The sequence below is a fragment of the Diadema antillarum genome, unplaced genomic scaffold (genome assembly GCF_040938485.1).
Source record: "Diadema antillarum isolate AM-2024a unplaced genomic scaffold, OU_Dant_1.0 seq00000581_RagTag, whole genome shotgun sequence".
In the NCBI taxonomy this organism is placed as follows: Eukaryota; Metazoa; Echinodermata; class Echinoidea; order Diadematoida; family Diadematidae; genus Diadema; species Diadema antillarum.
Window position 1 is genome coordinate 796085 of NW_027271515.1, and position 128723 is coordinate 924807.

Consider the following 128723-nt stretch of genomic DNA (forward strand, 5'->3'; position numbering starts at 1 on the left):
TTGAACCGGAAAAAATAGCATGTCGATCACAAGAAGTCAGACATCAAACTTACCCCACAACATCGCTGTTGAAAAGCGTTGTAAAACACACGTTATTCAGCAAGTCAGGCGTAGATTCAATTCTCGATGTAGTATGCATGTAACGGCACGAGCGTGCATGTGAGTGAGGCCGAGGCGAGGACCGTCGACTGCTAGCTCGCCTCGCGTCGCTTCCGCGCCAGCGTAGTAAGTACATTGTACTGCATAGCCAGCCGGCCAGCTGGCCGGCCACTCACCTCAGCTCAGTGCTAACAAAGTGCCATGGCACTGTGACTCCTCTCAGACTGGCGCCACCTTTTGGCCGGGAAAAAAGAGGAACGTATTTTTTTTTTTATCGGAGTGAAATGGTTTTATCAGAGTGAAATGGTTTTAGCGCAGTGAAATGGTTTCGTCTGAGTGATATGGTACGCCAAAGTGAAATGTATTTTTGTGAAGAGTGAAATGAATTTGTATTTAAAAGTGAAATGTATTTTTGTGAAAAGTGAAATGAATCTTTATGTAAAAGTGAAATGTATTTTTGTGAAAAGTGAAATGAATCTTTATGTAAAAGTGAAATGTATTTTTGTGAAAAGTGAAATGAATTTTAATTCAAAAGTGAAATGTATTTTTGTGAAAAGTGAGATGAAGTTTAATTCAAAAGTGAAATGTATTTTTGTGAAAAGTGAAATGAATTTTAATATAAAAGTGAACTGTTTTATTGTGAAAAGTGAAATGTATTTTTATAAAAAGTAAAATCAATGTTTGTGAGTGAAATGTATTTGTTAAAAGTGAAATGAATATTGGCTGGAGTGAAATGAATTTTGTATTGTTTCCTTAATGGCGTTCCATAGCTCCACAGCTTATCGCGCTTTCCCCTGTAGCCGCTCGATGCCAACCGAAAAAAGCGTCCAGAATGGTTTGACAGTGCGTAGGGTCAAAAGTTCATATTAGGTATGCTTACGTAATGCCCTATCTCTCGCAAGCTCATTGCGTATGCATGAAAACTAAGGGATCGATCACAGAAAAGTTATGTGGGATCGATCGATCTGCAGCCAGCTGTGTGCCTTGCACCGTGAATACAGTGCGATCTGCAACAATTACTAATTATGTGCACAGAGATGCCTGCATTTTTGCACAACACACATTATCACAATCAAAGAGCCAACTCTTTGATCACAATGCAATGCGATACATGTACTCAGTTCTTCAGTGATCCGTACCATGCATTCTTCCACAGCTGATTCGTGCAACGTTTTTGACTGGCTGAAAGTTATGGTTGCAGTCATGTCCGACCTACTTTCACGTGGTGTTTTGGACTTTGTTGTGCCCAGATTCGATGATGACTTGAATATTATTCTTGAGATTGAAAATGGCGAGCTACAAATCGCCAGCTCGCCATGTATGATTTGTGATGCGCCACTTCTAACGTCCAAACACTACATAAAACTGCAAAGAACTCTGTGAAGGTCGTGAGATGTGGACCTCAAGAAAAGTTGGAAGATTTGTTTGGCGATGTTATTGTTGGTAAAGGGGATCAATATGTTTTTTTTGGGGGGAGGGGTTGGAGGGGGGTGGATTGTGCCGATCATATTCATTAAAAGAAATAATTTTGTCATCAATTATTCTTCCTTAATAATGTATGATGAAATATTCAGAAATTAAAGAAATTCTTTAATTGACATAGGCACTTGTGGCCCACTAAATAACAATGTACGTGTGTGTGTCTGTGTGTCCGTGTGTCCGTCTGTCCGTGTGTCCGTCTGTCCGTCTGTCCGTCCGTGCGTCCGTGTGTGATCAAAATGTTCAAAATGCTACTCCTTCGCCATTTCTAACCCGATTTTGATTCTGTTTGCTTTATATGATAGCACTACATGGGAGCTTTGAAACTTCTACACAGAATTTCAGTTGTGACCTTTGACCTTGACCTTTGACCTATATTGTACATTTTGCTTCAAAATGCTACTCCTTCGCCATCTCTAACCCGATTTTGATTCCGTTTGCTTTATATGATGGCACTAGGTGAGGGCTTCAAAACTTCTACACAGAATTTTGACCTTTGACTTCTTTGAACTTTGACCTTGATTTTTGACCTATATTGTACATTGCCTACAAAATGCTACTCCTTCGCCATTTCTAACCCGATTTCGATTCCGTTTGCTTTATGTGATGGCACTAGGTGAGGGCTTCAAAACTTCTACACAGAATTTTGACCTTTGACTTCTTTGACCTTTGACCTTGATTTTTGACCTATCTTGTACATGTTGCTACAAAATGCTACTCCTTCGCCATTTGTAACCCGATTTCAATTCCGTTTGCTTTAAGTGATTGCACTAGGTGAGGGCTTCAAAACTTCTACACAGAATTTTGACCTTTGACTTCTTTGACCTTTGACCTTGATTTTTGACCTATATTGTACATTGGCTACAAAATGCTACTCCGCCATTTCTAACCCGATTTCGATTCCGTTTTCTTTATGTGATGGCACTAGGTGAGGGCTTCAAAACATCTACACAGAATTTTGACCTTTGACTTCTTTGACCTTTGACCTTGATTTTTGACCTATATTGTACATTTTGCTACAAAATGCTACTCCTTCGCCATTTGTTTCCCGATTTCAATTCCGTTTGCTTTAAGTGATGGCACTAGGTGAGGGCTTCAAAACTTCTACACAGAATTTTGACCTTTGACTTCTTTGACCTCTGACCTTGATTTTTGACCTATATTGTACATTGGCTACAAAATGCTACTCCTTCGCCATTTCTTACCCGATTTCGATTCCGTTTTCTTTATGTGATGGCACTAGGTGAGGGCTTCAAAACTTCTACATAGAATTTTGACCTTTGACTTCTTTGACCTTTGACCTTGATCTTTTTACCTATAATGTACATTTTGCTACAAAATGCTACTTCCGGCGGGGACATATATTACGCACCGCGTAATTTCTACTTTTCTTTGTTTTGTAATAAGCTCAGGGCTGTGAGATGTAGGTTCTATGAACCGCTGCTTAGCTATGGTATACAAGATATCAAGCATATTCTGATCAGGGGTGGTGGAGGTGAAGGGGATAGGGTACAACCACATTACACAATTTGTAGTGCAAAGTTGTGAAGTACTGTACATGTAAGGAACCAGAAGGTGCCTTTTTTAGAGAGCAGTCTAAATTTAAAGAATTGCGCTAAGTTTGTACAACTTTTATAATTTTATTACCACTTCATGTAGGGCCTACTGGGCAGTTAGACCGACACTATTCACTTTGATAATTTCTGTAACAGAGACAATCAGACCAATATCCCTGTTGTAAGAATACCCCGTCACTCAGTTTTTTGTTTGTTAGTCTTCATGATAGTAAAGCTAAACTTAGTAAACCAAGATGAAGACGCTTAAGAGCATTTTTGCTAGAGATATTGGTTTATTTGTCTCTGGCATTACAAGTGAACAATTTTGGTTGAACTGCCCTTCTGCATATGCATATAAAGGTTACACACACATATATATATATATCTTCCTTTTTTTGGCAAACCATACCTGTATTTGCTCAAAATAGTAGCTCCATGTATATATATATATATATACATTATCAAATAAGTAGGCCTATTCATATCAAAAGACAGTCTGACAAAGCAACTTGTTTTTTTCTAATTCACAAACATTTAAGGGGGATATCAGTGTGAAATTATGCTTGGGAAATGTGTGGGCCATGCACACAACACACACAAACACATACACGCATGTGCACACACACACACACACACACGCAAACATACACAAACACATGCACACACACACACACACACACTCACATGTTAGCAATTTGATTAAACCCCCTATTACAAATCACATCCAAATTAAAACATTGTATATGTACTTTGTACATACAGCTGTACAGTGTAGTAGACTTTATTTTTTTCTACGTTTATGGCACCTGATTATTGGTAAATAAGTTTAGAATTTTTTTTTTTCAGTGTTGAGGTGTGGTCACGAAATACATCAATTTATCACTATTGTACTTTGAAATGTACAATGTACAGTGTACATGTACATTACACATATGTGCAAATTTATGTACTGTTAAATACACTGTGTAGTCTTCATCATTTCATGTACAGTAAGAGCAGACAGCAAAGTGAAAACAAATGGACTACGAGTAGTGTAATTTGAGCATATGTATAACTTGTACATTTTTTTAATCACATTACTTCTTAAGCCTTCATTATAAAAATTTGGCCATGATGGTAAAACTGTTAATTTTGTACCAACTACCAAGGAAGTTTCAAAGCTAGCATCCCACTCCCAACTGTCAATAATGAGTTCAAAAAGTTGTCACTCTGGGAAGGACATTCAAAATAATTCCTCAGGTGTGTAAGTGTCTTTAAAGTTGGATATTCTGTACCACCAAGTACTCATAAGGAACTGAAATTAAATGTTCTATAGTTTATAAAATATTAGGCATATTTCAGTTGTTTCTCCATGCTCTTGAAATTCCTTCATTATACACTTTCATTTGTACATGTACATGTACAAGTACTGTAATATACAATACATTTACTGTATATTCATGATAGTTCATGATCATTGTTCAACAACAGTGCATTATTTCAAACAAAATACATTGTAAACTGTTTGACTCTGAATTTTGATGTCAGAGAAATAATTTGATATGTCACATTTCAGTCTGGTTACCATGTGTAGTAGACTATCATTACACATCAAAAATACAGGATTAACACAAACTGGTTACAAGTTATGACAAAGAAATCTTTGTTTTTTCATTTGTTGCGCTTTACAACAATTCTTGGTTTTAAAAAAAATGCTTCGAAGTTCAAAAAAGAAAATAAATTCATTGCTACACAGTTCAAACTATAGGTAAAAATGTTCATGTGCATTAACAGAACTAGTTTTAGTTTTATCAAAATGGGCCAAAGAACATACTGTACTTCTCATGAATGATTTTGTATGTAAAGAAAGTATATGTAAACAAGTTCTTGGTAGTTGTACAACTCAAAAACACACTCTACACATTTGTACACTTGTATGTACATGTATGCATAGATGAACATGCGATGTACAATTACATGTGCAGACAAACAGCATTTTCAGTTCAATTTTCAAACACCCAAAACACACAGCCCATCCCCACTTGGCATGGTCTGTATGTACATGTACATGTAATCCACTACATCACAAAAACACAACCTTGAACTAAAATATTTCAACTTTTCCATAATTTTATCACTTGTAATTATATGTACCCATCAACATTTCCAATGAAAATCAATGAAAATATTCACGCCTAAAAAACAAAGTACAGTATGAAAAGTAGGTGTGTACAAATGTACATTGTATTTGCTTCTATGAATAAGAGCAAGGTACAGTAATTGCAGTGATAAAAAAGAAAATTATTGTACATGTAGCATGGAACTGCAAAAATTCAGGTACACCTGAAACCAATGTACCAACCACTCACCATTACAAACCTTAAGGAGGAAAAACACCCACAGTGGATTCTTGTTTTAAAACAATCATATGAATTCTCTAAAAAACAATTTTCAAATCCCAAAGGTACAAGCTAAGCTACATGTACACGTGTATACGTGACATTTTTTATTAAAAAAAAAAATCTCAGCTACAGGCATCCACACAAAACCGTACTGTGTACGTTGCTTACGTCAACACCCAGGCCAGATGCAATGGTAGCTATCAGAACTCTGATTTCACCATCTGTTGCTAACACGCTGTTAACAATTTCCTTTTGGATATCAGTTTCCATGTTCTGGTGGTACATATAAACTTATTAACATACCTGTGGCAACCTTCTGGAAGCAGTGCCATAAAGGTCGCGTACACATTACTGCACATTTTTCTTATCATCCTTTCACAACATGCACCATGGATCTTCAAGTCATCTGCCAGCCAACGGCGTAGCCAGGATTTCATCTTAGGGGGGGGGGGCGGTTAGGCTGCGAGGGAGCGAAGCGACCGAGCCCGAGCGAGCGGAGCTAGCGAGGGGGGGGGGGAGGGTGTGGGAAGGGGGTGTCCCCCCTCCCACGGTAAGAACTTTTTGCATTTTGATGTTGTAAATGGTGCAATTTGATGCATGTTTTTGCGCGTTTTATCGACGTCGAACAGTCCCACTTGTTTGTGGTAGCAGTTTATTTTGATGTAGATTATTATTGAACAATTTGCTTATAAAATGGTGTAATTTAGATACACTTCTTGTATTAATTCTGTTCACTAAATATCATGAACGCGACTGAACCCGAGCGAGTGGAGCGAGCGAGGGGGTAGGGGAGGGTGTGGTATGGGAGGGGGGTGTCCCCCCTCCCACAGTAAGAACTTTTTGGATTTTGATGTTGCAAATGGTGCAGTTTGATGCATGTTTTTGCGCGTTTTATCGACGTGAAACAGTCCCACTTGTTTAAGGTAGCAGTATATTTTAGTGTAGATTATTATTGAACAATTTGCCTATAAAATGGTATAATTTAAATACACTTCTTATATTTATTCTGTTCACTGAATATCATGAACGCGACTGAACCCGAGCGAGCGGAGCGAGCGAGGGGCGAGGGGAGGGTGTGGGAGGGGGGTGTCCCCCTCCCACGGTAAGAACTTTTTGCATTTTGATGTTGCAAATGGTGCAATTTGATGCATGTTTTTGCGCGTTTTATCGACGTGAAACAGTCCCACTTGTTTAAGCTAGCAGTATATTTTAGTGTAGATTAAATTATTGAACAATTTGCCTATAAAATGGTATAATTTTAAATACACTTCTTTTATTAATTCTGTTCACTGAATATCATGGACGCGACTGAACCCGAGCGGAGCAAGCGAGCGAGGGGCGAGGGGAGGGGGTGTCCCCCTCCCACGGTAAGAACTTTTTGCATTTTGATGTTGCAAATGGTGCAATTTGATGCATGTTTTTGCGCGTTTTATCGACGTGAAACAGTCCCACTTGTTTAAGGTAGCAGTATATTTTAGTGTAGATTATTATTGAACAATTTGCCTATAAAATGGTATAATTTAAATACACTTCTTGTATTAATTCTGTTCACTGAATATCATGAACGCGACTGAACCCGAGCGAGCGGAACAAGCGAGGGGGGAGGGGAGGGTGTGGGAGGGGGTGTCCCCCTCCCAGAGTAAGAACTTTTTGCATTTTGATGTTGCAAATGGTGCAATTTGATGCATGTTTTTGCGCGTTTTATCGACGTGAAACAGTCCCACTTGTTTAAGGTAGCAGTATATTTTAGTGTAGATTATTATTGAACAATTTGCCTATAAAATTGTATAATTTAAACACACTTCTTGTATTAATTCTGTTCACTGAATATCATGAACGCGACTGAACCCGAGCGAGCGGAACAAGCGAGGGGGGAGGCATTGGGGAGGGTGTGGGAGGGGGTGTCCCCCTCCCACGGTAAGAACTTTTTGCATTTTGATGTTGCAAATGGTGCAATTTGATGCATGTTTTTGCGCGTTTTATCGACGTGAAACAGTCCCACTTGTTTAAGGTAGCAGGATATTTTAGTGTAGATTATTATTGAACAATTTGCCTATAAAATGGTATCATTTAAATACACTAGTCTTCTTGTATTAATTCTTGCACTGAATATCATGAACACTGTCTGTTCAGCAATAAAACAGAAATAGCACGAGGGTGTAGATAGGGGCATATCCCCTCCCACACGAAGGTGATTTTGCGTTTTCAGACCTGAAATTCAGCGATCTGGTGCACATTTTTGGTGCAATGCTTTTTCATCGAAGTGTTAAAAGTGTGAATTTAGCTCTCATTCCGAATGTGCACCATCTGTGCGTATGTATAAAGTCTAGAGCTTAGGGGAAGGGGGATTCCCCCTCCCGCTCGCGGAGCTTTTGCGTTTTTAGAATTGAAATAAAGCGATCTGGGTACAGCCACAGTCTACTTCTTTGCATGGCGGGGGGGAGGGGGGGGGAGCAGGGAGAAGGCGTGGGCGAGTGTTATCTCCACCCTTCCCTTCCGATGGAGCTTTTATCTTTTCAAGGTTGAAATTGAGATATCTCGTATACGCATATTTGATGGAATCAACATTTGGAAAATCACTAAAAAAAAAAAAACTGATGGGGGGGGGACTGAGGGAGGAAAGGGTCGATTAAAAGGGGAAATTCCCCTTATGAGGGAACCTTCAGTTTTCGGAATATAAGTCTTGTGGACTCAGAATTATTCAGAATTTTTTGTAAATCTAAAAAGTGTACTTAGCTAGGGAAAGAGGCACAGAGGGGGAGGGTTTGGGAGGGGGATACCCCCTCCCAAGCACGAGAAATTTTGCATATTTTGAACTGAAATTCAACGATCTGGTGCACACTTTGGGTGAACTATTCAAAAAAATATCTTATTTGATGAAAGGTTGCAAAGGAGACCCGCTTCATGTGCATGCATACAGTATACACGCATTTTTTTTCCGCCTCCCAAAACCCCGGTCCAAATCTTAGGGGGGGGGGGGCGACCGCCCCCATCGCCCCCCCCCCCCCCCTGGCTACGCCAGTGGTACTAAACACACTGGATGAAAAAAATCCCCATATCTATAATGTGCCCAGCCGAGGTACAGTATTTGGTTGCATGACTTCCATGTTTTGAGACAAAGAAAGTATCGCATGAAGGTGACTCACTACTGAAGCATGATTGAGCAGAACAAGGCTGTCGGAGTCGTGCTTTATGTAGCCTCCTTTTCTCATTAGAATTAGAGGCAGTTTTTCGAACATACAGGTGTATTTTATTAAGATACATGTACTTCTTCCCCGAGGTAAACTTAATGAAACAACAACCATTCAATGTATCTCTTCCAACTATATATATAATTCAATACAAAAGCATTTTCTTTAATTGAATTAATTCGCAAACTGTTTTTCTTGATTTTATTTATTCCTATATCTAATCATTTATTTTGCACTCGTCAGTCGGTATGTCGGGCAAGTCTATCTGGATATTATGAACAATCTCGATACAAAAGTCTGGATAAGGGTATAAGTATCAAGCTGGTCTCTGCCAAAGCTGTTGTAGTCCCCTTGAAACTGACATCACCGACCCGACACTCTAAAGCATCAATTTGTTTCAGAAATCTAAGTCATCATTCTTCAACTTGTGTGATCTCTTTGGCAATGCACATGGGGAATATATATATACTAGTATATATATATATGCTCTGCTTTACAGCATTGAGCACTTTTCAATCCTCAACAAACTACATATTCCCGACGGATATATACCAAACGGGTATATATATATATATATATATATATATATATATATACACATATATATATATGTATAATTATTATTGTTATTATTATTCTTATTATTATCATTATTATTATTATCATCGTCACCATCACCATCATCATCATCATTATCATCATTATTATTATTATCATTACATACATATCCTCAAACATCTTGAATGTATTGTAATTCACAAAACTCCAGTCATTACGACTCAATACCGTGCGACTTTTTTACTATTTTTTTTTTTACAATCTTGGTTGTGTTCGTGTGTGATTACATCATTCTCTCAGTGACAAATTTGTGATGCTAGGATTTGCAGTCTCTCACGTGGCTAAGGACCAATGGCCATAATAAGTTCCCTGTGAAGGACGAGGCAAGGAGGATAACGAGTCTTGCCCGAGTTGACTCGAAGTAGGGACTCCATAATCAAGAAATTAATGTCTAATTCACTGTGTAACAATGGCTCCTTAGCTTGCAAGGGTCAGTGATTAATAAATAAATTAAACGAGAACTTACCTGTTTGAAGTTTGATTTTTATTATTTGAGTAATAGGAGTGTGAGTTAATATGAGATCCCACTCGTACGCATGCGCAGTCAATATTCGTCGCCCAGGCAAATCTCCACCTAAGCAATCGGACTGTCTTCCGACGTCTAATACATAATGTCAACTTAGGTGAGAGAACTGAACCAAAGACCCAACTGGGTCAAGTGAGATTTGCCTGATCCATGAGGAAATGCGACCACTGTCACAATCCCACAATCTGGAAATACACTGTAAATTGACGGAGTAAGAACATTACCTTGAAGTTTGAATTGAGGGTGGGAGTGGAGGGCATATTGACTCACACTCCTATTACTCAAATAATAAAAATCAAACTTCAAACAGGTAAGTTCTCGTTTAATTTATTTATTATTTTTCGTAATCTCCGTTGTTCGTTAATATGAGATTTTGAAGCAAGTGGTCGCATTTCTGCAAAAACCAAGCAATGTATGGTGATAAGAATGACATAGTAGCTCACCAATAATACTCTTTCTCTTCAATGATTATCCAGTACCGCCATGGAGAACCTACATGTAGGTCCTGCCCTGATCGACGGCTTATTATAGAACCTGTTGAAGGTTTCCTCATTAGACCATCCGGCCTGTTTCAGAATGTCCGCTATGGGCACATCTGCTGTCTTTGCAGTAGAGACTGCTGCAGCCCTTGTAGAATGCGGTTTGAAAATTCTAGTGTCGATACCCGCCGCACTCATTGTCTCCTTTATCCACCTGGAGATGGTTTGCTTACTGGCTCGTTTGTGAGGTTTCCTATGACATATGAACAGGTGCCTTTCCGTATCCCTCATCACTTTTGTACGCTCAATGTACTTTTTCAGGTAGCGTACCACACAGAGTCTCTTCTCTGAAGGATACTCTTCAATTGTAGTCGTACTCCCTACTCTGTCGGAGGTCTTGTTCTGTTTTACCAAGTCACTGACATGAATCTCTACGCTATTATCCTTCCAATTAAACCAGGCCATCAATATGAATGTAGAACAAAGTCTGTGCCCTTGTGCCGAAGTGAGTGCGAGCAACATACATAGCTTATGAGTAAGTTCACACAAAGATAGCTTACTGGCTGGTGACATTTTGCGGAGATGATCTAACACGATTTTAACGTCCCAGATATGGTTGTACCGTGGCAGCGGAGTTCGTAAATGAAATACACCTTTCATGAATCTTGTCACCAAAGGATGTGTACTAATTGTACAGTTGCTGTTCTCCAACAGCACCACCGAGGCCAAAGCACTTCTGGCACAGTTAATAGCACTGTAACTCAACTTATGTACATGAAACAGATAACTCAAAAATTCTATAACACTTTCTACAGCAGTGCAGTGACTGTTCAAAGTTTCCTGTCTGCAATACTCTTGCCATTTCTTAATGTAAGTTCCATATTGTGTGCGTGTAGACAGTCTCCAAGATGCACACAACACGTCCACAGTCCTGTCCTGTAGTCCCTTTATCTCGAACTGTGAACGCCAATCCTGCAACAAAGAAGATCAAGTTTAGTGCAGAGTGGGTGGGTAGCCTTAGATACTGGTTGTGTCAGCAAGGATTTGCTTCTTTTCAAGATCAAAGGTTCTTCACTCATCATACTTGTCAAGAGAGGGAACCAGGCCTGTGTAGGCCAATTTGGTACCACAAGCAGGCCATGTGCATTGTCTTCTTGTATTTTCTGTAGGCATTTTGCTACCAAACAGAAAGGAGGGAAGGCATAAAAGAGTGCAAATTTTCCCCAGTCTAGTGTGAATGCATCAACTGACTCTGCATTGGGATCTGGCAACCATGAAATGTACCTAGGTAGCTGAGCATTTAGTCTGGATGCAAACAAATCAATTACTGGTGTACCATACTTAGCCACAATCTTCTCAAAGCTATTCTTATCTAGCATCCACTCTGTTCTGTCATTAAAGTGTCTAGACATGAAGTCTGCCTCGTTGTTCTGGCACCCAGGTAAGTGAGCTGCTGACAGCCATATATTGCGTTCTATACACCAATGCCAGATGTCTAACACTACCTGATTGCACGTTTCTGATTTCAGCCCTCCCATGTTATTAAGGTAGGCAACAGCCGTAGTGTTATCAATCCTCAATAGGACATGTACACTTCTCTTATCTGCACAGAAGGATTTCAGAGCCAGTCCAGCTGCCAGTGTTTCTAGGTAATTAATACCCGATGTTTGAGCTGAATGTACTTCCTCTGTGGTCCACCTGCCACATGTGTGAGAGGTTAAGTCTGTAGCACCCCATCCCTCTGCACTGGCATCTGTACGTAGCTCCAAATTGACCTTTTGTCTGACAACATGATTAAATGACTCATGAATATGTTCTTTCCACCATATCAATTCATGTCGTGCCTCCATGGAAAGAGTCATGGGCCTATCAAAATGACCACAAGCTGCCTAAAGGGCCTGTACCTTGTCTCTCTCTAGATATCTGTAATGCAGTGGGCCATACTGTACTGCAGGGAACGTGGCAACTATTTTCCCTATGACCCTAGCAACCTTTCGAATGGATGGGGTGGCAAGGGATAAGAGGGAGGTGCAAACCTCATAAATGTCATCTTGTTTTTCCCTTGGCAAAGTAATGTGCATTGACCTAGTATTCAAATGAAACCCAAGGAACTCTAGGTCTAGGCCTGGGCTAAGTACTGACTTCTCAGGATGAATTAAGAACCCCAGCTCTGTTAGAAGCTTAGTGGTAGCTGAAACAGCCCTTTGGGTAGCATCCTTAGATCTCCCAATTATCAAAGTGACATCAAGATAACCCATAACTACATGTCCTTCTGTTCTAAGCTGGGCAAACACTGGCTTCAGCATTTTTGTAAACAGTCTGGGAGCCGAGCTGAGACCATTAGGTAAGGCCTTGTATTGGTACAGTTTACTTTGCCAATAGAAACGCAAATACTTTCTCGATGATGGATGGACGGGAACTGAATAGTATGCATCTTGTAAATCAATAGATGCAATGTAGCAATTTGGGCTGAGCAGTGACAAGGCTGTATGTATGTTGTCCATTTTGAAATGCTGATAAAGGATGCCTGTATTAAGATCAGAAAGATCAAGGATAACTCGTAAGGAACCATTCTTTTTGGGTCTCGTGAAAATATTGGAGATGAATTCTCCATTCTCATGTATGATGTTCGCAAAGTTCAATCACATTTTTAGCTAAGAGGCGAGAAATCTCTTCCTCTATTTGACTGTTAAGCTCTGAACTGCGAGATAAATTATACAACTCTTTCCCTCTTACAGTAGGGAATTCATTAGGATCAAATTCGAGTTTGTATCCTTTGACAGCATTCAAAATGTATGGATCTGAAGTCAGGCTTCTCCATTTGTCATAGAAATTTTTCAGTCGTCCACCCACCATTGAACAAGCAAGATTTATGAGAGGGCATGTACTCACCTCTGCAGAGGATGAGGAGACTGTTGGTTTAACACGCTCAGTTATTTGCGGGCCCCCGCAAACCCCCGGTATTGAGGGCTCTGTCGGCCGCTGCCCTTGTTGGGTCTGGTCATCGGGGTGGCAGTGTGTGGCTTCCACGAACGCTGGCCTAAAAAAGGCCGCTGTACCGACCCAGCCTGTACGGTTGGCGTGGTCCACCCCGCTGATCTCATTCTACGGTAATTAGCTTCCGTCTGTCGGCGGTAAGGGTGATAATGAGACTGTGACTGCGAATATGGACGCTGACGGGAGTTACCTGTTGAGAAAGGTTTTGAGCCTTTCACAACACCGGCTGCTGCTCTTTGTTCTTCCTGGATGTCTTTGACTTTCTTTCCTAAGTCATCACCAAACAGCTGTTTGGTCACAGGGTTCTGAGGCTTGCACAAGTGTGCAAATTTTGCATTCAAGCCAGGTTTAATGAGGTCCTTCCTCAAGGCGTTCAGCTCAAAATTAGAGCTACACAGGAGTCCGAGAGCGTCCTGCTGTTTTTCTGACAGCTCCGAAGCAGAAAGGGTCTGCGCAAAAGCAGTGATGCCTTTTACAAGAGCGCTCTGAATACGCTGTAGCTTCAGGTCCCTAGCCCGGGTAGTAGGGTTGAGATTCTCCCAAATTATCAAGTTGACTTTGGGCACGTCAAGTAGTGGACAGTTTTCTGGGCTAGTGTACTTCTTACCAGTCTCCTCTAGGGCAGCCTGTTCAAGAGTGTGGCTAACAAGGTAAGATACCGACCCAGCAATATCCTCATCTAAGGGTTTCCCCACGCTGAGAGGCACTGCGAATTTTGCTGCGATAGCTGGGATGGCTACATTCTTGCCAGAGGCAGGAGTAGCATTACTATCTTCAGTGCTTGTTTCAGCACTGAAATCAGAAGTCTGTGAGTCAGACGCTGGTGTAAGTTTACAGCCAAAAGGCCCATCATCTTGATCGCAGTCATACTCATAGTCAGATAAAAGGAGATTATCATCCTCATCTCCGAGACTTCTCGTGTCATGACTACTACGAGTCTGTGGATGAGAAAGTGGCAAATGATCCACCAATTTTCCCAGCATCTCTTCCAGTTTATTCAGACGATGTTCAAAATTTGAGCCACCAACACTAGTGCTTGGTCCCGACTTCGAGGTCGTGGTCTGTGGAGGCTCTGCACGAATGCAGGCCTGACTGTCCTTCTTTGAAATAGGATCTGCACGAATGCAGTCCTGGACAGCCCGAGAATCTTTGGCTAATATCTCAGAGTCAATCATGATCGAGGGCTTCTTAATCAAAAGGTCTGAGACCTCAGAGGTAGCAGCCGACTTGGCGAACTTCCGTGCAATCACGGGAGGAGGAGAAGTAATCTTCGCCGGTGCTTTGCCTTTGGCTTTCCCCGTGCCTTTACCACCGCGGCTAGCCGAGCTCGCCGCTGCCGTCTTACCCTTTCCCCCCGGATCGCTGCCGGGGGAGGGACCCGCTCGCGGTCCGCTGGCGATGCTGGTGGAACCCGTATCGCGAACCAGCTTCTCGTGCGGGAAATTCGGCTTCGTGGAAGAACCCGAATTCGCTTCCATCACTCTCCAAAAATACTACCAAACGATCGGGGAGGTAAAATAACCTAGGCCATGGGCTAGTAGGGGTCAACGTGCACCCCCTCTGCACCTAACATTCATTGTTGTTTCCATGTAGCCCTTGGTCTGGAGGGTCAGAAAAGTGATGTTAACAAAAAAAAAGTTGGGTCCTAAGACCCGCCCCGTGACGTTTAGTGACGTCACTTCCGGAACGACCTCTTCGCGAATATGGGGGGAATAGCATTTGGGTATTATCCTAATAAAGTGGTCCCCATGCCTTTATTTTTCAATGATAACCAAAGACCTTGGTATTTCTAGATTCCTCAGAAGATGGGAAATATGATGCAAAGCAAAGTTTGGTAATATAAGTCCTCAGTTTGTCGTTATCAACAACGAAATGGGCAACGATTTCGACAAAATTCAACAAAATTTTACAAAATTTGTGCAATTTTTCAAGTTTCACCCTTAAAGTTTGTATTTTTTGTGAAAAAAAATTGTTAAATGACTTGAAATTTGGTCTGGATATTAAATGAATATCCCTTTTTACGAAAGCAAAAGATTTTGGCCTAATTGTAATCCGATATTCTTCTGTAGACATTCAAGTGCGCATGCGCGGTGTCTGGAAATCAGCCTCCAAAATGCCTTTTTTTAATGTCCAGTATCAAAAATGAGTTACAACGAATCTTTTTATCATGTAAATTAAATTTTCAATTCAATTTTCACATTTCAATTCAATGTAAATAATCAAGTTTTGCAATCAGTAATCACCTGATTGAATAAAAGTTGCCTTAAAATGAGAAATCAAAGGTGACCATGATTCTTTTTGATGATGACGTTGGTCACGACATCGAAGATGAAGACGACGTCAAAGACTAGAATTACGACATAGCAGAGATTATTTTAGATATGCTTTAGTCTCTTTTGAAATTTCGTAAAATATTGTAAGTCATGTTTGTAATTGGGTCAGTCAAATGTACATTTTTTCGTTGGTAATGATTTTATCAACGTCAATATCTGATTGTTTGTTTATTCCGCTGATTTCACTGAATTTTATATTCATTTGATTAATACGCAGTATGACCTAAACTATTTTGATTTTTTTTTTTACTATTTTCTTTCGAAAATTTGGCAAAAGAGACTTGCAGGTCATCAACAACGAAATGGGCATTAGTGAGGTCGACAAATTAAGTCAGCACAAGCTCTTATGCTAATTTAGATATTCATTACTTTGTGGTTAATTCATTATATCAATTGGAATTTAGTCTGGATGTTAAAGGATAAGTCCAGCTTCGTGTATATGTAGGTGAAGTAAATGCGGCAATATTAGTAGAATTCCACATCAGTAAAAGTTTGGGGAAAGCGGACAATCCATTCAAAAGTTTTGAATTTTTAAAGTATCTGCACTGTCACTACTGGATGAGAAGACTACTACAGTGTGTGATGTCACATGCGTAGAACGATAATGTAAGGAAAATATAAAGAGAATTCTACAAAATCTTATTTTTTGAAAAACGTGCATATTTTTTCGACATGTCAATGACTTATATTAACGATATTGTTCTTCCTGCCTTCTGACAGAGACAAGTCAAGTGTTCTTTATTTTGTAAGAAAAGTGAAAATATGTTGAATTTTCTTTTTATTTTCTTATTATCGTTCTACAAGTGACAGTGACATCACAAGCTGTATTAGTCTTCTCATCCAGCAGTGAGCGAGCAGAAACTTTAAAAATTCATAACTTTTGAACGGATTGTCTGATTTTCCTCAAACTCTCACCTATGTGTTCTACTAATATTGGTGTATTCACTCAATCCACATGTCACATGTCTTTCAAGTTGAACTTTTCCTTTAAATAGACAGCCATCTTTCATTAAAAAAGAACAAATGAGCCATTATTCTAATCCTGGCCTCTTCTGTAGATGTTCAAGAGGGCAGGAGGAGTGCAAAATAAGAACCAACAAAATGTCCCTTTTGGTGACTAGTAAATTGATATATTAACTCGTACATTCCAAGTAGAATTGGAACTTTAATCATTTTGTTTAAATCATCAAACACCTGCTGAAATACATTTGACTTCAGTGATGACGGCAAAGACAGCGGCATCGATGACAAAATTCACATTGGAGTTTCGTCTAAATACCAAATTCAACTGAATTTAGCAATTACTTTAAGACGACCCTTAAAGATTAACACCATTAGCTATGAGGAAAAGAAGATTTTGATTACATCTGCATTTTGCCTTCTCAACAAACTCGAATCCTTTAAAGAGAATTTAGAACGTTTTTTTAAAATCCTGAAGTCTTTTAAGATGTTTAGTGTGTATGCAAGGTGTGTGAAACAAGCCGCCGTATGTTCTTTTCTGCTGTCTAGCAATCAGTTTTTCGTCAAAGATTAGAAACTTCAAGTATTATAATTTGCATTAAAGAAAATATAAAAGAAAATAACTAAGAGAAATTCGGCTTAAAATGAGAAATTGGAGGCAACTATACAGTTTTCTTGTCACCAATTCTATTGATCATAATGACAACATAATTCTATCATAATTTACCACGACATATCATTTAATGTGACTATAAAGGCATGTTTATTGTAAACAATTCCCCAATTCATGGGACATTATCTGAAATGGTTATCAGACAATGATAGTTCAGTAATAAGAGTTTGATTTCATAGATCATATGAGGCATATAATACATTCATTCTTTGCTAAAAGTTGGTTGCTATTAGGTATTCAAATTCCAATAGCCTTTTTTTCAAGAGTATTTTTTGGTTTAGTCAGGTTTCGTAACTTATGCTTTGAAAATATCATTAGCATTCATACTTTGTCAACACAAATCAATTATATTTGTGATACCTCTTTTTAAAATTTCTGTATTCCATCTGAAAGTATAAAGAAACTTTGTAAATGTAACATTGTTTACAGTAGAATTGGTTGTATGATGTTTCATAAAAATTATTTGCTCTAATTATTATATATTTTTTCCAGCATGATTTACTTTCAATGAAATTATTGAGGGTCCAACATCGAAATGCTTCAAATGATTACCACTGGTTTAATACCGATATGTTGAAATTGATGGAGTCATTTACCAGCTCTAAGTTATCCTTTCAAAGTCTGACACTCGTTTGCCCATGAACACTGTTACAATTAAATTCCGATGTCACTATCATTGTAACTCTGTGATTCTATTGGTTGAATGAATTCATTTTCACTACTCTCACTGTCACTATCAGTATCGGGCTCCGATTCATAGGCCATGGTGCCTAACAAGATGTCCCCAAGCTGATGCGGAATCATCTCCCCATCCTGTCAGTGTCTGATATTCATTTGCGCATGAGTTCTGAACCAAATCAAATTCCAATGTCCATAATGGTCATTTTCTGAGTGCGGTATATGTTGACTTAATCCATTTTGACTCATGTCACTGTTGCCATACCAGTATCGGCTCCGACTCATCAGCCACAGTGACTTCCAGGATGTATGTCCCCACGCTCACGCGGCAGCACCTCCCTTGAGGTCCACAGAGGTCGCATTAGATCTTCATCCTTTGTCCATCCATGTCTTTCGTTTGGGTTTGTTGCTAGCTTTCATATTCTTGTTTGATAATTGCATAGGACATGCTGCTCTAAAACCTTTCAGCAGGGCGGTATAATAGCCAGATCAAAGATTTTTGCCTTTGTGACATTAGCCATTTCACCGCACTTGGACTGTAAAGAGTTTGGAGGGCATTCACCTTCTTCTGTTACCATACAAGGCACAGGTAAATCGTTCCAGTTCATCATCATCTCAGCTTAAACATTCCAAGATTCACCAAGCCTTGGAAATACAGCATGAATGACTCATCAGCCTCGACATTGTTTTTACCTTCCCCTTACCTATAAGGCACTAGTGGTATTGCAGCCAGTAAATGCGTGGAGTCCTAGAAATTATGTACATACAAGGGCTGAATCATGAAATGTGACAGCTGAGGTGATGGATGAACTGAAAATATTTTGCTGTGCTTTGCATGGTTACAGAAGAATTTGGAGGTCAATGCTCTGCGATTCTTGACAAAACAGTCTAAAGGGCTTTTTACACTTGTAAAATTTTGCTTAGCCCCGGACCAACGGTGGGGCTAAGGGGGGGCCTTAGCCCCACCGTTGGTACGGGACTATCCTTAGCCCACTTTCTGTTTACACTCGTTTTTGCCAAAGTGGGCTAGCCCCACCGATAGTACGGTACTATCTGGCCCTGCAAAATAGCAGGGGTTAGCACCGCAATTGCGGTGCCAAGCAAGTGAGTGTAAACAGAACGAAAAAATAATCCTGGGCTAAGCGACGGAGACGAAGTCCGACCCTCACTGACCAATCAGAAACGAGGTAATCAAGTGCTGCCGGTGCGTGCGTGTACGTGTACAGTACACAGCGTAATTATGAATATTCATGTGGTTTGGAAAGTCCGGGGCTAAGAAATACGAGTGTAAAAAGGTCAGTTTTCTCCTTAGCCCCGGACAAGAGATAGTACGGGACTAATTGGCGAGTGTAAAAAGCTGAAAAAATTGGTACGGGACTAACGATAGTCCTGGGTCAGGGAAAGTCCGGGGTTAAGAAACACAAGTGTAAAAAGCCCTTTAGTGCGGTAAAATGATTTATGTCACAAAGGCAAAAACTTTTGATCTGGCTTCTCAGAGACGTCTCTGAACAGCATGTCCTCCGTAGCAATTATCAAACTAAGAATATGGAAGCTAGCAACGGACCAAAATGAGGATCATGGATAGACGAAGGATAAAGATGTAATGCGACCTCGGTTGACTGCACCTCAGGGGAGGTGATGCCGCATCAGCTTGTGGATGTTCTGAAAGGCACCATGGCTGATGTATCAAAGCCCGATACTGGCATAGAAGCAGTGACAGGAGCAAAAATGAATTCATTAAACCTATACACTCATAAAATAACAATGATGGTGACATTGGAATTCGATTCAGAGCTCAAAAGAATTTCAGACTTTGAAAAGATGGCAAAGTGATTCGTTGTCATCCCACGAGTTCGACATCCACGAATTATACAGCAAACGAGTCGTACAGCCCATGACTTCGACAACAGGCAAATAAGGCCCACGAGTCCGACAGTATACAAACAAGGCCCGCAAGTTTGACACTAGGCAAACAAGGTCCACGAGTCTGACACTTTTCTAAGCAACAACCCCCCCCCCCCAAAAAAAAAACAACAACAACAACAACAACAACAACAACAACTCACAAGTTAAAAACGATCCACGAGTTCGATATTCACATCGCAGGGCCGTAAATGTGTTTTTCTCGTGGGTCTTGTTTATTACGTGTCAAACTCGTGGGCCTGGCTTGCTGGTGTAAGACTCAAGGGTGTCGAACTCATGGGCTGTAGGACTCACAGGCTGTATAACTCGCGGGCTCTATGACTCAAGGGTTGTATGATTCGTGGGTGTCGAACTCGAGAAGTGCACCCGGTGAATCAGCGTCAGCTTCTGGACATCCATAAGGCACCATGGCTGATCTAACAAAAGTATTGACTTTAAGTTAAATGTCTACAGAAGATGAATGAATTAAGATAATATTTATTTGTTTTGATTTTTGTTAAACATGGTTATTTATCTAATATCCAGACTAGATTTAATTCCATTTAATGATATTACTACAAATAATGGATATTTAGATGTTTTAGCTTGAGAACTTGCAAAAAACTGCGTGGACTTTAAAGTTTGTCAACCTCATGTATGCTAACTTCATTGTCGATGACCTGCAAGTCCATATTCCCACATTTTCGAAATAAAATGAAAATGATGTTAATATAATCATTACCATCGAGAAATTGTACATCGTGATTGAATCGTGACTCGAACTCGGGTCCTCCGATCGGGAGTCGAAAATTTTACCCACTATGCCACAGAACAGCCAAGAACCCACAAGTTAACATTCCCAAGTAAAAAAACAAACAAACATTTAAGTAATTTAGGCCTCTACAAGTCCATTGTCTCTGTTATGCATCATGTATAGTGTCATTTCGGTAACAAGTTCAATGTGGATGCAATTTCTGAAGAAAATAGAGGAAAAATCATGCCAAAATATCATCTACGCCTGATACAGTATTTAGAAATGTGCCAGTGAGTTCAGCGTAGTTGAGATAAGTGTTTTAATTGTGAAAATAGTTATAAGCCCTTATCTAAAGGGGAAATCCAGTCCACATAAAAGTTATTCCGATAAGAAAAAGTAAAATATTACGAGTTCAATGGTAAAATTGTGATCGAAATCGCATGAAAAATATGGAAGTTATATGACATTTTGAAGTTTCGCTATTTTTTCAGGAAATAGTTCTTGAACGGTCAATATGAATATGCAAATGACAAAGTGAGCATGTCATCCCCTCATATCTTGCCATATAGTTTGTACATAAAATTTTGACATTTCCAGTTTTTCATTCAAACGCAATTATGCTCGAGGCTCAAATCATGATATATCTAACATCACTATTACCAAGTTACGCAACCAGGAATAACATCATTTGTCAGACTTCAATGACTGAAACATTGAATTTTCTTTATTTTTTGTACACGATCAATGGAAAATTGTGAGGTTATGACATGGTCAGGTTACTCATTTGCATATTCTTATCCACTGTACAAGAAATGTTTTGCAAAAATTAGCAAAAATAGTAACTTCCTTATTTTTCATCACATCACAGTCAAATTCTTACCATTGAAGATTTAACTCTTTTTTTATCAGACCAACTTATTTTTAGACTGGATTTCCCCTTTAAGCAGGATTTCAGTTTATTGCAAAGAAATGAAATGCCAGTAGAATTGAAAATTCATTATCTTGATTTCCTTACTGTAAATTTATCGCTAAAATCAATCAATTGAAAATGAGGTTTGTAAACGAATCCCTGCAATGTCGTATTTCTAGTCTTTGACGTCGTCTTCATCTTCGATGTCGTGACCAACGTCATCATCAAAAAGAACCATAGTCATCTTTGATTTCTCATTTTAAGGCAACTTTTATTCAATCAGGTGATTGCTGATTGCAAAAATTGATTAAAGTTGTGAATTTACATGATAAAAAGAGTCGTTGTAACTTATTTTTGATACTGGGCATCAAAAAAAGGCATTTCGGGGACTAATTTACAGACACCGCGCATGCGCACCCGAATGTCTACAGAAGAAGATTGGATTACAATTAGGCCAAAATCTTTTGTTTTCGTAAAAAAGGGGATATTCATTTAATATCCAGACCAAATTTCAAGTCATTTAACAAAGTTTTCACAAAAATATACAAACTTTAAGGGTGAAACTTGAAAAATTGCACAAATTTTGTAAAATTTTGTTGAATTTTGCCGACATCGTTGCCCATTTCGTTGTCGATGTCGACAAACTGAGGGCTTATATTGCCAAACTTTGCTTTGCATCATATTTCCCATCTTCTGAGGAATCTAGAAATACCAAAATCTTTGGTTATCAATGAAAAATAAAGGCATGGGGACCACTTTATTAGGAAAATACCCAAATGATATTCCCCCGTATTCGCGAAAAGGTCGTTCCGGAAGTGACGTCACAAAACGTCACGGGGCGGGTCTTGGGACCCAACTTTTTTTTTGTTAACATCACTTTTCTGACTCTCCAGACCATGGGCTACATGGAAACAACAATGAATGTTAGGTGCAGAGGGGGTGCACGTTGACCCCCACTAGCCCATGGCCTAACCTATTAAACCCCGAAAACTAGAACGCGAAAGATCGCAAAGTGAAAGAAAATCGGCGAAATTTAGAGCTCAAAATGGCGACTTGACCGCTAAGAAACACACGCTACGAATGAATTGACTGCGCATGCGTACGAGTGGGATCTCATATTAACGAACAACGGAGATTACGAAAAATAATATCATATTAACGTTTTACTCTTCATCTTGTGTGAATACATATAGATTGTTATCTCGATTCCATGTACCTGATTCACACACTCTTTTTACTGGGTATGTCTAAAACATTGTTTTGGTAACTTATCAAAGACTGATTGACAACTTGCACTACATCGACGTAAACACCTTGACGGAAAAATTTCATGAATTTGAATTATCAAAGACTGTTGAGAAAGAAGTCCTAATTATTGTTCTTGGCCAAGTTTGCTGCAGTCTTCACTTTCACATGGCATGCAAGGTTGCATTTAAAAAGAATTTATTTTATTTTCTCTTTATCGTTATCCCCATATCAAAAAGTGAATTAGAACAAAATGCTTGAAGATATTGTGCACTGTACTAAGTTTCTTCTTTTAGGAAAGCAAACTACAAGAATTTACAGTCATAGCTTCTTTGTTTGGCATATGACTGAATTTCACCCAGCATATATGGCCAGTGTTCATATTAGATTATTACACTGTAAATGAGTATATCATTGAGATAAAAGTGTAGGAAGATTTTCTGAAACTGAAATAAAAAGTCAAACACAGAACAAAATGCAAGTAACTCAAATTTTACATGTTTCATATACATGCCTTAAGTTTTATTTCAAATATTTGCAGAAAAGACAAATAAGACATCAGTACCAGCAGTTTCATTGTAACACTGTGCATCAACCATTCCTTTCAGAAAAGAAAAATTCACATCCATTACTCTCCATCGGTCAACAAAACCATTATTACATACATTTTTACAGTCACAGTATATCTCCTAACCCCGTTTCTTGTCAACATACAAACCAATCCTGAGGGAGGCAGATTACGATACACGTGTTACCTGAAAGGCGTCACCTACAATCTAAAAGAAATGTTAAAACAATATCATATATATAAAGTCTTCCAAAATGCTTCATTATTAACAGCAACAAAACAGAGTTACCTATAAAAGTAAGAGGACCTCTACTCGTAGGAAATGGCTCTTCAATAACTCAAAGATGGTGACCAGGTCTGGGCTTTCGATTCTGGTATGCTATGTGATTTCAGTTTGAAGGTAAAGGGTCCATACACCTCACTTGGTAATGTCCAGTTGTTAAGTTCACAGTGACGTATGAAAGATACTACACAGAGAAAAAAAACTTTGTGTGGAAAGGACATGGTTACTGCAATCCACAAGGCAGATTTAACCGATATTCTTTTTCTCTGAGCCTCTCAAGGGAGCAAAAAATTGCACAATAAAGTAAATCAACAGACCCAATGTTCCATAATATCAGCATTATATTATGATTTCAGTGCAGGTTGTAAGTCAACTGCGTAATTGACTTGATCTCTTGAACATCTGAAGGGGATGTTACTGAACACTGTAGAAAAAAGACACAAGAACAGGACACATCTGGAGTGGGGCGTGGCCTAAGAAGAGTTGCATACTACGCTGCCTGGAGTCGAGACTATGACACAAGAGTTGATCAGCACAGCTGGAACCAATCATGTGACATTGTCACATGACAACGGCAGACGTGTCTGCAACCCATCATGTCCAATCACAGAAAACGATTTGTGAGATAACTTAACCATCCCATATGGCTGCTTGTGCACTTCTCCAACAAATGAGGACATTCTAAATAAGAAAGTGGTTTCCTGTTGCTTTTAGTTAAGAATCTCCACTGCACCACTTACCCAAAATACATTTCTGAATACAATATGACAGATACCCACATCACATTCACTATATCAAAGGGTAAACTTGTGACAATTTGAACGGAGTGAAATTTGGTCATATCTCATGGTAACATGCACATATTACTTGAAAATTTACTTGATAAGAGATGATGTAAATGAATTAAGTATGAAATTACTGATGTAAATCTGCAGACTTAGTGTACTGTTGGGTATTGTTCCAAATACAGGATATTATTGGACTTGTAGCAACGACAATGATTCACACACTCAAGTAGGAAATAATATTAGTGTATCCATAATGTCTGTTGTAAACATGAGGTACCTCAAATTCTCAAGATACATGCAGACATATGGAATTCATGAATAGATTGAGGTGGAAGTCATTCTCATCAGCTAAAAGTTCAGAATGAGCCAAAATACAATAGAAGTGCATGGTGGCAATTCAAAATGTCCATCATGACAAAGACATGGTGTACTGAGACATGGCTGAATAAACTGAGCGTATGTTCAGGTTGAGAATCTGAGCTCTGTTTCATAAAACTCTGAAAATATTACAATTACACTCACTAATAACTCTGTAACCAATGGTAACCATCAGTGATTTCTTGGCTGTGATTGGCTATGGAATAATGTTGCTATGATAGTTACCATTGATTTTCAGAGTTACCATTAACTGTAAAGTTATAATCTTATGCCACGGAGCCCTGTTTGTGAGTGAAGTGTTGTGGTCCTCTTCATTGAACTTCTTGGTCAAGCCAGACAGAAAGGAAACTGGACCATGAATTAGTTGAGCATGAGGTAAAGAATACCACCTCTTATCGGACTCTCATCAGGGTGGGGTGTCATCAAATTGTGAATTTTAATGCAATGCAGACTGCTTGTTAGGATGTCGCCTCTGAAAACGACATGGATTATGTACTGACACAACGGTGACATTTTGCAATCACACAAACTATTAGCCTCATGTTTGTTCTGCGTCATAGCCGTTTGTTTAGTGGAGCACCAGAATATCAACATGTACAACTACAACAAGAACAACAACTTCTTGGCACTTGGGATGTGTTGACTGAAACTAGAAGGCACAACATAAAAAGTCTTTCATGACAGGGAATATCATGTCGCCAACAGAATCATATTTGCACATTATTCCATGCTCAAAGCCACGCAGGAGATTATATGGAAGAGCCTTCTATACATTGGTGGCTTGTTACTAGCACACAGCATTTTGTACTTGCTAGCATTAAACTGAATACACAGAGACTCTACATGCTCCTTTCAAGCAAAATCCACTTTTTGCCATGTACTCTTTGACTGAGCAGATGCATATCAAATCAAGGCAAAACAAAAAATATTAATGAAATTAAGAATGATGATGATTACTCTAGTACAGGGAGATGATAGAATAGAGGTCAGTACAGTACAAAAATCTTGACACAAAGACAACAGGGCTAGCTGCAGTCAAAACCTTTGTTCTACATACAGGAAACATTACTGTATTCTGTCAGGTTGATTTTGACAATGTGCAGTCAACGCTGCATAATCAGGACCACCACAAACTGCCTTTGTGGCTATACTTCAACCACAACACCAAAATCAGCAGGCCAGGTAGAATCACAGAATCATGGTTATAGCAGAGTGTCTTTTTTTCCGAGCTTGGGTTTCTCAAACAGTTTCATAGTTTCCGCTTTTCACGGATCGACGATGGTAGAGGCTAGGTTTCGTGGGCCTCGGCTGAATCGCGGTTCATTCCGGTCTGCGCACTCCCCTTCTGCTGCATACAGCTACGAGCCACCGATTCAAACAGCCTGTGAGCATCAAAGACACACATATGAACTTTGATTAGATAATTATGTCAGGTGAAATCTATGTACAATGAAATTAATTATCAAAACTAGCCATTAGTGAAACGGAGCAAAGCTGCAATGCCTGCCAATCCTCATCTAAGTACATGTCTGTAAAACCAGAAATTTTCTCATACATTTTAATTTTGTGAATTTTGTGAAGCCAAGATTCGCAATATTAAAATGCATGTGAAAGTTCCTGTCTACACTATTGTGCATTGGATGCCAGTAGCATATTTGCAAAAATTTCAAGCCACAAAGAAGGCCGTCGGCCAGTTCACTAGAATGTCACGCCGCAAATATTTCCTGCTTTATAGTAATACCTTACTACCTTAATCAATCAAAAAGCAATATTGCATCTCTTCAGTAGAGTGAAAGAGCCCTGGGTATTTGAACATTATGCTGCATTTTGCAAAATTTTAATCGCCCTAATTTTTCACTAACTTAGAATTAAGGGTATATGGATGTCAGAAGTCAAAGTTTACACAGGACACAGCAGAAAATTGTACATCGACAGTCACTGAATTAATAAATTTTATTTATCAGAGTAAATTATGTAGTATCTTTGCCTCAATGGTGAGAGAAAACTGTTGGACTTGCTTACTTCTTGATCTCTGGAGCACAGTGCACAAACTCGTGGCTCCAGAACTTGAAGTTGTGGTTGCGGATGAGCTCAATGAAGGTGATCAGCAGTCCCCAAGGATGCGGCCGGTTCACGATGAGGCGCTCCAACAACACACTGTCAACACAATGTCAAACAAGAATGGACTACTTTGTCATTAGTGCCCAAAAGACTGGTCCAGAGCAGTTTATAATGATCTCATGGTAGTTACATTTCCTTTCGACAGAAAATACAACAAAACTACAATAACCCTGTATAATCCTGTATTGAAATCACCATAGATTATTCCACACATAGGCAAAATATGTGAATATATGAAAGAACAGCAATGTATCCTTGACTGAGATTCTCTCTTCCGTAAGCTAGCAGGTCGCGATACTTCTCAGGTCAAAATACTTCTTCTTAAACTTTGTCCTCTGACCTATGAGACTGACAGACCAACTGCTAATCAGAGAATCATCATTCAAATTGACTAATTCCCTGCGTAGTCTTATACGTTACTAAATGTATGATTGAACTATACACGGTGAAATTGACAATTTAATGTTTATCCCACGATAAACGTATGCATCCTTAAATTAGGTAAGAAATTTGCATCATCAATTTGTCTTCTTAAAAATTTTCATAAGATTCCAATTTTTTATATTGAGAAGAGAAGATCATACATTAAAAACTGACATTTTGACCTCACAAGGCTACTCTAATCTGAAAATACTAATACAGTGATAATAACATGAAATAAATTTTACTGATCAACTTGCAGTAGTTCTTTAATTACATAAACGGAAAAAAAAAAATGATGAACATGATAATGCCTCAAGAGCCCTTTGGTACAGAAGCATAAGAATTTTCTGAAAGCACTCAAAAACATAAGGGATCAGCTTTTTAAAAGCGATATTGTCTTCTTAACAAGGCAGTGACAGGCTTAATGTACTGGTTCAGAAAAGAAAAGATTAAGGCAATTCTTAACACTTGGTAGATCTTCCAATACCACTGTAATGAAGGTCAGTGCATGTATTGGAATCAAGGAGGGGTGGCTGTATTTGATTTGTAGCAGCCACTCCTCTGTGAAATAAAATCATCCACTGACTGTCCACTACCACTGAGATCGTCCACTGATTGTCCACTACCACTGACCGTGTGATCTGTTCCTGGATAGCCTCTGTGTTGGCTTCAGCAAACAGGTAGAGCAAGGTGCAGCTGAAGTAGTGAGTGTGGCTGTTGGGGTATCGCAGCTGGTTAGCGATGGCGTTCAGGAACAGGTAGCGACCTGGGGTGGGGCAGAGAAGGGAAGAATGAGGGGTGAATGGTTCAGGATATTGTGTCTGTGTAGACATCTCTAGGCAGATGGAGAACACAGCTCGAAGGAGAGGTACAGTCTTCACTAGTCTGTAAGAAACTCATCCAAGTGATTTTACTTACAAGCCAGTAGCTAGTGGCATGGTACAAATATGAACAGCTGATGTATGACCAACTCACTCATTAAACGCAAGCACAACACCACGTGGTCCGAATAATTTTCACTTTTATTTCCTAAATCTAGACAACTATGTCTCACTTGACAAAACTCAAGAATGCCCACAGGTTGATCAGAGCAACAAAGTCACATTGTACTTCAAAAGCCTGCATGATGTTTTATGAACCACATGCATAAAACATATTGTAAAGCATGTTATATTTCCAAACAGTATGATAGGAGAAAATATTTAACTTAAGTTCAGCCAAGGTGTGGGATATTCTGACCACTGCTGCACTGAATATCTATGTCCTTGCATCATATAATTTGCCAAGTATCAAAAAATATATGTATGTCATCATGATATGTTCATAACATGGATTTAAATCAGTTATGCAACATGTATGTTTTCTCTTATGGATACGGCACATGACTCGGGGCAGAAGCAGGGAATCAGAAGCTCACCCTCTGTATCCAGGTCCACCACAAGGTTCTGGAAGATGTCCATGTGTGAGGAATGGGTGATGGTGCTCATAGAGGGCGTGCTTCCTTTGCTCTGGATGTAATTAATTGCCTGCATGCCCACGTAGAGGACCAGGGCATTCATCAGCGACACGTTGTAGCGCTGGCCTGGCTCCTGGGAGACCTGGAGGTGACTGCGCAGCTCCGACAGGAAGGTGACGGGGCTGCGGGTCTTGATGTACGAGTCAAGGTCCTGTGGAGGATCAGAACAGAGATAAACTCCCAGTTAGCATTGCTTACCATGCTTGATTTTAGTATTTAGCATTTTCTAACATGGCTTTACCAAAGGAATTCTGGTTTCTGTCAATATATCTATCAAACACAGGGTTTGCTTTGGTTCCTCTGCATAAGGGTTTCATATCTTACTTTGTTGTGAATTAACTAATATTGATGTATTAGATCATAACAAGTCTTTAAGAACTCACGTTTCACTTGTTGAAAACATAGTAGTTACAAAACAAGCACAGCGAAATCATAATCTCGCATGAACAGCTACGTAATAACCTCATACACCATTTCTCAAGAGATATTTTAGCTTCTTTCCACCTACACATCAATTGACCGAGGCATGTCCTGCAACTATAAGAACAACAACAAAATAATAATTGTTTGGATATAAACTCCAAATTCTATTGTCCAAGAATGGAAATTCATTTTGCCCAATTGATCGTGGGCCCGGCAGCCACTGAGCAGCGCCAGATCGACGTTGCTCTAACCTTTTCAACTGTTGAACGGCAAACAAGATAGCAGCAACTCCCATCTTTTAACGTCTTTTGGTATGACGCGGACGGGGTTTGAACCCACGACCTCCCGATTGTGAGGGCAGCCGCTCTACTCACTGAGCCAACACATCGGTTTTGAGCCACTGAGCCAACACAAAAGCATTGTATGCAGACAAAGGGATGCAACACAGTGCGGCACTCAAGTATCTGAAGTAGTTTGGGTCTAAAGAAACAAAGACCGAACAAAAGACAAACAAGTAGAGCTTTGTGACTGACCTTTTTGAAAGAAGCAGGCTGGATGACAGTGACATAGTTGGTGAGGATCCTGGGGTGATGAGCGATGTCTGCCAGCATGTCAACCTGAAACAAAATCATATGGTAACAGTTACCGTACTTCATGCTTCAGCTTAATATGTGACCCTGCACCCCCAAACCCACAAAAAAGTCACATCACACAATATGACGGTTGACCAATTCATCTTGCCAAGTAGACCCTTCACTTTAAAACCCCCCTCTCTGCAGTAGCATCATTTTCTTACTATTTTTCTACATCAACATATTACTTACTTTACTACTTGCTTATTTCCCACAATTTATTTTGGTTGGATAGGAACATGCAGTCTTGATGAATTATTTACCATTTTTATGTCGAGAAACTCATCTTTTTAAAGCCTGCACATGAGTATTAGAAAAAGAATATATATATATCTGATGACTTTTTGTCAGAATTTGCTAAACAGGGTCACGAAAAAGGTTCGATTTGAGATAGAACATTCTGTACTTATATAAGCTGTCTACAAAACAGTGAACATGATAACGAATTATCTTGTATCTGCATGTTAGCTTTCTGCTGCGATGATATGATTGTGACATACAGTTGTACATCTCCAAATTCACCATACTCTTATGTAAAATAACGTGTGTTTGGCATTGGTTTTATAATCTTGCTTTTAACATTCTGCCCAACATTATGCTATATCATTTTTTTTTAATCCAGTCAAGAATGCATGGCAAATGTCAACATTTAAACTGCAAATGCTGCCAGCTTACACTTTGATACAGCCACCATGAACTTAAAGAGAGTGGACAATGACGTGAGACTTACCTTGAGGTTTGGGGTGAAAGGGTCGGGGAGGCGCATGTTGCGAGGGAACGCGCTGAGAATGAGGTTGCGCATTTGGATGCAGTTTGGTGGGATGACATCACAGAAGCCGTAGTGGTAGTCACAGAGAAACTCTGGGTGGTCATGGAGAAGGACCAGTAGCACCCTCAGCGTACCCTGCAAACAATTAAAGGGTAACAAAGAAGAAAATTAAAGGGTAACACACAATTACAGGGTAACAAACATCACCATAGCCTATTTTCCTATATGTTATGTATTGTGTAAGAGGGCTGCATGCATGTCAAGCAATGCTTAAGCTGTAGCCCTTCTGTATTATTCATTGCATCGCTGATATGTTTCGTTGTACATTGTAAAGGCAATGAAGAAATTGTATTGCTGTATATTGTAAAGGCAACGAAGAAACTTACTTTGTTAACAACTAATGTTTATGTATATGTATGGCACCGACAATATACATGTGTATGTACCTGCATGTGCAATGATATAATGCAGGAAGCAATAAATCAAATCAATTCAACCCATAGCCTATTGCTGTATCACAACAACAAGGAAAAGTAGAAATTACGCGGTGCGTAACATATGTCCCCGCCGGAAGTAGCATTTTGTAACAAAATGTGCAATATAGGTAAAAAATCAAGGTCAAAGGTCAAAGAAGTCAAAGGTCAAAATTCTGTGTAGAAGTTTTGAAGCCCTCACCTAGTGCCATCACATAAAGCAAATGGAATCGAAATTGGGTTAGAAATGGCGAAGGAGTAGCATTTTGTAGCCAATGTACAATATAGGTCAAAAATCAAGGTCAAAGGTCAAAGAAGACAAAGGTCAAAATTCTGTGTAGAAGTTTTGAAGCCCTCACCTAGTGCTATCACATAAAGCAAACGGAATCGAAATCGGGTTAGAAATGGCGCAGGAGTAGCATTCTGTAGCAAAATGCACAATATAGGTCAAAAATCAAGGTCAAAGGTCAAAGAAGTCAAAGGTCAAAATTCTGTGTAGAAGTTTTGAAGCCCTCAACTAGTGCCATCATATAAAGCAAATGGAATCGAAATCGGGTTAAAAATGGCGAAGGAGTAGCATTTCGTAGCAAAATGTACAATATAGGTAAAAAATCAAGGTCAAAGGTCAAAGAAGTCAAAGGTCAAAATTCTGTGTAGAAGTTTTGAAGCCCTCACCTAGTGCCATCACATAAAGCAAACGGAATCGAAATCGGGTTAGAAATGGCGAAGGAGTAGCATTTTGTAGCAAAATGTACAATATAGGTCAAAAAATCAAGGTCAAAGGTCAAAGAAGTCAAAGGTCAAAATTCTGTGTAGAAGTTTTGAAGCCCTCACCTAGTGCCATCACATAAAGCAAACGGAATCGAAATCGGGTTAGAAATGGCGAAGGAGTAGCATTTTGTAGCAAAATGTACAATATAGGTCAAAAAATCAAGGTCAAAGGTCAAAGAAGTCAAAGGTCAAAATTCTGTGTAGAAGTTTTGAAGCCCTCACCTAGTGCCATCACATAAAGCAAACGGAATCGAAATCGGGTTAGAAATGGCGAAGGAGTAGCATTTTGTAGCAAAATGTACAATATAGGTCAAAGGTCAAGGTCAAAGGTCACGACTGAAATTCTGTGTAGAAGTTTCAAAGCTCCCATGTAGTGCTATCATATAAAGCAAACAGAATCAAAATTGGCTCATAAATGACAGAGAAGTAGCAAATTGAAGATTTTGATCACACACGGACGCACACACGGACACACGGACACACGGACGGACAGACGGACGGACGGACACACGGACACACACACGTACGGAGCCCGTTTCATAGTCCCCTGCTCGAACTCGTTCGGCGGGGACAATTAACCTCCAAGGGCTTTTACCTTTGGCTAAAGGTACCAGTTAGTGATAAGGTTAGAGCAAAGATTAAGGTAAGGGCTAGGGTTAGGTTTAGAATTTAGGTCAGGGTCAGGATTATGCTCAGGATTAGGATTAGGGTCAGGGGAAGGGTCTGGGAGTAATGGTCCTGGGGTAATTGTCCTAGAACCCCTATAACATCATCTGACCCAACACAACAAACCAACACAGAATCACTGTACATTGATTTTCCCATAACAAAAACATGGATATGAAAATTTCTAGCTGGCAATGATTACTGGAGAAAATTGTCACTCACAATCGCTCATATCATTGCATGGGAACAAAAATCTTTCCATTGTTCCAACCTCCGGTAAAATACCACTGAACGACATTTGTCTCATCTTGCAAACCTCTCAATCTCTCTGACTGAAAAATAGGGATGATTTGGCTCAAAAGCAGGAAAAAGAGATCACATAGGAGTGTGTAGTAAAATTATCAAGAAAAATAGGAAAGTCCTGTTGAAACAAGGGCTGGGAATGGTCAAAACTAAGATTCCTTTCTCCACATTTAGACTGGTTGGGAGGTCTGATCTTGTAAAAAAAAAGTTGTCACTGTAAAAGCAATGTAACAGTTGATTAATTGCAGGAAGCTGGGAAGCCTCTAACAGCATGGTAAAAGGTGACAACATGGCATCTTCATTCTGTCATAACTGATAACACACATCCTTTCATCTATACCCAGTAGACAGGTTATCTTTGATCAATGACTCATGATCTAGCAAGAAAGATTTAATCTAGAATTTGTGTAACAAGCAAGCAATCAGATAACTAATGGCTGAAGCCCCTTCTGCATGACTAGACAATGAGGATAGAGTGCCTCGTCTAGGGGGTGCAACCACTGCCACCAGGGGACTAGAACCAGGGACCTCATGGTTGATAGTCTGTGGTCTTATCCACTGAGCCACGATAGCTGCTCATGGTTCATGTTTACTATTTCAAATAAGACTGTTCTTGAATTGACAACTTCACACGTATCTCAGTCTCAGATTTAAATTTGTTGCTCTGGTTGATTGAAACCATTTAACATCTCTACCTTGTATAGGAGTGCTAGGTGTTTGGGCAGTTCTGCATTCCGCATGAATGGCGTCAGGAACTTGAAGAGACCAGTCAGAAGCCCTGCATACATGGGCCATCCCTGTGGTAAGACATACAATGAGCAGCATTAAAGACACCTTCTTATTTCACTGCACCTTAATCCAACAATATAGCAGCAACATAGCAACAATATAGCAGCAACATAGCAACAATATAGCAGCAACATAGCAACAATATAGCAGCAACATAGCAACAATATAGCAGCAACATAGTAACAATATAGCAGCAACATAGCAACAATAAAGCAGCAATATAACAAAATATAGCAACATTGCAGCAATATTGTACCAACAATTGCAAAAATATAATAACATTACAGCTATAACATATGCAATGATACGAAGCAGTCCAAGCTCAAAGCATGTTTCATCTATTGTACAGGGAGACAAGGTTGCCACATTTGTAGTGCGTGTGACTTGCCACAAAGTGGTTACAAGTCCTAGCTTTGCTGGGCAGTATCGAGTGTCATCGTGGCATCTCCTCTCATAGGAGGCAAAACACTCTGCCCTCTAACACAATCAGTGCAGACTCATTTAATTTTTCTAGCCAAGGGCTAGGTACAACCCCGGGAGGTCACACACCCCACAATGCAGGAAATGCACATCAACTCCTTGAGGGTTTACCCCCATTGACAAGCAGAAATCTCTGCAAATGTTATCTACCACACACATATTGCCATAAACATGAATGAAAACCTTGATTGACACAAGTTCAACACTAAGTACACAAACATAAGCACAGATGTGATGTTACTGAAATAACCTAACTCTCCCCTAATGGTGTTTTACCCACTAACTACGAAAACAAAACTGTCATATAACTTGCAAAGAGCCATGTCAATTCTGACAAAATACAATAATTCTCACAGAGAACATTGTCCCAATAGGATACATAAATGTACATGCCTTTTCCTATTATTTGTCACTTTTGCTGTTTTTCTATATCTTTCAATTACAAACTCTTCATATTGTCATTCAAATACATCATCTTTCCTTTTTCTGCCACCTCTGGTGTTTCTTTATACAGATAAGTCCGTCTATATAATTACATTTCTGGTTTGGTTAAACATTGGGAGGGTGTTAAGAGTAATTATCAAGATTAACAGACTGGGATCCTTTTTTACCTTCTGCTGAGGCAGCATGCTGAGCATCCTAGGAATGAAGATGCGGTGAGAAATGAGCTCCAGCCAGGCATAGACGAACCCTGGTGCCTTGGATGGCCTCAACACATGGAGGGCATTACTAGGGGATACAAAGTACGATGACAGCATTACATCAAGCCCTGAGTGTTCTCTGGGGAAATCATTATAAAAATCTCTTTAAAAGCTGATTTTCTTTCACAATCACAACAAACTAATGACATCACATGCATACCTCCCAACTTTTTAAATTGAAAAATAGGGATGGTTTGGCTCATAAGTAGGAAAGAAAGAGCAGTGCCCTTAGGAGTGTGTAGTAAAATTCTGAAGAAGAATATGAAACTCCTATTGAAACAAGAGCTGGGAATGGTCAAAATTCAGATTCTTTCCTCCAAATTCAGAATGGTTGGGAGGTCTGCATGGCATGATAGCAAGTACAACTCAGATATAATACAGGGAGACCGAAAGTTTGACAATCATTATTATACATAATTTTTGTATTCCAACAATGATCTAAAAAATTTGCATCTACATTAGTGATTTAAGCTTGTCTTGAATTTCAATTTCATTCATTAATCAAGAATGTATGGTTGACATTCATGTTCTTTCGGCAGAATTAATATGTGCCTATAAGCAACTAATCATTATATCAATGCATTTATCTTGAGCATTCATGCTCAAGGAGCTTTGGAAAGACTACAAAAGAATTTGCAATTCAAATGATATGTGACAGCAACAAAAAATCTTGACCCGTTGTCACTCACCAGAATGCTGACATGACCTGGAAGTTGATAGCCTCAAGGATCTGCTCGGGGGCGTTGAGCTCCAGCAGCAGCATGCTGAAGATGCGGTGGTAGGGAAGCTGGTGGAACTCAGTCTGTCGCACCTCATGGTCCTGGAGTAGGACTCCTGCCACGATGCCTAGCACCTAGAGTCAGGGAGGGGAAGTATCCTCATTATCATACCAACCAAAGGACTCCATAATCATTATAAAACACTATTACCAATTAGATACATTATTGGACATTTCACCTTTTACATTGGAGCAGGGCTCTGTTGCAAAAAGCTGTGCTAACTTTACAATTGATGGTAACCACCAGAGCATGGGACTCCATGATCATTACGCCATTACTAATTAGCTACAATGTACATCATTTCCCATTTTACATTTCATGATATTGGAACAGGGCCCATTTGTATGAAACTACAGTAACTTTACATTTAATGGTTACTACCACAGCATCACTATAGAGTGCCAAGTATGATGTCATAGCCATTCATTGCCATGGAAATTGGTTCTAAACAACCTCATCTGGCCCGGGTGTTTATGCCCTTACCTGGTTTCAGCCCAAGCTATAATAAAGGACTGTGACATCATCAGTTTGGTAGAATATTCCATGGCCAAACAAAGTAAAGAAATCACAGATGTTTACCATTGACCGCAGAGTTTTCATTTATTGTAGCGTTACCATAGTGCTATGCAATGGGGCCCATGTGGGCACCTTTCAGTACATTGTACCCAGATATTTAATCCTTCAGCAGCTCAGAAGTTTCTTGTGAGTCAACCTTCAATAAGTAAAGTAGTGAATTTCACATGAATTGTGTGGGTCAAGACAACCTGATTGATCAATCGCGTATGGATTTGAATTTGTAGTGTAAGATAATAAAGTGATGATGACTCAGTCACAGTAACACACATATTCTCACACAGAGCACCTCACTGCTACAATGAGCAACACTAATGGTTTTAAGGCACACCCACCTTGTTCAGTAGGTTGATCTTAGTGACTGGGTTTGTGGCATCGCCAGAGTGCTTCACAAGAAGGGCGATGAGTCTGACGAAGGCATCCAGGGTCTGGAAACACTTAGCCCTGGTTAGGGCCTGACTGTGTACCTGTTCCCCTAGAGCTCGGTAGCACACATCTACACAGAGCTCTATGGACAGCCGGAAGAATCGCGTTATGAGGTCATCTGTCTTTAGGATGCCTTGTTGGTGCATCTGGAATAGGATAAATAAAAATAAAATATACCTTCAGTTCCTCTGAACAAAATGAAAAGTTCTTGAAGTGTTCTTGTCTGGTCTCTCCTCTCTTTCTTCACTCAGGTATATACTAAAAAACCCACTCAGAATTCAGTGAATGTTTGGGCACTAGTACTGTACACGCTAATATTTGAGGTGGTTTTTACTTTTGCCAATCTCGCAAATCATCTTTGAATTATACAAGTAACAGTGCACAAAAAACTTATTTAAAAAAAAAAGAAAAATTATGCCGTGCCAGCACTGGCTCACGTGCAACTTTAGTAACTGATGTAGGACTAGTGCACTACATAGGCCATGAGGTAGTGATATCTGGGTCATACCAACACACTAGTAGAGAAGTACTTTGAATGCAGAACACACTACCGGTTTATGTAAAAGGAATCTCTGAGTAAAAAACATTCAGTACTGGTATCGTTGCTTGTTACACATTTTATACATAGGGATGGTACAGTATTGGTGGAGATGAGAATTGGGCTTTTAAGTTTTTGCGAGATACCAAGAAAACACTTATGAAATAGTACAGAGCATACCATTTCAAGAGGAATTCAAAGTTAATTTGATGAAAATCGGGTTTGGAATGACTGAAACATCCAAAAACAAAGTAAAACAAAGTGATAGTAATAAAATGTAGGTCCCACAGAAGAATAGCTCTGTTTTGGATATCTCAGTCATTTCAAATCCAATTTTCATCAAATAAACATTGAATCTCTCATGGAATCATGTGCTCTTTCATATTTCATTAGAGGTTTCTCATTATTTCACCAAAAAATTTTAGAAACCTGAAATTAGATCTCAACCAAAACTATACGATCCCTTGAATGAAAGATGCAATTACAATTACTAGTCTATTGCAACAACAAAATTAACTAGTGTCAATTTGCAAAAATATCTGTAGCACAAGTTTCAGCTGGTTCAGTATACAGACTAGATGCTCATGCTGTCAGTGAATGTATCTGTTTAAATTTTCTCACCTGATTGACAAATGCAGAGAAAGCCTTGGTGCTGTCCTTGCCTCCAGCTGGTGAGTAGTACATGTTGACCCACTCCCTCAGGAGATACTCGGTCTTCTCCCTCAGACCTGGGGGGTCATCAAACTCTCTCGCCTGGGAGATACCCGAGTGCATCATAGAGGTGGGACCCCCGGGGGCTTTGTCCAGGAAGGCGGGGTCGTGGTTCTGTCTCACAAGCTCAATCAGCTGAGGAAGGCTGGTGTGATACAAGATAAGTTATTTGAACATTATTATCCTCAGAATAAAGCAGACTTGCAGGTGCACAGCTCTGTGATTACACTTCCAAACAACTATCTACCAAGAAAGACAAAGAAATGCTTGCAATTAACTCTCTGTGTGCCACAGTGTTAATCCCATGTGCCACATTATTCCGAGACTGCCATGCAAGAGCACTTTGTAGAAGAGAATTTTTTTTCAAAGCCATGTTAAAAGCTGAACCCTAATCATGCACATGGTTCGGTGACAAGCAAACAAAGGTTGCTAGGACCTGTTTCATGAAAAGGCAAACAATATTCATTATTGTTACGTCATCTCTAATTACTTGCATGCACTTGGCATGTGTGGTGGACATGGAAACGGAATGCAGAACTTCCTACTTATCAAAAACTCTGTAAAGTGGATTTTGTCATCACATTACAAGAAACTTTCAATTTGTGGATCTCCCTGGAATGACACTTGTCATGAAATTTTACTGCAACCACCAAATGGACTACCAGGTGAGATATTACTACCATCGACATCAAGTACACATTATCACTTCAATAACATTCCACACACACACCAAAGGTCGATAGTCCCACCTGTGTGTGCCTCACTGCATTTGATACTCTTAAGTTCCTGTGAATTGGAATCATGGTGTCTGATATAAGTATAAGGGGACACTGGGATTAAAAAACTTTTCCTTTAACTACCCAAAGGTATCACTGTCGAAAGTAATAATAATAATAATACAATACATTTATAAGGCGCTTAATACCGATGTTTCTAAGCGCACAGTTTACCGGAAAATTAATATCTATACCAGAATAATACAAAAATACCAAAATACAAGTACAAACATACCAAAAAGGAAAAAAAATAAATACAGAGTATAATTACGATAAATAATGAAAATCAAAACCAGTGTGCACCTCCATTGACCGACCCACAACTGGACTATTCCAAAGAACTATCTACTAAAAAGATAAGTCTTAAGCAAAATCTTAAACTGATTAACGGAAGTGGCTTGATGTATATAGGCGGGTAGAGAATTCCAGAGAGAAGGGGCAATTGTAGAAAAAGCACGATCACCGTATTTTGTGGAAGTACGTGGTCCAGGAGTCAATTGCATTGTAGAGGAGGAACGGAGGGGTCTTGAGGAAGTAATGGAACGTAAAGAAACAAGATCTGTGAGATACCTGGGGGCTTGCCCATTCAGAATTTTGTACGTAAGCAAAAGAACTTTAAAAGATATGCGGTGATGTATGGGAAGCCAGTGGAGAGAACGGAGGATTGGAGTTATGGGCTCGGATTTCCTGGAGAGGGAGACAAGTCTTGCGGCAGAATTTTGTACCCGTTGAAGTGGGAATATATGTGTCTGAGGGAGGTTAGAAAATATGGAATTGCAATAATCTAGATGACAAGAAACAAATGCATGAGTTAATTTGGCAGTTGTAGGTCGGTCAAGTAGTTTCCTCATCTTCCCAATTTTGAACAATCCATAAGATGCTGCCTTACAAATGTGCTTAATGTGGTGTTGAAGGGTAAGATTTTTGTCAATGATCAAACCAAGATCGCGTACCCATTCACTACACTTGGTAGAAACATTATCAGAAACTAAATCTGGGAATGGATTGGTGTTTCTATGTTTGGAATATATATGGATCATCTCTGATTTTTGTTCATTGAGGCAAAGCTTATTGTTTGAGGACCAGATTTTGATGTCCTGAAGACAGTTCTGAAGTTTTTGAGCTGCTTCAGCCGTCTCATTTGGTTTGAGTGTAACATAAATCTGTGTGTCGTCAGCATACACCAAATGCTGAACGCCTTGGTGAGATTCAATGACTTTGGACAATGGACTGGTATATAGAAGAAAAAGGAGTGGCCCAACCACAGAACCTTGCGGAACCCCGCAGGTCAGGGGGAATGGTGAAGACAGCGTGTCATTGATGATGACTCGTTGAGTACGGCTGTGAAGATATGAACGGATCCAGTCAAGAACAGTTCCGGATATCAGGAAGTCTTTTTCAAGGCGGCGAAGTAACACACTGTGGTCAATAGTGTCAAAAGCAGCTGTGTAGTCCAGAAGTATTAACGCTGCTTCATTTCCCTTGTCTACTGCCAGTAGATGATCATTGAAAAGTTTAACCAAGGCAGTTTCTGTCGAATGATGATTTCGATATGCGGATTGAAAAATAGGAAACATGCCAGAACTTTCAAGGTAATCTTTGAGTTGTGATGACACAATCCTCTCCAAGACCTTACCCAAAAATGGAAGATTAGCGATGGGTCTATAATTGTTGAGTTCATTTGGGTCAAGTGAAGACTTCTTCAGGAGAGGGAGGAGTAGAGATGACTTAAATGGTTCTGGGACGAGACCAGTGGACAGAGAAAGGTTGAACAACTTGGTAATGACAGGAAGAATATCATCCAGCGTGTCCTTCAACAACCAGGTAGGTATTGGGTCCAGTTTACAGTACTTCGGTGGTAGTGATGCAATAAGTTTCTTAACTTCCAGATCAGATACAGGACAGAATTCTGAAAGTTGAAACTGAGATGGACCAATCAAAGCTGCGGTTGATGACACTGGAACAGAGTCGGGGAAGGCAGATATAACGTTGGCTACCTTCTCAGCAAAAAACTTTGCAAATTTGTTTGCAAGTTCAGAGTCCGACGAGCGTTCAGGAAGAATCAGTGAGTGATTTGATGAGGAGAGTGATTTCACAAGACTGAAGAGTCTCTTGGTGTCAGCATCAGCGATGAGATTCTTAAGGTAAGTTGACTTAGCCTTGAAGATGCATTCGTAGTATGATTCACACTCGTAACGATACTGTTCCCGATCAAAACTAAGTCCTGACTTGATCATTCGACGTTCTGCCCGGCGTCGTCTCCTCTTTGCCTCTCGAATCTCGTCATTGAACCATGGTGCTTGAGGTCTGATCGTTACAGTTCGCACCTGGAGAGGAGCGTACCTATCTAGCAGAGAACGGAGACAGGTGTTGTAATGATCAGCAACTTCAGTAGGACAAGTCAGATCAAGAGAAGAACTGACTAACAAGTCAATGTCACTACGTAGAGAGTCCATGTCGATGTTGCGAAATTTTCTGTAGCTCACTTGTTTCTTGGGATTCTGTGGCCTTGTGAGGTTTGCTGAGGCAACAATTGCAGAATGATCTGAAGGTAGCGAAGATAACATGCTGACACGGCGGATGATATCAGAATCTGAGTCTCTAGTGAAAAGTAGGTCCAGCGTATGACCGGCGCGATGAGTGGCACCTTGGACATGCTGCTTGAACCCCAGAGAATCAACTCGATCCATGAAAAACTTTGCAAAATTATCATTGGGATCATCTACATGCACATTAAAATCACCTAAGAGTACAGGTAAGTAATCACTAACACTTGCGCCTTCAAGAAGAGTGAGGAACTCTTCCAAGAAGGTCCGACTTGAGAAACTGTTACTTGTAGAAGGAGGAGGACGATAGATACAATATAACCTAACTGCAGAGGATGAAGTAAGGTTAAGTGTTAGATCAAGCAGCTCAAATGAAGAAAAAGTGTGGTTTGTATTAACAGTGCACCGTACTGTCGATCTATAAAGTACAAAAATGCCACCACCTCTAGAGGATACACGGGGTTGATGAGTAAAATCATAATTTGGCAAAGATGATCTAAGGTCTGCCAAAGTGTAAGCATCTCTACTGCTATCCCCAGAGAGCCATGATTCAGTTATGACCACGACATCAAGCTTATTGTCTACAACTAAATCAGTAACTGCATGAATCTTATTGGTCAAGGACCGTGCATTCCACAGGCCAAGTTGGAGGCCCGTTGGAGACACAGTGGTAGATACCGGGGTTTGCGACCTTGGGATCCTACGCCTACGTCCGCGGTGAGTTGGACGCTGACAGCCGATACCAAGCTCGCAAATCCTATTCCACACAGGCTGAGGCAGCAGCTGGTAAGGCTGGCTGTTCAACTGATATAGGGTATTGACATTATAGCAAATACGATTTGAAGAAACATCAGTATGTGTATAATGAAACGTAGGGTCGTGGACAAGATCAGAACGATGAGCACTGGGTTGTTGTGGGCCTGGATTGGGTTCAATATCACCAGAAGTTAAAGAACATAGATGAAAACAAGCTGTTGTGTTGCTGTAGTACAGTACTGGCTTACTACAAAACTTCAACCTGTTATTAGTAGCGGGCTGTGACTTTAGCCACCATTCCTTACATGCAAGAGACAGGTCAACATCACTGTCAACACTTAGAAGGATGTAACAAGTGTAATGCAAATGAGCACTTTCACATAAAGTCTAGTACCCAGCATTGTCATGATATGCCATGTCAGGCATGCACAAAAGAAGCAGGAATGCCAAGCTGACAATTCAGCTGGAATACAAAGAACACACAGTCAATGGAGTGATGGAGAGTGCAACAGGATTGACAACAGAGCCACTCATGTATGCACTACATGTACAAAATGTATTGGCAGTGCAGAGCAAATCATATAAAACCAATGACAAAATTATCTGTCAAAATACACAACAATTAGACCAAAGTAATACTTACAAATTGTCTACAATGTTCCTTGACCAATAAGATATCAATCATCAAAAATAGATGACAAAATACAAACAAAATCATTACCTAAAAAGACAAACTTCAGAGCCTAGATGGGAGAGGCTACCACTCTATGGAGGCGCACACCAGAAAGTACCCGAAAGGCATTGGAAATAGTATGTCTATCCAGCCTCCTCAACATTGAGACTGACGCAGAACGTGAAGACGACCACATCGAGAAAAACTCGAGTGCCATATACCCTAAACTCAATCCAGGGATAGTCCGCCATTTTGTGCTTACCAATACCTGCATTGTACCCGAAAAGGACAATGACCATCACTCTACTGCCAGCGAACAGTCTCTACACAATAGCTCAAATCATCCGCCAGAAAATTGCCTTCGTCAACTTTGCGCCCTTCCCCATGACTCTTCAGGCCATCTCTGTATGAAGTGCAAAAGTTTGCCGTGTAGAGTGGACGACCTGACAATGGAATTGCGTAAAGTACGGCATGCCATTGATGCCTTGTTATAGACATCCCCAGAGTGGGTCCTGGACCAGAGTGGGTCCTGGACCAGAGTGGGTCCTGGACCAGAGTGGGTCCTGGACCAGAGTGGGTCCTGGACCAGAGTAGGTCCTGAGCCAAGGTGGGTCCTGGGCCAAGGTGGGTCCTGGGCCAGAGTGAGTAATAGGCTAGGGTGGATTCCAGGCCAGAGTGGGCACTAAACCAGGGTGGGCACTAGGCCAGACTGAGTCCCAGACCAGAGTGGGTTCCAAACCAGAGTGGGTCCCCAGGTCAGAGTGGGCACAAGGCTACAGTGGGTATTAGGGAAAGTTACTACGCCAGAGTGGACACTAGGCCAGAATGACTTAAACTCACCCATCTGGTGGTGAGGGGCTCTGGGTGGCGATGCGGGCAAGCACATGGAGAGTGTTGTAGAGGTCAGCCTCATTAAGGACATTACTCTGTTTCTCATCAATCAGGAAGCGCTTGACCACATTCATGGCAAAGGCCACAGCAGTGTAGTTTAGACCATTCTCCATCGACTGGGGAGAGAGGGACAAGTGATTTGTTAATGTTTGACAACACTGCATGTGCCCACACTTCAACTTGCATCATACAAAGTACACGTTTATCTTATACTACAGATATTTCATCTATCTTACAAGTGCAGATGTTTAAGTGATTTGAAAACATATGACAATACCTGATTTATCTATCAACTTGGACAAACCTCAATTTTTTATATTCAGAAATATCCATACCCACACAATGGACTTGATACTCTTTCACCTAACAATCATCTTACTTTTCAGATATTTTGGAACTCACTGAACGAAATAGATGTAAGAGACCACTAACAAATAATCATGTATTTTGTTGCCCACCATTCAAGGACCACATTTGACATAAATGGTAATGAATTACATTTTTTATAGGGAGTTCCCTGACCATGGCTTGGCATATCAGCATGAAGCCACACTGAGATTACATCTATACAGATACTAAAGTAAAGAAGTTACAGAGAGAGGTTCTGTACACTTCACATGCACACAACATCAGGGTAAATAACCACAAGTAAACATCCCCCCCCCCCCTTTCCTCAAGTGTACTGTTGCTGCTTCAATTGGAAAAGAACCTCCAACACTGCAACCCCAAATTTAGATCCATTAGTCCATTGACATACTATACAACCATACAAAAATTGGAGCCATACATACATAAATGTTGTGAGGTAGAAACAGATATAGCAGGGTGAGCTCACCGTTGCAATATGCAGGTCAAAGGTCTGCAGGTTGAGAAGATGAGTTCTCAGAAGCTGTTCTATTGCATCCAGGTTGTGTTTCCTCTCACTGCTGGTCTCGCAGACAACTCTAGTGATATAAAAAACAGGTGGTGGTAGCTTTATTGAGAGTACTTGAAGAAAAAAAAGTATGAGAAAATCTGAAACTTAAAAGAAAAAAGTCTGAAGTACAGTAAACTGAACATTTCAATACATTTGAACTGAAAAACAAAACAAAACCTGAAAAGTGGGTTTAGGGCAGAGTAAAAAAGTCTGAAAGCAAATTAAACTATCACATCCCTGATAAAGAAAAATATAATCATCATGATTCTTTGGCAAATAATTCCAGTGAAATTGTAAGACTGGTGGTTATAAGGATCATACCATAAACTTACAGGATACAATGCTGGTAGAATTTAAAAACAAAAACAAAAACAAAAAACAGGTGGCCAATTCTCCCTATTACATATAGCTCTCCGAATCTGAAGGCGTGTGACGCTCTAATTTTTTTTACCTTTAATTCTTGGGATATAAACTTCCGATTATGAACGCGCAATGTGTAAATGTACATTTTTATGCACATTGAACGCTGAAGTACTAGTATTCACAGATCGTATCAAATTCTGTCTTATAATCTGTCGAATAATAGAGTTATTTTCTAATCTGTAACTTTACATCTGATGAATGGGATTCTTCTGCAAAGCGGCCCAATGCTGGGCCGATGATGCAAAACAACGAAATTGTGGAAAATGTCTATAGATGAAGGACGTGACATGGGTAAACCGCAAAACCGGAAGTGTACGTCCAAAGAGCGATCAATCAGATATCGATATCGCAAGGTGATATCGCTTAATATCGGCTATATGCGATAGGGAGTATTGGGCATCATGAAGACATCGTCTTTCATCTTTGTCCTACCTGGTGACCTGCTTGTTGGTCCACTGTGGACCATAGGCCCGCTGGTCTTGGAGTGACTTGAGGACTAGGATGTGGGCGTCTCTGTATCGGATGGCTGCACTGTGCTCCAGGGAGATGACTATGTAGCCTTCTAGGAGACCTTCCACAGCCTAGGGACAACCATGACAGAATACGGTCTCGTCATTGGTACAACAACTCTTGATGGTTGAAATGAATTACTTCATATCCACTGTTGAGTTTACAAATTGCTAGAAGTAGTGCACGAGGACAATAAAATGCTGATTGATACCTGGAATTGAAATGCTGCCGATTAAATAGAGTTTACGGCAACACAATGCCAAACATTGTAAATACCACGATCCCTTTATATGGCGTGCACACAGTAGGTTATCATTATTATGCCTTCCCCACTATGAAATACTGTCCACAAATTAGCACTTTAAATCAGTGAGAATGTGATTGTGCTTTAGATATGCTTTGCGTATCTATAATTCCTAAGGAGTATGACAACTCAAAAGAGAGAAATTGTACTGACAAAATCATATTCTATGACGCTTAGTCAAAATGAATGCAAGTACTGCTCAAAGAATCTTAGAATAAACCCACATCACTCCACAAGGCAGTCATGTGCACTTTCTGAAGCTGTATCAAGCAATCCCATTCAAATTACAGAATGACAAATTTGACATCATTTGTAGCTAATCCTTACAAATACCCATTGAACCAGGAGTAAAGAGTGGGATCTGTAGTAAGTAGTCAACCAAATCCAGTGGATACCTCATATAGGCCTAAGTTTCTCTTAAATATATCCCAGCCTGGCTAAAGGCCACCGCACACTACGTGACTTTGCCACCATTCACTGATTGTTCAACCAAGCAACCATAAGTGTGACATCACCAGCCTTGCCAGTTTCCATTTGTGCTCGCTATGCCAGTCCTAGTCAAATTTCCATGACTGGTCATGGACTTTCAGCCAATCATGCTACAGTATTATGTACTGATGATGCCAGTACGGTCATAAGCCTACATTGTAGCTGTGTAGTCTGATCGCATAGAGTGCGGTGTCAAGTTGCGCAACTGGTCGTGCGACAAGGCTTGCCTCCAGAGTCATGCGACTTGAGGCAGGGTGTTACATAAGCACTTGCCCCGAAAATCAAATTCGGGCAAGTGTTTTTGAACAATGAGAACAAATGCTTGCCCGAATTGGGCAAGCAAAAAAGTTTTGAAGACACCGTTTTTTTTCCCTTATTCCCCTAACAAACCCACAAAGTCAACCATACAGAAGCCCTACTATAATAGCTGTTTAGTGATGCAACACATCATTTCAGCAACCTTCCAACACTTCCTTGAAGAAGCCCCAATGCATTTCAACGGCAAAACTTGATCAGACCAAGTTTGTGGTGGTGGATTCAAGTGATAGTGTTTTATTAAGCCCTTGACTTACACATTATTTTCTATATTATTTCCTTATATTTTGGACTTTCTTTTCGGGCAAGTAAAATTGTTATTCGGGCAAGTGTTTCACAGCAAATTTGAAAATCTGCTTGCCCGACCGGGCAAGTGGTGAATAAAGTTACGTAGCACCCTGCTTGAGGGGTTGTGTAGAGGGCAGTTACATTTAGAAGGACCCTAGTCTTACCTTCTGCAGACAGGCCACAGCGGTGACTATCTCCCTGGAGTTTCTGGCTACCATGACAGACTCTAGGAGGTTGTGGAGGATCTGGGCGTGTTGTCCCTGGGGCATCATCTGACCGATGTACTGAAGGTGCTGATCAATCTCAGCGATGCACTTGTCATAGATCTGGGTGATTTCATCTACAGCGTACGACTATACCGGGGTGATGAGATTCACACAAATACAGAGACTATCACAATGTAAAGTGGTTTACAGATGTTTGTATGGATACATGTCCTTATCTGAATGTTCAATGTGCTATATCTTCGGTCCTACTTGAGCTCATTCTTTAATTTATGAGTACTTTTCCTTTTTCATGTTTCCTCTATCTACATACCTCACTATCTACCTATCCATATTTCTATTTTATCTGTGGTCACAAAAGTATCTATCTAATACTCATACATCTTTCCACCCAACCATCTCTCTGTCATCTATATACACACATATTCATTTTATTAATATACACTGTCAATCTTGTAGAATCTTACAAAATACAATTTACCTGGTAATCCTCTTCAGTAATGTAGACTACTAGGACACCATGAAAAGATAAACGTGTCATCAAATCACATGATTGTGGATTAAAATCTTCAAACAGACATAAAAACTCAACTCTGAGAGTTGCCATACCTGGGTGAGCTTGGCCAGAAACCCCGGTGGCTGGTTGGCCTCTGGTGTGGGTAGGAAGCCTGGGATGCTGCGGGCAAACTCTTCATAGACAGCTATCTGGCCCTGGGGCACTCCACCAACCTGAATGATGGCACACAATCAGTAAAAGCAATGTCATCATCTACTGCACACAAAAATAGTCTCTTAGTTTGATTTGTTTCCTTGGTGTCAAAAAGGATGTTACCCCATGTTATTACGCTCACAGCGCTCAAGACCACATCATAATTTTGGTCACTGGAATCAAACCGCCATGTTCACTTCACTTCCTGGGGAATGTTTAAGGTAGTGCACACAATTTGTTCATAATATGATTGTGTGTGAATTGGCTAGAGTTATAAACTGAGTAAACTTTCATTTATTTTCATTCAGTATATAAAGTAGATATAGACCAACTTTATTTAGGGCACTGTTGATATTCTTGTCCCTTGGGATCTAAATCTAATGTTGTCTATATATGCATACTTGCTACCTCCAACCACAGTGACACTGGACTTCTGCCAAGTTACCACCTCATACACATGGCATAGGAGCATTGTTGATAGAGTATTCTACTCAGGATTGGAACCCAGGACTTTCCATGTTGAAAGCACAGTGTGCAATCCACTAGACCTTGAAACCTCTACATGGGCATGGGAGGTCACAATCTTAAGAAGCAGAACATGTCACCTTTCAAGATGCTTCTGCAAAGGATTCTAACAGGCCATTTAAAATGTCTTTCGAGTCAGTATAGAAATACTTGTACATGGGTTTACAAACAAAGAGAGCAAGAAAAAGAGCAACAAGATGCTACATATATCTATTTGAATCCCTTTGACGTTAAGAGTATCCCCAACATGTGGCTGGGTTTGTCCTGACCTTGAGTCGGATCTGTTCAGGCATCCTCTCTGCCTGGTATGTCAGCACCACTGGGTCACAGTAGCGTCGGTTCTCGTTCCTCGCATGCTTGCGGAGCTCAATCTCCTGTAAGTGTGAAAGAAGAAATACGTTAGATGCACCATGACCCCCGTATCTTTTACAGGTCACATCTTTCTTAGATATTCCTTATCTATATTTGGTCTAGTTTGTACATGGTGACAGTAGCCTCATTCCTGCTGAAGGTATCATATGGCTGTGAAGGCCAAATCATTTTCAGTCCTTCCATACGAGGATAAGTCAATACAGGAACAGTTTCCATTACCTAAAAATATCTGGTTGTCAGTCTTGGCAAAGATGGAATCACTTGATGAAGAACAAGACCAAGTGCATCATTTCTTGATGATGCTCATCAGTGTATTCATTGTTTGAGTGTGCCCATGGTGCTATATTGCTTACTTCAGAAGATCTAAGTTTTGTGAGGAAAAAGTCTTTCCCATAGAGTAGAAGTATCCCTTTCTCCCTCAGTCATACACTTCCTATCTAGGAATTCACTCATATTCCTCATCATATGGTCTTCTAAATTTCTCCAGCAAGACTGCATAGGCTCCTTATAACAATTATCATCTGCTACTAATTCCATATAGGTAAACATTATGTCCTGCTGGCCAAGTTTTCAAACTTTCTTTCCAATCTGTTAAAAAAAAAAAAAAAACATGGTGGATATCTTTTACAAGTATAAGCAGTGACTTACGGTAGACAACCGACGGTCCATCTCTGGAATAGCCTTCTCCACAGCACACTTCTGGATGAAGCAACAGGCAAGCTCTACGTTGTCATTGGCGACAACTGTGGCCGCTTGCTCTATGAGCTCTTTCTGCTGAGGAGTGCCTCCCTATGGTTATAATCGAGATGAGAAAACAAGATGAGTTATCAGCCAAAAAGGGGTATTTTTGGTGCAAAAAAAACCAGTATTTTCTAAAGCTTTCCTCCCATAGACGTGTGTGGTAATACAGTTCGACTTCGATTATACAGCCTCCTTTTATCCGGAAATCTCTATTATCCGGACGTGTTCACGCAATGAAGGACTTTTTTTTTTTCATCCAAAAATTGAGAAAAAACAGTGACTTTAAACTCAATTAAAATTTCTACAAAACTCACACGATTTACCTACAATATTCCCGACAGAACTAACATAAATTCACACCACATTATCATCGTAAAAGTAAGGGACTACAATTTTGCGCAGGCTAGCATAGATTACACCACCGTTGCGGGGTACTGGGACGGCAGCTTGGATGGCAGCTATATACATTAACATTGTGTCTCCCATATCCGGCCAATTCGCTTATCCGGATGAGCACCGGTCCAGACATGGCCAGATAATCAAGGTCGAACTGTACAATTTGGGAAAAACAGTATTTTCCATGAAACCTGCAGTGTTCTGGCATAGAACACCACAAACTACTGCAGAAAAAACAAAACAAAACAAAACAATAGACAACCAACTGGCATGTCTGTAGAGAGACTTCCTCTTACCTTGAGAGCTGCCACACAAGCGTGCTTGAAGTTATTGATGATGCTGAAGATGAGGGGCTCATGACATGTGATCATAGCCATGCCCGCTGTCAGATTCCTCACCATATGATGAGCAGCTAGCCTCATTCGGTTCTCCTCGGGGTCCAGGGCAAAGTCCTGTCAGTGGGGAAAATAGGTTTCAGGGCATGAAGACTCGCAACATGCTTGCCTTCAATTCTTATCAAACCCTCTTTACCTCTACATACACTGTTTTTACTTCGTTTTGTTTAGTATTCACATCTTTTTACTTCGTAGCCATCATGCATCCACATGCACAGATAAACGTTGTAGCATCTTCAGATGAGATACACAAAATAACCATTTCATTGATTAACTTTTATCAAGGTTCTGGAGGAATGTGATTTTGACCGAGAAAATGTGACTTTCTCGCCCAAAGGTCAGATCACAATGAATACCACTGCTGTTCGGACTGTGCAATCTAAACGAGTGCTGAATTGACGCATGCTGATATCAGAGATCCCTCCCTTCCAAACTGTACATGGTAAATATTACACAAATGAGTTAATAGATATTCCATGACAAGACTTGAAAAAGTCTTTTCATTTCCACAGCCACCAGAAATGTGACATTCAACAAGAGACCCAGGAGTCTCGTGCTCAACCGAGTATCGCAAGTTCACCTTCAAAATATTCTTGCAGACTATTACCTAAGAACATTGGAAACTTACGGAAGATTTAGGGGACCTCCAGGAAGGCATAGGGATCATTTGCATATTCGATCATACTGGGAATAATACCTGTCAAGTTTGTAGAAAATATGACCACATGTTTTCAAAAAGAAGATCAAAATGTGAAAACAGGTCCCTAATTTGGCCCTGGCCCCAAGAGGGTCACCCCTGGATCTGCCATAAACAAATTTGAAAGTACGATGACATTTGCTCAGAACATTTCTGGTTTCATAGAAGATTTTTCTCTACTTTGGGGGGTTATGAGCCCCTGTGGGGGGCCCCCAGTGGAGAATGGTGCTAGAACCTTTGGCTCAGGTGAGCTGAAAATTGGATTAAAACTGTGAAAATAGAAGTTTTGTAAACAAAGAAGCTGGGCAACATTTCCTGGCTCTGTAAAGTGAAAGGATGACTGAATATGTGCATCTTGGATTCCATACCTTTTTGACAATCTGCTCACAGGTACTGAGAGCTATCTTGATGGAGCGGTCAACCACTGGGTGAACAAGTTCCTGCACCGCTCTCTCCACAGCTGGCCGAACACAGTTCCGTAGCTGTGGCTGGTTTTGGAATAGCACCAGCTGGTGGGAACAAGCACACAAAACCAAGAATGCATTACACTATATGAGAACTCTACCAACTCCTTGCTACACAACAGTCTTTACCTTGCTCTCTCTATTCACATTATGAATTGCTATATAATATGAACAGCTGTTCAATCACAATAATTAACTGGATAGAATGAATGGGATAAGTATCTGCCTCTGTGTCATTTGGTCGAAGGAGTTCTTCTACATGAAAGAAATTACTAATTTATCAACAAACATGAATCTTTCTCCAAACTGCAAAGCATTGTTCAGAAAAGACAATATAATTACTCTGCAATACCCTCCTCCTCCCCCATCCCCTCTTCCTCCCATTCCCAATCCCCTCCCCCCTCTCCTTTTTTCATTGCCACTGTCAAGACTGGACAAATAAAGGATGACTTAGGACACGACTGGCATTCAATCCAATTCCAGAACAAGCTTGTAACCTTTGCGCCTTCACTTTCTCGTACAGCTCAACCTACATGGACAAAATAACATCCCTGGCATTACTGTGATTCCCGAGGTCATGATGTCAAAACCAATACTCTTAACTCAGCTTCGTCAATGATATCACAGTGCGGTTACCCAGTGGCCTTCACTTAACTCACCTGTCCATTGGCTGTGATGTGTGGGGCAATGCCATTGAGGCTCGATGTGTTGAGATCCTGGAAGCTGAATTGAGGTAAGGGTGAGGGTGTGGCTGGTAGCGACGGCGTTGGTGGTGTCGGCACTGATGACCCAATGCCTGTCATGGGAACAGGTTTGAAAGAGATGAAAATATAGAACACAATGTGTCAATCATGATCCAGATCTCCCGGCGAATCACACACAGATAATCTTCACATGCACAGGTAAATTTACACACAATAGTGGGAGCTGGAAACATACCTGTCTCAACTGCCAGAGTTATGCAATAGAGCAGTAAACTGAAGCAAGGAGTAATGTATCTTGTTCTGTTTTTTAATTAACATCTACAAAATGTGTAGCAAGATGTTTTCTCCACTTCCCTTTTACAAAAAAGCGAGCTGATTCTACAAGCTGTAAACCAAAATATCAATTTATCAGGACTGTCAAAAAATGGAGAGTTTAAAGAGACAAAGTTCAAGAAGTAGAAACATCCACACCCAACAATATCATTCTTTGAAAATCTGCACAATGGTTGCTAAAAAGAAATCAAGATATCCTGATCTACAAGATTACTAAGAAGTAATGATGCCATGGAACAAACATACATCAGTACAAACAAACATAGAGTGGAGTAAACGGATGACTTACCATGCTCTCCTGCAAGGGAGCTGTTGGGGACCTGAGGCAGAGCTCCTACTAGTCCTGTGGATGATGACGGAGGGTTGTCCTGGCCCATGTTGACAGAGATACCAAAGGCTCCGCCCTCCATGAATTTCTTGGAAGTGGTCAGTTTGTGTGGGATGAGGCGCACCATCTCTAGGTCTTTGAGATACATGCCTGGCTTCAAGTCCTGGACAGTGGAAGAATACACAACAACTTATGACAACATTTCTATGAATTCACATTCTACACATTTGGTGAGCCAAATGGTGTTTGGCAAAAAGGTGAAACCACTTTGAAAGCATTTTGTGATATTAAAGTTCTTTATCACATACACTTGAATGGATAAGAATTAAGAGCATATCAATGTCTTTAGATAAATTGTTTTCATGATCTTTGAAAATAGTATTTATATTAATGATATTCATCACCCAGGCATTTAATCCTCAGTTTTGGCACATTGAAGGAATTTGATTTACTGTATTGTGATCCACTTGTCACATCACTGCTCATTAATTGTTTGCTAAAATGTTGACATTTACTATATTGTAATGTCTGAACTGATAAATACACATCATACACTGGGCTTTCAATGAGAGATACCTAGTAACAAACTGAAATAAAGAAATAAGGATATCAAGAGCACACAAAATGATGCTGAAAATACAAAACTTACATCCATGGTGATGCCCAGGTTTTTGCAGAGGACCTCGATCTCAAACTTGAGGTTGAGCTTGAGGTTGGCTTCCTGATGCAGCTCACCCAGGACGTTCATGACAGCCATGGTCCAGGGGTTTGGTGGTTTGAAGATGCGACTCTTCATGCATGCCTCTATCACCTTGGCAACAAAAGGGACTACATACAGCAGCTCCGCCTGACCCTTGTGGTATGCCTCCAGGAGCAAGGCCTTCAAGTCAAGATCCTGGAAATTGCATACAAGACACAGGTGACAAACGGATTAGAGAATTAAATTCATCATAGCAATTCCCTCCCATTACTCTCACACTGAAATCTGCATCACATTTCAAGAGCCTTAATCCATACACTCTAATTTTTATATTTCTGATGCACAAAATTTAGAACATTTTCTAGACCAGTAAGAACAAAATACAGAAGAAACACATAGTTAGGCTGTCAGAAAAAGTTGGACAATGTCTGCAAAAAATCTGACAAATGCATGATTGCAACAATTAAGTCATTCTGACAAGCAACTAGTTTGAACAAGATCACACAAGAAAGAGAAATGGTTTACATCTAAGAGAAGGAAAATCAGAACAATTTCCAAGATTACTGCTATTGGAGAGAACTTACCCACACAAACAAATATTTTTGGGACACCGGGAGATTAAGACTGGCTGTAAGAACTTACCAGCTGCAGAATGGGTTTGTTTTTAGCCAGTGTCAGCTTGCCAAGCCAGTGACCAAGGTTCTTCAGCAGGGTTCTGTCTGAGAAGTTGGAATCACTCTTATTGGATGCCAGCAGGACCTGTATGGAGAAAGGTAAGACATTCACAGCTATGTCACATGATGAAGTGATGGACAGTTTTAAGCAGTCACATGCACATTTCATAGTCTAAGAATGGGAAATAAACCTTAGTATGCATAGAAGGAATTCCTCATGCATAAATGTGGGGTGCGATGCATTTTTGGCATTTTGGACATAAACATGAAGGACTCATGACTGAAGAGCTAATTAAACTGAACAAAAATTCTCCGAAGCAACTGAAAGGATTTCTAAGAAAAATACATTATTTGTATGTGTGTTTCTATTTCACATAGCAATTTTTTTCCTACTGCTTCATTATTTACGAAGTTGGTTTTTCCTTGATTTTCTCTCCTTTTTCATGATTAGGTTCTAAAATGTATTTTAACATGTATCATCAAATGCTTATAACCTTCTTCATTTTCTTTTTACTTCATTGTCTTCTTTCTTCACATTCTGTGCCTCATCATAAGCAAGACATTAAAAATGATTTTGAATTTAGTGGAATTGCTATATCAAATAATTTGTATGTTTCAGCATTGGTTGATCAGACATCTTGAAACACATAGCATCTCTACTTTGACATTGCCATGCTGAAAACTGTAAACCAGAAATATGTACAACATGAAACTTGTGCGAATTGGAGCCGACAGCTGTTCTTGCTGCATGACATTTTCGCGACTGGCCACTGGCATTCAATGAATTGTGTAGTCAATAACTTCGCACGAATTTTACTTTTGCAGATCATGGCTCCTTGCAAAATTCGCCAAAGTTTCATGCACACAAAAATTTCTGGTTTTACAATATTCTAAAGTGTGTTTACCCCAATGTTCCTGTAGGTCTCTCTCAGGACGAGCTCCCCAAGCCTCGCCAACTTGAGCTGGTCTACAAAGTTGGAGTAGAGGGCGTGGAAGTTGGTCTCAATACTGGCCCTCTTCATGACAAGGTACTGGGCTATCCACTCCACATGTTCATCAGTCATGTGCTCCTTCATCTCCTCACACTGCAGGGTTACAAAGCAGGCAAAACATAAATGAGAATGATGATGATGGTGATGGTGATGATGAAGATGGTGATGACGGTGATGATGATGATGATGGTGATGATGGTGATGGTGGTGATGGTAATGATGGTGATGGTGATGATGGTGATGATGGTGATTGTGATGGTGATGGTGATGGTGATGGTGATGATAGTGGTGGTGATGATAATGGTGGTGGTGATGATGATGGTGATGGTGGTGATTGTGATGATGATGATGATGATGGTGATGATGATGGTGATGGTAGGTAGAATTAGTTGTGATGATGGTGGTGATGATGGCGAAGATGGCAACGATAGTGATGATGGCGATGGTGGTGCTGATGGTGATGATGGTGATGATGATGATAAAGATCATGGCAATGATGATGATGACAATGACAACAACAACAGAAACACAAATACCAAGACTACCGGTGCTCCCTCACTTTCCCAAAACTGCACAATTACACAGCAAGCTAAACATAGATGCTAGTAATTACTGGGCTACCAACTTTCAGACACTACAATCAGACATATTCCATGAAGCTTTCACAGAGGTACAGGTATGTTACATGTATCTCACTGGGAAAATTGATTCCCAAACTAGAAAGGCTATGGTATTTCTTTGTCCAGAAGCAGAGAGAGATTTAATTTCTCAGGAAGACTCCTGCATAAGCAGGGAGACCTGCCAGATCTGTGATTACAATGACGTTGCTGATGACAGTTTCACAGGAAAACTACTTGTCCTTGTCTCATTGTACTCTATCAAATAGAGATCAAATACAGATGACAATACTTAACGCTAATGCAGCTATATCAATCATACTAATATTGAAGATACTTACCTTCTGTATAAGGTTGACTTGGGACAGGTTGTTGAAGATGAAGGCTATCTTGTCTTGGACCTGTTCTGATGGTGGTTTGATTTCTTCGTTGGGCGTGGCAACCAGCAGGGTGTCAATGTTGGTGGTGTTTGCAATGGAAGGCTGTATAATAGGGTGGAGGAAAGAACACTGACGTTTGAACAACTGTAGAAAGGGACTTGATAATCATGATGGTAAAGAGTCTGTACAGCCAGTCTATAGTTACTGGAATACCACAAAACAATGTCAAACTTTTTGTACATGATCTACAGCAAAGATCTAATGCTTTTATTTCAAATTTGACAATAAGACAATGAAGGGTATAAAGGGTTTTGTAGATTTGATAATTTCAAGCAAATATTAGGCTGACAATGATATGAAATTAAAAGTTGACCCCCCCCCCAAAAAAAAAAACACAAAAACAAAACAAAAAACAAAACAAAACGAAACAAAGCAGAACAGAACAGGAATGAAGGTGAATTGTCATTTCTCAAAGATTGTTAAATCACCCTAGGAGGCACAGGTCATTTCAGCTGGACTGGGCAACAGAATAATGAACAAGATATAAAACGAGAAAAAAATTTTATTTTCTATGTCATATGCACAATGATTGGAAATGTCATACAAATGTTGTCAAAAGCCCTCCTGGTAGTCAACTGCTGATGTTTACCTTTGGGGCAGCTTTGGCGATGGGCTTGATGGCTGACACAGCCGTAGTGGACGTGGCCGGCTTGGTGGCGGTCAGGATCGAGGACGTAGCTGTGGTCATAGTGGGTGTCGTGGTGGTCGCTGCTATCGGCTGCTGCCGGCTCACGATCGGTGGCTCTGAAGACTGCTGTCCATATGTCACATACTGTGGGAGAGACATATAGTTACATAACAGTGCCTTAACTTTACTATACAAATTACGGTCATAACATTTGACGAAAACCTTCAATGAGCATGTGCATATCTAACAAAATTTGATAAACAAACACAATTGCTTCACCGATTTCTTGTCACAGTGACAACTCCACATACAAGCTGTTAGACCACATGAATTCATTCACCTGCTTTTACCGCTATCTTACAATTGGAGGATTACTTCTTCTGCTAGGTACTTTTCAAGAGATAAGTCACTTTAAAGAGCAAAGCAAAAACGGAACTTACCTATCTACCATAACACACTAACCTTATATATGATCTTCATACCCAGTAGATACATTTACACAACTACCTCAAGTGACTATAACAACTTTTTCCTATCCAAGGTAGCCAATTATCTCTTGACTCTCAACACTAACTCTACTGCAGTGGGAATCCCAACTTGTAAGCACATGATAGGAAGCAAGCTGGATTAGCCCCCCCCCCCCCCCCCCCCCCCCCCCCCCCCATGTTTCCTCTCACTGAGATGCTCTAGGAATTGCTTGAAGTCTATCACAACTTTTTCTATCCAAGGTTGCCAACTACCTCTTGGCTCTTTGACACAAACTGTAGTTCAGTGGGGAATTCCCACTTGTAAGCACATGACAGGAAGCAAGCTGGTTGAGGGAAATCCCCTGCCCCCTGGAATATCTCACCTCAATCAGATGCTCTGGGAATTGCTTGAAGTGAGGAATGGAGGCCACATGGGAGCAGTACTGGGCAAAGTCTTTCAGCCGTAGCTTGAACTTGTCCAGGGCAGCGATGCCAAACATGTACATCTTGCTGTTGTGGGCTTTTCGCAGCGCTTCTAGCACATAGCGCAGAGCGATGCCCAAGGCCATGAATCTGCAAGAACAGATAAATTACATTGCATATTACATAGACTTCATCATCTGAAGTAGTAATACATGAATATCTGGTAAACAGAATTTTTCAATCAGAATACCATTCTCACTTGCCTAAGTGAACCTCTACAGAACAAGCCAATATCATACAAAATATATTTCTAACTCTCCACACTGAAAAACAGTACTGAAAAACTAGGGAATGTCATTTCTCTGAGGCATGATGAAAATAAAACTCCCTTCTCTATATATATTTCTGTCTGTTTCTCTCAGTAAAAATGTATCCAACTGCATTACTGGGATATTTTCTTTGATTGGTCTAGACAAAGATTCCATTCATATCACACTGTTCAGTAAGTGTGAGGGCACTTCATCCCAGCAATACTAGCAGCCAAGCAGTACTGTTTTTATTTTACACAGTCCTCTGAAGAGGCATTAAATGAAAAAAAAAATGGAAGTCGTGAGCTCAACAAAATAGAAAGTTTTCAGCTCAATAAAGATTATTCTCCAGGAAATATTCTCTGTCTAATGAAGAATATGTCACCTTAATATCAGTAAATGTGTTAGTGAGTTTTAGCATACACGGTACTTAACGATCTCTGTTACCAATGATACGATATTTTCAATAAAAACATGTTTCTGCTGTAAGAACTGCACTGATGTTTTCCACAAGAGGGCGGTAATGAATTGATTCTTACGTGACTAGTCCCTGCTCAATGACTCCGCCAAAGAGGCAGGCTGTGATGAGAAGTTCCCTCTCAGGGTACTGGGGAAAAAACTTGTACTCCTCAAACAGATTCCGCAGCATGCACATAAACACTTCCTGCAAGTGGAGATCAAATCAACAAGATAATCATATACACATTGAAGTAGTACAAATGCATTCATATACATCAAAATGTGTTCAGTGATGCAAGCAAAATGACAAGAGGTTGGCATGTCAACAGCACTTAAGCAAAGCAAATGAAATTTACTGCATTTGGCATATATTGTGAAACTAGGAAACATTCCGGGCATGAAACTTTCATACACTGGAGCCAACAGCCTTCTTTGGGGCATGAAACTTTCACATCAATGCACTGTGTAGACAAAACTTTTGTGTGCATTCTATATTTCAGAATCCTGACTCCTTGTTACATTCACAAATGTTTCATGCATGTGAAAAGTTTCTAGTTTTATAGTATTACTATTTCATAATGTTTTCATTGTTGCAAATTTGTAAGTCAACTGTTATTTGTGACATCAACAATGTGAGAATATAGTGCCTTCTGTATTACAAATACAAGGGGTTTTTTTATCGCGAAGGTGGGATATTGCCGACATTTCTTTTCAAGTGGGATAATAACCATATCTCATTCTGTCACTGCACTTCTTCCCTGTGAGTTCAACCACTCCCTGATCTGTCTTTCAAGTGTTTAATTGTGAAATATCGTGCTTGCCAAATAAATTGTAGCATAGAGTAAAACAAGCTATCTTAGCGCATTGAGGATGGATTGATTTTGTTACAACACGCATTTCCATCAGACACTTCCTGAGTATACTCGGGACTCATCCTCAACGGGTTAAGAGGCAGCACTGCAGCTTATTTCTGAGATGTCACACAAAAAATGTCCACTCACCCTCTCCCTGGTGACCTGGGAATCCTTGAAGCGTTTCAACATCTGCAGCACGTCATCCACTGACATGATGGGGTTTGGGGGCTGGTTGTAGATCTGCTGGAAGTAGCTGTTGGCCTCCTCGTCGATCTCCGGTGAGAAAGACTGGTTCAGCTCCGGCCATATGTTGGAAATGTCTCCTGGTTATCAGTTTCAATGCAAGGCACAAGGAGAAAAAGAAATCACAGAGTCAGCAAACACTGTCAAATGGTTTGAGACAATAAAAGACAGCAGGACAAGTTTCTAAGACAAGAAAATTTCTCTTCTAGATAACTGACACAGACTTAAGATCTGTTCTGGTAAGAGCTTATATAGGTTATTCATGACTGCTACATTTTCGGCTTCAAAGTAATTGAATAAAGCACATATCAAAATAGGCCATTGTCAGTTTCACCATCATCATCACATCGTGTAATAAATATCAAGCATAGCATACAAAATCACGATTTTAATATGGAATGAGACTCTTCAGGTATTTTCATTATCAAGATGGACTGTACCACATTCGGTATGTATTATCATTATGATAATTATTTGATCCTTTTATTCTTAAAAAAAAAGACTGCATGAAAGCAATTTCATCTGATTGTACTCTGCACATTGAACAAACTTTGTTTCAAATGTTTTGATGCATAGTTACATGAACTCAATGCCAATAAGTGCAGAAAGAAGAGCTAGGTTGACACTGATGTTATGTCTCTTGGCCGGAGCAGGTGGGGGTTTCTAAAATACGGCAGTGCATAACGCAAAAAAAGTCTCTATTGTTCACAAGAATGACACAACTCTGGGGCGTCAGTCTGTGGGAGTGAAATAGGTTTGAACACTGGCATGGACTGCTTTTTTTAGCACCTTCTTTGATGCAGGTATTCACAAAAGGCACACTTCAAATAGTATTGTAAAACCCATCCCCATTAACAGCAAACTGTTATTCAGATCCCCTGGAGTCTATGACACAATGAACACGTTGACATAGTAGAGACACTCAGGCCTCAAACATTCCTTCTTAGTATGCTTTTGTAGAAAGAGGTGTGAGCATGAAAAAAGGCACTGCATTTTAGCTCCTACAGTATTCCGCTCAACGTCTGTCACAGGACCTGACCCTTCAACTTAGAGTAGCATTTTCATTATCTACCTGGTCTTATGGCGCCGGCACCAGGCTTTGGTGGTTGATTCATGTTGGGCTGACTATTATTGTGAAGGGATGACTCTATGGTGCATCAACACAAGTGAAAAAGAGAACACACATAGATACACACAGTTAAACAGCAAATCGGCTCAGAAAATGTGCCAGACATGGTACAAATTTGATGGAAACGAGGTGAGCACACAAACTATTAGACCAATCATGAATGAGAAAGGAGACGGAAGCTGTCAAAACATATAAGATTAATAAATGATGTCAAATATGTTTTCAAAAACCCAACAGAGGAAATCTTCATAAAATTAAGTTAAAAAGTTTACACATCTCTTTGTTGGCAAAAGACACACAACCTGTGAGAAAACATAGAACAAATGCACAGTTCTTGTCACAGAAAGAAGCCACTCTGAGAGGCTGTTAATCCAAAGGGTGCTCTTACATTGAAGAGAATTCTACTTGTGTGTGGTAAAAACAATGACCCTTCGCATCCCAGATACCAAATTGTTGTGGTTTGGTGCTGTATCTTTTTATCATTTTCTGCAATTTAAAGTTAGCATTTGTTTCATAAGGTAGAGTAAAAGAATTCTCTTTCACTTGAGCCCTTTGATGTTCATATATGTGACCATGCACCACAAAACGAACAAAAAGTCGCACACACTGATTTTGTGTGAGGACTGAAAATAAGTAGAATGGGTCAACCTAGCCAATCTTGACTTTTTCATATTTTCTGAAAGAGCAAGTCTTCTTCTACATTATGTTAAAATCTGGGATCATAAAACGGGCAGGAAAGTGTGTTTTCAGCAGTTTATCTCGAACAGTTTTTTGGTAGAATAGTGTGATTGGGTTGTCTTTAGAGTCCCCTTTTCATTTCCTAAAAATTTTGTACACACTCTTCACTTTCAACTCGAATAACTTTTGAAAGGATGAAGCTACTGCTTTGAAATTTGGCATGAATTATGGACAAGCTGTGTTAATAAGGCATGCTTAATTTCAGTTTAATCTGATAATCCCTTCATTATTGTTTCTCTGGTGGTTTACATCCCGTTTTTGTCCCATTCATTGCACAGCCAGCACGGCTTGGTAAAAATTCAGCGCTTGAATAGACACGATACTTCAGAGCCTCTTTTCTCAGTTCACACTTTTCCCGAGGGCGTGCTTTTTTTCCAATATTTGGATAGATTAGGAGAGTCCAATTGATTTGAATTATGCATCATTTGAAAGCTTAAAGTCTGGTCTTTCAGAATATGCTCTTAACTAAAATTTCACGTCTGGCGACTTTGTATTCGTTTTGTGATGCAAGGTCACATATACTGTATACTCAGTATATCTAGCGAGTCTAATTTTTCACACATCGGGACTTTGCGACAATTTCACAAGTAGTTGAAATCATGATCGCGGAGTACAGCAGAGGACGGCAAAATGTACGCCTTCACGTCACATTCATGTTGAGATCAGAGTTGATATTTTCATGTTTGACAATTCACAACTAGCACCCCACTCGCAAAATTCACGAAAATAAAAACCCTCCAAAATATATGGCGTATGCAGGAATTGTTTTGTTTGGAGAGCTTTAAAAGCTTCTCAATTGCCAGACTCTTAACTGAATTATACATTGGCAAAAATTTCAGATGAAACTTCATGTTTCTCTCTAAAACTGGCAAAGTTTCTGTCTGGGTTTGTGAAGATCAAATGAATTTAACTGATTTCATCTAATCTTCCTCTATTTTAAAATATACAGCAAAATTTAGAATTATCACCTCGGCGAGGACAAGATTTCTACAGCAAAATTACTCTGGGACTTGACGAGTTAGACAGGACTCCTAACACTCACAATATCATCAAAGACAAGGAACACAACCTGTCAAAGCTTAAAAGCAAAACAGTTAATAAAGTGACAACTTTTCCAGAAAGGTGTATCTGCAAGGATCACTATCACCAATAGTAAAAGTTTCCTGAAAATGAAAGAATGTGTCTGAACTGTGGTCTTACGATGTGAGCTGGGCTGTGGTGGGTTGATGAGGCCACCGAGGTTAGCACCCGAGCCTGCCAGCATGGGGAACTGCTTCTGTGGTGACTGGGGTGGCTGCCCGTAGCTGGACCCTAGGGGGTTTGAGGTGTAGGCGTGAAGGTTGGGGGTAGACATGGCTGGTGCTGTAGACCCTAGAGGTGGCATGCCTGGAAGGGATTCCATCTGTAGGGTATAAGGAATATAAAGAGTGACTTTAATATTCCTTGCAGCATTGTGTAAGTTTTAATCTAACCAATCGCTTACTTTGATGTTTCATTCTGTCTTAAAAGTTCCTTGATATTTTCCATGATTATGAAACTCCTTTTATAATTATATGAATCATTTTCAGTGATTATTAGTATCATCATCATCACTATGATATCCCCTTCATTATCATCACTACTACTGTTGCTACTACTAATACTACTGTATCAGCAGCTCTTGCTGCTGCTACTGCTACTACTGCTACTACTACTACTACTACTACTACTGCTACTACTACTACTACTGCTACTACTACTACTACTACTACTGCTACTACTGCTACTGCTACTACTACTACTACTACTACTGCTACTACTACTACTACTGCTACTACTACTACTACTACTACTACTACTACTACTACTACTACTACTACTACTACTACTACTACTACTGCTACTACTACTCCTACTACTACTATGTTTTACAAACCTTGAAAGATTGTATAAGTTGCATTTCATCACTAGTAGATGGTTGATAACTGAATGGCTCATAAATTGGTTTAAATAGCAAAGGTGTTTTTTTTTCAGACACTGTGCACATGACAAGTAATTACAGAAATCCTCTTTGGTCAGCTGAGGAGCAAGTGCATATAACAGATCACCATAAAAGTGGTAATTTTTACACAGTTACTGTTTTGCTACGAGCCAAGTATGTGAAATTTGTGTTTCAATTTTGCAGACTGTCAGCACACTCCTAGTCCTTGTACTAAAACACAGGAATGAAGTAGAGTACAAAAAATATTTTCAAGTATCTCATCACATGATAAGCATGAAATTCAAGTGCATATACACCACGAAATATTCCACATTTGCTGAATGCCTGACTGGTACATACTATAGTCGCTCATATGACATTATCTCCAAGCAGCTAGCAATCATTCCCCAAGAACCTGAAGGTTTACAAACAATAGACTTTCCAGCCAAAAGTCTGCATTGGCAAAAAACCGTGGACCAAGAGATGATTCATGAACTCACCTGAGTGCCTGGTCCCGGTGATATTGGAGGGAGTCCAACCTGGTTGTTCATGACGCCGGGCGGAGGGCGGGACTTGAGCAGGTTGCCACAATTAGCTACCATGTTCATGATGGTGTCAACCAGCTCTGGACTCACGGAACTGCAAAGCACCAAAAGGATCACACATCACATATCCTGCTGCAGAGTAGCACATATCATATGTCATCTAAAACACATGAATAATGTTTTTATCGAAGTTCCATCCACAACCAGATTTCCTTCCTACTTCCTTCCCCATTTTCGTGTCTTTTCCAGCCTTTTTTGTTTCCTTCACACAATGTACGTGCCTGCACAGTGTACACTTGTGTATTTCTGCATACAGTCATCTTCAGTATTTCAATACTTCTGGTAAACTTGGATCTTAACCATTAAGTATTGCTTCTCTTGCCATTCCCACATTATTCTCTCTCTTTTCTTCTTTTTCTTCTTTTTCTCTGTTTTTTTCTTAATCATATACTTCTGAATTGTATAAATGTACCTTTGATAAATCTTGGCATTTCCTTATTACTGGTGAGTAAGTGTATTGAACTGAATGAAACTGAATCCATCATAAGGAGATGAGGGTGCAGAAGCATATTAAAACCAGGCCAATGATAATGCAAGACCCCACATTAGCAACGGCCTGGGGTGGCCCTGGGCCACTAAAAATTGATGTTGGGCCACAAGACTTTCAAAAAGCTTATCTTCTGGTGGTCCGATCATTTCCTTTTATTCAACGTCCCTACACTTCATTTTTACGTCACCAACATTTCAAACTTAATTAAAATTTTAGTGCCCTGAACGCCTGGGCCTCCAGGGAAAAAAGTTAGTGTCGAGCCCTAGATGAATCATTGCACTGCAACTCACTTTGTGTTAGTAGCTTCATAATCACTACAAAAGTTTGTTCTCTTTTCTCCAGTGTTCTGAGTCTTTCCAAACTCATCACCCATGTCACTGACCTCACACAAGCCTGGAGACATGCCAGCATGGTACCGATCGTCTCTGGGGGTAAAACTCCAGTTTTACCACCCCCTGGTAGTTCCCTGGGCTCTGGTGGGTGACCGCCCATGACTTGCGGGGCGCGGCGCTTCAGGAACTTGACACACGTCTGCACGAAGGACTCCTGTGTGGTTATAGCACAATAATCATAGTGCACATTATCAGTTTATCTATTTACATTTGACATTGAAGACTGCTGGCATTGTTCACACCTGAATCATACCATCAGATAACAATTTTAAAGATACCTCACAAGATCGTGGTGGCTCAAAGTCAGAAACTGTCGAACTTTATGAACTGTGCAGTATGATGAACAAATGTATGAAAAAAAAACACACAAAAAAAAAACACACAAAAAAAAAACTCCAGAATACAAATTGTTTGCATATTATTCTGTCACTATAAATAGATCAATGACCAAATAATCACAGTGCTCATAAACCCTACTTCAAATGGCCTATTCTAGCATTACTGTCTATAAAGAAGTACTGACCATGGTAAACTAACCATTCAACAGATTTACAGTGTTTTGAAGCATGTAGCATCTATTTTCAACCCTACATTTTTCATAGTTCTGTGCTTGCCCAATATAAGAGATTCTGGTAGCATGTAGCTCAATTTTTAAAAAGATACACTGTTAAACAGTGCCTTTATTAATCAACAACTATGCCCCATCAAACTCGAGCATGTGCTAATCATGCAGTTGGAGTAACTATGGCCTTGTAACTTATTTTTGCCACTTTAGAGAAAGGACAATATCTATGATGCATGTATATTCAAAACGTGCACTGAACAAGTATTAACAAATACTATTGTGAGGGCAAAATAGGCGTGATAGATTCCTGAGTTCTCACCCACTGATATCTAGAGGTAGTATCTGGATATCTCATTGGCCCATTCATACTGTACAAATAACTGAAGCTGCCGTGCCCCCATCTTACCAGGCACACTCTAATGGGGACTTGCACACATTTTCAAGCAGAGACTGTCACCATTATCATGTGAAGTCGTGAGCTCCGTACACAAGTGTATGAGCAATGTGTATGGTAAGATGGCAGTGCAGTGGCTTCAAAGTGATTGGCCTATGTGACATCCAGATACTTCCCACAGAGATCAGTGGTTCTCACCCCATGCTCTCTGATCTTGTCCGTCATCCACTTGTCCAGCTTGAGGTACTCCCGCCGCGAGGCGAGGCAGGCCAGGTCGATGACGAAAAGAAATGGAGTGGCGTTGAGGAGCAGGGAGAGGGCCTTCAGGTCCTGGGCAACATCCAGGATACGGGAGAGGCGTGTCTGGTCACTGTCGCCCCTCATGTACCAGTCGGCCATGGAGTGCATCACGATCTGTCGGATGGTGGGTGACTGGCCCTGCAATAGGAATAGACGCCACGGGGTCATGCAGAGACCAACTCTGTACTTAGTTCTGACAATGGAGTCTCCATTCAATTGACAGTGCTGCATGCAGATTGGCATGACCATTACCAAACTATCACAGATTAGAACTGGACCAGGGAATGCCATGCACAAAGATATGCCCAACTGTACCCTGGGCTTTGGTCGTTTTTGAAGATGTCACGCACTACAAATGAATGTAGAATAATAAAATTAAAAAAAACCTGACAAAAACAAAACCATCTTTTCAATCTGAAGACTCACTCATAACGCTTTAATTTTCATTGCAATAAATGACATGCCATGATACCTCGTAAAATATGGTGATTTGTACAATTTTACAGATTTTAAATAAGACTTTGTTAAGTTTATGCCAAAGTTGTTACCTGTCCATGCCATGCATAGTGCAGAACTATGCCAGAGTTTGGGTGGTTCCCAAGGAAAATGGGCATCAAAACTGCTATCAGCTCAAGTCGAAGCGGTGTCATTGGAGGCTGGGTGGAGAAGGCAGAATGGAAAGTAGGTCAATTTGTCATTACAGACATCTCTGACTACACAAATTTTTAATGATATTCTCTGATCACTGGAAATGGGATACTTTCCTGCAGTACAAGGAATGAGCAAGTAGCAAATATTTTTATGAATAAACAATAATATTAGTCAGTTCTTAGAACGAATAATACCATAAGATAGTCTCTATGCGTGTACAAAATTAATGAAAACAAAATCTATCACATATTTCTCTATTCAAACATGTAATCAATAATTATCAAAAAGGTGAGTTTTAACACAGATTTGAATTTATCAAAATCTGTAATGGATCTAATACTGAGAGAGAGGTTATTTCATAATGAGGGTGCCATTTTTCCAAAAGCCCTATCACCAAATGTCTTAGATTTGACACTTATTTCAGAGAGGAGATTTTTTGATTTTGAGTGCAGATTACAACCAGGATGATATGGCTTGATGAGTTCACTGAGATATGCAGGAGCATTTCCATGAAAACATTTGAATACGAGGGTCAAAATCTTAAACCTGATACGAGCTCTTATGGGCAACCAATGAAGACTATGAAGAATGTGAGTTATATGATCAAATTTCCTTTTGCGTGTTACAAGCCTTGCGGCTGAATTTTGTACCCGTTGGAGTCCTTTAAGCTGAGAGTCTGGAACTCCAATGAGCAAACCATTATTATTATCCAAATGACTAAAAATAAACGCATAGACCAGTTTTTCTGTAGTTGCTTTATCGAGAACGTGTCTCAATTTTTCAATCCTGTGTAGACTTATGGCTGCAGATTTGCATATGTTATTGATGTGAGTTTCCATACTAAGATCATCTTGAATTCAGTAGCAGGGGACACTTGCTTACACCAGTATCTGTTACTTAAAACACCTATCATCTCAACTGATATGAACTACCTTGCCCTTGAATGTGATGTAATATTTGCCAACCAAAATTACGCTTTCCCCATCAATACATTCAACACAACCACTTATGTTTTTCTCAGCCATTCTCAAACAGGATGGTCATCACAGTTAAAGTACTTCCAGCTTGTTCAGTTCATCATGTTCAAAACACATACAATGCAGCTCACTCGCACTAGACTTCAAAATGGACGGCTCCCATGCATCTTTGTACAAGAGGTTATGACCAACATTTGCTATGACTGCCATGAAGGGTTCAAATTTACCTGGACTTGTAGCAGTGCTAACAGCAGCATGTCTGGACAGTGTTTGATGGGGAAGCTGAACAGATTCTTGACTTGCTCATATTTGCCAGTCTCCGACAGCTTCAGCAACACCTCCACCAAGTCCAAGGATTTCCTGGAAAGAGAAGTACAAGCACATCCTGAAAGTGTGGCCATACCTAGAGATCGAGATTAGCCAAGTACACAGGCCCCCTAACTGTTTAGCTACTGTAATACCAGAAATGTTCGGGTGCATATTAATTTGCAAATTTTGCGAGAGCCAAGATTTGTGAAATTAAAATGCACACGAAAGTTCTTGTCTACACTACATGAATTGAACGCCAGTGGCAATTCACGAAAATTCCATGCTGCAAAAAGGGCTGTTGGCACAAATTTGTGAAAATTTCATGCCGTGAAAATATCCTGCTTTACTGCACCTATGCAGCAGAGTGACTGCAAAAATAATGACTTAGGGATGTGATGAAAACATGATGTCAATGGTTGTAGATTCTATTCATAACTAATCACAACTTTAGGAATTCTACCTGCAAAACAAATTTGCTTTAAAAGGCCATTGCAGCCTCTTAATTCCTATGGGATTATTTTTTATAGGTAAGGAATCTGTGCAATGATTGCAGGAACAACTGAAGGTAAGTACTCTGGAAACTGGATTTACTCACAACCTTGAAGCAATATTTCACATGAAAACAAGAATCTATCTGTGCAATTTGTTGCTGCATTCTCTGATTTCTGACGTTTGCACCATTGTGGGATACATCATGACAATCTTTGTGCCTTTGTTATGTGCAACGACTTTGTGGCACACACTTACACAACAACTGTTTGCAAATAATGGCTTGCTTGAAGTAAAAATTCCCTTGTTCAGGACACACGCCTTGACATGTCACATAATCAAAAGGGAAGAAAGGTTTTAAATACCTTTTGTCATTCCCTGCATCTCAGCTTATGACCATTCAGATTGTCTCTTGTCTATTTGCGGTGTATCTGTCAGTTTACAACTTCTTCCCACATACTGTAAAACAAGGAATTTTCGCGTGCACTTTAATTTCGCGAATTTCGCGAGCGCCAAGATTCGCGAAATTAAAATGCACGCGAAAGTCCATGTTTACATTATATGCATTGAACGCCAGTGGCACTTCGCGAAAATTTCATGCCACGAAAGAGGCTGTCGGCTCCAATTCGCAAAAAAATTCATGCCGCGAATATATCATGTTTTACAGTATAACGACAACCCGTTTCTTCTCTTTGGCGTTTTGAAATATGGACATAACAGGAAATGTTGACCCTTTTTGTGCATGCAGTTTACTGTGTTAAGTCCTTGCACAGCTTACCATGTGGCAATCTTGCGATTCTCCTCCTCCGGTGGTGCTTTAAGAATGTCGATCACAACGGTGTGGCAGGGGTAATCAGCAAAGCAGAAGACGTCTGGCTGGGCCAGGGCTTGCTGGATCCACGACAGCTGAGGAACAAAGAGAAATCACACTTTGCATCAAAATTAATCACACCAACATCATCTTCTCTTTCCCACTCTCATAGGGAAGCAGTCCTACCCACTCATACTCTTGATGTATCAGTGAAATGAGGCAGGCATGTTAATGGAGCGAGAGTTAATCATGACTCTGCAACTCCTTTGTACTGAGACTCTATTCCACACCACCAACACAGATATAAGGACATCTGTGCCCATCCTATTGTATATGACATGTATTTTGTGGGGGGGGGGGTATTTTCATGAATTTTGAGAGTAGGTACTATTTGCAAATTTAACACAAAAAAATATTACCTCTGATCCTGAAATAATGTGACATGCACACATACATTTCTCTGTTCACCCCTGTACTCCCCAAGCAGGAATTCAACCACTCGCAAAATTGTCAGGAAGTCCTGATTCACGAAAAAGTAGACTCACTAAATATATGGTGTATATTCTTGATGAGATTCCACTTTAGAATCCCTCCTCAACCTCCATCCTGACTGAAAACTTGTTTTCTTCATCACATATTGCAAATGTATGAATATTTGCGGTATATTAATTTTCGTGTAATTTGCACTACTTTTGGCTAACATGAATTCTATAACCTACGACAATATAATCGCGATCATCTCTGCACAGTTTAAAGGGATCGTAAAGTTTTGGTCGAGACCTAATTTCAGGTTTCTAACATTTTTTGGTGAGATAATGAGAAATCTCTTATAAAATATGAAAGAGCATGTAATTCTATGAGGAATTCAACGTTTATTTGATGAAAATTGGTTTTGAAATGGGTGAGATATCCAAAAAAAGAGCGATTCTGATAAAGTGTGGGACCCACACTTTATTACGATCGCTTTGTTTTACTTTGTTTTTGGATGTTTCAGTCATTCCAAACCGATTTTCATCAAATAAACTTTGAATTCCTCTTAAAATGGTATGCTCTGTACTATATCATAAGTGTTTTCTTGGTATCTCGCAAAAAGTTAAAAACCCAACTCTCATCTCAACCAATACTGTACCATCCCTTTAAAGGGGTTAAATCATGCACTATGTCAGTGATGCCTCCCAGGCACGAGAGTGTGTGTGTGTGTGTGTGTGTGTGTGTGTGTGTACATGTGTACATGTGTTCTCCTAATTAGTACTATTTATTTGAGCACATGCGGTAGTTTCTACAAAGGGAGTAATTCAAATGGATCAGGCAGCATTATCAATTTTCATTCATTTATTCAGTGGAATGGATGAAAACGTACTAGTATAAAGCAATTATGCAGCGTGACTTCAAGAACCTGCAAATATGTTTTGAAGCCACAAGGTGTGAAAAATTAATCACACAAAAATATTGACGTCTACAGTATGTCCCCCCAAAAAGAACAATCCACTTTTGGCATTGATTACATCCAATATGATTAAACCGTCTAAATGCTACTTTAGGGTCTTGAAATATAACATCTTAGCTCTATTTTGCAGAAAACCCCATTCAATTTGGTAAATCGGTCACAGAGAAATGTCGACTGTTGTAAAGCATGTCATGAGTCTGATTCTTCCAAGTTTAGCACTTGGATGCTCTTGGAAATGCAAATTAATGTGTGAACACAATAGACAGAACTTGGAGGGAAGAGATTTCTGACATGCTCTACAAAATTCCTAATTTCTCTATGACCACTGAATCAAATTGAATGGGGTTTTCTGTATGATGTGGGCAATGAGTTAGAGTTTCATACCCTGAAATTGTATTTGGATTGAATCACTATTTTCAAAGCTATCGTTGCAGAGGGTACCGTTGTAATTTTTTTGGGGACATACAGTACAGTACACACCTGTCCCTCAAAGTTCTTCCAGACCCTGTAGAGAACCTCCACTGGGAAGGGCTCCTGCTGCAGCCCCCTCAACAGTGCCATCTTGACCAGCCGCAGGCCCTGGGTGTCACTGATGAAGAAGCCCTGGTGGTCCAGGTCAAACACCACCTCCCTGAAGTTGATGTGCGGGGTAAGATCTCGGACCACCTTGATGAAGGTGTCGACGTCCCAGGTGGACGGTTGTCCCGCCTGGTCCTGCTTGTCCTTGCCATCACTCCACACACTTGCCCCAGAGACAGACTAAGCATATGCACAGACAACAAAAACATACATAACCCAATTGCTACACAGGTTCAACAAATACAAAAATATGCTTGCAAGTCATTTAAAGGGACAATTCAGATTAACATTCGGATTCAAAATCACTTTGATGTTGTCTATACTTTGTAGATTCTTCTAAGCTTATGTGAGATACAATTTTTCACATTATCCTTGGGGAGACAAGACATCATATCTAAAACAACATCTATTCAAAATCTTCCTAACTCAATTTTGAATATCTAAAATACTGATTTGAGTTTCGAAGCATATAATAATTTATGTATTTTAAAATAGCATTTCTACATTATTTGACCTCAACATTGATGTTATTTTGCAAAATTAAATTTTTTTTTCACTCTCCTGAATTCATGATTCTGAGATACAAGGCCTTGTCACCAGATGGACGACGTGCGATATGAGATAATGTATACCACATTTCAGCACATTACGTCATTATGTCATATTATGTAACAGCACATGCCTCAGGAACATGCAGACTTGTAAATTCAGCCTGGATATAGAGACCACATTTTTAACAGTTTAAATTGGCCACATGAACTCCATTTTGGAGAGATGTTGTGATCGTGGCATCTTACCTGAAGTGGTAAGTTGTCCATGAGACCTGTGTGAGTTCTGGCCATCATGCCGATGACCTTGGCCAGGCTGCTAGCAGTCAGTCCATTGGATCCAATCTGGAGCAGGGTCTTATGGCACTCCTCCACCGTGGCACAGCACCCATATCCCATCTCTTGCATAAGCTCTGCCAGGGAGCCATCCATCTGAGTAGGGATTCACAAACAACAAAGCATTTTCACTTTCCAAAGATGTCGTCCATCTTTATATTCTTTAGGTAAGTATACCCGCCTCAATTAGGTAACACTTTCAGGAAAAAAATCAAAATATATTCCGAGCCATTTTTATACTATCTTTGCACATATACAAAGCATTGTATCACATCCACTGGTGAGTGGTGATAAAGCCCTAAATGTATCAAGGCAGTAATCAAACACCCAAGGTTTATGCATGAAGATTGATAAAATCTGTTGAAATCAAATGATATATGTTGCAATCTGTCATGCGTGCAACACAATGAAGTGCACACATTGGAACAGCTCCTCAAAAATATTGAAAGAGTATTCAGCTCACATTTCAAACAAGGGCCACTGAAGCAAACAAATTATTTTCCACTCATATAAGCCAGGTCTCTATTTCCTATGTCATTATTAAACTCACTTCCTGGAATCCCTCAGAGATGAAAACAAAAAATCCTCTCTGAAGAATAAATTGAATACCACAAATGTCATCTACAAGATAGAAGCAAAAGTCATCATCAGGTTTGCGCAAGTGATTTTAACATCTTGTCACCAATGCAATAATCTTTGATACGACGGAATGCAAAGAATTTGTTCTCAATGAGTACGGACATTATCTCGATCTTGAGCAGGGCATAGGCAGTCTCTACAATCATAACTGCAGCTCTTACATGTAGAAAACAATGAAGTATCAGCATTGGCAGTCCACACAGTACTGCCATCAAGAAAAGGTACATTACCTAGGCCATGTTTAGCTTTCATGTGTCAGAGTAATTGATCACAATTAGGGTTTAAAACTGGAAGGGGTGGGGGAATCAACATGGCATCGGACACAACTAAATTAAACGCTAGGAATAACTTCAGTAATAAACAGAGGGTAACATAACTCACCACTCCTTTTGGTATTGTTGTGTTGTCGGTGATAACTCTGTCCATAAGAATGTCCTGCTTATCACCATACAGCAGTGGAGCGAGTACCACAGGCACTCGCTCAACCGGAAATTCTACAGAGAAAAAGGAGGAAGAAATGCTTGAATTAAGTATATTTATATTTTATATACTTCTCAAATATAGAAGAAAGAAAAATAATGCTGAAACTATTTTTATGGTTGCTGGTGAGCTTTCTTGCAATAAAAAATCATAAAAATATCTGAAATGCAAATATATGGACAAATTAACCTGCTGGAGACTGGTCCAGAACACTCTCAGGCAGGCATCTATGAGAAATGGATGTTATAACAAAATCAAATTGTCCTCAAGGGGTTAATGTGATTCAGTGTGGACTTTAAACACATGACAAACATAGTATGTTCTTCTACTGAGCAACATTTCTGCATAACAATACACTTTACTCCACGGTATGCCCTCTGTCCTCATAATGCACCTCATGCTATGTAAATTTGTAACATGTTGAAATATACATGTAGTTATTACTTCAGGGCATCTTCTAAGTAGTCATGCAATGTTTATGAAGATGGCTCCCTGCATTCCAATTATCTTTTGTAAACTTCACTCAAAAGTGTTCTCGAGGACCATTTTTCAAAAGTGTACAAAAATCAACATGACATTGCTTACAATTTCTGCTTGCAACATTTCCTCATACACACAATGAACTGAATAATAATGTAATGTATTAGCAATGCTGACACTTTGCATCTTCTTGCATCATTGTATTGGCAATGAAATGCAGAAATAAATGAACTGAATTTAACTATGATTCCAACATCTGTAAAATTAGCCATTTCAAGTATCACAACACTCATTTTGTTGCATGCAGTAGCTCTCTTTTTCCGTCACTTGAAATAAAGACAGGCTTCCAACCCACACTCTCTGTGCACACACTTCAGTCTTCAATCACACCATATGTCTGCATCGTTAACACCTGTAACTGCTATCACGCTCATCAATTTCAGCACTTTTATGTCAACACATTCAGACATGACACCCGAGTTGGCAGCTGGGTTCCGCTTTGAATGCAAGTATACAATGATCTGCCAACAGCTGATCCCCCCCCCCCCCCCCCCCCCCCCCCCCCCCCCGCCACTCCCTGTGTGGTAAAGTCAGTCATACCATGCCATAAGCTGTACAGTAGACATGGAGCCACTGCTTAAAGGTAGGGAATCCCATTTGCACGCCTTAAATGAAGAGTTGTATAAATACAGTGGCATGTTGAAGAGAATATCATTTTAGAAACTCCCATAAAGTATTGAAAGTGGAAGGTAACATTTAGTACATTTTTTTGACGGTTAGATTTTGAATTGAATTGTTTTCGGGGCTCACCGTAAATTCCAGTACATTACTAGGCTACCTTTGCAGACCCATGTACTGCATGTGTGTCCATCATGTATATTTTGTGAAGAAAGTTCATCAACACTTACAAACATTTCTATATACATTCTTACCACACACTCTATATGTTATTACATCAACTCTTGTACTTTTAGATTTGTGTTTATAGATCACAAATACAGAAGAATGCAACAAAAAGGCTTAAGTGTGGCTGACACACAGAACTACTGAGTAGTTGAGTTTTGTGCATTATTCAAATTTTAGATAACTGTTGACTTCCAAATTTCTAAGCAGTGGCCTAAGCAAGTCCCCTGAGGTTCATATTTAATGTTTTGCTGCATTTTGGGAGGTCTGTAAAAGGTATCCCCTGCCTTTAAAGGCATAATTTACCATTTGCAGATGAAACAAAAACCCAGCATTGGTGCTTTAAAATAGTTCTGAAATGTGAGTTAGGGATAGAAACAATCACTGTAAAAATTTGAATCTGTATAATCAATGTTAAGTGTTGTTAAATACACAAAATGTGAACAATAGTTATAATTAAAATGTTTCCAGACTAAACCATGTACAGTTACGCTTTATTGAGAAAAACACTGATATCTCCTTATATTTTAGGCTTTATTGCAAAAATGATATATGGTAGGATGTTTTGTGATACAACTGGCCTACACATGTGCATCAAATGTGATATCTTGAACATTTTTGAAATCACTGCTCCCAAAGGTAAACTGGACCTTTAACCTTTTATGTGCCTACACACTTCACTTAACTTGTCATCCTTTTTCATCAGTATTCAGTATTGATAACCCATCCACACTTGACCTAGCAATTGAGCAACAAGCCCACTCAGGCGTAGCAATGTGTTTCAGTCCAACAGGAAGGCCATGGTGACACAATACGGATTAGGGCATTTGGATAATCCCCATTCACTGACAAATAGTTTCAATAAGTCTACTGTGCCAATAGACAAAGGAAGCACTTCAGAGCGAACACCAATCACTGAATAAAGCCTAGTAAGGGTGAAAGACACAGCACCAAAGGAAGCCCTGCCCTTGGTTGTGTGACTATTTCTCATTACAGGTAAACATTGGGTGATTCCAACACAACTGCTGGAACTGTCCATGTAAGTTCACAACATGACCATACAACATGTACACAACATAAAAACTATGAGCGATTTCGACTTTCGACCTGACTTGAAGTGAAGTCGCATTAAAACTATTAAAAACAGTTATTCACATAAAAACAATTATTTCAGCAAAACTGGTACTCCACAAAGTAAGTACTTGTGATGCACATCACTGTACAGCATAAGTCACTTAAATGCAATTTAAGTTAATAAACCAACATTTATATCACTTGAGTTGCATGATCCCACAATCCACAAAGTTCTCAGACTTTGACAAGAGAGACTGGATATCTACAAGGCAAGGGATTACTGACCTCTCAAATACACTGCAACAACAAATTAAACACTCTATTAAAATTACCATACTCCCACTCCCAGAATAAAATCTTGAAAAGACTGCTGAGTACCATGTGCACCAAATTATGCTAGCTTTGTGAGACTGCTTGGCAGAGCATGATTTACTGTACCAGATATCAGTCCTAGACATTGCATTACAACATGCTCACAGTTACATGTATGTAAAGGTGATCTATCACTTGATCTACTCCCACTTTGTCTAATAGCCATTTAGTCTCAACCCACGTGGTCTAATCCTGTTTCGTCTAAAACCAGTTCGTATAATGACCATTTAGTCCGATTGCCACTCTGCCTCATTACCAGTTGGTCTACTCCCAGATGGGCTACAGATGCCCACTTTGTCTAATACCCACAGTTTATTAGACAAAATGGGCAATTAGACTATCTGGTCATTAGATGAAATGAGAAGTAGCCAAAGTGGGCATTAGACCAAGTGAGAAGTAGACCAAACGGGCATTAGACGAAATTCATAGTAGACCAAGTGAGTTTAACCGTAGTGGGTTTTAGACGAACTGTGAAATAGACCAAGTGATAGTAGACCAAGTGGCATTAAACCATATGTAAACAAAACACACATCTTTGTTTTTTTGTTTTTTCTCCAGAAGTAAACTCCAAAGTTGTATAGTATACTAGACCTGAAATAACTCGCCGCCCTTTGTAGTCCATGAGACATGGTCCAAATCCACCCAGAAAGGCCATCCCATACTTCTGTCGGAACATTTGTAGCAGTAGACAGTGCTACATCTATTCACGAACCTGCCCTCTGCTCTTCTACTACTTATGTTGAAATTTTATGCCTGCAGCAGCAATACCCATATGGATTGAACAGGCTGCCACATCACAGGGCATGAACACTGTGTCTGCCGTCTCCCTATGGTATTGTGACATCGGTGGCACAGAGGGCAAAGTCTGTGTGTATCAAATACAATGTACATGCAATGAACCACCCCGCACATATTTTGGGTGTTTTCTTCTTTTCCTCTTTCTCTCCCGATGTCCCCTCCCCCCCCCCCCCCCCCCCCTCTCTCTCTCTCACTTGCTCAGCTCAAACCGGTATGCACATGTTTTCTGACCACAAAAAGATGACACAAAAGCCCCCCCCCCCCCCTTCCACACATACACTTGTGTACACTGCAACACAAACATTCACGCATACGGATTCACATTTGCAACACACACACACAAGTCACACATATTGTACACCTTGGCAAGAAGTGAAGTCACACTGTAACACCTGCACAGCTGGAGAGCCTGCTGTTGTTATGATACTATTTTAGGAATTTTCTGTTTTCACAATCATCACCAGTAGCTACATGTATATGTTACAAAATATACCACATCAACATTTTAACACAAATCAAACAAACAAACAAAAACCATCTGCACACAAAGTAAAATGTTCGAGCCGCATTCACAGAATTGGCTTGACAAAAATTCGTATCTACAGTAATACTCATTATAATCCCATTAATGAATCAAACAGAAATTTTGTCACAATTGTACAAAATTTGATATAACTTCCAGCAAAAGGAAATAGAGCTTATTCTTTAAATCTTCTATAACAATGCGAGGTAAACATTGTGAAACACTTTTGTGTGTGTGTGTGTGTGTGTGTTTACCTCGCATCATGAGACAGAAGATTAGCTTTATTTCCCTCAGTTACTACCATGATGGTGAACATCTTCCATACTATTTAACTTCTAACTATTTCTAAATGCACATAGCAAAACAAACAACATGTCAGGATTTACCTTTGGTCTTTGTAAGCAAACAAGAAATTAACAGTAGCTTGATCATTTTACCAAATTTTATTGAATTTCATAACATGTCCTATCAATTCTATGAAATGTGCAAGTTTGGCTTTTAGTGTTGCTTCAAGAAATTTAGCTGTTACTCCTGTTTTCATGGTGACACACACAAAAAGAAAATTATGCACAGACAAGTAGACAGACTGTCAGATCAAATCACAATTCCAGAACATTATATCTCGAGCACCACTTACCACAAATGGTAGAGATATTTAACCAAAATGGTAACAACAAATCAACTCAACAGCAATGAAAACCCATGGACTGACAAACCAGAAGCACAACATGGATTCAATACAGCATAATCATTACACCACAGTCTGTATAAACCCTTATTAGCTGGTACCTATATTTGGAATTCTAAATATTTACGGGATGCACTTGCACATGCCTACCGCTGACTCACTAAAGTACAATATTGTAGAGAAAGTTACAAAATCAGTACACCTGATTCTACAAACATTCATACATACTAGTATGCATGTTCATACACAATTAGGGTCTAAGCCCCCACATACTTGCACTTCAGCAGTTTCTCTCCCACACTGCACAGAACACAGCAGGTCAAGATGTTCCATTACTTCATGTGCTGTCCTCTGAAACTGGGCAAACTTTGTCTCACATTGCACCACATATCACATACCTACAGACTCATTGTAAAATGAATACTTAAATTCAGGTATACTGTACCTGTGCATCGACTGAAGAAAAGAGGGGGGAAAAATAATAACAACAACCTTGTCTTTTGACTGGCACACTAGGATATCTACCTCATTCCTTAGGTGCATTCATGATCAGACTGCGCATTACTTTTTATCACCTTTCACATACACTGGACAATAATCAGTATCAAAGACACATTGACCATGAGCGATTACGCACTGAATGTCGACAGAAAAGAATGCGTTCAGACGCAAGTGACCTACCTTTCTTGAGAGTCTGTAGAAAGGCTTCCTGCTGAACACTACCCAGACCAAACTGATCAGGTGAGCGGCACAGCAGGTGGGTCAGTAGCAGGTGGAGTATTTCCACTGAAAAGTCAGCTAGGCCACTCTCCTGCTGATTGCGGATGTCTACAGACACAGATATAATAGACAGAAATTTATCACTTTCTTCATCATCTGTTTCAATGTCCTGGGTGTGTACTACAGTCTTAAAACAATGATAATTAACTGACAGAAATTTAGCACTATCCTCCTCGTACAGTGCAAGTTAAAAGCAACCTACATGTCTCTTCTCCTAATTATGCAGGAAATACATCTTTAACATGACTAGTGAAAAAGTTATCACTAGTATTATCACTGTCATCATCATTAAAAAAAAAAGTAGTTTGAACTCCTACTACTACTGTCTACAGATAGGAGTATAAATGAAGTGAAAAGAGGACAAAGTATTATTATGGTAATTGTCAGAACTGGGGCCCATCTTATAAAGACTTGTGATTGAAACAAATCAATCACAACTTTACGATTGAATGGAAATCCATCTTATAAAAAAGTTATGATTGAAATTGAGACGGAGAAGTGCAATCAATCAATCACAGGTTGCGATTTATTGCAGCTTTCAAGAGATTTGTGATTGATTGATTTCTATCACAAGTTTTATAAGCCAGGGCCCTGATGATGCAATGATTCTCTTGCTGGCATGGAATAACCCAGCAGGTTCATTTGGACAAATGTAAGATGCTCAGTGAAAAATTATTGGTATCAGCATCATCATCCTCATCTTCACTGTGAATGAGGTATTATGTTTGCATGCTGTCTGCTAGCTTTGAATGTCCGCACAGTTAGAATATTCTGTGAGAAAGGTCAAAATCATTTTGATCATCAACAGCAACATCAATCATCATCATTAACCATATCATCATTTCAATTACAAAGTCACCTGGATAACAAATCTAAATCTACTGTCATCTCATGTTTTTGACTATCAATCTACAAATGTATGGATGCACCATGCAGTGAAGTGCAGTGAAAACAGAAAAGATAGATAACATGTCTCACAGTAACATACACCTCCACTTAACACCAACCTCAACTAGCAAACACAGCATGCACAGATGAAAGTAAACATCTTACTAATTGAGCATCAATTATAAAATGTAACAGATGTAACAGACAAAAGGCTTATTGCATATTAGATATATAGTCACCTCCCTAAAGGTACACAATGGAAAGTTAATTTCCCAAGCCAATGTTACTAACCATCTCATGGGCCCCATTTCACAAGCACATTACAGCCAGTCAGTTGTGTGCAACTGATGTGTTGCTACAGCAACTAGAATCTTCATTATGTTGTGATGATTATAATCTGTCACATGAAAGTGGTCTTTGGAAGTGAGACTTACCAGCATCTATGTAGGCACTAAGGAGCTCAGGTAGCTTCTGCTTGACGAACTGGAGTGCTGTAACATCAAAATCAACCAACCGTTTCATCACCAACCATATCATCGACAACTATATCATCACTGTCATACCAATTTTTCCTTCTATATTCTCGACTCATTCTTGCAGAATAACCCCAAACTGCAAAACTGACCTTGTAACAAATATATCTGTGTACATATAAAGACTTTTAAGCTAAAACATACATCAGGATCCTTACGATAATAAATGAAGCAAACTCACATGACTACTTTGACAACAATTGTAAGGAGCCAGTCTGACAGTTAGATGATTTATTAGCATCCAGACAGAGGCAATATTTTTATTGCTCGTCTCGTTTGGCTGATGTTTCTTTTGTCCATGAACTTTTTCATTTACAGTGTATTGCTGTCCTTATACATGGCATCATTTAGGGCAGTGACCTTTTTAATGACTGAGCGGTATCAACAACAAAAGTTACAATACTCTAGTAAATCCTGCAATTAAAAAGCTGATATGACATACTCTGTCTGTCCATAAAATAACACTTATAGTCCAAGATGACAAAACAACAACAGCATGGCATTCAAAAAAAAAACAAAAACAAAAACAAAAAAACAGAAGAAGACTGCAGTATATAACTTTTTCATGACGGACCAGCACAGCTCTTTTAAGGACACTATATAAAACTTTGGTAGCTCAGTTACAAGCTTGTCAAACTTTATTCAGCTAGCTAAAATGCTGATATACAAATGGATTTTTAAAACTGCAATCATCGAACATACACAAATTGTATAAAAATATGCTGCTGATTTCCAGATAATAATCTTCAAACAAATACCAACAAAGTTTTTAAAAAATCAAAACTAATGTTTAGGGGAAATGATGAATAATGTATGGTAAATTTGGTCACTAACAGATTTCTGATTTTTCTAACATTAAGCAATAATTTTGAACTGCAATTTCATCATGGTTTCATTCCAACCTAATTTTATCCATCCTTGTAGCATGTTACAATTGTAGGACCATGTAGCTAATTTTCAAACTCGAAGCATTGTTAAACTGTGCCTTTAATACATGTCTGCAAGAATTTAATACAGGCATGACAAGATAAACTTTACTACATCATTGACAGTCATATATGCATGTAGCATTTATTAATCTTAAAACAGGATGTAAACATTCCACAAAATCAGTGTCAGTCAGCTGCAGTAGACAACACTGCACTGTCTGTCTGTCACTTAGTATGAGAATTAACTTTGTATATCACTACAATATGAGTTGACAATATTCAAGAGTGTCACATCAGTTTCACAAAGCTTATTACACATGCAGCCTCGAGAGTTACACATCCGTCAGTCTGCAATGCATTCACCGTTCAGCTCAACATGGCTGTGCTCACTGAATCACATGACAGGCACACAGCCACCACACCACACACATGAATCACTCACCTAATGATCTGATATCTGCTTTGGCTGAATGCGTCAGAGCTAGACCAAACACAACTTCCTGAACCGAAGTCAGTTTTAGGATCTTGCTCAGTTGGGTGAAGAAATTTGGGCTTGGTTTGAGACTCTGCAAGGTAAAGATACAAATGTGCACACACACACATCGAAGCACAACACATTGCAGTTAGGCATCTGGGCACTTGGCCACAGAATGTTAGTCATAATATACAACTGTATCATTAGATGCCTCACTGTAATCAGCATTAATAACTCATGTCAGATCAAGCACATACCAATCCCCAGTCCCTACCTGCAGCTTTATCTAATACACCAATTCCAATCACTCTATGGAGACAGAATGTCTGGACGAATATCTTCAACTAGTCTGTAATTTATCACGACAGCTGCAGAGAGACTGTTTTCGAGATCAAGTAATTGGGCAATCTTCTCTCATCTTGCCTGCCCGTGATGAAATTGCCTGGAAATACGAACACACCTCTTTTAGCAAGAGTTTCATAATCGAAACAGCATAATCAAAGATCAGTGACTGCTTGAGTAGGGTCATACAAACTACGGTAAAGATAATTTGAGTTATCAAAGTCATCTATCATGACAATCTGTAAAGTTTCATTATTGCTATCATGATCATATGACCACATTACCACTCTAAAAGAAATCCTCTTTGTTTAGATACCATATCATATAAAAATTGACTTTTCCCTCAGGCACATGAAGTAATCAACTTCTCCCATCTTTACAAATGTGTCAGATTATAGTTGTTGATTAATCTGTATCAGTCTACACTGGGAAATATGAGAATTAGGACAAAGTGAAACTACACAAGTTGCATACATACATACACATACATGTACACACACACACACACACACACACACACACAAACACACAAATAACAAGAATATGGACCAAAATATGACTTCATAACAACATAACCAAGAAGATTATTCCCTATTGCCCAAGTTGCCCATTTGGGGGAAATTTGCCAAAAGCATTAAGTGTCATTGCACTGACCTCCTAACGTTCAAATGTAGGTAATCTTTTTTTCTCTTGTTATCAACTTCCACTCTAAGTTAATAGCACATACAGGTTGCACTTGTTTTACTGCCTACAAAGTACATGCAATGCAAATTTCTTTTTTGTTTTGTTTTTTTTCTGTGGGCATACATGCCTGACACTTTTTCCAGTGCACATCCTAATTTGTGCATCACCTTCCCATAAACATGTAGCAATTTGTTCTGACCATACTGTAGCTTTTAACAGCATCTGAGTCGAGGCTTGCTTTGGCAAACAACATGACTGTGGCTTGTGTACAGGAGCAATTTCACACCAGTTTTGCATGGTAAGGATGCATGGTAAGTACTAATAGTCAGTGTAAAGTCCTTTTCTGTTCATCACACACAGTCAAACCTGCCTTAACGGCCACCTGTCTACAGCGACCACCTGTCCTATACAGCTGTTCATATTTTCTTTCTTTCTTTCTTTTTTTTTACTAAAAAGGCTAGGCAATGGTAATTGTATATTTGTGGACAGCCTACTTTGACGTTTGCTTGTTCTATGTAAACTGTCCATGAAAAAAAAAAAAAGAAAAGTAGTATACACATTGATTTAGAGGACTATTACAGCATGGAAATAAAATCAATACGGCCTCCTATCCCAGCACCATATTTCATATTTGAATCTGTAGCCTGATGACAACATTAAGAGAACTAAAAAAAAAACAACAACAACAAACAAACAAAGATATTGATCTGATTTTAGGGACAATGTCTTTGGGACAGTGTAACATCTTACCTTCTGCTGATGCAGAGGGTTGTCGATAGCAAAGCAGAGAGTAGAGACAAAATTGGGTTTGGTAATCAGAGCAGAGCACTCCTGTATCAGCAGCTGAGTCTGTAGACGTAAACATTGAATCAAAACACAAATATGAAGAAAAAAAAACACCATCAAACTCAAACATAATGAATTGAGTGTATGCTACAATTGTAGTTCTCTGTGGTGACACATCATACAGTGTATGAGCATCTTTACTTCTACTAGCAATAACTTTCTGATCACCTACATATGTACCTCACCTCTGTAGGCATATCAAAGCACTATGCACCAATGTACTGTCAGCTGACTTGCTAGTAACTTCGACTTTGTTAGTGTCCAAAGCCCCACCGATTTAAAACATTTTGGCAGCTAAACCATCCCGTATCAATCAACAGGATATTCAAGTTTTATATAAAATTGTTGGTTGTATAAAGTCAAAGACATGTATTTTTTTTTTCCTCTGACACAATCCTTTGATGTCAAATAATTACCAACACCTTTACAGCAAATCTACAGCAACTTCCACAACATGCAGGCAAACACTGCAACCCATGTCAAAACACAGGTACAGCTGTACACTCTGTATGCTACAAGTGGCATTATTTTCTCAAAACAAGGACAGTATTCACACAGACTAATGCATTCTGTAATAGGAAGTTGTTTTATTCGATGCCATTTCTGCATATACTGTATATGGAAACTACAGGAACTTGGAAACAATATGTACAATTCTTGTGACTAGCGGAAATGAGTCCAAACTCCACTTGAAGACATGCATACAGTACAGATGCATACAGATATAGTCACATCGACAATATTTAGAACACTCTATCATAGTGCAATGTTTCATTAATCTGACTGACTGGAATGGGGAAACAAAACATTGCAAATATTCCTTCTTCTGAGATGTGGTGATCTTAATACACATGGCATCAAACATGTTATTTTGCAAATCAGAACTTTTTTAGCTTGACGTGGTTGATTTACCACTCAAGAACCAGACTGACAGAATGAGAACATCATCCCCTTTCAAAGTAAAACAAAGTGATTTCCCATCTGGCAGATGATACATATAACATACAAATATATCATGTAACATCATCTTCTTGTCATGCTTGAGCCGGACATTAGACACATTTATAATGTGCCCTACATTGTACCTTTCATTGCTACACCAAAAATTTGTTGGAAACATTTGCATAAAAAAGAACATGTGATGTTGTTGTGAGTTAAAGTGCAGGTAATAATAGCAATAAATGGTAAGGCACATACAGCTGTGACTGTGTCTATTGTTCAGCTCAAGCGTAACTGGACACAGTGGAGGACGATGTCAACTACTTCAATGTACAATTATGTAGTTGGAATATGAATGAATATGACCTAGATGATTTTTTAGAGGTGGGGCTTAACAGGGTGCAGAGAAAAAAATGAATGCTGAAATATATATATATGACGCATATTTTCATCGAGATTCATAATTAGTGATTTACACTGTAGTTACAGCTGCACATGTACAGACCAAATGGCATCAATGGAGGTCAACATACATTTGGATTGCAGGGACCCTTTAGACCACTCCTCTGTATAATTTGTGGGAATATACCCCATGGTATATGACAGTGGTACTCACCTCATGAAAGTCTTTACTGCTGGTCTTACCATCACCAAAGTCCACGTAGGAGAAGAGGCAGCGCAGCAAGTGCCTGTCTGCCTCTGGCCCGTTTTGAGAGACGAGCTGAAAAGCGCAAACAAAATTCAGGGAATACAGAATAAGCAACATGTCCATGAAATCATAAACACCTATCAATCATTTTAAGCTTTCATGTTAGGTACAGTACATGTAGAAAGGCAAGAAAAGGAAACTGTTGTTAATTAATTGTAGCTGTACCTAAAATACATACACTCTGCAGTTGCACAAGGTCAATATCAATAGCACACAGTGTTTGTAAAAAGAAATAATGTCATTGGTAAACTTTCATTTTTTTTTCAAGTTCAGTGTGAACATACTGGTGAGGACTATAGCTTGACACTGAAGTCAAGAACAGCATATCTGAAATTCTCGGTATCGTCAATATCTAGGTGCCGTGCGCAGAGCAGCGTTTTAGATACATTATAATTTATGGGATAGCTCCGGGGACAAACTTGTCCCACTGCATGTGCACTCAGGTCAAATTCTGTCTTTATCCACTGGGAGTATTTTTTCGTTGAAGATTTCTTCACTTTCCATCATGTGACCAGCACATTGAAGCCTTGCAGTAGTGAACCATGACTGTAGTGACCACATGTGTCTGTAAAGTTTACAAACTTTTAATTCTTTGAAAATGACAAGCTAAACGCAAACAAATACAATTTTAACTCCATCGAATTGTACAGGAAATGCGACATGCAGAAGACATCCGGAAGCAACAATGGAACCGAGGAATCCCAGTGCATCTGTGACATCTGTGACAAGGTTAATTATTACCTCTGCCAAGAAGGATACATGTTTTGGCCGGTATTGGTTTGTCTGCCTAATTGCAAAATAACTGAGAAAGTTGTGTGAACAGATTTGGATGAAACTTACAGGAAAAGCTGATGATGACACAAAAGAACAGATTATTAAATTTTGGTCATGATCCAGACTAACGACTGGATCCAGGATTTTTTCTAAATTCATTTTGTTGAAGGTTCATCACTGGCAAATAGAGGGCCAACATTCAAGGGAGTTCAAGTCATGCGTACTCAAGGTGTGCGTATATGCACTGTGTGCATACTGTACATGCACTTTGTGCGTGCTCAAGGCGCAACATGCAGTGAGCTGATGAGACAGACTCTAGGGGTGGTATTCTGAAATCCTTCCTAGGAAGAAATTTCTTCCTATGTCAGGATTTTTTCCTAAGTGGTATTCTGAAAATCTTCCTAAGTTTCTTCCTAAGTAGACTTAGGAAGAAACTTAGGAAGGGGGCGGGAATATGCAAATTTCTGACTTAGGAAGAAGTTGGTATTCTAGAATGCACTTAGGAAAGAATTTTAGGAAAATATTTAGGAAAGCTCCACCCCTGTCCTAAGTACGTTGTTAAGAATAGCAAACTGCAAGCATCGTGATAGGCGCGCTTGTCAGTCATTGCACGCACATGTACTTTGATGCGCGAAATGAGCGTGAGAAAGGGGACATGCCGCGCACTCGTGTATTTGACCCTACGTCATAGTAATATGCGATTGTCATTGGCAGACATCGGTTAGTTCCTTATGATACGGCATTTCGTATTGGCTTAGGAAAGGACGTGGGCGGGAATAAGGATGGCCTAATTTGCATTAAGAAGTGCCTAGGAAGAAATTTCAGAATACCAATTTTGTCTTTCCTAGGCACTTCCTAAGTTTCTGACTTAGGAAGAAACTTAGGAAGAAACTTAGGAAGATTTTCAGAATACCACCCCGGGGGTGGTATCCTGAAATCCTTCCTAGGAAGAAATTTCTTCCTAAGTCAGGATTTTTTCCTAAGTGGTATTCTGAAAATCTTCCTAAGTTTCTTCCTAAGTAGACTTAGGAAGAAACTTAGGAAGGGGGCGGGAATATGCAAATTTCTGACTTAGGAAGAAGTTGGTATTCTAGGATGCACTTAGGAAAGAATTTTAGGAAAATATTTAGGAAAGCTCCACCCCTGTCCTAAGTACGTTGTTAAGAATAGCAAGCTGCAAGCATCGTGATAGGCGCGCTTGTCAGTCATTGCGCGCACATGTACTTTGATGCGCGAAATGAGCGTGAGAAAGGGGACATGCCGCGCACTCGTGTATTTGACCCTACGTCATTGTAATATGCGATTGTCACTGGTTAGTTCCTTATGATACGGCATTTCGCATTGGCTTAGGAAAGGACGTGGGCGGGGATAAGGATGGCCTAATTTGCATTAAGAAGTGCCTAGGAAGAAATTTCAGAATACCAATTTTGTCTTTCCTAGGCACTTCCTAAGTTTCTGACTTAGGAAGAAACTTAGGAAGAAACTTACGAAGATTTTCAGAATACCACCCCTAGACAATAGAAAGGCTTCTTTATCATTGGGAAATGGGATGAATTTCAGTATATTGTACACTGTATATGGGTGAAACTGCTTGGAGGAGGTCTGCCCTCTCAGGATGAAAAGACAAAAAACTTAAAGGACAAGTCCACCTTCATAGACATGTGGGTTGTGTGAATGCAGCAATATTAGAAGAACACATCAGTGAGAGTTTAAGGAAAGTCGGACAATCTGTTCAAAAGTTATGAATTTTTGAAGTTTCTGCTCAGTCACGGCTGGATGAAAAGACTACTATAGCTTGTGATGTCACATGTGTACAACGATATACAGAAAGAATAAAGAAAATTCAATATACATGTATTTCCATTTTTCTCGCATAACAAAAGAACACTGGACTTCTCTCTTTCAGAGGGCAGGGGGAATAACATTACCCTTAACATACGTCAGTAACAAGTTGAAGAAATGTGCACTTTATTCAAAATTTAAAGTTTTGTGAAATTCTCTTTTTATTTTCCTTATATCGTGGTACACATATGACATCATACACTGTAACAGTCTTCTCATCCAGCAGTGACTGCGCAGATACTTAAAAATTCATAACTTTTGAACGGATTGTCAGTTTTTCCTCAAACTTTCACTGATGTGTTCTACTTTAATATATTGCTGCATTCTCTCAATCCCTATGTATATGAAGGTGGACTTGTCCTTTAATATGAAGTTACACCTTTTCACAAACAAAATAAGTCAGTATACAGCAAACAATATGATATCCATAGGTACAGGTGTATGCACCATGACTCTTTTATTGCCTTGGAAACAGCGAATACATCCTACATTGTGGCATGCCAAAATTCTATGCCAGAGTTATAACTTAAATAACTGTCCATTTTCACTTAAATCTGCACGGATTTGTCACTTTCAAATGAATGCAAATATATCTCCATTTTTGCAATCCCTTCCCCTATATCAAAAACTTATCGATTTCATTTCATGATTTATTAATTAAAACCTGTACCTTGTGCAGGTACACTTTGTAGACAATGACAATGGGGAAAAAGGTTTGCGGTATTACGGGTAACACTGTGGTGTTACCGCAAACCTTTTTTCCCTAATCTACACTTGTACAGCTTCACCATGCAGACCTTCACAACACAACAATGCAACACACAATGACACTGATTTTTACACACATTGTGTATGCTTGGGAGTTAAAATAAACACATAATAGGGATCATCAAAATCCAAGATGAAATGAAATGAAAAAAATGAAAATTTCTCACAAGCCGTACTCCTACAGATGTTAAAGGACAAGTTCACCTTCATAAACATAAGGATTGAGAGAATGTAGCAATATTAGTAGAACACATCATTGAAAGTTTGAGGAAAATCGGACAATCCGTTCAAAAGTTATGAATTTTTGAAGTTTTTGTGCAGTAACCGCTGGATGAGAAGACTACTGCAGTGTGTGAAAAACTTAGATGTCACATGCGTACAACAATATAAGGAAAATATAAAGAGAATTTCACAAAATTTCATCTTATGAAAAAAGTACACATTCCCCCGACTCGTTACCGACAAATGTTATGGGTAATATTATTCCCCCTGCCTTTAGAAAGAGGCAAGTCAAGTGCTCTTTTATTATGCGAAAAAAGTGAAAATATGTTGAATTTTCTTTATATTTTCTTTATACTGTTGTACGCATATGACTCACAAGCTGTAGTAGTCTCCTCAGCCAGCGGTTCCAACACAAAAATTTTAAAAATTCATAACTTTTGCATCGATTGTCCAATTTTCCTCAAACTTTCACTGATGTGTTCTACTAATATTGTTGCATTCTCTCAATCCTTATGTTTATGAAGGTGAACTTGTCCTTTAAGTATTTCATGTCTGTGAATTTGAAATTCAAACTCTAGCACATTGTACAACAGCAGAAGACATTATTCATGGTGATATGGTATTGACAAGGCAAAGTTCAACAAATCTCTATGACAGCACCTACACTGTATAATTTTACAAACATGCCAGCTGAACTGTTGCTTGCATATAGCAGAAACTCTCGTAATGACATACATGTACATGTTATTTTTCTCCTATTGACGAAAACTGACACAATCATTCCCAGACCCATTATTGAGATTATTATCCCTCATTCATCCAGTCATCCCTCACAAAAATTGGGAGGGTTGCACACATTCTTGGTGTTATATACAACTGTTCATGGCCATGGGAGATTAAATTAGGAGCCAAATTGCCCTTTGTTCTAGGTGACAACAGGCTTTTTTACAAAGACTTCCTTATCTCCTCCCCCTCCCCGCCCCCCCCCCCCCCCCCAAAAAAAAAAAACCCAACTTATTATGCCATACTGCTCCATACTACATGTGCCCTACCCTGGTTAGCTTACAATTACATGCATGGATGTACAACAGCACAGGAATACACCCGACAACAGCCTACATTGTACAAGCCAAATGTGTGTGCATACAATGTAGGTAACAAGGGTAAGGTACATGTACATGTACAGGCTGTAGTGTAGAGTGGAGTGACAAAATTAGGGGGGGGGGGGGACATAAGAAAGTCTTTTCATCTTTTGTGTCATATGTACAATGTACCTATTTCCAACAGTAGCGAGTGGGTATGCATCTTTTATACCAAATCAACATATCATTCAGCACACATCATTTCATATTGTACTAGAAAAGCACTCTGATAGCGCAGATCTCCAAGCAGCTAATTTCTACCCATCCAACATGTTAAAAATCATCCAATTTCCCAATTTAGAAGTATTTTGTTTACATAATCAGCTTCCAGCTGCATGGCACCTTGCCTAAGCAGGGCACACGCTTTAGAGCACGTACATGCAAACCTCAAATATGCCCAGCTTGAACTCATAAGTTTATTGACCCTATCTGTAAAAAGATAAAATATCCATCAAATCCATAAAAAATTCCCAGATACAAACTACCATAATTTAATCGTCTGTTCCATGTGTCATGTTATCAACATTTCCTGCAAGTTTCATCCAAATCTGTCCACAACTTTTGAGTTATCTTGCACACAGACAAATGCACAAACAAACCAACAGTGATGAAAACATTACTCTTCTTCCTTGGCGGAGATAATAATTACAATCTACCATTCCTACTGGATTGCATGCAATGGTGATGGTGTATGGTCTCAAGGTGGAGATGAAGTTTTGACTTGGCAAGCTTGGATTATAGCAAATTTTAGACTGATTTCTTCTTTTTAACACATTTGTTGCTCCATGAATTTTTGTTACAGAAGCTATAGATATCTAGATGTTCCACTGGTAGCCACCACTCCTACAAGGAAAGGAAAACATGGTGTGACAGCTTTGGGCACTAATGTACTTTTGCACCACCTTGTCAAATGACTTCTAAACATGCAAAATAACTCAATCTAAATGTTTAAGAACTTATTAAAGATAAATTACATTTGAGTCTACAAAGTGTAGTGGAAGTTATGTTTTTACACTTTTTCAAGCATCAGAATGACTTGAAATGCAGCTCTGCACACAAGCAGTCAGTACAGTACGAATATATGTTCAGCACATGCAAACACAGTAATTTGTCTGATCTGAATGTATTCAATATTTCATTTTGTGCTGATCACCGTTTCTTTTTCTTTACTTCATTTTCAACCTGTATAATTCTATTTCTTTCCTACTTAATTATCTTTTCTTTCTTTAAATCTAATTTCTCTTCCATTCTATTGAAACTATTCCATCTTTTCTTTTTTCCCCTTTTCATTCTGATCTTTTTGTTCTCCTTTCTTTTCAAACCTATCGATCGAGCTCCTTTTTTTCCTTTATCTCAGTTTCTTTTTCTCTTTTGTCATTTTTTTTTCCATTTTCAAGCCATTTCTTATTTTGTAATGTTTTATTTTTTCCCCCAGGTTTCTCTCTCTAGTACTTTCTTTTTTTTAATACATTTCCTTTTCCCCTTTACCTCTCCTTTTTTAAAATTGAATTTATGCCCACCCATTTCTTTTCTCCTTCTTGGTCTGTCTACTCTGTCCTCTCACTTTTGTCTTTCTATAATTTGAAGTCTTCTATGCTTTTGGAATCACCATACTCAAGATTTTCACATTCTTAATTCATTCACACACAAATCATTGAACAACAACCCCCTCCCCCACCTCCATCATCAACAGCTACCTCAAGAAAAGATACCAAAGAAAAACTTTCTGTGATCACTTCATTCAGATTAGACGACCGTCTGTTCTGTGCTGCTATGAACGTGTTTTACCAATCATACTGTACCGCCTGCTTGTATGCGTTGCAGCAAGAGCCGCTGCGATCAAGCTACGGACATAATATTCTGACATGTGTAAAAGTGTCAAAATGGTGAATATTCTACTTTTACTGGACTCTGGTCTCACTCAGAAGCAAATATTCTTGGTGTTATAATATTCAGAGCAGGGTGAGTTTGTGCATGTTTGGAAATCAATTGATGAAATGGTGCACCACTTTATCCATTGATATCCAAACATGCATGGTGCGAAAGTCCACTAGCACATTGTTTCACACTGCCTTACCCTCAATAGCTGCATTCATTTTACTCAGATCAAATGACTGATTGAACTGAGCTGCGCTGCCGCATTCCTAAAGTTGCATATAATAATGTGTAAATTCACATGATGTACATGCACTGCATAAACTGCTCATTGATTGTGTGTAGTGTAGACTAGAATGTCAATGCAATAAAGTTATTCTGAAATGAAGTGTCCGCTCATGTAAGAAAATCATGAATGAAGGACGAAAGTTTACCACTGGTTGCATTCTGTCACGTTGTGTGCCAATGCACGACACCTTGTTTGTCTCTTCTCAATCACGCCACGCAGGGCCGGGAAGGGCGTTAAAGCAACCATGTGGCGTACCGTAAGTGCTTTCATTACGCACACTCACACACTGCACACACACACACACACACACACACTGCATCCCATGGAATGCAAAATCTCACACACATGCACACAGTTCAGCACAGTACATGAACACAACACACACGCTGCCGAATCAATAGACAGAAAGATCCGTCTGTCCGGAGGACTCTTTTGTATTTTGCCATTAACGCCGTCCTCCGTAGACAGACGGAAGGTTGTAGTACCCATTGCTGTGTGGATGTTCTTAACCACTGTCTCTATGGAAAATTGGGTGAGGTACCTCACCCTTCTCGATTGCGTCTAATTCACGGCCTTAGGTCGGCAAATTTAAGCTTGAATAGTTAAATCAACTATTCAAGAATAGACTACACTCACCAGATTAATGAATAATCCAATATTTCGGTCGAATTTTCAACGCAAAACACACATCAACCAGCCCGTCGCGTCGTCACGTTCAAACTGCAGAAACATACAGTATGAATTTATTAGCCAATCACATGCGAGGTAGTTTCTACGTGTTTTTTTACTTAACAAAGTACCTTGCATGTGATTGGTTTACAGATTCAAAATGGCGACCTACAGCTAGCGAACGGCGATGTTGCGATATGGATAAAATTTCTGCATTATAACCGCGTTACTGTGAGTATTTCGATTGCAAAATGTGAGAAATTAACCCCAAATATTGTTGCATAATGTGTCATGTCATGTCAAACTTGTTTGAATGTAAAAAAGCTGTCTGAAATTTGGTTTATCGTAACGTTTGATCTGTGCGCTACTGCCACACAGGAGCTGGCATCATTGACTTCGGTCTGTATACGGAGGGGATCCGTGCAGCCAGACGCAGTCTCCGCGGAACATTCCCCGACGGACAGATACAGACCGATCTTTCGGTCAACCGAATCAACTGCTTGCCTCGTGCCTTGATTAGGGTAAAATACTAAAATCTCACACCGATAATACAGGGCCGTAAAGTGCACAATTGCCTTGCTTTGGCTTCACTCTCAGTCTCACTAAGCTCAGTTCAGTCAGTGCACCACAACGTCAAAATGCAACCAATGGCAGGTATTGGCAATAAATAAATGGCAATGGCCAATGCAATGCCAGTGGTGTCTTGTGCAATTGTGCGAGTCGAGTGGTCAGATGATGAGACGCCTTGAATTGATGGTGCAGTGCGCTGCGCGCTGTACGGTGAATGGATTACACGCGCAATCTGACAATTGCAATGTCTTTCTCGAGACGTAATTTACATATTTTCAACAAAGTAACGAACAAAACTGCACCACAACTGGATAAAACAAAAATCCAAGTAAGTCACGGGTAGAACAAATAATTCACTTACGCGAGAGATTTCCCCAACACTTTGCTTGTAATTTTTCTTGGTGAGATTGGCCACAAGATTGGTAATCTGAGACAAGGCCAGCGACAGGGAATCCAGATTCATTATTTCATTCTTTCAGGTTGTAGATCACCAAGTGGGCTGGAAAGTCCCCCGGCTGATCTCGTAGATACTGTAGAAAACTATAAGCCGATCTTTAACAAAAAATAGGGTTTATCCAACATAATATTCGGTAATTTAGATAGGAGTTTCGCGCACCTTAGTGAGGTGCCATATTGCAGTAATTGAGATAGACGTTGCCGATTTGGATTAGCGTGATATGATTCGCATAATATGCATGATCTTCACAGCAAAATGATATAATAAATAAAATGAAGCCTCTACATTATCACTAATAAAAGAATACAATCAAATGAAAAGATTTGAATAAAAATAAAGGTACTTGTAATGAGGATTCATATTACTTTACTCGAATCTAAAATTAACGTCTGTTGTGATTGTATGCAATCGAACTGGTGATCGATAGTTGCAGATCGGAAATGATGGTGGCAGCATTTTTGTTTACTAGAGCTTTCCTCTCTTATTTATTTAGGGGATGGGTGAGAAAACTTTCTCTAGAAGCACTCACTGATGAAATACTAGTAATCTGAGCAGTTTATGAAAGTATACTTTTTATTCTTTCATAACAGCAATTTGTATTTCAATACATGGTGCATTCAGTTTTTATTTCTTTGTTAGTTTTTTATTTGTATGCCCTGCAGGTATAGGCCCCGAAAATAAATTGTTATGAATGATGTGATACTTGATATGAGAGACGAAAATATATGAGAAATATTTCATTTTGAAAAGTGACAAGAAAGATTTGGTAAATTCACTAGCAGCATATGTACACTTATACTAATAATAACCTATTATATTTGCTTTGGTCATTTATACTAAGTTCAATTCTTTTGTATCAATTTTCAAAATTTACAAAAAGGTCTAAAATAGGAACTACAGCTTTGTTGCTTCAGTAGCTTTGTACAATATTTTCATAATTCTTTGATTTTCTTTTTTACAATTCTACTTTAAGTTACAACCTTTATCATGTCTATGAATCAAACAGATACAGAGATACAGATACAGATACAGATATTTTTATTAGTCTTTCTTCCAACAAAAAAGATAATCATTTTCCAGGTGAAAAAATACAATACAAATTATACAAAGTACACTGTATACATAATTCAGACATGAAAATATAACTACAACAATATAACTTAGCAGTCGCAAATAATATACAATCCACATAAATTAAAACACAATCAAAATATCTTCACAATCATAATACAGAGTAACCAGGAAGAGAGACTAATAAGAGATAAAAAGACAGAGAGAGAAAGAAATAAGAAAGAGAGTGAGGGAGAAAGAAAAAAGGGAGACACCCAACTAGAAGTGGTAAAAAGAAAGGAAAAGTCTGATATAGAGAAGAGAGAAAGGACATAATTTATGCACTGCACTGTGTTTAAATTAAATTACAAGAAAGAAATACATATACAAAGACTGCACTGGGAAAGACACAAAGACAACCTGTCGATAGTGCCCTAGTTAAGGACACAAGCTGGAATGCAGTGTTCAGGAGTAGCATACCTTCATGTAACTTCATATAACTTCAGATGCGGAATGTCCCACCAGGTGCAAGCCAGGCAGTGACCATGCCAACCGAATCATGCAAATTCGTGTAGTTAGCACGATCAACGCCCGGCACACTCCAGGCAAGACAATCCGCATCTACTCAAACAATTTACCATGGTCTTGTGTAAGTGTGCTTAATGCACGTGAGGTTAAAACAAATCGAGTGGTAAAAATAAATAAATATGACCAAACGTCTTCATTATATCAAGTGATACGAGGCGAGAAGTAAGGGTGAGAGGGGAATGAGGGGGAAAGAAAGGAAAAGGAAGAAAGAAAAAAAAAGGGAGAGAAAGCAAGAAAAAGAAGAAAAGAGAAAGAGAAAAAAATGCATATGCTGGTAGAGAGACTACATGTACCCTATTGTTTCCCCATCAATAACAAATTAAGTAACATATTATAATACATATAACAAATTTAAATGGCATCTTATGATACATATAAATCCCTAAACACAATTCATGTGTCAAATCTACAAACGCCTAAGAAAAGATTAAAGAAAGTGACTACGGTAGAAACCAAACAGCTCCAACTGACTCAGTGTCGCTGAGTACTATTGAATATATATATTGCACATGGAATAAAAAATTCTTCTTTGTAATATCTAATGATACAAAAAAGAAGGTAACGTATAGGGGAAGGGGGAGGGAGAAAAGAAAAAGAAAAGAAAGAAAGAAAGAACAGTTAAAGAAATGTTGAAAAGAAAGGAAAAAAAAAGAAAGATAGCAAGAAAAGAGAGAAAATGCATATGCTAGAAGAGAAACTACATGCTTTCCCCATGAATAACAAATTTAAATGCATACATGAAGTATATAAATTCCTAACATAATTCTTCACAGATAGTTACATTGGATATCAGTTTCATAAGGTTCATATGTCAGTCTACAAACTCATAATAAAAGGACTGGAACAGCAAAGACCGAACAGTCACTGACTCAGCGTCGCTGTAAACTATTGAATAAACTTATCAATAGTGCCTGCATTTTATTTCTGAAGAACTGAGAAATTTAACAGAAATTGTAAGAAGATGTCACTGTGATGATCAAATTAGAAATAGATCACATCAATTGATTTGATTTGATTTGATTTATTTCTGCATTTTTCACAAAGTAGCCCATATACAATGTAACAATCAAATACTTATCACATTATATCCAACACAAAATGAATATGAATAATTATAATCATATTCAATGTATCAATAATGAAATATTGCATAGCTGAATTATAATCATACAAACACAATTGGGAAATATTTGCTTATTCAATCAAATTATACAAAATGCAGCCACGAAGCTTGAGTTTGATGGTGGCCTCTGGAAAAGCATATGGCTTATATTTCTTTAATTCAATACATATTAAATTGTATGACCGAGTAGGGTAGCTACAAAATGCATCAGTGCAAAAGTGAGTTAGGGTGCAAGTGCATATGTGCAGTTTTGTTGTTTTATTATTGTCAATGCTAATTTTCTTTTTTAAAGTGTAGATTAATTTTCTTATAAAAAATGATGTACAGTGCAGATATATATATAATGTGCAGATGTAAACAGATCATCTTTGTCATAATAAGAATAATTATCTCAGTAGGTCCCTAGGCCCTACATATGCCTGTAGAATAAAACAACATATCATTCAGGGCTCAACACTTTTTTGTTTGGGGACTTGAGTGGGCCACTAAGATTTTTGAGGGACATTCGATCTGGTGTCCCAAGAAAGAAAAGTAGGCACCTACTGGCTTGAAATACAAGGAAATATAAAAATTCAAGTACCTGATCGGGTCACCAAAAAATAGCTATTTTGGAATTTGGGTGACCTGACATCAATATTTAGTGGGCCCCAACTGGGCCCCAGGCCACTGGGCCATTGCTGTATTGATTTTGACTTCACACTTATCATGGAGGTAAGTCACCTCGGATTCCTCTTCTTATCGAATACTAGTATGAGATGGAGAGGCTGGGGGATGCGAGAGATGCACATTGAACTGAAGTAAACATACATGTATTTTTTATTTGCTTTTCATTTACACACTTGAAATAACAATCTCCCAGTTTCAAACACTGAGATGATAAAAAAAAGACATGTTGATCAGACATTTAGACATTTTGAATGCATAATCGATCCCTTTTTGGTAAATGACATTGCCAATAACTAGAGTTCTACAAGACATACCCACTGAGAGTTTTCTGTGGTTTGGTACAGTGTACAAAATTTCGCCCATCGTTGTCTAATACGAGTACAACTTGTAATAGGAAGATGATTGTGTTTAGTCTAGTTTCAAAGCAATAATAAATATCTTAAATTCAAATCATGTTGGAAAGGAGAATGTAAGTGAAAAAAATCTTAGTTTTTGATTATGAATATTTAATTATCTATCATTTTATTATGAAATAAAGTTGAAATGAGGAATACGCACTTGATGCTGATTTCTTGGACATATCTCCAAACGTTGTTTCCCAAAGGTAGGGATTGTATGATAGACTATTTGAATGATAACGCGCGTGAAATGAAAACCCGAACCGCTAGCTCCAGCAAACCAACCCGCACCGAGCCGGATCTATCGGGATGCGCGCTGCCTTTTCATGCTGCATGCTGCAGAGACGGACTTGTCTACTTTCACTTTCGGCGTCCAGGAAACCAATGAATATCATGGATTACCATAACAATAAGGTGATCAAAGGTAAGCAACAGATTTGAGAGATCAAGATCTTGCCGCGCCCGCGCTGTCTGAATTTCTTTCTTTCAACTTCCAACTCAAGCCAAAGCCAACAAGCAAGGCAAGCTTCGTTGCCACCACCCGTAGTGGTTTGGCAATGCCGAAATGGCCAGTAGCAATGCATCCATGCATGGCCATGGGCTGTGTAGTGCAGAATACTAGGTCTAGGATCCAGAGTAGGCCAATGTTTATGATGTCCAGTTCTACGAATTCTATATTCTAGAATTTAGAAAGGAAAGAAAACCTATACGTAGATCTTTGCTATGTAGAACCTAGTATAAGTACAACTTCCAACATAGATCCAGGTCTAGTCTAATGGTTTGCAAGGATTTGATTCATAGCATTTGCAAGTGATAATTTACGAGGCCGACCTTAACGTTAGTCGTTAGTGTTTGCTGACATTTGACAAGCCACAGAGCAGGGCACTGCCAGTGGCAGTGTGCATTTGTTCAATCTTTCAGTTTTGTTGAAGTAGAAGTCAAGTCATTGTTTGGGCATTGTTTGTTTATATTTTCCCCATGCTGTCTGACATTTAATAGTAAACATGAGTCTGCCGGTACATCTGATGGACAATGATGCTGAGCAGAATCCAGGCCTTCATAATCTACTGCAAGCTCTTGGTCAGCATCTGACAGCTGATGGAACATCCAAACATGTTGAGGAGTCATGCAAACAGGTGTGTGAAACTGCTGGTTCCCCCATCAGTGGCGGATCCAGAGGGGGGCGCGACAGGTGTACGCCCCCTCTTTATTTTTTGTTAAAACTAAAGAAATAAAGAGAAAAAAATGGGGGGGGGGGAATCGTGTGCCCCTCTTTAATTTTGTAAAGGGGCCTCCCCTTTACAGAATTCCTGGATCCGCCCCTACCCATGTCCCCCATGACGACGATGAGAATAGTATGTATTCTGACTGTGAGTGGGGAGTTGACATAACTACCTATAATAAATACTAGGTTCTGGATTCCCTCTCATACATCGTACTTTACCACCTGTTTACACTTGACCGAAAGATCGGTCTTTATTTTGTCTGTATGTTCCACGGAGACTGCATCTGGCTTTACAGAATCCCCTTTTTTTATACTGAGGAAGAGCCGTAAAAGTTTAAAAAGATAATAAAAAACTCCTCTGGACAGACAGATATTTCTGTCTAACCTTTAACTTGTGAGTCATGTAACCAGAGGGGAAAATTTGGGTGGGTTTCTAAATTTGCAATTTTCTCTTTTTATTTGCACAATTTGAAATTTAAAAAAAAAAAACCTGGGCGAAATATTAACATTGCAGAAAAAAATGTTTGTATGTGAGCTACTAGTCATACTTGTACGTGGGAATCTGAAACTGCAAAGTGAAGTAGCATTCAAGCAATCGCTGCTAGTGCTACATAATTATGCTGTTTGAGGTAGAAATGAACAAATTGCAGATGGATGTGATCTAGGGTCATGGATTGCATCAAAGATTGTTCTAGATAGCACAGTGTATTAGAACAAGGTGACTTTCTGAAAACAACTTGTGATGGTTTATTTCAGCCTGGGAAGGGTATCCTTTGTGTTCTTCAAGCAAATATGTTTAGTGTCATATTACTAGAGGTATCTGATATAGAAATCAATATGTGTCTGTTTCTGTTTCCGAGGTTTTAGAGCTTGATTCAGCCAAGAGGATTAAGACATTCAGTGTGCAATATTTTGAGATTTAACTTTCTCCAGAGAGCTACGTATATGATGATTTCTGATGATTTAAGAGCATTCTTCAACAGTACATATTTTTGTCAGAGATGACAGCTTGAATGTTGAAATAAGTGGTCAACTGGTACAAATACTTGCATGGCTGGTTATATCCTATCATGCAGTGGTACTGATATGGACAAGTACTGTTCAGTTGTATGTATGGTCAGGACACTTGCATCATGGGCAAGAAATTTATTTTCTCTTGATTCTGAAGTTGAAGCCAAACTCGCTCAACATCTACCACAACTCTTTCACTACATAATACAACCTTTGCAGCTGATTGACAAATTGCCCTACTTGTATGGATGTAAATAAGCACTGAATTGATCAGTGTTTTAGTAGTAGCCATGATAAAAGAATTTCATGAATTTGAATAATACAACCTTGTATTATATTCCAATCGTAATGCATTTAAAAAAAAGTGACATGAAATGCCTTATTTTATGCTGTGTTTCACAAATGTTTTCCAGTAGTGTGTTACAAGCTGAAAGCTATATCTTGTTTTGCTGCAGTTGTTCTCCCAACACAAGGTTTGTTCATTGCAATCACTTCAGTCATGCCTACCAACTTTCTAACCCATCTTCATTCCACCCACAATCTCCACCCCTTCCCCTGCTTTCCCCTCCCCATCCTTTCCCCAGGCCAGGGAGAGTCTTGAGAGAGAGAAGACAAACTACCTCCAGCACCACATCCTACACCATGAACTCCACAAGGTGCTGATGGATCACAGCGTGGCTTCTCAGGACATGGCCCCAGACTCAAAGTCTGCCCAGGTGGGGTTGGTTGTCACAGTAACAGTACAGAGCCATCCTCTGGAGATTTTACAATTCAGAGAGTGTCAACAAACAGTTTAAACGGGAACATAGGTTTTGGTGATAAAATGGTATTTCAAAACAAATATGTCTACATAAAGTTATTGATGTTCCTTTTCGGGGGGGGGGGGGCAATCTCTCAGGTCATTGTGAGGTTTTCTTATTTATAGAGACCAAGAAAATTTAAAACAAACAAACAAAGTATAATAAATCCCCAAACTTTTAACTAACTATGCACGCACAATACTACTAACACAAGTTGGGATAAGTGGAGCAAGTCCTTACATACATGTATGAATGCAATTAGTCTATGGATACACAATTTTTCAGCAGCATGGCCTTTTCAAATCCTTAATGTCAACACAGTTATTGTGTCTGCACTGTGCAGTACTTGCACATATATATTATTTGATTTCTTCTTTTATATGCAGGTTTATTATGAAGTTAAAAAAAAAAAATGCAGCATTGCCTGATCTTGTGGTTTACATTGTGGTTCAAAAAGAAAACAAAACTGTATACTGAACAAATGTGGCAGAGTATTATCCCTGACACATAAGTGCAATGTATGTATCTGTTGCAAAGGCAAGTCTGCTCATTCTTGCCTTATGTTGTGGTTCTCAATTGCAAATTTAACCACTTGTGAATCTGCCTTCTAAGTCCTGATTCAAGAAATGTTATGTTGGTGAAATATACAGGCACAGCATGCATGCATTAATTTCTGTAATGTATAAAGTCTGTCAGACTTGTTAAATCACTTTGATGATAAAAGCTTTTCACATCAGCATTCCATATCAATGAGATGCAAGTTCACTGTTTCAGTATCAGGCAAAATATCATATCAACCTGAGTATTTCTTCCCCATTTTTTTAATTGCGTAATTCATGAGACACTTTTTTCTCTCTCTTTTTCTCTGTCATCAGTTTTATGAGGCTGTACAGCGATGTCTAGGTACAGCAGAAGCTTGTGATTTCTTGCACAGCAGACCGGTGGATGAAGAGAATGTAACACTTCTTGGACTGGACAGAGATAAGCTCCTTGCTGGACACCATCAGAAGAAGGTCAGACAAGCATCCAGTCATGAGATACAGACTGAGTTGTCCACAAAGACTCCAACTCTCCCACTTTGCGGCCATTTTCTCAAAATTTCTCACTCTCCCACTTGAGCTTCAATTTCTCCTGCTCTGGTTGTGTTTCTTCTGCTTCAGATTTAGCCTAACTTGGCCAAATTTTAGTTTTGTCATATGTATTTACTGTCAACCTTGCCTAAATTGAGTCTATTTGAACTAGAGAAATAGCTTCCAAATTGAGAGAAAATTTGACTAATGAGGGATTAAAATCAAAATAAAATATGAATAGATGAGGACGTGAATATACCTGCAGCTTAGGTGATTATTTGCTTATGTGAGGTTGACATAAGCACGGTTGACTGTATGTTCAAAAACTAGGCTGAGATACGACTATGTAGCCCCACAGAGCATCTATATCCCTAAAACTTCCGGGGTCCTTAAATGGGTCCTGGACTTCCTGCAAGGGATGTTGTGCTTCACGCTCTTGATTTGTGCTGTGTGCACATAATAATTTGTATGCATGTTTGAGTGATGAGATCCGAGTCTCCTGTTTGCTATGGGATCCAGGTGGGAGAATCTCCCATTCCACAGGTACTTGGGGTTGGAGTCTTTATTTCGTGGCGTGGACCAAAACGTTACAGTATTATCCGTGGTACATGTAGCTTTTAATAACAGGGCAGAGTGCTCCTGTCAAATTTGTTTCCATTTCAAGAATTATTAGTTATCATTAGACATTTCAAGGCATTTGAAAATTCTGCCACTGAAATTATCAATTATATATGAAATTTCAAAGGACTTGGAATGATAGTGTGTTATATTTTTGTTTTTTAATTGTCACATTATGCACCATCAATAAGGAGTAAACATCGTAGTGAAAAAAAAAAATGAAATACACCTTACCACAGAAATATAATTTCTGAGACACTTTGTGTTCATGCCCTTGTCTCTGTTGTAAATGATTGGAGCATACATGTTGCATTAGTAAAAGCGTTGGATCCATCAGTTTGTGATGCAGTTCATGAAAACGTTTTGTTTGCCTGCAGGTTGTGTCGATGTTGCAGCCTCAGCTGATACCCCTGATGGAGGACCACCTACGGAAGAAATGTGAAGAGATTCAGTCCTTTCATGAGACAGAATCAAATGCCACTGCAGGTATCCACTTGGAATAAGCATTTTAACATATTTATATTATATGTTTTCCTTTATTAGAGTAGAAGCTCTTCTGTATTGGAAATTCAACTGAAATTTGTGTTAAACGTTTGATCTCGTCACATGATCGAGGCAAAGATGGGTCTTTCCACTGATGAAGGCTGTAGCATTAACAGCTGAAAATTCTGGAGGTAAATATCTTGTATTGAGATCAAAAGTTTAACACTAATTTTAATGGGAATTTTGTTATAACCATGTTCGTTGTAGCAGGAGTGCACCATGCTACATGTATCATACCCTTGTAGTAAATGTAGATGTTGCAATGCATAAAATTCTATTATTACATATGTAGAATTTTAAATGATCCTGGTGAAACATGGTAGCAGATTTAATTACTTCTGAAATCTTCCTTTTGAATGGTTTGTTGAAATGAGACAGGATATAACAACACATGAATGTGTACTCTTTAAAATGTCTTCTTCAGTTGAAGATCTCACCTTTGCCAAGGCCACCCAGCTGCCGGACGTCCTGCGGAGTGAGAAGACCAAGCTGGAGGATGAGAGACGGCAGCTGAAGCTTGACCGGTTGCTAAGGAACAAGCAGTGCTGGCAGTACTACCAAGTGAGTGTAGGATTGATGGGGGGGGGGGGGGGGGGGAGGAATCTGGACAATGGTGTACTATGCTAGTTCATGTTTATAAATATATGCCGCCTTTGAGATGAGATGTGTTTTGTACCATAGTGAACTGTAAGAACACAAGTGTCATATTTTTCTTTAGCACAAAGCCCAATGCAAAACCTTTTTGGTCCAGTGTATTCCAGTTATAACAAAGTCCTTGGAACCAGCAGTTTTCTTTCATTATGATGAAATTTCGTTAGAACTGAACAGCATGGTATATAAAGATATATAGATGATAATTTTGGGACCTGGATTTTGATTTCATTGTAACGGGAATTTAATTGTAACGGAAATGTCTTAATTGATATTACGGTTGGCAAGTTTATCATGAGATTCATGGAACTGAATGATTGTCGGTCTGCTTTTCTGCAAGTGGGAGAAATAAACCTTTCAATTGCGCAATGAATATTCATGCTAAAATATCTGAATATATTTTGGATCATGTCAATTTATTTTTGCCATGTTACCATATCTTTGCAGTGAGTTCAGTGCTTTTGTGTGCACATAAGGAATAGCCAATTGGAAAGTTATGGAGAAGACAGGGAGACCCCCTCATAATGAACTTGTTTACAAAGAAATACTGCATTTAACCACGTGAATTGTCCTAACTTTTCATTACTGTATTTAAGTGCTCTCTGTTCTAATACATGTATGAGGTACCAGTTATAACGAGGTACAATCGGCAGCCCCACAGCCTTGCTATAACATACTCAAGTATTTCAGAGGCTGATGGAGCCATTGATGTATGTGTGTGTGTGTGTGCATGAGATTTCGGCTTCTAAAATTCATCTCTTTGTTCTCCAGGTGCTGAAAGAAGCACTGCACACACTGGAGAAGTTGATCACAAACCACCGGCTGCGTCTCCAGGCGGACAGGGATAGCATCACCACAGATTGGCTGAGTGCCAGATGCCAAGCCATGCATCTCAAAATCAAGTACGTATCTCGAATCGAGAATAGACCGACTTCTAACACTTCTTTCACCTAACGTTAGATTACTGGATGAAAGAATATATTTTCTAGTGCATTTCTTTTGTCTAATTATGAACTTATCATTAGCCTTTACACAAAATGCGCAATGCATGAAAATATGAGAAAAGTAAGAATCATTTGTGGCTCTAATTTGAAATATTAGAGCAAAATCTGTGGGATGTAGTACATTTAGTTGTTTAGTTCACTTTGTAAGGCCATCTTTATACAGTAGCTTTTCTCACTGTATTTTGTATTAACATGAAGAACCTATACTGCAGTTATGTCTGTGTCAAAGCATGAATAATAATGGGAGTGTGAAAGACAGTTACATAGTTATTTGTTCTGGCGGTGCAAACTAACATGTCTTCACTTATTTTGTAATCAGCTCTCATTGATATATCTCTGTGGAGGTTTACCAATCTCTTTTAATGCTTGCATACATTTATGCTGCCTTCATGGATTATGAAACAGCACATTCAAAGTGATAAGCAATTTCATCTTTAAAGGGAAGGAGCATACATTATTTACATTTGAACTGAGTTTCCTGACCTACATGTAAATGTGTGAATATAGCTTGTAGTGAGGAGTTAATTTGGCTAGCTCGTAGTGAGGAGTTAATTTGGCTATCACTTATGGATAGCATGATGCTTTTGCATATCGTGTAATTTGCACATCATCTAATTAAGTACATTTTTACTATCCCAACAGAGTATTTGAAGCCAAACTTCTCTGCAGCACGTATACACCAGAAGTTGTGAAGGCTCATCGAGTTGCAAGGTAACTTGTTAGTTTGCGTTGTTGTTGCACCTATCTTTTAAATGTCCAAGGAATTTTTCTGTTTAATTCACAACAGCCTCTTTTATATATTCTTTCCATTGATGGTAGCAATCTTCTACAAGAAGATATTCAGCTTGCAGTGTTGAAGATAAAGTCGCTTAAATTCTCATCCTGTATGGTGGTATTTTGTTCTGCAAACAGGCAACATCTAGAGGGCGCCATACAGGAGCGAGAGACCGACTGCACAAGGCACGCCCAGGCACTGCGGTCCTACGAGGCGCTGGGCATGGGCTTCGATGAACTCGTGACCGAGTACCAGCAGCTGAGGTCGGCAATCGACAACAAGAGATGGGCACTGCGGGAGCTGAGACAGAGTCTGGCGGAAGAGAATACTGGTGATCTTATGACCCTCAGATAGGCAGAGTATCCAGCGCTGAGTTTTTGGACATATTTTTGATCAGCGTAACTTGTGTACTTTTAGGGACATGAGTAATAGCTGTCAAAATTAGTGACTGCATGATTTTCATCGAGGGAAATCGTTAGAGTTACTTGACCATTTATGAGATGTATATCTGAAATATGTAATACACACGATGTAATACATCAAATAACTTGGACAGCATAGCAATGTGGTTGTCTAGACAGGCCCTGTCATGAGGTCACTCTGCTGTGAATAAGAAGAAGTTATGATGTCCTAGACTGCGATTACATGCAAATGATGGAAATTCAGGACTAGAAGACTTTGATGTTTTTCAGTACTGAGATTTGAAACCAGTGTTGCAAACCACCCCAGACCATCTCCCCAGTGCTCCGTGGTGATGTATGACGACATTATATTTCCAATACACACTCTATGTGTCACCTGTTGTAAATAATACAAGATTGTTAAGTCAAAAATGCTTTGCAAAGCAATTTTCTTCTTATCTGAATTTGTCGATAGGACTGTAAATGTCAGGAAACTCTTATTCACTCCCATTAAGTGATATCTTGAGATATGCAGCTAACTTGCCAATCAAATCTACCAAGCTTTGGATCTGATTATTTCTTCCTTGTAATTTTTCCTCCCTTCACCAAGGTTGAGCATCCCTTACTGCAGAAATGTAAGCTTGCGAGCCCCCTGGCAATTAATCTGCTGTCTTATATCTGCTGGGCATCCTTGTTGATTTCACATCCTCTCCTTCAGCATGCAACACAACTCACAGCTTCAGGCCAAGATTGTATACATTTTCTTGAACCTTTACTTTGGCTCTTTGCAAGGTGGTTTCATTCACGAATTTAAATTCAATGTCTCGCATGTTCATCACCCACTTTTTGATTCTTGGTGGTAATTTGCTTTGTTGGCTTGTTGAACACGGGCAGCAATGGCTTGTGGGATGTGATGATCTTGAATTTGGGTGCTCCAAGTAGGTACATCTCGAGTCTGTCTTTACCCCAACTGATGGCCAACACATCTTTCTCTGTTTGACTGTATCTCTTCTCAGCGTCTGTCGTGGCTCTGCTGATGAAGTGAACTGGTTGAAGTCCTCTCTCAGTCTTTGGAACAGGCCGGCTGATAAGCCCTCATGGAAGCTTGCTTCTGTGCGCAGGATGATTTTCTTTTTGGGTCAAAGTATGTGACTGTATTGTCACATGTAACACTGTCCTTCAGTTTCACAAAGGCAGTCTGTTTTTTTTTTCCCCTATTTGTACTTCACACCCTTCTTGGCAAGTTCTCTCAAAGGGGCTGTGAGGGATGCGTAGTGGGGGATGAATTTGGATAAATATCCAATCATGCTCAGGAAGCTCCGCACTGCTTCTTTTGACTCTGGTGGTGGGCATTCCTTCACAGCCTTCACCTTGTCCTTGGTTGGCTTCAATCCATCTTTGGTGAAGAGGTACCCGTAGAACTCCAACTGCTCTGCTGCAAATCAACACTTCTCCTCGTTGAAGATGATGTTGAAATCTTTTGCTCTTTCTAGCAACCTTCTTCAGCGTCTCATTGTGTTCTTCTAGTGTCCTGCCCCCAATCAGGATGTCGTCTCTTTGGCTCAGACACTTTTGACTTGGGATATTGCCAAAAGATTGCCAAAAGATCCCGAGATGATTAGGCTTTGAAGATGAGGTGTTTTGGTCTCATGTTTTCCCATGGTGTGCTGAAGGTCGCTATGTCCCTTGGGGATCAAAGGACAAGCTGGTGGTATTCCCGTCTCATATCAAGCATTGAGAAGACCTGGCAATCATGGAACTTGTAGGTGCCGGTGAAATCTTCAACTACTAGTGTTTGCGTGATTCTGCTGTGTTCCATCTGCTCGTTATCCGCTCTCAGATCAACACTGGCTCTGATCATGTGTGGTTGTTGTTCATCTTTGGGTGTGCTGTTGAATCATGGTTTTTGCTGTACCACTAATGGTGAACACCATGTTACTGGTTGGTCCTCAGGGATTGTTTCCAGGATATCCTCTTCCACACACTGGTCTAACTACTGTTTCAGTGGTTTTTGAAGGTAGATGGGGACTGCTCATGGTCTTTGTGCTAATGGGGCTGCATCCTCGATCTTGTGCTCAAGGAGTGCTGTAGGAGAGGATGTGAAAGTTGACACCAAATTCTCCCTATCACATATTATAGCTGATATCAAGCGATATCGCCTCACGATACCGACATCTGATCGATCATGTGTCTGTGGCTAGTTGCTGGATGTACTGTCCTGAGCAACCATTGTGTGGCAGGTTATTGCAATCAAGTTTGCCACATACTCTCATTCAAACCAGCAAGTTTGCTAAATCTTCAGTTAGAGAGTTTTGCTACAATCATGTATTCCTTTTGTGTACAGTGCACTCCCGTTATAACGAACACGGTTATAACGAAATTCCGGTTACAGCGAAGTAAAATTTAGGGCCGTAACTTTATCCACTCTATGTATTTTCATTGTATATTTGTTCGGTTATAACGAAATTTCGATATAACGAAAGAAAACTGCTGGTCCCAAGGACTTCGTTATAATGGGAGTCCACTGTATGTTTTTTGTTTTGTTTTGTTTGTTTTTTGTTAGAGATGGACCGCTTGATTGTAATTTGCACAGCACTGCACACCTCAGCTATAGAATAAGTGTCTAATAACATTATGATGACGAATAATGCAATTTGTGATATGCATGCTCAACAATCGCATCTATCATACAGTATTGACTGCAATGATGTGAAACAATTGCATAGACATTATCATGGTGTTAATAAATCTGACATTTATTCAGTCTTTCTTTTATCATGATCTTAGATCTAATCTCAGTGTTTTCGATATATACATAGACTGTACATAGAGTATACACAAATATGTACAAAATAAAATATGTTTGCATATTTCAATTTCTTTGCTTCATTGTTTCCTTTGCAGTCTTCTCTTTGTATAATCATATACAATTTTACAATATTGTTTCTCAGTTTATTTGTTGTCTCAGTCTCCAAGGGGCTAATGCTACTCAAACATTTTGTTTTGTTCTTCATAATACACGTGTAGAAAATTGTTCAAGACGTAATGGCAGTGGTTATGGGACTATGATGTCATCCTAATTCTGTGGTCCCTAAACAACACGTGGCAAGCGATGTTTAGTTTGATAAATTTCCTTTCCAAGTACAATAAAGTCTTCCTGAATGAAAAGAAAAGAGCACAGCGTGTGATAACTAATCTAGCATTTGAGCAAATACCAATACTCAGTACTCTGTTACGATGTTGTCAGCAAAACTATCACATCATATCACTCATCATACATAAAGTCCTAGCAACAATACATTTACATGCATGTTGTTTCACAGCTCCTCTTTCAGATAATGTAGACATTGTCATTGTTTGGGTTTACAGTATAGAGTCATCTAATGATTTGAATAGGAACATCCAAACCCCACAACAGTAACACCATGTATGTGTGCATGTACTGCAGTAAACCTAATAATTTCCAAGGAATTCAATAAAGGCTGACAACAGTATTATTTGCCTTTAGATTACAGACAAACAAAATGACACAAAGACATGTTTGGTAAGAGCCCATTTGACCAATAACTTTGGCAAGCTGTTAGGTTGAGCTACTGAATAGTAATATTGCTACTTCACGGCATTTGCATATCAAGTTCATGTTTTGCAAAGACACAAGATCACTTAGTTGCATAGCATTGCCTTGGTATAGAGCAATTCATTGATAGATTCACAGATGTTTGTGGCTCAAATACATAGTACAGTGCACTCCCATTATAACGACCAAGGTTATAACAAAATTCCAGTCACAACGAAGTAAAAATTTAGGCTCCAACATTATCAGCTCTATGTTCTTTATTGTTTATTTGTTCGGTTATAACAAAATTTCAATATAATGAAAGAAAACTGCAGGTCCCGAGCACTTCGTTATAACGGAAATCCACTGTACTGAGCTATTTATATCTCCTGCAAATGGTTCCATTTAAAGGACAGGATTGATTTTGCATAATTAATCACTGCCATGTCAGGCAAGCCTCAAGCATACTTCAAACATGTGTGGTTATAACAGGAAGTTCTTGAAGTTTGCATACATTGGGAAATTTTCTATTGCTGTAGAGTCGAACATCATAAAACATCATAAACATTGCATAGATGTAGAGTGCATAAAAGTATTCACTGCCTATGCATAGTGTATTGCAATTGGGATGAAGGAGGCATGTCACAAAACATTCAGCTGTTACGTCATGCAAATGAAAGCTTCGATTGACGGTCTGCTCTCTGTGTTTGGTGCCCTCACTTGGCCCATTTGCCGTAGCCTGGTCTGATGCCGCGGGCATTGATAACGTCCACCAGGACGTTGTGCTTGAACTGGTTCCATTCCCGCTTCTGTTCTTGGTCAATATATTCACTGTGGATCTCAGTCTACATGGGGTGGAAAGAGAAACGTAAATGTTATATTTGCGCCTTCCATATGACATCTGATTGTTATGTAAACAAACTCCTTTAGACCTTACAACACCTGTGTACTGTCATAGAAATATGTTGCTTGTTTGTTTTCAAATTGTGGGGTTGATGAATCAATTCATTGCATTACCTACTTTGAACCAAGCAATAAATGTCTTTTTAAAACAATACTGTAGATACTACATATTTTGCAAGTACGATATTTTGCAAATGAGTGCTTGAAAGAATTATGCAAGCGGTTAGCCATTATCGATAACCCCAGTGAAGGAATTAGAAATATGCCTTTCCCTCTTCAAGAAGCGAAGTAGGTGATTTCTCACCCTGGAGATAATAAGACATTTCATTTGTTTAAAATATTTTGGAGTGAAGTTGATTTTAGACAATAAGACCACGTACATACATGGCATATACAATAATTTCCTTGACAGGAAGAAACATTCATTAGCAAAGTGCATGCATTCGGGCTCCTGAAATCAAAATACATGTACGATCAAGGCTTACTGAAATGACACAGTGTAATTATAATACATTTGATTTATAGTCACTATGAAAAGTTAACTTGACATATTAAGAACAATTTTTTTTGGGCTGAGATCACTCAAGCTCGAGCTCACAAAGATAATGGGGATAAATTTAATTGATGAATCTCAATTCCCACTTTCTGAGACAGTAGTTGGTAAGGGATGCGAGAAACAATGTTGACATGGCTGATGTGAGAAACTCACCTCTGATAGGGATTCATAGAGAGTCTCATTGGACTGAAGGAGAAGGGATCTGGTCGTCTCATCCAATTCTGTGAGGGAAAAGAAAACATGATTTTTAGATCTTTGTATATTGCAACTATACCACCCTGCCGTTAAAGTGAACACAGTTATAATGAAATTTCATTACAACCAAGTAAAACTTCAGGTGTCAAAATCATCCTAACATCTTCATATTTGTTCAGCTGTAACAAAATTTCAATACTGTAAAAGTGGAAATTTTCTTGGTGTTGAAGTTTTTGCACATTTCGCGCAACCAGAAACTAGCACGAAAATACAAGCATGCGAATTATTTTGCTTGCCATATGTTCCAGTAGTTGATGTCTCGATTCCGCAGGATTAAAAACCCGCGAAACTCTTCTTACCCTGCTGAGCGCAAAAGTATCCACTTTTACAGTATAACAAAAGAAAACTGCTGGTCCCAAGGACTTTGTTATTATGGGAGTCTCTTGTATCTCCTTCTCCATACCTATCATCACCAGATATTGGCATCGTGAAAGTAGAAATAATAAAGGAATGTCCTAAACAAGATATCCCAAAAGTAACTAGAGAAGCACTCTGAGAGCGCAGACCTCCGCCAAGCATGCAGCTCATTTCCACCACTGATCTTGTTCTTCCATAGAGATATCAGTGATTTCCACCAATATAGATACGTACATATGTAGCATTGTGTGCTGAAAGTTGCCCGATTTCCTAATATAGAAGCCTTTGTTACGTCACAAACCCTCAGCTGCACGGCGCGCCTCGCCCTAGCAGAAACTAGAGCACGCACTTTAGTGCGTGCATGCAAACCTCAAATACGCGCAGCCTGAACTCCCAAGTTCATTGACCCTACTTGCCAAAATATCAAAAATCCTTCATAAATTCCCAAAAAATTCTCAGATCACTGCCAAAAGTTAACTGTTTGTTACTTGTGTCATTCTCAACCTTTCCTGCAAGTTTCATCCCAATCCGTTCACTACTTTTTGAGTTATTTTGCACACAGACAAACGAACTAACTAATGAACAAACCAACGGTAACGAAACCATAACCTCCTCCCTTGGCGGAGGTAATAATGGATGAAAACTGAGATGGGGCAGTCAACATTACTTCCTTGCAATACCTTTATATCTTTTGCTCGAGAAAGGAAGGGAAAGAGTGAATGCCGTGCAGTTGCAGATGACATGATGGTAGAGGAGAATTTCATCAGTGGAATGTTGACTCACCATTTATCTTTTCCAATGAGATGACACCTAGCTCCACAGTGGTTGCCGTGACGATGGAGGAATTGATGGGCTCATTCCTTAGGATGCTGATCTCCCCGAAGGACTCTGCCTTGGAGAGTTCCCCCATCACAACCTGTTTGTGTCTCTTTTCCTGGAACATCATGACAAATATTTTACAACAGTATTAGTATCTCCAAATTTAATTAGATGTTCCTGTTCTTTCTGCACATGCGACATTAAGTTTTATTTGAGCCAAAGTTGTAAAGGGAGTGTGATGTGATGTTAACTTCTTATCTCTTATGCTTGCAATGAGATACAAACATATGAAACATTGATACAATCCTTTTAAGTGCATGAAAATCTCTTCACTAAAACATCAAATGCGATCAAGAGAGCCAAATTATCTCTAAATCTGTTTGGCACTGAAATATTCTGAGTCCAGATATGCCCTTGAATGAATCATAGCTGCACAACTCGACTCTATATATGTTTCATTCAAAATAGATGTGTGGAAATGCATTATAAAAAAGACCATTTATTGTTATTATTATTATTATTATTAGTAGTAGTAGTAGTAGTAGTAGTAGTAGTAGTAGTAGTATCATCAACATCATCATCATCATCATCATCATTATTATTGTGTGTGTATGTGTGTGTTATGTTCATGTGACAGGAACTATAGATATATCAGAGAGAAAGAAGAAAAGGAGGAGAAGAACACAGTGATGATGACATCACTGCAGCTGACTCACCTCCTTTCCATTCGGTAGGAGATGTTTAACCTCTACATGTCTGAGGACGTGACACTGGCCGGACTTCACAAAGCCCATGAATGGACACAGGTAGCCCTCACTGACCAACACTAATGCAGAAACAATGATAAAGACGTGGGAAATACACAAGGGACATCATTATAGTCACGTTGCAACAACAGTTCTTTTCATGTGCCTAATTTCTCATTGAATGCTTCGTAAGATACGGCATGCCCATTGAATGCTATATTGAAAGATACTGCATGTTTATTGAATGCTATGTACATTGTTGAATTCAGAGACCAAGGCGAATAACTCTTTTACTAGCAGTATCCAAGTTTCACTGATGTGCTGCATTTCCATGACGGCCTCTATTTGAGACAATGTTCTACTTATGGTAAGGTCTCCTCAAACCTGTGTATACCACTGTTCAGAGTGCCTCAGCTATTGTGTGGAAAAAAACACCCCCAAAACTTAGCCTTTGGCTGCAATGGAGTTAATCTTATTGTTTGAGAATACAACATGTTTGCACAGTACTGCAAGTGTCAACCAGAAATCTTCATTGACTTAGACTAACCCTATCACAGCTTAATATGCAATACATTCGTACCACAACATGCTTCAATCAGCTTTTGATAAACTCTAAAATCAAAATAGAACAGCAGAAATCCAACAAACAGAATCGTAGAGGGTTCATCAAAGTTATGAGAATGTGAACATGTTTTCATAAAACATTGACAGTACATTTTACTCAATCTATTGAAGTCAACTTGAATATGATGAAGAGGAATTACACTAGGGGGCAAAGCAAGAACTACCAGTATGCAATATTGCTGAAAATCTGAGACAGTGATCCTGTGTGGTTTAATCCTCTTGCTTTACCTGTGTTTTCTGGGAAGCTGGTCCACTCAAGGAGCTGGGCCAGTCTGTGTAGGGACTGTCTGGGCCAGAGCTGGTAAGCCCTGCAGGACTGGATCAGGTTGATCTTTTCTGAGTTCTCCTGCTCTTGGATTTGCTGAGAGAGAGAGAGAAAAGTTTGAGAAAACAATGTGATACATTATCCGTTTGTCTCTTACAATAAGACACACCAACCCTGCTATTACTAAAGTATTACTTTTTGTTTCACTACACACACACATACACACACACACACAATCTATATGTCTATATATATATATGAATATATGAATATATAAACATATGAATATATACAGTTAACAACACAATCATTTGTATCCCCTGAGAAATTATTACTTTTTGAGCAGATTTCTTACAAGTGAAGGATGGGGTGATTGTGATTGGGTGTTAACTTTTTACTCTTATTTGTCCTCTATAAATTGACATTAATTCCAGTTTAACCTCATTTGTATGACAATAGCAATGTTGAGCAATAACACCCAATCACCATCACTCCATCATCCACTTGTAAGAAATCTGCTCAAAACTAAAAATTTCCCAGGGGTATGAATAATTTTGTTGTTAACTGTAAATATATAAACATATGAATATATAAATATATAGATATATAACCATCTGTTTGCCTTACAGGTATATGCTCAAAAAGACACCACTGCTTCTGCCAGTGTTTAATCTATGTTTGACACTCCAAACTGAAAGAAGTTACATGATCTAAGTTTTTATACAAACAGAATAATCAATTCAAGTGGTATCCTCTTATCATCTGCTATGCTTATTTATCATACAATCAAATTTCTCCATCACTCTCATGTGAATCTGGCCTTTGTTTGGAAATACATCTGATGTATTCAGCATGTTGAAGTTCAAACAGGACGAAATGAAAGTGTAGGAGTTGGTGGACCTACCTCTGTGATCCGCTTGAAATCATTGCTGGATATCTTAAGAAATTCTGCCGGAACTGAGGCAACTGTCACTGTCAGAACTCTGCAAGGAATTACATAGATGCAACAAAATGGCATAACTAATTGGAAGTTGAGATATGCAATAGAATGAAAGGGACATATCAGAAACCATTCAGTTGGCAGTTAGTTGAGATCTTTATTTTCACAACCCACGAGTCTTTGGCTTTTCACTGATAATCAATACAAATTCAGACTTTTAATCCATTGATGGAGCTACATTGAACACAATGACATCGAAGTGAGAAAAAGAGTACCTGGATTATATAGAGCAAATTCCAAGTTATGCATTCATGTCATTTTAAGTTTGGTCTGTATTTATTCAAAATATGATCGCAAGCACATACAAGACGAGATATAGTACCACTTTACAACATTAATTCCTGTACAAATATACAAGGTGATCCATCATGTTAGACAAACTCAGTCACAAACTATATTTGGGAATGAGGTACAATAAGCTGTATAAACATGCTGCCCATCAGAGGACTTACTTGCTATTTGCTTCAGGACCATCGAGTCGTTCCAGGGTTCCAAAGCAGTCCCCAACCTTGAGCTGCACATGAATATTGTTTGCAGAAGAAAAGACAACAGTGATAGATTGTACATACAGTTTCGGTTTTCTTTTTAAACCTTCAGGCAAAGATGATTTCCAGGAATATAACACCAGCTGTTTGTGGGGGCAAACTAATTGTGGATATTCCTGATATGTGGATAGCACAGAAGACTATGAAGTCATACAAATTTGTATTGCAACGAAGTTTTTTGGCCCTTTCAAAGGTGTATAGAAAGTACAAAGTTTTAATGCATACATTCAGTTGTATTTGTACTAAGCATAGAGTTTTGTAAGATGTTTGGCCTTTGAGTACATGGACGTATTAGACAAACAAGAACTTTGTGCAGTAAGACTCCAGGTCCTTGTAAGAAGAATTTGACTTTTGTATAAATGTCAATAGATATGGAACACTTGAGGACAACAAACATGCTGCTTATTTAGTAGAAAACAGATATAAACAGCCATTTAGTTGCGGAAGAGATACACTCTGCTGAGAGCCATGTCCAAATACAGCTGAAGGGGTTGTCATTCGTACCTAGATTACACAGCTTACAACATGAAAGAGCAAAGTATAATATGACTTTGTCAAGACATCTTTTGCTGACAGTTGGCAAGGATGTGCTTTTGTGAGTTATGTTTTAAACAGACATTACAAGGGACTGCAATATTCACCTCTGGGAATCCTTCTCTGCTCTGAGTAGGATCTGTGATCAAAAGGGGTACCTTGCCCGCCCCTCGGAATCTCACCCAGGGTCTTGTTTCTGGCACCACACTTCCTTTGAGAACGATGTAAAATCCACTGTTGGCAAAAACTACGAGAAAAGGAAGAAAAATGAAAATCAATCAATAGACATCTAGGCCCCATTTCATAAAAGATGTTAGGATAGCAACTCTTCCTGGAATGGCAACCTCCAATAGCAACAGCCAATCATGAAGCTGAATTCTTGTTGTTTCCATGGCAATTGCCATTCCAGCAAGAGTTGCTGTCACATCATCTTTTTATGAAATGAAGCCCTGGACCCCTCTTGTCATGCAGTAGAAATAATCACACATCTGCCAAAATTGCATCTAAGACACGGGGGCATAGTCATCAGATTCAGAGCTGTTACGTAGTCATGAAATAGTAGAATGTAGACTCTGTGACACAAAATGCATCGTAGAACTTCACAATTTTGTGGCAACCTGACAAACACTTTTAATGTTCGCCTGAACAATGTCAGCCCCTCACTAAAAACAAACTTTGCTCAGAAGTTTTCAATAACATTATACTTCTTAATTCTCAACTTGCTCCTTGCCATTGTCAGGTTATCATTCTTGCACTGTTTCTGCTGGCCATTACTTACTAGCAATTGTTAACTTAAAATTCTGAACAAACTTGGTTTCTCTTTTGATTGATGATATGTAAAGAAAGTAATATTTATTTTCATCAAAGACTCACCAACCGTTTCTTTGCCAATGCATCTGGCTATAATTTACTAAGCTTTTTGATAAGCTATCACTGAAATAATTTCCCTGAAAAAGATGTCCACACAATGTAAGGAAGACTTGGGAGCAATATGACAGTTGATGGAACACAACTGATGATACAATATTGGTGCAAAGGATTTCCAATGGTGTATGATTCCTATCTCTTATTTGGGCTATTGGCAAAGAAAACATTGGAACATGGTAGATATTGGCATCGCTTGCACGTAGAGCCTTTCTGCATAGAAGGGATGTTGCATTTTGTGCAGCAATCAGAGAGTAAAGGCCACTGCACACTATACAACTTTCAGTCGCACAACTGACCAACTTTGGATCTGAAATAAATCAGGATAGCGTCAGAATAAACACATTTGTTTATTTCAGATCCAAAGTCAGTCATTCGTGCGACCAAAAATTGTATATTGTGCAGTGGCCTTTAAAGGAACAGTTAGAAAGAAAGAAAGAGAGGGAGAGAGAGGGATAGACATATATTTGTCAGCGACACTTGTCATATTACCTGTGTATCCTTCATCCCTCCATACATCCAGAGTGACAAGTGTGCTCAGCTCTTTTAGCTCAGTGTTTGTAAGCTGCTTGGACAGCTCTGTAAATGACTTCAGGTGTGAGAAGACCACGTCGTTTTCTTCAGCCTTGCGCTCATATGGCCTGCCAAGGATCACAACACACACACGCACATAGAAAGGCATCATGCATTTAAAGCAAACACACTTCACAGGTACTTGGTGAAAGGGACATCTTTGGAAAGGCTTTTGGCTGTTTGGTTTTTGTCGTTGTTTTCATTTATGAGACACAGCAAGTGATGCGCACATCTAGAACAAATCTAGTACATCTGGTATTGGCATCAATCTACACACTTCCTATGTTGGGGAAAAAATATGGAATTTATGAAAACTTTTTCAGCATTTATTTTTGTAGCTTTTGTTGTCAACTCTCTAGATAATAATAAACATCTTGATTATTGCATTAGAGCACATTAATCCATGTTTCACAACAGGTAAATATATATGGTAATGGAGCATCATATATTCTGTTACATAATATTACTAATACCTATGACTGAAATTTGTTTGACACTTGATGTACACATCTAGACATGTCATTTGATTCATAACATTTGCCATAAAACATGAATGCTATATAACAAGACAGAAAATTTACTTCACGTGCCGGTTTTGTATCAAAGTCTCGATGATAATTTATATAGAATAAAATATTCCTTAAACACACTAAAACCAAACAAAAATAAAGAAATATTCAGGAGTAAAGGAGGATTGAGGGAATTTCTCAATAACAATAATTTCTCAATAACAACTTGCAATAATTCCAAATCTCTTTAAAACTGGTCAAAGTAAGAGAGAGAGCTTAAACTTACAACTTCTTGAGGATTGTCCTAAGATCCTTGATCCTGTTGGCTTGGATGATGACAGGATCCACAATCTTGCGCTCCTTGTGTAGCTTAGCCATGTGCTCCCTGATGTCATGGCTGATTGAATCCTCCACCTCCTCCTCCTCCTTGGGATGCTTCTTCTTCTTACTCCTCACCACTGTGGGTCCTGACGAACCTTTGGAATAACAAAGATCATAAAATCCTCCATTATGCCATATCACAGTAATAAAACTGCTTTAAGTAATACTGTAAAAGTGGAAATTTTTGCGGTGTTGAAATTTTCGCGCATTTCGCGCAACCAGAAGCTAGCGCGAAAATAAAAGCACGCAAATATTTTTGCGTGCCATATGTTTTAGCTGTTGATGTCTTGATTCCGCGTAATTGAAAAACACGAAACTCTTCTTACCCGGCCACGCGCGAAAAATTAGTAGCGTGAAAATATCCACTTTTACAGTAATGTTAACATGACAACCATCATCATCATAATAATGATGATAATGATACAGGGTATTTGTAATATCCCTAACCACTCTGTCTGAGTGCTCAAAGGGCAGGAGAAATTCCTCTCACAGCATAAACAGAAAAGAAATAAAGCACAGAAAGGAAGAGACAAAGAAAAGTTAAGTTACTCATTAATCATATTAATGCTAAATAGAATATGATACTGATGATATAGCCTTATGTATCCAGAGTAGCCTGTGCAATATTTGCACTACTCTCCCAGCAGGCTTTGCTGTCATTGTTACCCCAGTGTTACCTGGTAACCATGATCACACATGGGTTAAGCTGGATATTGTGAATAGAATGATGATCATAGGATGCTTGCACTGGGCAGGATTCAAAGCCAGATCTGATTAGCTGGATCAGGATTAGCAGGTTCTCCTGATTACAAATCCAGAGTCTCATCCACCATTTCGTTCTAGTCCTTCTATCAATCAAATTCCCTTGACTTAATTGATAAATTTGCAATTCTTTGATTTGAATATCTTACACAAAACTACAAACTTGCATCACTTTCCCCAAATTAAAGCCTGAAATATCAATGACAAGTACATCAAAAAATGCAAAAAATGTCTTGGTTTTTCACATCCCTAACTTTTCACAAACAATCAGCTCACAATCATTCAAGGTGAATGCTCACTGTCGAGTATTGACCACCTAGTGTGCATGAAGGAATGAATTGTTTACTTGAAGTGCAGCTATGCCACTCTGGTTGCTATGGCTACTGTTGCTATGACTATTTTTCCTCACCTGCTGGTGCATGGCCCTTGGATGTTGTTTTTTCCTCTTTGCCAACAGTGCCTCCTGCCTTGGGTTTCTTGCTGACAAACATATCCTTGTAGTTGGCCATGAAAGTTCTGTGTGCCTCCTCAGAGCTCTGTCCTCCCTCAATGCTATGTTAAATAAATTAGCAGTCAACAAGAATAGAATTTGATGCTTCAAAGAAATTTTCTTCATATAAACTACATACATTTTAGTAACTTGAATCTTGGTCAATAAGATTCATATCTTCACACACCAGTACAAATAACATCAATTACAGAATGGACCAGCACTGAGCAGGAAATATTTCATGTCTGTTTCTTAGCTTCATTTATGTCATTTATGTCTGATACCACTTCCTTAGTTCTACAACCTAACTGCATGACTACCTGCAGGACGCACTTCTAACTATTAAAAAGTGGACTTCAGCCGAGTTAAAATCAGTGCATGCTTGTAACACAAATATAATCATGCCAGCCTAAACACTAGCTGTGCAGAAAGAACATTACATTCTTTGCAAATTGATTATTTTTGCTCAGATAAGTGGAGAATGCATTGCTTTATTGCAAAAAAAAAAAAAAAAAGATATTTAAGGGCACCACAAATAATCATTTTGTATTTTGCAAACTTACATAACAACCACTATGTCACAAAACTGTAACTATTATCATCATGACAAAATGGCCCTTCATGAAAATCAAGCTGCAGAAGTGAATTTTACTGATACCTTCTAGTGCAAAAACACATCTTGACATTTGTTTGGGGGAAAAAAACATGCTGTTTACAGAATATTTTACAAGTTGCATGTCCTACCTTGACCGCAGGCCATCTAACTCACACAGCCAATTGAGTTTCTCATAGTCTACAACTGGAGCATCAGTGTCTGTAGTAACTGTAATGAAAAGGGTAAAAAGACACAATATGGATTACAGTTAATTCTTGAAAGCCTTTTGTTCTATGCGAAAAAAATATGGTTAAACAAAAAAATTGAAAGAAGATTGTTTGCATGGTATACAACACAAAGGCATTACAACCAAACCTTCAGTTTTGTTTGACAACTTCTGCATCCACGAATCTCAATTGTAACACTAGCACCAAATAAACATTGTCAATATACAATCATATCAGATATTAAATTCTTCGAAACAAGATTTCTTAGGATGGGCATTATTTATCCATTTGGCGCTCTTCCTCATTTTCTGCTATCATTGTTGTTGTTGCTGTTGTTGTTGTTCTGGTATTGTTATTCTTGATTTCAAACGTACAGACCATTAAGTTGGGAATATTCACAAGTCACACTGCTAGTAACTTTCACACTAGACTAGTCTACCATCTCTATCTCATATAAGGAGAACATCCATCTCGCCTATCCACCTCCGTACAAAAAGCCCTGCATACAGTCCGAAGGGTTCTCTGGAGGTCGCCTTCTACAAGTTCTATTCCAATCGCCACAAACAAAAACTGTAACAAATGCTCATTCATACCAAGAAGTATTATCACAGATTGGAACGCACTACCACTGTACCAGCACCACCGACAGTCACTGACATTAAACAAACAAGGATTCTTTCAAAACAGCAACCCTCCACTCTGAGGCCTACGTGTACATCCAAGTCTCAAGAGCAAAGCAACTAGCTTCTAACTTCTCTCTCCACGCTACCAACATCTGCGCACCCCCTGTCTGGATGGCCTCTGCACACAGGAGTGTTGGACGGTAACAAAGAAGAAGAAGACTTGGCCTTGGGTTGGCCCTTAGGCCTTGTTCGCGTTGCCTTGTGACTTCAAGAACGGCCTTAACTGGTACTAACACAAACATTTACGCCTGGGACTGTACATTTTCGCGGAATGGCAAGATAGGACACTGTCCTAAACAGTATGCTCTCAACAAACCTTCGTGACGTGTTTTTTGTCGATCTCGTTTACTCCACACGGCATCTCCTTTTTCCTTTGGAACCAAAGCCATGTCGATCTAACAGAAAATTACTGAAATATTGCTGTGTAACTGGATTTTACCGTCTTCTCTTTACAACCTGCGGCGATGCGGCAGTAGCGCAGCGTTCTTAGCAACGTAGGCGCTAGTCTGACTTGCAGACTCACTACTGAACTCTTTGTATGTATTTTTCAGTACAACAGTGTATGAAAAAGACGATGATCAGCATGCCAATGTAGCTTCCCTACTAGTGATACAAATTTTATGTATGATTGGCGGATCCGGGGGGTGGGGGGGGGGTGTACCGGGTTAGTGCCCCTTCTTTATTTTTTTGTTAAAGCAAAAGAAATAAAGGGGAAAAAATCGAGGGGGGTGGGGGAGTGCGCCTCCCCTTTACGAAATTCGTGGATCCGCCCCTGTGTATTGCATGTTTTCAGAGCGGGAGAAGAGAGTTCTTTAATATTCTTTGATCCCTTAAAAAAAAAAAAAAAGAATTATCCCAGTACAGGGGCGTCACCAGCTTTTTTTCAAGGGGGGTGCGTTTTGACACTAAATGTTTACGAGATTTTTTGGACAGACATTTGGAATATAGGAAGCTCTCAATCCCTAGACTTTTACTGTTTTTTGAGGGAAACCAACCGGGGAAAGGGCACCGGCGTAGCTAGGATTTCATCTTGGGGGGGGGGGGGGGGGGTTAGTATGCGAGGGAGCGAGCAAGGGTGGGGGGAGGGTGTGGAAGTGCCGGAGGGGGTTGTACCCCCTATAAATGGATTATGGAATGACGGTGTGAAACGACAAATTACTGGCAGCTTGAAAATCTTGACATTTTAAAGTCCAAAAACTGCCATTTGGAGCCATATTTTTTCGCTTTGGAAATAAAGGAGGGGTGGGGGGCGCAACGGGCGCAACTGCCGGTAATTACTGGCAGCAACATCAGGAGAATTGCATAACAATTAAATGCGAGCGAGCGAGCGAGCGAGCTTGAAAATTTTGACATTTTACAGTCCAAAACTTGCCGTTTGAAGCCATATTTATTTGCTTTGGAAATTAAGGGGGGGGGGCGCACCGGGCGCAACTGCTGGCAATTACTGGCAGCAACATCAGGTGAATGGCATAGCAATTAAATGCGAGCGAGCGAAGAGAGCGAGCTTGAAAATTTTGACATTTTGCAGTCCAGAAACTGCCATTTGGAGCCATATTTTTTCGCTTTGGAAAAAAAGGAGGGGGGGGGGGGCGCACCGGGCGCAACTGCCGGCAATTACTGGCAGCAACATCAGGAGAATTGCGTAACAATTAAATGCGAGCGAGCGAGCGAGCGAGCTTGAAAATTTTGACATTTTACAGTAAAAAACAAACAAACTGCCGTTTGTAGCTATATTTCTTCGCTTTAGAATTTAAGGGGGCGCATCGGGCGCAACTGCTGGCAAATACTGGCAGCAATATCAGGAGAGCATAATGATTACATTCGAGCGAGCGGAACGAGCGAGCTTGAAAATTTTACATTTTACAGTCCAAAAACTGCCGTTCTTAGCCATATTTATTTGCTTTGGAAATTAAGGGGGGGCGCACCGGGCGCAACTGCTGGCAATTACTGGCAGCGACATCAGGTGAATGGCATAGCAATTAAATGCGAGCGAGCGAAGAGAGCAAGCTTGAAAATTTTGACATTTTACAGTCCAGAAACTGCCATTTGGAGCCATATTTTTTCGCTTTGGAAATAAAGGAGGGGGGGGGGGGGGGCGCACCGGGCGCAACTGCCGGCAATTACTGGCAGCAACATCAGGAGAATTGCGTAACAATTAAATGCGAGCGAGCGAACGAGCGAGCTTGAAAATTTTGACATTTTACAGTAAAAAACAAACAAACTGCCGTTTGTAGCTATATTTCTTCGCTTTAGAATTTAAGGGGGCGCATCGGGCGCAACTGCTGGCAAATACTGGCAGCAATATCAGGAGAGCATAATGATTACATTCGAGCGAGCGGAACGAGCGAGCTTGAAAATTTTACATTTTACAGTCCAAAAACTGCCGTTCTTAGCCATATTTTTTCGCTTTGGAAATTAAGGGGGGAGGGGCACCGGGCGGAACTGCTGGCAATTACTGGCAGCAACATCAGGTGAATTGCATAACAATTAAATGCGAGCGAGCGAAGAGAGCGAGCTTGAAAATTTTACATTTTACAGTCCAAAAACTGCCGTTCTTAGCCATATTTTTCCGCTTTGGAAATTAAGGGGGGGAGGGGGAGGGCGCACCGGGCGCAACTGCAGGCAATTACTGGCAGCAACATCAGAAGAATGGCATAAAGATTAAATGCGAGCGAACGGAGCGAGCGAGCTTGAAAATTTTGACATTTTACAGTCCCCAAACTGCCGTTTGTAGCTATATTTTTTCGCTTTGGAAATTAAGGGGGGGGGGGGGCGCAGCAGGCGCAACTGCCGGCAATTACTGGCGGCAACTTCAGGGAGAATGGCATTATGACTAAATGCAAGCGAGAGGAGCGAGCGAGCTTGAAAATTTTGACATTTTACCTTCCAAAAACTGCCGTTTGCAGCTATATTATTTTTTTTTTTCGCTTTGGAAATTAGAGGGGGGGGGGGAACGCCCGGTGCGCCCCTCCCCCTGGATCCGCCACTGGTAGTCAAGGGTGTGGGTTTATGTTCATGACTGGGGGAGGTATGACCAGCGAGGTGGCGTCGAAGTGACCAAGCGGGGAAAGGATGTCCAAAATCTGCACTTTAGAGCATCCCCTAAACTAATTGTGCGTGTTTGTTTGTGTGTGTGTATTGTATACATGGAAAAGTTAGGAGATAGCCCATGTCAAGTCTTTTTATTGGCAATGCAAGACATTTTCATATAGACTAGTATGTAAAGCAACACTGCAAAATCAATGATCTAGCTTTGATATAACGAAGCGTAAGGTACAAAGGTGTACATTCTACATCACATTGCGCAACATTGTAGCGACTCTTCGTTCGGATGTACTGAGTACACTGCGCACATCCTGCTTATATTATGCAGAATGCCAACCAGGAATCACAATCTTTTGTCGGGTCCGGGCTTTTTGAACAATGTTTCACACTATATACCTATTTAATTATGGTTAAAAGAAATCATAGAAAAATATCTTATTTCTGGATCACCCTTTCATTCAAAAGCAGTTTACTAACACTTGAACTACTATTTCGGTAAATCTTTTTTTTTTACCAGCGGATTGGGAGGGGGCGCACCCCCCCCCCCCCCCCCCCTCCGTAGTTACGCCACTGCTTTTGGGTGAAATAATTGGACAGATTTCTTGAATTCTAACAAAAAGCAAGAAAATCTTTTCATCGCGGCAATTATGATTATGTGGGGTGGGTGCGCTTGCCTTCCAATATTTTTATGGGGGCAACATTTGTTTTCTTTCAAAAGCAAGAAAATCTTCTCATTTCGGTAATTATCAATTATGGGGGGGGGGGAACTAAAATATGCTTGCCCCTCCATGTTTTTTTCTTTTTTTTTTAATGAGGCTAAGGCTTGCTCTTGGGCTGGCAATATGGATTGGTCAGAAGTAACGTACATAGACCCTACATACTTGTAAGTAGCATACGTACATGCAAACGTGTATAAGTGCTCCGTATCGTACGGATGTACAGTACGGTCGATAAATAGTAAACACTGTAGAATACTAATAGATATTGTATAAAATCAGTGCTGCCAGAACCAGGGGTGCGAAATGTTTTTGCCGACGATTTTTTTTTTGTGTGTGTGTGTGTGTGTGTGTGTGTGTGTGTGTGTGTCCCTGGTGCAAAATATATATTTTTTTTAAATAGAAAAGAATAATTATTTAGCGTCCGGCGTTGAGGTCGCTCGCAGACTGATTTTTTTTTTTTTTTTTTTTTTTAAGGATCTGAAGGGGGGTGCGTTCGCACCCAACGCACCCCCCCTGGTGACGCCCATGCAGTATCAATAGTTTCGAGTAAGGGTTGCAACAAGGAGTTATTAGTATCAAGTATCGTACAGAATTGTATTCATCCTACAGTGTATTTTGGTTAAAGAAACGTTAAACTAGTAACAAACGATCAGTTTCTTGTGAATTAATTGCTTAAAGGTAAAAACAAGACAAAACAAAAAACAAACTGTCCTCTTGAGAATGACACCTTTATAAATGGAAATGAAATGGTCTGTAAAAAGTCGAAGACGAGAGAGGAGGACCAAAAGGCAGCATATTCAAATTAAAGATTCCTGCGTCAGTTGTTTTTATTTGCAACTGATTGACAAATTGCCCTTTGACGATCTATGTTAACATTGTTTTTTTTTATTTCTTTTTTTTTATCAAGTCTCTTACTTCAAAACACTGAATGGTGCTTATTTTCAGGGTCGATGAAGGGCAATTTGTCAATAAATTTATTGGTTGCAAGTATGACCATCAACATCCCCTTGACAATTCAACTTATAGTGGGTACATGATCGATCAACAAAAGTTGAACATTTTGCGAACCTACAAAGATGCTAAGTGATATTAACCAGAGAAGAAACAAGTTCGTCCATGCAGAAGAAAAACGTGTGGTATGGTAGTATTGGTGGAAATGAGGCTTGAGCTTTTAACATTTTGCGAGATAGGGTCCTACTATATAAGAAACCACTTATGAAATGCTACAGAGGAGCAGGGGCGTCACCAGCTTTTTTTCAAGGGGGGTGCGTTTTGACACTAAATGTTTACGAGATTTTTTGGACAGACATTTGGAATATAGGAAGCTCTCAATCCCTAGACTTTTACTGTTTTTTGAGGGAAACCAACCGGGGAAAGGGCACCGGCGTAGCTAGGATTTCATCTTGGGGGGGGGGGGGGGGGGGGGTTAGTATGCGAGGGAGCGAGCAAGGGTGGGGGGAGGGTGTGGAAGTGCCGGAGGGGGTTGTACCCCCTATAAATGGATTATGGAATGACGGTGTGAAACGACAAATTACTGGCAGCTTGAAAATCTTGACATTTTAAAGTCCAAAAACTGCCATTTGGAGCCATATTTTTTCGCTTTGGAAATAAAGGAGGGGTGGGGGGCGCAACGGGCGCAACTGCCGGTAATTACTGGCAGCAACATCAGGAGAATTGCATAACAATTAAATGCGAGCGAGCGAGCGAGCGAGCTTGAAAATTTTGACATTTTACAGTCCAAAACTTGCCGTTTGAAGCCATATTTATTTGCTTTGGAAATTAAGGGGGGGGGGGGGCGCACCGGGCGCAACTGCTGGCAATTACTGGCAGCAACATCAGGTGAATGGCATAGCAATTAAATGCGAGCGAGCGAAGAGAGCGAGCTTGAAAATTTTGACATTTTGCAGTCCAGAAACTGCCATTTGGAGCCATATTTTTTCGCTTTGGAAAAAAAGGAGGGGGGGGGGGCGCACCGGGCGCAACTGCCGGCAATTACTGGCAGCAACATCAGGAGAATTGCGTAACAATTAAATGCGAGCGAGCGAGCGAGCGAGCTTGAAAATTTTGACATTTTACAGTAAAAAACAAACAAACTGCCGTTTGTAGCTATATTTCTTCGCTTTAGAATTTAAGGGGGCGCATCGGGCGCAACTGCTGGCAAATACTGGCAGCAATATCAGGAGAGCATAATGATTACATTCGAGCGAGCGGAACGAGCGAGCTTGAAAATTTTACATTTTACAGTCCAAAAACTGCCGTTCTTAGCCATATTTTTTCGCTTTGGAAATTAAGGGGGGAGGGGCACCGGGCGGAACTGCTGGCAATTACTGGCAGCAACATCAGGTGAATTGCATAACAATTAAATGCGAGCGAGCGAAGAGAGCGAGCTTGAAAATTTTACATTTTACAGTCCAAAAACTGCCGTTCTTAGCCATATTTTTCCGCTTTGGAAATTAAGGGGGGGGGGGGAGGGGGAGGGCGCACCGGGCGCAACTGCAGGCAATTACTGGCAGCAACATCAGAAGAATGGCATAAAGATTAAATGCGAGCGAACGGAGCGAGCGAGCTTGAAAATTTTGACATTTTACAGTCCCCAAACTGCCGTTTGTAGCTATATTTTTTCGCTTTGGAAATTAAGGGGGGGGGGGGGCGCAGCAGGCGCAACTGCCGGCAATTACTGGCGGCAACTTCAGGGAGAATGGCATTATGACTAAATGCAAGCGAGAGGAGCGAGCGAGCTTGAAAATTTTGACATTTTACCTTCCAAAAACTGCCGTTTGCAGCTATATTATTTTTTTTTTTCGCTTTGGAAATTAGAGGGGGGGGGGGGGAACGCCCGGTGCGCCCCTCCCCCTGGATCCGCCACTGGTAGTCAAGGGTGTGGGTTTATGTTCATGACTGGGGGAGGTATGACCAGCGAGGTGGCGTCGAAGTGACCAAGCGGGGAAAGGATGTCCAAAATCTGCACTTTAGAGCATCCCCTAAACTAATTGTGCGTGTTTGTTTGTGTGTGTGTATTGTATACATGGAAAAGTTAGGAGATAGCCCATGTCAAGTCTTTTTATTGGCAATGCAAGACATTTTCATATAGACTAGTATGTAAAGCAACACTGCAAAATCAATGATCTAGCTTTGATACAACGAAGCGTAAGGTACAAAGGTGTACATTCTACATCACATTGCGCAACATTGTAGCGACTCTTCGTTCGGATGTACTGAGTACACTGCGCACATCCTGCTTATATTATGCAGAATGCCAACCAGGAATCACAATCTTTTGTCGGGTCCGGGCTTTTTGAACAATGTTTCACACTATATACCTATTTAATTATGGTTAAAAGAAATCATAGAAAAATATCTTATTTCTGGATCACCCTTTCATTCAAAAGCAGTTTACTAACACTTGAACTACTATTTCGGTAAATCTTTTTTTTTTACCAGCGGATTGGGAGGGGGCGCACCCCCCCCCCCCTCCGTAGTTACGCCACTGCTTTTGGGTGAAATAATTGGACAGATTTCTTGAATTCTAACAAAAAGCAAGAAAATCTTTTCATCGCGGCAATTATGATTATGTGGGGTGGGTGCGCTTGCCTTCCAATATTTTTATGGGGGCAACATTTGTTTTCTTTCAAAAGCAAGAAAATCTTCTCATTTCGGTAATTATCAATTATGGGGGGGGGGAACTAAAATATGCTTGCCCCTCCATGTTTTTTTCTTTTTTTTTTAATGAGGCTAAGGCTTGCTCTTGGGCTGGCAATATGGATTGGTCAGAAGTAACGTACATAGACCCTACATACTTGTAAGTAGCATACGTACATGCAAACGTGTATAAGTGCTCCGTATCGTACGG

The 128723-nt window shown here is 39.5% G+C and overlaps 3 protein-coding genes across 3 annotated transcripts; 1 reads left to right on the forward strand and 2 right to left on the reverse strand.

The window, feature by feature from the left end:
- Positions 1-25993: 25993 nt before the first annotated feature.
- LOC139735461 (CCR4-NOT transcription complex subunit 1-like) lies at positions 25994-94046 on the reverse strand. Its single transcript, XM_071646216.1, has 47 exons — positions 93787-94046; positions 85182-85286; positions 83531-83629; positions 81722-81845; positions 80252-80308; positions 78831-78977; positions 73213-73325; positions 72106-72288; positions 71210-71488; positions 69250-69377; positions 67901-68033; positions 66594-66701; positions 65944-66183; positions 64777-64940; positions 63800-63938; positions 62540-62741; positions 60545-60619; positions 59377-59552; positions 58456-58580; positions 57569-57758; positions 56680-56862; positions 55992-56132; positions 54947-55126; positions 54010-54126; positions 53317-53562; positions 52629-52830; positions 51962-52098; positions 51207-51347; positions 50043-50198; positions 49258-49398; positions 48507-48611; positions 47613-47732; positions 46944-47132; positions 45306-45454; positions 44370-44478; positions 43484-43650; positions 37803-38037; positions 36553-36789; positions 35555-35718; positions 34776-34893; positions 33591-33692; positions 30644-30817; positions 29815-29898; positions 28760-29009; positions 27976-28108; positions 26821-26955; positions 25994-26180 (listed from the first exon to the last, which is right to left on the reverse strand). Exons 1-47 carry the CDS (start codon positions 93886-93888, stop codon positions 26087-26089), a joined length of 7098 nt encoding a protein of 2365 aa, XP_071502317.1. The 5' UTR covers positions 93889-94046; the 3' UTR covers positions 25994-26086.
- A 4054-nt stretch (positions 94047-98100) lies between these two features.
- Positions 98101-105758, forward strand: LOC139735497 (HAUS augmin-like complex subunit 4). Its single transcript, XM_071646254.1, has 9 exons — positions 98101-98131; positions 98707-98843; positions 100528-100659; positions 101619-101756; positions 102809-102917; positions 103405-103535; positions 104397-104527; positions 105272-105340; positions 105542-105758. Exons 1-9 carry the CDS (start codon positions 98101-98103, stop codon positions 105756-105758), a joined length of 1095 nt encoding a protein of 364 aa, XP_071502355.1.
- Positions 105759-110077: 4319 nt separating this feature from the next.
- On the reverse strand, positions 110078-121498 carry LOC139735498 (cyclic nucleotide-binding domain-containing protein 1-like). Its single transcript, XM_071646255.1, has 13 exons — positions 121426-121498; positions 120349-120427; positions 119524-119666; positions 118258-118447; positions 117382-117530; positions 116073-116212; positions 115339-115400; positions 114791-114869; positions 113850-113982; positions 112968-113077; positions 112216-112366; positions 110974-111041; positions 110078-110206 (listed from the first exon to the last, which is right to left on the reverse strand). Exons 1-13 carry the CDS (start codon positions 121496-121498, stop codon positions 110078-110080), a joined length of 1506 nt encoding a protein of 501 aa, XP_071502356.1.
- Between the last annotated feature and the right edge of the window lie 7225 nt (positions 121499-128723).

Excerpts from the sequence above, each read along its gene's own strand:
- LOC139735461 (XM_071646216.1), bottom strand. The coding sequence starts at position 93,888 with ATGAATCTGGATTCCCTGTCGCTGGCCTTGTCTCAGATTACCAATCTT. Across the intron at positions 53,563-54,009 it reads ACAAACCCATTCTGCAGCTG|GATCTTGACTTGAAGGCCTT; the intron begins GTAAGTTCTTAC and ends TGCAATTTCCAG. Across the intron at positions 30,818-33,590 it reads ACCTAGCACTCCTATACAAG|GGTACGCTGAGGGTGCTACT; the intron begins GTAGAGATGTTA and ends AATTGTTTGCAG.
- LOC139735497 (XM_071646254.1), top strand. The coding sequence starts at position 98,101 with ATGGATTACCATAACAATAAGGTGATCAAAG. Across the intron at positions 101,757-102,808 it reads CTGGACACCATCAGAAGAAG|GTTGTGTCGATGTTGCAGCC; the intron begins GTCAGACAAGCA and ends GTTTGCCTGCAG. Across the intron at positions 104,528-105,271 it reads GCCATGCATCTCAAAATCAA|AGTATTTGAAGCCAAACTTC; the intron begins GTACGTATCTCG and ends CTATCCCAACAG.
- LOC139735498 (XM_071646255.1), bottom strand. The coding sequence starts at position 121,498 with ATGGCTTTGGTTCCAAAGGAAAAAGGAGATGCCGTGTGGAGTAAACGA. Across the intron at positions 115,401-116,072 it reads GCAGAGAAGGATTCCCAGAG|CTCAAGGTTGGGGACTGCTT; the intron begins GTGAATATTGCA and ends ATTCATGTGCAG. Across the intron at positions 112,367-112,967 it reads TCCTACCGAATGGAAAGGAG|GAAAAGAGACACAAACAGGT; the intron begins GTGAGTCAGCTG and ends ATGATGTTCCAG.